Source organism: Mobula hypostoma, unplaced genomic scaffold (genome assembly GCF_963921235.1).
Source record: "Mobula hypostoma unplaced genomic scaffold, sMobHyp1.1 scaffold_94, whole genome shotgun sequence".
NCBI classification, from domain to species: Eukaryota; Metazoa; Chordata; class Chondrichthyes; order Myliobatiformes; family Myliobatidae; genus Mobula; species Mobula hypostoma.
Window position 1 is genome coordinate 266,676 of NW_026948222.1, and position 139,166 is coordinate 405,841.

The 139,166-nt window shown below is 45.5% G+C and overlaps 3 protein-coding genes across 10 annotated transcripts in view; 1 reads left to right on the forward strand and 2 right to left on the reverse strand.

The window, feature by feature from the left end:
• Positions 1–4,145, reverse strand: part of LOC134342004 (NACHT, LRR and PYD domains-containing protein 3-like) — a 9,458-nt gene extending 5,313 nt beyond the window's left edge. Inside the window, exons 1-2 of the mRNA XM_063039943.1 lie at positions 4,100–4,145; positions 567–2,334 (exon numbers count right to left, since the gene is read on the reverse strand). Coding sequence (XP_062896013.1) covers positions 567–2,334; positions 4,100–4,145 — 1,814 coding nt within the window. The remainder of the gene's footprint in view (positions 1–566; positions 2,335–4,099) is intronic.
• Positions 4,146–45,803: 41,658 nt separating this feature from the next.
• Positions 45,804–112,458, forward strand: LOC134342005 (zinc finger protein 585A-like). Its single transcript, XM_063039944.1, has 7 exons — positions 45,804–45,944; positions 49,025–49,153; positions 57,982–59,453; positions 94,893–95,003; positions 103,913–104,976; positions 108,745–109,127; positions 110,516–112,458. Exons 1-7 carry the CDS (start codon positions 45,804–45,806, stop codon positions 110,696–110,698), a joined length of 3,483 nt encoding a protein of 1,160 aa, XP_062896014.1. The 3' UTR covers positions 110,699–112,458.
• Positions 69,753–114,540, reverse strand: LOC134342002 (gastrula zinc finger protein xLCGF3.1-like). 8 transcript variants are annotated; one of them, XM_063039939.1, is made up of 6 exons: positions 114,324–114,540; positions 112,719–113,922; positions 98,171–98,258; positions 85,728–85,891; positions 78,950–79,152; positions 76,746–77,789 (listed from the first exon to the last, which is right to left on the reverse strand). In XM_063039939.1, exon 6 carries the CDS (start codon positions 77,379–77,381, stop codon positions 76,881–76,883), a length of 501 nt encoding a protein of 166 aa, XP_062896009.1. In that variant the 5' UTR covers positions 77,382–77,789; positions 78,950–79,152; positions 85,728–85,891; positions 98,171–98,258; positions 112,719–113,922; positions 114,324–114,540; the 3' UTR covers positions 76,746–76,880. The 8 variants fall into 8 exon arrangements, 6 of the variants coding, with proteins under 6 accessions (XP_062896009.1, XP_062896010.1, XP_062896008.1 ...); XR_010016920.1 differs by lacking the exons at positions 76,746–77,789; positions 98,171–98,258; positions 112,719–113,922; positions 114,324–114,540 and adding exons at positions 69,753–73,874; positions 88,972–89,106 and having other exon boundaries at positions 85,728–85,895; XM_063039940.1 differs by lacking the exons at positions 112,719–113,922; positions 114,324–114,540 and having other exon boundaries at positions 98,171–98,347.
• Positions 114,541–139,166: the final 24,626 nt, after the last annotated feature.

A 139,166-nucleotide genomic window follows, 5' to 3' on the forward strand; every position in this document is an offset into this window, starting at 1 on the left:
AAGGGGGTGGTAAAGACAGCGATGACAACAGTGATCACTCAAGAGGAGGTGATAAGGAAGTAGAATGTACCGGAAAGTCGTTGTAATTTCATGGGGAATCGATATCTGGCAGCGAACACAGACGCATGGGTTACAGAGAGAACTTTCCCTCAGGAGTATTCCTCTCCCTCTCTCTGGGACAGTCCGCTGACCCTCTCCTGTCCTTCACAGGGAGGAGTGTGTGAATCTCCGGCACACCTGCTGCAGTCGGTGTCGACCTGCGTGTCAGTAACCGTGGAAGGAACATTGTCAATGGACGTGTTACAGGCAGTGAGAAGCACGGCTGTTCCTGTGATAGACTATCATTAAACCAATGACAGTTGTTTACTGAGCAGATGAATTCTCCAAAATTCGTTCACAGGGAGCACAGAACCCTCCCGTCTTTGGGCAATTACTTACCGATCTCCTGGTCATTTGCCATAATTTTTTACAATCTGAAAGACGACAGTTTTACAAAAAATCCCGTCACGTTGAAACAACACAACGGAAGAGTTTCACAGTTCAAAGTGAAATATAAATCAAGTTACCCCAACTCCTGGCATTTGTGCATTACGGGTCCAAGCCGCTGGATTCCTTCACACTGAATGTGGCACCGAACCAGATCAAGCTGTTCTATTGTATCACAGAGTCCGATGACATGAGCCAGGACCGCGCAGTCAATCGGGGTTAGTCTCATTCCACTGAGTGAAAGTGTTTCCACAGATCCCAGTGCATCCTGAGCCAGTCCACGATTCTGAGACTCGAGCAGGTAGTGTAATGTTTTCAGGAGGTTCCTTTTACCAGCTTCACTCCCAGTGTTTCTAGTCTGATGTTTAACTTCCTCCTTCAACCAGTCAATCACCCGGCAGATGGTCTCATGAGGAAATTTACCCAGCATCCCCTCCAGGCCCAAGGCGGCTATTGGGGTGGAGAAACCAGCAAGAAAACGGAGAATTACCTCAAATCGCCCATCTGTCGTGCTGTGGGCTTCAGTGAGGAATTTCAGGATTTCGTCGGGAGGTAGAGTCAGGAATTGTGCGAGTGCAGCTAGAAATTCTTGGACGGTGAAGTATGGGAACGTATACACCACGCTCCGGGCAGAATCATCTCTCTCCAAAACTTTCATCAGGAACCCTGACGGGAATTCCGAAGGCTGTAGATTGTAGTTGATCAAATCGTCATCTGTAAATACAATCTTCCTCTCCGACACACCCATGAAGGCCATCTGACCAACTCTGAGTAACACATCACGGGTGTTCTCAATCTCACGGCCGTGGTTTTTGAGGATGTTGCAGATGTATTGGGAATATAGCTGGGTAATAGTTCTGGGAATTTGCTGCGGGTCCCTGTCTGTTTGCGTGAAGAAGGGACCCAGTGCCAGAGCGAGGATAGAGCAGTAGGATGGGTTGTAGCTCATGGTGTACAGGACCTCGTTCTCCTTCACGTGTTTGAAAACAGCTGTTGCCACTGTCTGATCTTCAAAATGCCTAATGAAATATTCCTTCCTTTCCTCTCCAACAAATCCTAGGATTTCAGCCCAGACACTGATCGCTGCCGTTTCCAATGAACCTAGTGCAGTGGGGCGGGTGGTCACCAGCACTGAACAACCTGGGAGTAGCTGGTGCTGCATTAAACTGTACACAATAACCGACACTTCACACGGTAACTCGGGATCTCGGCACTGATGCTGAGGTTCTGTGTCTCTCCGGCTGTCAGCAAAATCGATTTTGTGCTTGAATTCATCCAAACCATCGAATATAAAGAGCAATACCTCTGGGTTTTTCCAGACCTCTCTCAGCAAATTCCCAAAGTAAGGATATTGATCCAGAATCAGTTCCCTCAGGTTTATTCGACTGTTAATGGAGTTTAAATTCCGGAATTTGAAACTGAAGACAAATTGGAACTGTTGGTATATTTTCCCCGCAACCCAGTCATAAACAATCTTTTGTACCATTGTTGTTTTCCCGACCCCCGGGACTCCAGCCACTGCTGTCGAACATCCCGAAGTCGATCGTCTGAAAAATCTCTTCATTCGGTCCCGAAAACCACGTGAGTAACTGTTTCGAAACAGTTCGTCAATACGGATTTTCTCTACCTCTTTCTGGAGTTGTTCCTCTCCCCACTCCTCGTGGTCTCTGCCTCTTGCCAGCAACTCATGTTCCAGCACTGTCCGATCTCGAACAGTAGAAACGACCGTGAGCTCAGCGTATCGATCATCGAGCTGGAAAACCTCTTCCTTCTCCTTCATCAGGATCGTGTTCACTCTCAGTGTTTCAGTCTGTGCCCGCAGAGTCTCCTTGTGTTTCCGCTGAACATCTTAGAACATGAAGAACAAAACGGTTGTAAGTGACACTCCTGGTGATTATGGGTCCCCCGACACATTTTCTCCAGGAAAATCTTTGCGGGATTGATGGGGAGTCCATCATATACTACTGAAAATGATTACTGGAGGAAAATCATTTCAAGTCTTCCAATCCCCGCTCCCCATTGAGTTTTACGTCTTTCTTGAAGTTTACATTTACCCCATTGATAAAAATTTGCAGCTTCCAGGAAGCTTCAATGAACACGAGATCAACACACATTCCTGGATAGTGATAGTTGCGGTTGCATTGAGAGGGAGATACACAAGGCACATTGTACCGACCTTTTTAACAACTCACGATTCCTCAAATCCTTCGCACCTGCAAAACCCTAATCTTCAATATTTCCTTCATCCATGTGACAGTCTATATGTCTCTTAATTGCACCTAAAGTAGCGGCCTTAACCACTACTGCCAGCAGTGAATTCTGGACACCACGAAAAAATAAAATAAAGAAATAAAGAAAACTGCCTCTAGTTCCTCCCTTTAATGCCCTCAATATACCGTAAATGGTAGGGTCCGCTGGACTCTTATTAAACAGCGGAGTGTGGGAGTGTCAGTGCACAGCTCGCTAAAAGCAGCATCTCAGGTTGATAGAACGGTGAGGTTGCCCGCGGGCCTACGTCACTCAGCGCATTGGATATACACTGTAGTTATAAGGTGATGGTCTGGACTCGCGTGGAGCACTGCTTTGAGGTTTGGGCACCTTGCTATTGTAAAGACGTTATTAAACTAGGGAGAGCACAGAACATATTTCGCAAGGTGTTGCTTGGGTTCAAGGGGCCTAGATACAAGGAGACACTGTGGAGTATAGGGTATTATTCCATGTTATGTAGGAGAATGAGGGGTGACGGGATAGAGGTACAAGGTCATGATGGACACAGACATCTTTTCCCAGCAAAAGTGGTGTTAATAAGCAAAATGGTGTAAGGTTAAGTTCAGAGCTGAAAGAGTCGAAAGACGCATTTGGGGCAGCTTCTGCGCACGTATTTGGAATGAGCTGACAGATGCGGTAGCTCAGCCACATTATCAACTTTTCAAGGACAGCTACAGAGCACATAGACAGCAGAATTTTAGAGAGTTATTGGAAACAACTCGCTGGGTAACACTATTCACATAGCTTTGTTTGGCCGAAGGACCTGTTTCCTCGCTGTAAGAGTCTATGACCACCACATCCACCACATCATCGGGGAAAATGGTAATTGCAAATCATTTGGTTGCTTTCACTTTCCTCACGGCTCCCCTGTCATTTCCTTTAGATTGAACGTCACTGTATCGATCCAGAACTATACAGAGCAATTATCCTTTCCTTATCCATTCTGAGCCAGTTGTGGTCCTAAACACTCCATAACATCTCCAAGGCCTCCTCTACTCTGATGACCTGACCGAAGAATGTTGTGCTGGGCCACTGAATTGCTGAGGAATCACAGGAAATCGGCGTTCTGCCCTTGGACGCCATGATGTGAAACGTCCTGAGTTGGAAACGCGGAATTCCCAAACTTTCTACCCGCATCGTCATTGCGGCCATTCAATGGACGCGTCTTGGAGGAGTCTGCTCGAAAGCGCGCAACGTGGCTGGGTGCCTGATTCAAATTCAAATAGTTGCCAGTCCTCCAATCCCAACAATGGAAGCCTGACGCACACATTCGAAACGGAGTTAAACAGTCACGCATATTGTTCGAGTGAAATAAAGACATTGGAAGTTCTGTCTCATGACTTACCTTTCAGCCGAGAGGGCACTGCAGATAAGCCCCATTCAGTGTTCATGTAATCGATCTGGCCATCACCTGTTCAAACAGATTAACTTTCATGAAGTCCATTCTACGTAATACTGTACATTCTGTAAATACTGCAAACCACTTTCCCCCGGGATTAATAAAGTATGACTATTACTATGACTACGACTAAATTCAGCAGCATTTACATCTGTAACACAGAACGTATTTTTCAACATACCACGTTTCTGTATTTCCTTAAATATCCTGCTCAGCTTTGGTAAGGTGTGATGTATTTTCACGAAGGATTCCCACAGCACCCTCCTGGCCCCAAAGCCCTTCTCCATCACCAGATCCAGGAGGAGTTTCGAAGCACCCGCTCGCTTTCCCTTCTTTACCAGTTCAGTCACGCTCTGTAATAGACAATGGGGAATATATTGAGGAGCAGATGAAAGCGGGCTGTAGGTAGTATCAAAGGGTCGGTCCCATGACCAAATCCCCAGGGGCATTGAACACAGCGTGCAGACGCTCGGCAGCTACTGACCCATCCTGAGCACGGACTAACACAACACCAGCATCAGGGCAAAGAAGGAGTTCGGACTGGGACTGTCAGATATTTCATGGGAAATGTTGGAGTTAAGTGAAATGTGCGGCTCTTCGCTGCCACTCAGTATTCGTGGTAATAGGTGAGTGTGTCCCAGGAGCACAAAGACCATTGGAAAGCAGTTTCTGTGGAAATCCGTGTTAACTGCGCATGTTTAGAATGTAATTATCGATTTTTTTTTTCAATCTCTGTGTTAACAATTTTGATCCAGAGTGTGTTTAAACCGCACAGTTCATTGTCACAGAACGTGTGGAGGCAGCGACATTAGGTATATGTAAAGCGGAAGTTGATAGGCTCTTGATTACTAAGGGCATCCATTGTTATGGGGAGAGACAGGGGATTAAAGTTGAGCGCGGTAATAAATTAACCTTGATGAGCAGACACGACAGGCGAATGGCATGGATCTGATCCCATGTCTTGTGATGCTGACAATATATGCGGCACAATTTACAAACGGTAAATCCAACCGTCACAAAAGACAGAATATAACTGAACTACGAGGCAAGATGGGATACTTGAACAAACGCTTATGGTGTTCTATCTGATCTGTGAATTGGGCGTTTACGCAGCCTCCACACAAACTGGCTTACGTAGTTGGCTGGTTGCGGGGTTTCCCGAGACACTGGGGAGCAGGGTTTGTCTGCAGCCTGACATTTTTTCTGTGGGTAGTCCAGGAGTGATCAAGAGAACACAGACTGCCGCAGGGCCTTTAGTGTCGAGCATTGGGAACATGACTGGAAATCGGACAGAGTGGAGTACACTCTGTCCACTTGAAATATCTGTAAATTGTCACATCACTAACAGTCACCTGTCAATCGTTGTCTGAGTCCTAAACTGTCTAAAAATGAATGTATTCAGATAATTAGACAGAGGCTTGTCTTAGTTGAATAAAAGCTCAGTGTGTCTACAGTAGGTATGGAGATTGCTTTGTTAATATCCACCACAAGCATCTCGATATTTCTTTGTCTAGCTGTTTCTTTACACCGGTTCTCTCGATCTGTGTTACTCGTTGTATCTACCCTAGTCTGTGCCCGTTCGCTTACGTGATACTCCTTTCCCGTGAAGTGATGCTCGCCCGTCAACATGAGGGCGAGTCCCTCCACACGCTCCTCAATCGCCTGCTCCAGTCGCTCCCGATAGAATCTCGTCAACTGGAGCAGTTGGTGATCGACACAATCTGACAAGAAGGCGGAGAGTGCAGAGATACGATCTGTGAAGAGCCATAGAAGATCATATCATGATTATGCCGAGCACGACGTAGATTTAAAGCGATCCTATTTACAGGGACATGGACAATATCACCCAGTTCTCGGACTACACATGAGCTCAAGCAGTTCTTAGATGTTGCTAAGTATCTGTTCCTAGCACCTCCCTTGGCAGTACATTCCAGACAGCTATCACTCTCCGTGACAAGCGTGCATCCTAAATCCTCTTTAAAGATTTTCCTCTCAGCTTAAAATCATTCCCTCTGTTTGAGATTTAGCACGCTAAGCCAAAAATTATGCATCTTATATATGTCTGAAAAATTTATAAACTCCTATAAGAAGACCGAGGACTGCTACCCTTCAAAGAAAGCAATCGAAGGTTGTCCAACCTCTCCTGCTGCCAATATTCTGTAATCCAGACAGCTTCCTAGTGAACCACATGTACCCCCACTGCCTCCACATCATTTCCATAACTCGGTTACCAGAACAGCGCACAATAATGCAATTGTGTCTGAGCCAAAGTTTCACCTAGCTACTACACCACTTCGCAACATTTATTTTCAACAATTCATCCGATGGTGCTTCTCTTTGCAAGTACCCGATCTACTTGTGTTGCCGCTTTCAGTGAGCTATGTACTTGCAACTCAAGATCTCTCCATACATCAAACCGCCATAGGGTCCGGACATTGACAAAATATTTCCCTGTAACGTTTACTTCTCAAACTGCATCTCCTCACATTTTGCAAGTTTAATCTCCATCTGCCATCACACCGTCCGTATTTCTCACTCGCTAATATTTTCCTGAATCGTCTGACACAGACCCCAAGTTACTCAACTCCGCCAACGTTTGTAATATCTGTAAACTGGCGGTCAGGCCAGACACGCTTGCTGAAACACAGGACTAAAGAGTGATCCTTGCTGGACATCACTGACCTGCAGTCAGAAGAACACCTCCACAGCCCTGCCTGCGCTTTTTGTGGTCAAGTCACATTTGTATTTATCTGTGCAAACCCTCCTTTATTTATATTCTTCAGCAAAGGGCATTAGACACTTCTCCACGACTGAGAAGGAAGGGAAAGGTTGCCTGAATAAACCGGTGTGCCTGTTGGGTGGGTGGGGCAAGGTGCTGGACGAGGTGAAGCCAGATGAGTGGGAAATGTCAAGGGCTGGAGAAGAAGGGATCTGATAGGAGAAGAGTGGACGGAAGGAGAAAGGGGGGGGGCGGACCCAGGGTGTATTAGGCAGGTGAGAAATGTTAAAAGGCCAGAGTGGGGGAAAACAAAGGGTTGGGGAGGGAATTTGTTTACCACAAAGAGAAAGCTATATTTATACCATCAGATTGGAGTTCACCCAGACCAAATATATTAGGTTTGCTCCGCCACCCTGAGAATGGCCTCATCTTGGCACAAATGGAAGCCATGGACCGATACGCTGGAACGGGAATGGGAGTTGTGATTGAACCTATTCGGCCACCCTTAACTCCTACTTGTGGTGGATGATGCTGAGATGATCGACAAAGCGGTCTCCTAATTTAGAAGGGTCTCAGCAATGTCGAGGAGGCCGCATCGGGAGAGCGAAACATAAAAGGCTACGCCAGCAGATTTGCAGGTGAAGTGTTCCGTCAGCTGTAATGATCGGCTGGAGAACTGAATGAAAGTGAGGAAGGAAGTGTATGGGCAGGTGTAATACAGGACTTTTTGCAGGGATATGCCGTGAGAGACGTTAGTGGGGAGGTAATAATGGACAAGTAAATCACAGAGGGAAGGACCCTATGGAAGGCGGAGGTGCTGGTGGGTGTAGAGATATATTTTGTAGCACCATGGTGTTCTATGCTGTGGATAATGTAATGGATGCGGAGAGTGATGGCGTCGTAAGTAAGGACAAAAGGAAATATCACTGTTCAGGCGGCAAGATGCTGGTGTGTACGCAGATGAACGGGAAATAAAGGAGGTGCGGATGAGTGCAACATCACCAGTGGAGAGAGGAAAACCCTGTTCTTTCGAGAACAAGGAGATATTTGATGTCTTGAAACAGAAAACTGCATCCTGGGAACAGGTGTGTCAAAGCCGAACAAACCGAGGAAAGGGAATGGCATGTTTACAGGAACAGGGTGGGAAGAAGTATAGTCGAGAGAACCGTGGGAATCACTAGGTTTGTATAAGATGTCGGCTGGCAGTTTGTCTCCGGAGATGGGGATAGATAGATCAAGAAAAGGCAGCGAGGTGTCAGAGATGGACCAGGTGACTTTCAGGGCAGGGTTGCAGTTGGAGGTAAGGTTGATAAAATTGACAAGTTCAGTCTGGATGCATGAAGCAGCGCCAGTGTATTTGTTAATATAGCATAGAAATTGTTGGGGAGTACAACCAGAGAAGGATTCAAACATAGACTGATCTTCGTAACCAACAAAGCGGTAGACATAGTTGAAGTCCAAGCTCTCATATTTGGCGAAAATGAGAGGAGCCGGAGGAAAAAAAAATGTTCAGAGTGAGCACCAGTTCTTCCTGACGGAGCACCTGGAGTGGAATTCTTTTTGACAAGAAAAAAGAGGAGAGTATTGAGACCTTATTGATGGGATGGTACTGCATAGGACTGAATATCCATGCTGAATATTAGCCGGTCAGGGCAGGGTAGTGAAAATTACAGAGTAAATCAAAGGCATAGAAATGTCATGGTCCGGTCCCTGAAGTCCGTATTCCGGTTCACGGTCCGGTCCGTGGACTCCGGACTCCGGGTTTCCGGTTGTCCCTTGTTTCAGTTGGGCTTAATCATAGGGACCTGACGCTCGTCTTGGGGCTGGGAATATAAGTGGCCCTGGGTTTGAGTGTGGGTGCTGGTTCGTCTCGTCAGTATCACGTCCTCGCCTCCGTGGGGTAAGTCAGGCTAACGTCTTTGCCGTTACCCTGAGGCTGGACTGTTCCCTCCCCTTCCCCTTCCTTCTGAAGCCCTTCCTGAAACCTTCGCCTGAAGCCTTGCCTGCAACCTTCGTCTGCAACCTTGCCTGCAACCGGTGTCTGGAGCCTTGCCTTCAACCTGTGTCTGAAGCCTTGCCCTGCAACCTGTGTCTGGAGCCTTGCCTGCAACCTGTGTCTGAAGCCTTGCCCTGCAACCTGTGCCTGGAGTCTTGCCTTCAACCTGTGCCTGGAGCCTTGCCTTCAACCTGTGTCTGAAGCCTTGCCTTCAACCGGTGTCTGGAGCCTTGCCTGCAACCTTGTTAAGTTCAACCACCGGAGCGATACCGGAGCCTTGCTGTGTCAAGATAAGGAACTGTCTATCATTGAGTTGGAGCTGTCTCTCTGTCCACGCCTTCGCTAGATACGTCCGGCCGTTTGCCGCTACCTAGTGTTGGGAACTGTCTCTGTCCACGCCTTCGCTAGATACGTCCGGCCGTTTGCCGCTACCTAGTGTTGGGATCCGTCTCGCCGTGTTCAGCATTCTGTGCAGAGCTCGGGTCCCAGGTCCTGTTCCCAAGGAGTGGTCTTGCTCTGTGTTCCGTGTAGGAGTCCCGGCCCTAAGTCCTGTCCCCAAGGAGGAGTCGCGGCTCTGTTTTCCATGTCCCTGTGTTCCTATCTCTCAAGTCCAAGGCTCCTTGTTCCCGTGCTCTCGACTAATGCTCTGTGTTCCTGTCCTCTCCAAGACCAAGGTTTTGTGTTCTGCGTTCCTGTCGTCCCAAGTCCAAGGCTCCGCTGTTCCTGAGTACCAAGTCAACGCTTCGTGTTCTCTTCCTGTACATGTGCCTCATCCTGTGCTGGAGTTCCCTCGTTTTGCCCAGGAGTCTCACGTTCTGTCCTGTAGCCTCGACTAGTCCTGTCTCCCAAGACCACGTCATGTCTTCGCCTAGTTCCGGACTCCGAGCCCGAGTCAAGCCCCAGGTTCTGGGTCCTTGTCCACTCTCTGGCTCGGAGTCCGAACCCAAGCATTGTCATGTCCTCGCCTCGAAGAACCCAAGCCATGAAGTACCCAAGCTAGGAAGAACCCAAGCCATGTCCAGTCCTGTAGCCACATCATGTCCTCGCCTAGTTCTGGGGTCTGAGCCCGAGTCAAGACCCAGGTTCTGGGCCCTTGTCCAGTCTCCGCCTCGGAGTCCAAGCCCAGGCTCCTAGTTCCCAGATCCTTCCAGTCCCGCTTGCCTCGCCAATGACCTAGCCTAAGTCTGTGTTCTTGTCCCAGCTCCTAGTCTGCATGCATTCACGTCCCTAACTCTAGACCAGTTCCCAGTACTACAGTGTCTGTGTCTTGCATTTGGGTCCGCTCCCAGTGCCCCCTTATGACAAGGAAGGGTCATGGGTGTACGTGGGAAGGGGTTGAACGAAGGAAGATAAAATGGAGATCTGAGGATATGAGTTCAATGGGGCTGCAACAGGTGTTAGAGAATATGCCTACCAAGACAGTCCAGTTGTTTATCTTGGGTAGCAGGTGGATTTGAGCAGTGTGGGGTAAGGAAACCATGAGTTAGGTGGCAGTGACTGGTGGTTGTCTAGAGCAGATGAGGTCTCTGATGGTGTCGGAGGCAGATTTCTAATTGTGTGGAGTGGGGACATCTTCAAGGGGCAGGTATGATCAGGAGTCTCCGAGTTACCGCCTGGCTTCAGCAAGGTGGACGTCAGTGTGCCAGAGTACAACAGTACCTTCTTTGTCTGCAGGTTTGATGAGTAACGGGAAGTGCGTTCAGCACCACCCCTGCGAATCTGCTGGCGTCATCTATTGAGTATAGTGCTTACGTTTTGCCTTCCTCTACATTGGGGAGACCCATCGTTAATTTGGGTGCCACCGATTCGAGCACTTTTGCACCATCCGTGCAAGCGGGATATCCCGGTGGCCAAACGTTTTAATTCCAATTTCCATTCCCACGTGTCAGTCCATGCTCTCCCTTTGTCTTGCGATAAGGTTACCGATGAGTCTACATTCAAGCTGGAGAATCAACACCTGACGTTCTGTCTGGTAGCCTCCCAGCTCATGCTTCCGGTAAACAAATCCACCACCACCCACCACCCACCACCTTCCTTTATCTACAAACCTGAGTTTTACCTCTTCTCGCCTGCCTATTATATCCCCCTGGGACCTAACTTCTTTTTTCCTCCTGTGGTCCTCTAGACGCCTATCAGAATCCTTTTTCTCCAGCCTTTAACCTTTCTCACCCATATGGCTTCACATGAGCTTCCAGCTATGCTCCTTCTCCTCCCCAAAGATTTATGTTTGGACATCTTCCCCTTCCTTCTCAGTCCTGAATATCCTGAAGACGTCGAACATCGATTTCCTTCGATAGATGCCACCTGACCAAGTGAGATACTCCAGCATTTTGTGTGTGTTTGTCTGGAATAACAGCATCTACAGATTTTCTCTTGTGTATTACTTACAAGAAGAGATTTTCTGCTCCTAGACTACGTCATTTCACTGGAAACGTACTCAGCTCGGCACTAAGACACGCTGCAGGAAACTCCCCTGTGAAATGTCCAACGAAACCAAATGGTAAATTGACTGTTGCTCATCCAAAATATGAACGACACTCTCACGTTTCTGAACTCCTGGAAATCACCTGCCACTGTCTTTTATAATTGCAATTTGAAGACATCTTCCGCGTTAGAAGCTGTCTATGGGTGAGACTGACCTGTCTCTTCTCTGGACTGTTACATTGTCGACAAAACCCGCTGTCGTATTCCTGTCTGTGTCTCATCTACATCCACCTGATTCAAGACCTTCTGCTCCTTTCATTGAGATAAGGCTTTGTATGACAAGCAGATTGATTCGACCATCCCCGGTATCATGTCCCTTTGGTTTTATAGCTTCAGTACTCAAGGGTACTTGACGGGATTGATTAATCCGTTTGGTGGCATTTTTTCTGTGATCCATTTAGTGCCTGTGTATATTTCTTTCTCTGATTTTTTGACTTCATATGTACCAAAAGGACAGAAGGTTAGTTATAAAAAGCCCAGTGATCAAACCTGTATCCATTCTGATTCTGACTGACGATTATTGATTGCCGTCTGCTTGTTTATACTTTGGTTCCGGTGCGGGAAAGCTCCACCTGCTGGTGCTGCTCTGTATTACACACAACAAGCAGACAGTGCATCAGAGAGAGTACGATTACTTTGAAACTATGTCAATATCTCCATCCCCTGTGTCAGAGCAGCATTTGGCTTAGGGGCCAAACATTCCATATTAACATGAGCATCCACACAATGTCTGTATCTCTGTCCAATAATATCTGGTTCATATTACTGATAGAGTCACAGAGCAATGGAGACCAGATATACACCGTTCGTTCCACTGTGCACGCTGAGCTGGACCCAATTTCTCGTGACGGCCCCATAGCCTTGCGGTACCCGCCCCTCCATGTACCCATCTAAACTGTTTCAGTCATTACCTCTGGCAGCTCACTCCACTTAATTGGCCACCAATATGTGAATAAATTGCTGCTCATAACATGTTAAAATATGCTCTCACACCCAGGACACACCAACACATTTTGCCCCATTTAAACATTTTTGAACAGTAGGTGCGAATCCATGTTAGGGACGTTGAAGTCACCAATGATAACGACTCTGTTATATGTGCGCCTTTTGAAACAGCTAAACCCTGGTGAAAATAAATCTGATTGTGATTCTGGAACATCAGACAGCCATTCCTACCCTTGCAACAGTGAAATCTGTATAATGGTGATAACATGTACCATTCATGTACAGAACCATACTCCAGGTTACTCTTATTCTTAATACTTTCTGTATTAAAGTAAACACATTTCAATGTGTCCAACTGACTACTTGATGCCTAAGCTTCCACAGTTTCTCTGAACATTGCAGCTACCTTTATATCAACTGCTCTACCACCGGGGCACAGGATATATGGAATACACTGGTGGCATTTGAAGAATATACGGCAGCTTGAATGTACAGAAACGTTTGAACCACAGAACAGAGAACACTACTGCAGAGACTATCCCTTTTCGATAGTAATCGAGGTCAAGTATATCATTGCAGCTTACAATAGGCAGAGGAGTCAATGAAATGTTGTTGTAGTTTATGGTAATCCACATTTCTACAAACACTACAGAACGAAGTACTTCGGTACCCTATAATGGGAAGAAATTGTCAAAGCATTTTGAGATGATTATGACAAAAACACCCTAGCAAAGAGACATCAAATCTGACCAAAAGCTACTTCAAAAGATGCAAGGAGCAAGATTCAAAGGACCAAGCACTGGAAGACGGTGGATGTGAATGGCTTTAAAGAGCTATGCTACCAAACCTGGAGTGATTGCAATTGTTCCTGACATAGGCACAAATCATGCAAGTGGTATATCAACGATTTACGATGTTCCTTTGTACACACATGTAATGTGTAAAGGACTAGTGTTTGAGTAAATGAGCTTCACCAAACGTCCTTTTGACTGAAGCAAAGGAAACTCTGAGTCAGAAAGGTTCTGTCCATTCACAGATCTGAGTCCTCCGGCTGGTTAACTTGTTGTTGTTACCTAGTTTGCTGCTGCAGTTTACTTTCAGTTGTGGACTTTTGTTCGAATAAATCTCTCACCTCAGGTCTAACTTTAACCAGAGAGATAATAAAGCGCGTTAACAATACAAGCGAGAACAAATCATTTCACTCAATGTTCCTAAAAACAAACTCACAGACATTTAAATGTTGAAGACAAATATAATGATCCCACTGAACTAATCTGTAATTTCTCCTCACGCTTATCTAAACCTGGCATGGCATACGAAGGAGCCATCGTTCAGTCATGACAAGACGCATCAGAGCAGAAATACGTTATTCAGTCAATCTGGTCTGCTCCACCATTCAATCACGGCTAATGCCTCCGCCACGCAACCCTCCTCCCCACCTCAGACATCATATTCCTGTCATACTACTGTAACCCTAAACTTACTTAGCAATCATTAATATCTTATGAGGAAATCTGCAAATGCTGGAAATCCAAGGAACACACACATATTGCTGGAGGAATTCTGTGGGCTAGGCAGCATCGATGGAAAAGTATACAGTTGACGTTTCGGACCGAGAGCCTTCTTCAGCACTGATCTTATGACACATTAATCTCTGCATGAATATACTCAATGACAGTCTCCACTACCCGATTGGCATTAAATTCCACAGATTAACTAATCATTACATCCTCATCTCAATATTAAATAAAATTTATTCTGATACGGTGTTTTAATATACCAGACTCTCCAACGAATGGAAACATCCTCTCTATATGCACTGTTTCCAGATTTACAGTTTTCTGTCGGTTTAAATAACCAACCCCCACAATCCCTCTGAACTCCATTGAGCATCGGCCAGAGCTTCGTCATACTTAAAGTCGTTCATTCCTGAGATATTCTTGTGAACCTTATTCTCAACGCAATTGCAGGGACAATAGGCAAACTGGTACCAGGATGATTTACGGGGAAACGTTGTGTTGGCATTACTGTTCTACTAACTATCGCAAAAACGCGAGCCTGTGCACAGGCCCATTTCCAGTAGACTGGATTTATTAGAATGTTGCGCAGATAAGGAACATGTGTGAGGAGATAAACAAAGCCAACCATTCAGTTTCACAACGTTTTGTCAGAATGACTTTCACAAGTTTCAATTTTTCGTGACTATCTCCAAGATTTCTTTTTGATTTCCACTGCCTGACAGACAGGTGAGGGCGAGGAGGAATTTTCAAACGCAGTGTGAATACTGATTGTTTGGGTCAATTTCTACTACTCCACATTTAATCACAGCCGCTCCCTGTGAGGTATTGGACGGGAACTTATTATGTTGTAAATTAGAAGTCTTTACTTCCAAATGAACTCCAGAACCAAATACCTGAGTCCAGAGCAAGATAATCGCCGAACACTTCATAAACCCTGCAGCTTGAACCATGATTCCTCTTACATGGGTCGAAAACTGTGAAATCCATGAACTCAAGCGCACAGACACACTGCTAAACCTCCAGTTACCCACCATGAGATCCTCGCTCACCGTCCGCGCGACTCACACTGGGTGGTCTATTCAGAGATTAGCCACCGGAGATATTTGCTTCATTCACTGGTACCTTCAGTAGAAGAACCAAACTGGACTGAAGGCCAGATACTGCCAGTTCCATACTGCAGGAGTCCCCATTATAGGATTATAGCCCAAGCTCAGATACTTTCACCTTATATCACCTCAATACACAATTGACCTAATTGGATGGTATGTAAGACAAGATTTTCACTGCATGCCGGTACACGGCAATAATAAACAACTGCAATGTAATTATGTGGATATATCAAACAGACTGAGTTTCTGCTTTGGGACTTCAGAAAGGAGACTAAACTGAAGTGTACATATTTTGAGAAGCCCAGATAAATGGAAAAGTCTTAATTCGCGAATTAATACGGTCATCCACGCGGAAACATTGGTTGCATTTTGGCAGATCGTTGTTGTGGAATGGAGACAACAACAAAAATAAAAGCCCACCCACAACCAGAGGATCTGACAGATCTGGATCTCACGGACTTGACTGAAAGGGAAGAAGATGAAACTGCACATTCACGGGGAGCATAACACCAAAGGTGTGGTTACTCCTTCTAAGCTTACCTTTCTTCAGGAACACAGGAGGCCCAATGGCCGCTTCCCGTGCCCTGGAAATAAGTAAAGCAATTATCGATCCTAGACATCAGTCCAGGCGAAAATTGGATTCAGTACCGGGCAGGGTGATGGAGGTAAAGTATCCCAGGTACAACTCAACGGATGGGTGTAGTCCCGGTATCAACATCTCATCCCGCTTCTGGGCCCAGAGGTTCAGAGGCGGAGCGGCAGCTCAGCTCAGGTGTTTCGATGAAAAAGATCCGTAAAGCCAGACCAACCACAGCAGCTTCTGTCCAGTTAGCGGGACGAGGCCGCCAAATTCGGGTAGTTACCGGGATCATTGCCCAACATCAGAACTTCCCGCACAGAACAAGCCTTAATACTTAGGGATGGCAAATTCGTGTTTTCGCCCCGCAGACAGTGATCCCACCCCGGCTCCCCGCTCCAGGGGCTGAGATTCCTCTCTCAATTGCTGCCCTGCAGACGATCGCATTTATCCATGAGCCATCTAACCCTTCCCCTAGTTATCCACTTGCTCCTAAACTGTGTCTAGAATTCCTTGGGGTTCTCTTTCATCCTACTTGCCAATGACTTTTTATCGCCGCTCCTGTATTTCGTAATTCCCTGTTTGACCCTGTTTCACAAAATACGTTGCGTCAGTTTTCACCATGGAAGACAGGTGCATTATGCCAGATTTCTAGTGTTAGGGGCAGACGTGGATGTTGTTGTCATGACTAAGGTGAAAGAGCTTGGGAAGCTGAAATGTCTGAATGTTTAAAGACGCCTGGATCAGATTGCCAACAGCCCAGGTTTCTGAAGGAGATAGCCAAAGATATCACCCAGCTCAGCCTCTGTGACGTCACCCAGCTCAGCCTCCGTGACGTCACCCAGCTCCGACTCTGTGACGTCACCCAGCTCCGACTCTGTGACGTCACCCAGCTCCGACTGTGACGTCACCCAGCTCAGCCTCTGCGACGTCACCCAGCTCAGACTCTGTGACGTCACCCAGCTCAGACTCTGTGACGTCACCCAGCTCAGCCTCTGTGACGTCACCCAGCTCAGACTATGTCACCCAGCTCAGCCTCCGTGACGTCACCCAGCTCCGCCTCTGCGACGTCACCCAGCTCAGCCTCTGTGACGTCACCCAGCTCCGCCTCTGCGAGTCACCCAGCTCAGACTCTGTGACGTCACCCAGCTCCGCCTCTGCGACGTAAAACAGCTCAGACTCTGTGTCGTCACCCAGCTCAGACTCTGTGACGTCACCCAGCTCCGCCTCTGCGACGTAAAACAGCTCAGACTCTGTGTCGTCACACAGCTCAGCCTCTGTGACGGCACCCAGCTCAGACTCTGTGACGGCACCCAGCTCAGACTCTGTGACGTCACCCAGCTCAACCTCTGCGACGTCACCCAGCTCCGCCTCTGCGACGTCACCCAGCCCAGCCTCTGTGGCCTCCGTGACGTCACCCAGCTCCGCCTCTGTGATGTCACCCAGCTGAACCTCTGTGACGTCACCCAGCTCAGCCTCTGTGACGTCACCCAGCTCAGCCTCTGTGATGTCACCCAGTTCAGACTCTGTGATGTCACCCAGCTCAGCTCCTGTGACGTCACCCAGCTCAGCCTCTGTGACGTCACCCAGCTCAGACTCTGTGACGTCACCCAGCTCCGCCTCTGCGACGTCACCCAGCTCCGCCTCTGCATCATCCATCTCTCATTCACATCTTCAGTTACCTCCCGCTCTGTCCTCTGCTCTTCACAAACTCTTGAAATTGTCCCAAGGCTCCTTCACCAACTATCCCTGTGTTCACTAATCTGGTTAAGTAACGTACAACCCAACTTTGCTTTCACATCCCAACATCGCCTCATCACTTCCTCCCAGTGTAATCACCGCCAGCCTCTTAACACTCCCTCTAGTTCAAGCCTCTTGGAGTGTAATCACTGCATTACCTTTCTTTCTTTCTAAATCTTTTTATTGTTGTATTATACAGGAAAGATAACATGAGGACATTGAAGTAACAACACCTACAATGTCTCAAAACAGACATTATCTTAAAGATTGAAAAAAAATTTGTGATAACAAAAAAAACCTACTAAGCAGAAAAGTGAGAAAAAAAAGAACCCTTTAGGTTTACGATCCAAGAGTCATGCATCATACAAAGAGCTTCTAAAAATAAACATCAAACCGCCAGCAAGAAAAGAAAATATACTAAAAAATTTATAATTAGATTGTGGAAAAATTATATCAATTAACTCAAATGATAATAATGATCAAATGAGCCCCATCTTTTCTCAAAATCAAATAAAGGTTCAAAGGTTCGACTTCTAATTTTCTCCAAACTAAGACATAGCATTACTTGAGAGAACCATTGTGACAAAGCGTGAGCTGATGTATCCTTCCACTTCAACAAAATGGCCCTCCTAGCTATCAATGTAACAAATGCAATAACATGTTGGTCAGACACAGAAATACCATGAATATTTTGAGGAATTATTCCAAAAAGCACAGTTAATTTATTAGGTTGTAAATTAATTTTAAGTGCTTTAGAAATTGTTGAAAAACTGACTTCCAGAACTGTTCCAATATAGAACAAGACTAAAAAATGTGTCAGTGTAGCTATCTCAGTTTTACATCTATCACAATGACTATCAACATTAGAAAAGATTTTAGAAAGTCTCTCCTTTGCCAAATGATAACAATGTACAGTTTTAAATTAAATCAATGCACAAATTGAAGAAGAGTCAACCAACTTCAAAATCCGCACCCAATCCTCCATCATAAAAGTCAAATTAAGTTCCTTTTCCCAATCCTGTTTAATCTTAGACAAAGCTTATCCCATTGTAATAATAAATTATAACAACTTCTAATAGAACGCTTAATCAAAGGATTCATACTCATATAGTATCTAACAGGTCAGCTTCCAATACGTAAGGAAAATTACTTAAATATTTTTGTAAAAAATGTCTTACTTCAAGGTATTGCAGATAGTGTGAGTATGAAAGAGAATATTTATCAATTAATTGTTCAAAAGACATCAATCTATCTTCTTTAAATAAATCCAAAAAGAATTAATACCTTTATTTTTCCAAAGTAAAAAAATTGGATCACTCAAAGAAGGCTTACAGAAGTAATTTTGGTAAATTAAACTACAAAGTTTAAATTTTTTTAAGATTAAAAAAATTGCAGAATTGGAACCAAATTTGTAAAGAATACTTAATCACAGGATATAGGTTTAAATTAACAACTTTAACTAATTGCATAGGTAAAGGAGCTCCCAATAACAAGGTTAAATAAAACTGTTTTACAACTTTCAGTTCCAGGTCTACCCAAATTGGCCAATCACTCTTATCAACCCAGTAAACCAAAAAGACATATCCCATATTAACAGCCCAATAATACATTCTTAGATTAAGCAAAGCAAGACCTCCATCCTTTTACAATTTTTGTAAGTGACATTTATTAATTCTTGGTCTTTTATTATTCCAAATAAAAGATAAAATAATAGAATCAATCCTATCAAAAAACTTTCTAGTCAAAAAAACAGGAATATTCTGAAATAAATACAAAAGTTTCGGTAAAATCATCATTTTAACTATATGAATATGACCAACAAGTGAAAATGTAAGTGGACCCCATCAACTAAATAAATACTTCATAGACTCTACTAAGGGAACAACACTGCATTGCCAGCCATGCTTTCTCCTGTCTTCAAGCCTGAAATTCTCTGCTGAAAGATCTCTGCCTCCCCATCTCCTTGCATTCCCTAATATTGGTTTATCGAACCGGGTATCTGGAAGTTTCTGATCACCAACTTTAATGCTGTATGTTTCAGTGTCAAACTGGCTTCATAATGTTCCCCATGTCCTGCAGTACTTTTCCCCATTAAACACAGGCTGTCTCTGCTCAGCTACAGAAAGAATAAATAACATCTACTTCCTCTTACTGTACACAGCAGGCAGTTTGTCCCTACAACACATTACTCACCCAGAGAACCCAGGATCAGCAGCAAAATGGTCAGTTCAGCCGGTAACATTCTGGAAATGAAAGACTGGAATTAACTCAGTGAGAAACAACACAGTGAGGCTGAGGACAAAGTGTAAGTACTAATGGGAACTGAGGATCAAACGGGATATCGATCTATAGTGGGATAGATACCTCCCTCCCTCACTGGGACCCCACAGACAGAGGTGGATCTCCTTTTCTCCTTCATGACAAAGGTGAGGTCTCGTTCACTGAGACCCCACAGTAAGAGGTTTCATCTCCTTTTCTCCATCACTGAGATGCCACAGATGGAGGTGAGATCTCCCTCACTGGGACCCCACAGACAGAGACGAGAGCTCCCTCATTGAGACCCTAGACAGAGCTGAGGAATTGCTTCCTGAAACCTCACAGATGGGTGAGACAGAGGAGATCCATCAGCTTTAATTTATTTACGCTCTCGCTTCCCCCACCCCCACACACTGTCCCTGTGCAACACACACATATGCAAACGGAGCACAAGACAAAATTCAAGTTCTATAGCATGTGTGAGGATGTCTACTCACGTGTGACTCCCGGTGAGGTGTCGATGTGTGACTGGAGGGAGATGGGACCACCTACAACCTCCTCACTCTCTGCTATGAGCGGTGTCAGCCTCAGCGACAGGTCGACTACTTTCTGCGTCGGCTTCTCGAAGCAATGAAGTCTAAGCTGGGCAGTGCAACAGCTGATGTATGTTTGGGAAAGGTATGCAAAGCAAACAAAAAAACAACCTGAGCCTTTGCAATGAAGAGCCTATTGTTCCCAGTCAATCACTTCCGCTAACAACCATGGGTTCAGTGATTGGTCAGTTTTGAGCAGTAAAACAGGAATGGACAGAGGTGCTGGAGACAAAATAGCCACAGGATTACTGTTGTCAGGTTTAAAATAGGTCAGAATTGTGGAGTGGAGGCTGTATATCATCTGTAATGGACAGCACACATTAATCAGAGTAGATACAGGGTAAACCCCCAGTCAGGTTGGCAATGGACTGTATTCAGGGCCTGTTACTGAGAAGGAATTGAGAGAGAACTTTATGAAAGATTCAGAGACTTTTACACACAGAAGTAAGTGTGTAGTCACACTGAACCACCACAGGGTGCTTATCTCAGACTGCAGGAAGGGGCAGCATTAGTTAGAAAAGCAAACGGCACATTGATATTTATTGTATGGGGGGTGGTGTTGGTCATCGAGTTGGAGATACAAAGTCAGGTATCAAAAGGTTGAGCATGAAAGGTTAATGTCCTGGGTTCACTGCAAGGAGTATGATAGAAGCAGCAAGTGAGCCCAGGGTTTGGACCAGCATGTGGAATCATGAACCTGTAGTGAGAATAGGTTGCAGGAGGAACAGGACTGGCTGCTCTGTTGTTTTAGCCAGGACAGAGTAGGGGGGATTAAAGGGAGATTGGTGGCATTACTAGTCAGGGAAACTGTCACGGCTGTGTTCCAGCAGGACAGGATGGAGAGCTTGACTACTGAGGCTATATGGATGGAACAAAGGGATAAGAAATGCATGACCACATTAAAGGGATTGGATTACAGACCACTCAATAGTCAGCTGGATTTAGAGTAAATTTGTAGAGATCGCAGACTGTTAGAAGAAACACAAGGTTGTGATAGCACAGAAGCAAACTGGATTTGAATCTGGGACAAGTCGCCTCGAAGTCCGGTGCTGATGTCACTAGACCACCAACCGGTTAATAATGCCATTAGTTTCAAGACGATTGAGGAGCAGATTTGGTCTGGTCCTCAGGCTGATATTCTAAATCAGAGAAATGCTAATGTTGATGTTATCAGAAAGGATCTGGCAAGTGTACATTGGGACAGGCTGCTTTCTGCCAAAGGCATGTTTGTTAAGTGGGAAGACCTCAAAAGTGAAATTTTGAGACAATAGAGTTTATATGTTCTTGTCAAAATAAACGGTAAATATAGCAGGTTTTGGGAACCTTGGTTTTCAAGAGATATTCAGGTCCTGGGTAAGAAGATGAAAGGGGAGCTTAGCAAGTAGGGGAAGGAAAAAATTAGGTACTTGAGGAGAAGAAGAAATGCTGGAGATCGCTTAACAAGGAAATCATGAGGACTAAAAGAAAGCATGAGGTTGCTGTAGCAGAAAGGTGAAGGAGAATCCCAAAGGGATCTACAAATATATTAACAGCAAAATGACAGCAGGAAAAAAAAATGGTCCTCATGACGATCTTCTATTCATGGAGCCAAAAGCGTAGGGGGAAATTTTAAATGGATATATTGTATCTGTATTTACTCTTGGAGACAGACAGTGAAGCAAAGCAAGGACTGTATACAGATTAGAGAGGAGGGGACGTTTGCTGCCTTGAAGCAAACTAGGGTGTATAAACCCCCAAGAATCTGACAATGTGTTCCCTCGGACCTTGTGGAATGCTACAGCAGTAATTTGAAGGGGCCGTAGCAGAGACATTGAAAATATGCTCAGCATCAAGTGAGTGTCAGAGGACTGGACGATTGCAAATGTTGTCCCGTCATTAAAAAAGATTCAAATAATAAACCAGGAAATTACAGGCCAGTCAGCCTGCCATCAGCAGTGGGTAAGTTATTGGAAAATATTCTAAGGGACCAGATATATAAATATTTGATTAGAGAAGGATAGTTTGAAAACTGTCAGAAACAATTTAATCCAGACAAGTGTGAGGTGTTGCACTTTGGTAGGATAAACCAGGGTAGGACTTACATAGTGGCATTCAGGAATGTCCCAGAACAGGGGGAACCAGGAATACACATCCATAATTCCTTGAAAGTAACATCATAGGTAGATAGGGTCACATATAGGTAGATAGTAGTTCTGTTCAGCTACTCACAGAAAAGATACCAATAAGATTTGAAGAATGCAGAGAAAATTTACAAGACTGTTACCAGGAGTTGAAGACCTGATTTACAACAGGAAATAAAGGTAAACACAATTGTGACAGGTATAGATAGGGTAAATGCAAGCTGGGTGAGACTAGAACTGGAGAAAATTTACAACGATGTTGACAGGACTTGAGGCCCTGAATTATAGGATATGGTTGGAAAGGTTGGGAATTTATTCCCAAGTGCGTAGGAGAATGAAGGGAGATTTGATAAATGTATACACAATTATGAGGGTTATAGATAGGGTAAAGGTAAACAGCGATTGAAATATTTAAGGGGAACATGAGTGGAATCTTCTTCACTGAGAGCGTGGCGAGAGTATAGAACGAGTTGCCAATGGAAGTGCTGGATGTGGGTTCCATTTCAACATTCAAGAGAAATTTGGTAAAGTACAGTGCATGAGAGGGAGGAGTTTGAAGGGCTCTAGGCCTGTTGCAGTTTGATTGGACAAGGCAGATTAATGGTTTGGCGTGGACTACATGGGAAGAAGGTCTCACTTCTGAGCTCCAGTGTTCTAAGCTTCTTCTCTGATTTCTGAATTCTCTCTCCATTTAGAAAATAGTCTATGCCTTTATTCCTTCTACTGGAGTGTATGACCACATAATTCACTACACTGTGTTCCACCTGACACTTTGTCAATCCTCCTAATCCAAGTCTTTCTGCAGACATCCTGCTTCCTCAAAGCTACCTGTCCCTCCACTTACCTTTTGTATCATCCACAAACTTTGCACAAAGCTATCATCCATAACACTGACATCTCTCTCTCTGGCTATCCATCCCATAGGATGATGATGGTTTCTTTCAGTCAGCTAGTGGGGTGGAACCCCACTTCTCAGAAAGGAACAGCGTGTGTGTGAATGGATTTCAGGTGGGTAGGGGGTTGCACAGGTCCAGACCCAACCTCTTGACATCCCCTCCCAGATCCAGAGGCATGGTGGGGTCCAAGACGGCTGGGGGAAGTTCTGTATTAGTGATTGATAGATAGATAGACATACTTTACTGATCCCAAGGGAAATTGGGTTTCGTTACAGTTGCACCAACCAAGAATAGAGTATAAATATAGCAATATAAAACCACAAATAATTAAATAATATGTAAATTACACCAGATGGAAATAAGTCCAGGACCAGCCTATTGGTTCAGGGTGTCTAACCCTCCAAGGGAGGTGTTGTAAACTTTGATGGCCACGGGCAGGAATGACTTCCTATGACGCTCTGTGTTGCATCTCGGTAGAATGAGTCTCTAGCTGAATGCACTCCTGTGCCCACCCAGTACATTATGTAGTGGATGGGAGACATTGTCCAAGATGGCATGCAACTTGGACAGCATCTTCTTTTCAGACACCACCATCAGAGAGTCCAGTTCCATCCCCAACATCACTGGCCTTACGAATGAGTTTGTTGATTCTGTTGGTGTCTGCTACCCTCAGCCTGCTGCCCCAGCACACAACAGCAAACATGTTAGCACTGGCCACCACAGACTCGTAGAACATCCTCAGCATCGTCTGGCAGATGTTAAAGGACCTCAGTCTCCTCAGGAAATAGAGATGGCTCTGACCCATCTTGTAGACAGCCTCAGTGTTCTTTGACCAGTCCAGTTTATTGTCAATTCGTATCCCCAGGTATTTGTAATCCTCCACCATGTCCACACTGACCCCCTGGATGGAAACAGGAGTCACCGGTACCTTAGCTCTCCTCAGGGCTACCACCAGCTCCTTAGTCTTTTTCACATTAAGCTGCAGATAATTCTGCTCACATCATGTGACAAAGTTTCCCACCGTAGCCCTGTACTCAGCCTCATCTCCCTTGCTGATGCATCCAACTATGGCAGAGTTATCAGAAAACTTCTGAAGATGAATGGCTGGACCAACATTTGTTGCAAGGGATGCCCTTTCCACACTTCACGGCACATGTTTGCAAGATGCCCGTTGACCCTATAATAGGGTTTGTCCGCCCTTTGACAGGTCTTGTTATTCGTCCTGCAGGGTGTCTAGCCACCCTCCTCACCAGGCAACTGGTAGGGGAGCCGGTTTAGTCGCCGACCACCTGACCATGCGAAAGGTAGTACTGAGTTACACGGTACCAGTATCACTCAGATGAGTGACCTGACCCTAATATAATGTGAAAATAAATAGTCCCAATACCAACCGCTGTGGAACACCACTAGTCACCAGCAGCCAACCAGAAAGATCCCCTTTGTTTCCACTCAATGCCTTCTGCCAATCAGCCAATCATCCATCTCGCTGATATAGTTCCTGTGCTCTTATTTTGTTTAACAGGCTCATTTGCAGCACCTTGTTAAAAACCAACTGAAAATCCAAGTAAATAGCATCTTCTGACCATCCTTGTCTATCCTGCCTGTTATTTCCTCAAAAAACTCCAACAGCTCTGTCAGGCAAGAATTCCCCACGGAAGCTATACAGATGACATCCTATTCTATCATGTGCCTTCAAGCTCCTCAAAATCTCATACTTAATAATGAAACTAACATCTTACCAATCACTGAAGTCATACTAACTGCCCTATAATTTTTTGTCTTCTGATATTTGCAAATTTCCAGTCCTCCTGAATTATCCCAGAATCGAGTGATTTCTGAAAGACCATTACTAATGCCCCCTTAAACCCTTCAGCTACCTCTTTTAGAAATGTAAGCACCTTCTCTTTGGTAATAGCAGAATTAGAATCAGGTTGAATATCACTGTCATATGTGTGAAATTCATTGTATTGTGGCAGCAGTCCAATGCAACACAATAATAATTAAACACTGTAAAATACAATGCATTTATACATAGTATTTAAGTTAGTAGAGCAAAAAAAGAGCCAAAATATGAAAAAGAAAACAGATCGAGCACATGAGTTCATGGTTCATTCATAAAGCTGATGTTGGTGGGTGGTGTGGAAGAGGCTGTTGCTAAAACGATGAGTGTGTGGCTTCAAGCTCCAGTACCTCCTCCATGACGGTAGCAATGAGAAGAGGGCATGCCCTGGGTGATGGATTCCCTAATGCTGGATGTTGCCTTTCTGAGGCTTTCCCTGTCCAAGATGTCCTCACAGTTGGGGAGAGAACACGCTGGAAGGAGTAGGCTATTTGCAATTTTCTGCAGCTTTTTCTGATCCAGTAGAGTACCACCTCCTCATTCCATTCCAGATAGCGTTAGCCCCCTGACACTCCCAAATTCTGCCACACCGTCTTCTGCAGTGAAGACAGACACCAAATACATTTTCAGTTCATCCATCATTTCTTTGTCATCCTTTATGACCTCTCAGTATCATTTTTCAGTGGTCCAATCTCCACTCTCACTTCTCTTTTACTCTTTATATATCTGAAAAAATCTCCTTGCATCCAATTTTATATGATTGGATAGCTTACCCTCATATTTCACTTTTCTCCCCTTACTGCATTTTAATTTTGCCTTCCGTTGCTTTGTAAAAACTTCCCAATCCTATACCTTAACACCAATTTTGCTATGTATGCCTTGTGTTTTGTTTTCATGCATTCTTTGACTTCCCTTGTCAGCTCAACCTGCCGTTAAACCACATTGCGTTTGGGATTGCTTTATCCTGGGCCATCCAGATTGCACCCAGAAACTCCTACTGTTGCTTTTCTGACATCATCCCTGCCAGTGTTGCCCTCCAATAAACTTCAACCACCTCCTTTATCAAGCCTCAGCAGTTTCCTTTCCTCCACAGTAATGATGATAATCTGATTTTCGCTTCTCCCTCTCAGACTGCAGGGTGAATTCAGTTATGTTATCATCGATGGCTCATTATACAATACCCAATCCAGAACTGCCTTTTCCTTGGTGGGCACAACCACATGTTGTTATAAGAAGCAATCTTGCAGGCATTCTGCTATTGCCTTCTTTTAGATCCAGTACCAACATGATTTTCCCCATCTACCTGCAAAGTGAAATCCACCATGGCCTGCTTCTGTGTTGCATGAGTCTGTGACTCCTTCCCTTGCCCTCTCAATTCTACTGTCTTACACTTTCTCACTCCCCGCAACATCTCACTTTGTACCAATACATCGTGTTTCAATGTGCAATGTTTAACCAAATGTTACCTGTTCTAGGATGTGAAACCCCTCTGTTCTCCCTCTGTCTGCATCCTTTAACAAATAAGAGAACAGAACAGGGCAGAATTACCAGAGGGATGTTCCTATTACATCTGTAATGCCCACAGAAGCAAGAGCAAATAATTTGGAATGTTTTGCAGGGAAACAGAATATTCAGCCGAACACACTGCATGGCACCTCTCTTGAAATCCCCCCTCCACTTTTCTATTTATCTTTCTGTCTCTTTCTAGCTGACTAGCCAGTCTATCTGCCTCCTGTACACCACTTGGTCATCATTAAAATTCTGCCAACATTTCTGCAAACCGCACCTTTATAGATGGTGTTTGAAGCACTCACGCTCACTCTGCCCCCAACACTCTTGAATTTCTGGCTTACCGTCCTCCTATTTACCTCACCGCCCTGTTCCAGGAACTCCTGTCACTTCTGCCTCTGGGTGAATTTGCATCTGTGGTTTTCAACATGTTATACCTGCGTGAGTGAAATGAACAGACATTTGTTGTCAATCTGTGTGTTTCCTGTTGCCTATAACTTCCTGTTTTTAAATTTTCCTCATTAAAGAGTGGATTGACATTTACAATTTTTCATTCCCTTGAAGCCAGTCCAGAATCTAGAGATTGTTCCCTGGAGCATAGAGGAATGAGGGGAGATTTGATAGAGGTACAGTATATAAAATTATGATGGGTATAGATAGAGTGAATGCAAGCAGGCTTTTTCCACTGAGGCAAGGGGAGAAAAGAAACAGAGGACATGGGTTAAGGGTGAGGGGGGAAAAGTTTAAAGGGAACATTAGGGGGGGCTTCTTCACAGAGAGTGGTGGGAGTGCGGAATGAGCTGCCAGACGAGGTGGTAAATGCGGGTTCTTTTTTTAACATTTAAGAATAAATTGGACAGATATATGGATGAGAGGTGTATGGAGGGATACGGTCCGTGTGCAGGTCTGTGGGCCTAGGCAGAAAATGGTTTGGCACAGCCAAGAAGGGCCAAAAGGCCTGTTTCTGTGCTGTAGTTTTTCTATGGTTTCTATGGAAAGATCACCACTAATGCCTCCTCAAACATTTCTGCTACTTTCAGACCTGTTGGCTACACAAGTACCTCCTTCCTAGTAACATCAACTACACTCTCTCTGCCCCCAACACTCGATATTCTGGCATAGTGACGGTGTCTTTCACAGTGAAAGCCAACGCAAAATAATTATTAAGTTTGTCCACCTTTCCTTATTCCCCATTACGACCTCTCCAGCATCATTTTCCACTTGCCTCTATTTCACTCTTCGTATATCTGAAAAAAAGCTTTTGGTATCTTCTTCTATGTTATTGGCTAATTAATCTTCTGATTTCATCTTATCTTATCATTTTTTAATTGTTTTCACTTTGTTTTTAAAATCCTCTCGTTTCCTAATAATTGTTTTACTGCTTGCCCTCTTTTGATTTTATACTGTCTTTGACATCCTCTTTTCAGCCATAGTTGCCTCATCCTCCCTTCACAATATCTCTGAAACTTTGATATTTATCTATCCTGTTCCTTCTGAATTACTCCTATAAATTCCAGCCATTGCTGCTCTGACATTATCCCTGCTAATGTCCCTTTCCAATCACATTGTCCAGGCCCACTCTCATGCCTCTGTAGTTCACTTTACTCCACTGCAGTATTGATACATCTGATTTTAGCTTCTCCCATTCAAACTGCAAGGTGAATTCTATCATGTTATGATCACAGTCTGATTACACGAGCCCAAATACAGACTTTACCCTAGTGTGCTCAACCACAAGCTACTTTGCAGGCATCTTACAAATTCCTTCTTTTGGGATCCAGCACTAACCTGATTTCCCCAATCTTCCTGCAAATTGAAAACCCCATGGCTATTATTACATTACCCTTTTTACATGACATTTCCATCCCGTTGTAAATTGTAGCCCACATCCTAGCTACTGTTCAGAGGTCTGCACATAACTCTTGTCAAGAGCTTTCTACTTTTGCAGTTTCTGAACTTCACCCATGAGGATTCTACATCTTCCCAATCCTATAAGACCATAAGACCAGTAGGCATAGGAGCAGCATTAGGCCATTCAGCCCATCAGGTCTACTCCACCATTCCACCATGACAGATCCCTCTCAACCCCCTACACCTACATTCTCATGATAATCCTTGATGCCCTGAGCTATCAGGAAACAACAAACTTCTGTTTTAAATATACACACAGACTTGGCCTCCGCTGCAGTCTGTGGCAGAACATTCACCACACTCTGGCTAAAAAAAAAATCCTCCTTACCTCTGTTCTAAAAGGTCGCCCCACAATTTTGAGGCTGTGCTCTCTAGTTCTAGATGCCCCCACCATAAGAAACATACTCTCCACATCCACCCTATCTAGTCCATTCAACATTTGATAGATGTCAATGAGCTCCCCAGGCATTCTAATTTCCAGTGAGTACAGGCCGAAAGCTGCCAAACACTCCTCAAATGTTAACCCCTTCATTCCAGGAATCATCCATGAGAACTTCTTCTGGACTCTCTCCCATGACAACACATCCTTTCTGAGATATGGGGCCCAAAACTGTCAACAAAAGTCCAAGCTCAGCCTGACGAGTGTCTTATAAAGGCTCGATATTATCTACTTGCATTTATATTCTATTTCCCTTGAAGTAAATGCCAACATTGCATTTGCCTTCTTTACCACAGACTCAAGCTATGAATTAAACTTCTGAGAATCATGCATCAGGACTCCTAAGTCCCTCTGCACCTCTGGTGTTTCAGACTTCTCCCCATCTAGATAATATTCAACACTACTGTCCCTTTTACCAAAATGTATTATTGTACATTTCCCAACACTGTATTCCATCTGCCACTTTTTGACCATTCTTTCAATTCTTGCTGCAATCGCACTGCTTCCTCAGCACTACCCATCCCTCCACCTGTCTCGTATCACCTACAAGCTTTTCCACAAAGCTATCACTTACATTATCCAAATCATTGACAAACAATGTGAAAAGTAGAGGTCACAATACTGACACCTGAGGAACCACCCAGCAAAGGCCCCATTTATTCCCACTCTCTGTCTCCTGTCTGTCAGCCATTCCTCTGCCCGTGCCAGTATTTTTCCTGTAACGTCTTAGGAGTTTATTTGTTTAAACAGTCTCATGTGTGACACCTTATCAAATGCCTTCTGGAAATCCAACTTAATGACTTTCTCTGCCTTTCATTTATCCATCCTGCTTGCTACTTCCTCAAAAAACTCTAACAGATATGCCAGGGAAGCTTTCCCTTCACATAAGCCATGCTGACTTTGACTTCTGTTATCATTAGACCAAGTACCCCGAAACCTCCTCCTTAATAATGAACTCCAACACTTTCTCAACCACTGAGGTTAGGCTAACTGGCCTATAACAACTTTTCTTTTGCCTTCCTCCCTTTTTAAAGAGTGGAATGACATTTATAATCTTCTAGCCCTCTGGGACCCCACCAGTATCAAGTGATTCTTGAATGATTATTAACAATGCTTCCATTAACTCTTCTGCAACCTCTCCTAGGGATCTGGAATGTAGTCCATCTGGTCCTCGTGACTTTTCCATTTGAAGATATTAGAGCTTGCCAAGCACTCTTCCCTTTGTAATAGCAATGGCACTCCCTCCTGTTCCCTAAAACTCCCGGACCTCTGGCACACTGCTAGCTTTTTTTTCCTCACAGTGAAGATTGATGCAATGTTCTCATCAAGTTCATCTGCCATTTCTTTCATACGACCCCACCAGCAACATTTTCCAATGGTCCATTATGAACTCCAATGCCAATTCTCTCTCAGAACTCTATGACTGTGTGGTAAAGTACAGCTCCAACACCATATACAAGTTTGCTGATGGCACCACTGTTGTGAGCCGTATCAAAGTTGGTGATGAATCAGCATACAGGAGGGAGACTGAACATTTGGCTGAGTCATGTCCTAACAACAATCTCTCACACAATGTCAGTAAGACCAGAGAACTGATAATAGACTTCAGGAGAGGGAAACCAGAGGTCAATAAGCCAGTAATCACTGGAGGATCAGAGACGGTGCACATCAGTATCTTTAAATTGCTGGTGTCACTATCTCAGAAGATCTGTCCTGGACTCATTATAGAGAGATAATTGTGAAGAAAGCATGACAGCACCTCTATTTCCTCAGAAGTCTGCGGAGAATTGGCAAGTCATCAAAAACCTTGGTAAAGTTCTGTAGCTGTGTGGTGCAAAGTGTGCTGATTGGCTGTGTTACGGCCTGGTCTGGGCATACCAATGCCTTTGAGCAGAAAATCCAACAAGAGGTAGTGGATTTGGCCCGGTACATCATGGGTAAAACCCTCCCAACCATTGAGCACAGCTACATGAAGTGTTGCTGCAGAGAATTAACATTAATCACCATCCAGGCTAAGCTCTTTTCTCACTGCTACCATCAGCTAGAAGGTACAGGAGCCTTTGGTGGCCCAAAGCGACAACTGTACTTTTTTTCCATAGATGCTGCTGGGCCTGTTGACTCGTCCTGCTTTTTGTGTGTTCCACCATGTCATTCATACCTGTCAATTTCTAACTGTGCTACAAGAGTGTCGACATTATTCCTTCAGCGTGAGCATTCAAAGATATCACATTCAGTGCTGTATTCATCACCCTTTTCAATTTTACCCACATGTAACCATCAGTAAAATTTATATCAGTTTCTAACCTTTTTGCCTTTTTATTTGTTTGGGAGAATTTTGACATCTCTCTTGAACTGTCCTTCCCTTTTACTTTCTCCTCCACTCTTCTAAACTGCTGAAATGTTGAACCTAATATTTAGTTTGAAGACAAACTTCATCCTAGCCCACTGTCGGCAGTCTTATGGTCTAAATCTAATTGTCCTATGGACTGCAATTTTAACCTGTCACCTGCCTAAATTCCACCACTATTTTTGTTTTGCTATCAGTGGTGAAAGCGCACTAAACCTCCTTTATACTAACATACCAAGTGCATTTAAAGCTGTTTTCCCTCCCCACACCGGGCTCTCAGATCAGTTATCTGTTATGCTAATACCCGCATACAAACCACTGATCAAACTGGCCAAACCAGTTCTGAGGGACCAATCTCAGCATTGCAGGACTGCTTTGAAAACATGAACTGGAGAATGTTCAGAAAGGCTGCTACCTATGGCAACCATGTTAACGTCGAGAATATGTGGATTCTGTGACCAGCTAACACAGAGACGTGTGCTGAGAATTTTATCATCACCAAACACTTCTATGTGAGGACAAATCAGAAGCCATGGCTTACTGCAGAGATCCATGCATCGATGAGGGATTGTGTTTCTGCCTTTTGATCAGGACACGTGACACTTCTCAGGGAAACAGGAACTGTGCTTTCCACTCCATCAGCAAGGCAAAACCGGAGAATTCTCAGAGAATATGGAACCACTCATGTGATACCAGAGAAACGAGGCACATGTGGCAAGGAATTCAGAGGATTACAGACAAGTCTACACCGTGCATCACTGATAAGGATGCCTCATTCCCTGACAGGCTGAGTGTCATTTCTGCCCAGTCTGATGCACAGAACTGAGTGCTGGTGAGAAAAGCACACAAGGGAGCAGACACTCTGTCTGGCTGAAGCTGAGGTGAGAAAGACAGTGGCCAGAGGCAACCCACGCAAAGCTGCAGGGCCCTATGATATGGCGGGTCAGGTTCTGAAAGACTGGGCAACCCAGCTAACTGAGGTGCTGCGGATATAGTCAACATCTCTCTGGAGCAGTCCATTTTCCCCTCTGTTTTCAAGATGCCAATGTCATCCCAGTGACAAAGAAGGTGATAGTAACCTGTCTAAATGACTATCCGCCAGTGGCGTTACCATGAACCATTATAAAATGATTTGAGCAGCTGCTCATGCAGAGCATTAGAGCCTTTCTCCGGCTAGATTGGAACCTTTCCAGTTTACGTACTGCTTGAATCAATCCACTGATGATTCTATAGTCTCTGTCCTGTCCCACCTGGAAATGGGGTCTCACATATGAGGCTGAGAGACCAGTTCAGTGTTTAACTCCATTATACCCCAGACACTGATTGGGAAACTGTCCTCACTGGGTCTGAACACCTCCATCTGTAACTGGTTCCTGGACTTCTTAATGGAAAGGTCACAGTTAGTCCATGTGGGCAGTAATATCTCTAGTCCCACTACCCTGAGCACTGCTGCACCCCAGGGTGATGTGCTTAGCGCACTGCTGATGGACGACAGTATTTCAGAATTCAGCTCAAACCGTATCATCCTGTTTCCAGATAACACAAGAGTGGTTGTGGACTCATCAGTAATGATAATGAGTCAGAGTACAGACAGGAAGTGGAGTGGAAGTGTGAGAACAGCAACTTAAGCCTGAATGTGGAGAAGACCAATGAAAAGACTGTGGATATTCGGAAGGTGCAGATGAACCAACCCCCTTTGAAAATTAATGACTCCTCTGTGCACCAAGTTCCTGGGATTTCCCATCATGGGTAACCTCACCTGGTCTCTCAACATCACCTTCCTGAACGAGGCAGCTAAGCAGTGTCTCCACTTCCTCAGGAGATTCAGGTGTGTGAGCACCCACCATCAGCAGAATTTTACAGCTGCATCTCCATCTGGTATGGGAACAGCGGAGCGTCGGACAGGAGGTCCCTACAAAGGACTGTGAGAACGTCGGAGATTATCATAGGGGTCTCCCTAACATCAGGAATGCTGCATACATGCGGCCCTTAGAATTATTAAGGATCCCACCCATCCGTCCAACATCCTCTTTGATTACTACCATCAGGCAGGAAACTCTGATGCATTAAGACAAGTAAAGTCAGGATGGAAACAGTTTGTTCCCTCAGGCCATTAGGCTTCTGAACTCACTGCCACAATGCATTCCAAGTATCACCAGTTCATTGGTTCCTTACCCGAAAATATTTAATTTATGCACTTTATTTTGTGCATTTATATGTAATTCATTTGCAGATTTTTTTTTCTTACTTTCCGAAGATATTGTGTGTTCTATGTCTACTCCTGTGTTTGGCACCCTGGTCCAGAGAAATCTTGCCTTATTTGACAGTATACGTGAATCAATTTCGATGACAATAAATTTGATTTGACTGTCCCTCCTCACCGTCTCAGCCATATACCATATCCACTTGTATACCATCTGCCCCATCCTCAGCCTTATCACTCCGGTTTCCATTTCCCTGCCAAAGTAGTTCAAACCCTCCACAAGAGCTCTAGCAAACCTGCCCGCAATGATATTTGGTCCCTCGGGTTCAGGCCAGATATGTTAACTGTTTTTCCTTTCCATAGATGTTGCCTGACCTGTTGAGTTCTTCCAGCATTTTGTATGTGTTGATCTGGGTTTCCAGCATCTGCAGCATCTTGTGTCTATGATTTTCCAAGTCATGTCTTATTATCATAAAATTGCCTGCTCCACCCCTTCCAAAAACCATATAGTTTTCCAAAAGCAGCTTGAATTGAAAGTCCGCTCATCTGAAACATCCCTTCAGCCACACATTTATTGACCAATCCTTGTATTTCTATACTCAGCGCACGTGGCACAGAGATTATAGAGTTGGAAGCCTGGTACTCTTTAACCATCAATCCCACTCCCAAAGCAGGCATTGCAACATCTCATTCCCCTGTCGTTAGCACCAAGGTGAACAATGATCTCTGGCTGATCTCCGTCACTTTTCACAATGTCCAGCAGATGCCCCCAAGATGTCGCCAGTGCTCATTCTCAGACCAGATACATATGACCAGAGGGGCAGAGGGGGCAGTTTTACGGTCAGTAGTCAGAGGTTCACAGCAGATTTCAGGTCTACATCTTCACCGAGAGGGTCTTTGCAGTTTGGAATGCAGTTCCTGAGAGACTACTATCTGGATGAGCACTTGAATCAACAAGGCACAGGAGGTGATGAACCAAGTGTGCTTAATTATTATAGACAGGTACTTGATGGTCAGCATGGTCTGGATGGGCCAAAAAGGCCTGTATATGCTGCATGTTTTATAGTTGTTTCCAAGTTCAAAGTAAAAGACAAACTGATGGAGGTAGCATCATGCCATGGGAATGCTCTTCAGGTGCAGGGTCTGGAAATCTGGTCAGGATTGCTGGGAAGGTGACTACTGCTAAATACAGAGAGATCTGTTTGGCTCTGCCAGAAAGCTTAAACTGGTGAGGAGGTTAGTCTTTTGTTAGGACAACGACCCAAAGCACACTGTCAGAGCAGCCATGAAGTGGCTTCAAATGAACAAAATTGTTGCCCCTGCGTGGCCCAGTCAGCTTCCTGACCTTAACCCAATCGAACATCTCTGGCAAGACATCACAATTGCTGTCCACCGCTGCTCCCCACTAATCTGGCACAGCTTGAGCAATTTTGCCAGGAGGAGTGGGCAAACCTTGCTCCATCACCTTGTGGAAATTAAAAAGAGACTTCTCCAAAAAATAAACTCCTGTCTGTAATAGCTGTGAGAGGTGGTTTAACTAAATATTGAGCAAAGTTGAATAAACACTTTTGAACTTTTGAATTTTTAGCTTTTTATGCTTTCCAATTCTCCCTGGTTTTGGCCTCTATTAAGAAAAAAGGAGCATCTGACTTACAAATAAGAATTCTGAGTTAAATTGATCAAAATCTCTGGTTGTAATATTCAATTATGTGACCAAAAGGTTGGAGGGTGAATACTTATAGAAGGCACTGTAGTTTGATAGATCAATATATGAAACTGAGAACATGAACTGTAGAGTCCTTGAAAGTGAGTCCAAAGGTTGTGGAATCAGCTTATCACTGAAGTTATCCACATTGGTTCAGCAGCCTGATGCATGAAGGGTAATAAATGTCCTTGATCTGGTTGTGTGTTAACTCAGGCTCCTGTACCCTCTGCTCAATGGTAGCATGTGAAGAGAGAATGGTCTGGATGTTGGAGGCCCTTGATAATGGATGCTGCTTTCTTGTGTTTGTACTCCTTGTAAATGTGCTCAACGGCAAGGAGAGCTTTTCCCTGGGACTGGGCTGTATCCACCACTTTCAATAGGCTTCTCCGTTCTTTGCATTGGTGTGGGACAGGGATGGATTGACCAGTGTGTGGCAGCCTCGACCTGAGGGGCAAGGCGAAGTCCTCTTGCTCCTAGTGTGTTGTCTTCTTGAATAATGACATGGAGGGGCCTCAGGAGGTGACTCTAGAGCATGGCTGCTGATTTCAATCCACACACTGATCAGTAGATTAAATGAATGCAGAAAACTGCCTCCCAGGAAGGTGGAGACAATAATGTGGGATTAGCGTAGGGTCAGTGTTAAATATGTCCAATGGTTGGCATGTACTCAGTTGTCCAAAGAGCCTGTATCTGTGCTGTGTGACGCTCAGCATCTCTCTCTCCTCTTTTACCTCTACTTTCACTCTCACATTCTCCCCATCACACCCTCAACACATCACTTTATACTAATGCCTCATGTTTCATCCTGTGAACTTTCATCAGATGTTACCTATGTCAATGATGTGAACCCTTTCTGTTCTCACTCTGTTGGCATCCGGTGGCAAACAGGAGAAGAGAACAGGGCAGAGTTAAGCACACTGATATTCACATTAGATCAAGAGTGAAAGAGTGCAGAGAAGATTTACTAGGATATTGCCAGGTCTTCAGGAGTTGAGTTACAGGGAAAGATTGAACAGGTTAGGACTTTATTGCTTGGAGCGTAGAAGAATGAAGGGAGATTTGATAGAGTTTTACAAAATTATGAGGGGTATAGACAGAGTAAATGTAAATAAGCTCTTTCCATTTAGATTAGGAGAGATAAATATGAGAGGACATGGCTTTAGGGTGAAAGGGGAAATGTTTACGGGGAACATTGGGGGAACTTCTTCACTCAGAGAGTGGTGGAATTGTGGAACGAGCTGCCATCTGACATGGTAAATGCGGGCTCACTCTTACCTTTTAAGAATTGGATATGTACATGGATGGGAGAGGTATGGAGGGTTATGGACCGGATGCAGGTCAATGGGACGAGCGGAATAAAGTTTCGGCAGAGACTAGAAGGGCTGAATGGCCTGTTTTCTATGCTGTAGTGTTCTATGGTTCTATCACGAATCACAACACAAGCAAGAGTGAATAATTTGTAAAGTTTTGGAGGGAAATAGAATATTAAGCCCCAGAAACTGCATGGCATATATATTTCCCTCCCTCCCTCCCCCTCCCTCCCCTTCTCTCCGACTCTTGCTCTCTGTAGCACATCGCCACCGTATTCCAGGAAATTCTCTCACTTATCTCTGTGGGTGAATTTGCATCTGTGGCTTGAAACACGTGATGGACAACAAAAAAATCTCAGTAAGATCAGAGGAAATGAAAGCTTTTTTTCCAGTCCCATGACCACTACCTGAATGTTCATCACTGGTATTGTTTACTTATTTTGTAAATTATAATAATTTTTATGTCTTGCACTGTTATGCCATCATAAAACATTCTGCACAAATGTCAGTATTAAAAAATCTATTTCTGTTTCCCAGCTCCATTTCTCACCATGGCCTTGTTTCCAAATGTTGCTCAATACCATCCTGTGGCTTTTTACCAGATAGGTTGTCTTTGGGTCTGACACAGGGAGTCTTTCATTCACTCGCTGTCAGCTTCCTCTCAAACACATCAGACTGCTGGAATCTGGAGCAACATACAAGATGGTGGAGGTGTTTAGCAGGTCAGGCAGCATCTGCAGAGGGAAACGAACAATCAATGTTTCGGGTCAAGACTCTTAATTAATCTATGATCAATTACCTCCTCAGCCCCAAACTGTGTCTGTGTCCATGCTGTCACACTGTACACAGATTGTAATGGACAGAGAGATGAGAGACAGACTGCAGGGTTGATCCTTCCACACCAGCACAGTGTCAGATATGCACTTTGCAGAGGAAGGTGGGATTAGTTCAGACTGGCAACGTGGTAATTACAGATATCGTGGGTCAGATGGACTATCCCTGTGCTGGGCTGCTTTGTGATTGAGTGACATTAGTGTTTTGTACATAGAATGCATTACACTGACACCACAAACAAGAGAAAACTTGCAGAGGATGGAAATCCGAGCAACACACACAAAATGCTGGAGGAACTCAGCAGGCCAGGCAGCATCTAGGGAAGAAAGCACAGTCAACATTTTGGGCAGGACTGGAGATAAAAAGCTGAGGAGGAGATTTGAAAGGTGGGGGTAGAGGAGAGAGAAACACAAGGCGACAGGTGAAATGTGAAGGGGAAGGGATGAAGCAAAGTGCTGTGAAGTTGATTGGTGAAAGAGATAGAAGGCCATGGAAGAAAGAGAAAAAGGGGGTTGCAGGGAGGAGCACCAGAGGGAGGTGATGGCCGGGCAAGGAGATAACATGAGAGAGGGAAAGGGGATGGGAACTGGAGAAGGGGTGATTCTAGGAAGTTTGAGAAATCGATGTCCATGCCATCAGGTTGGAGGGTGCCCAAATGGAATATAAGGTGCTTTTCCTCCAGCTGAAGTGTGGCCTTTTCAGGACAGTGGAGAAGGCCATGGATGGAAATATCAGATTGGGAATGGGGAGTGGAATTAAAATGGGCGGCCACTGGGAGATACTGCTTGTTCTGGTGGACTGAGTGTAGATGCTTGGAGAAATTGTCTCCCAATCTACGTCGGATCTCATTGATATACAGGAGGCCACACCAAGATCAATGAACACAGTATATGACCCCAAAATACTCACAGGGGAAGTGTTGCCTCACCTGGAAAGACTGTTTGGGCCCTTGAATGGTAGTGAGGGAGGAGGTGTAGGGACAGATGTAGCACTTGTTCTGCTTGCAAGGATAAGTGTCAGGAGGGAGAACAGTGCGGAGGGACGAATGGACAATGGTGTAGCGTATGGAGTGAATCCTGTGGAAAGCAGAAAGTAAGGGTAAGGAAAGATGTGTTTAGTAGTTGCACCCAGTTGGAGGTGGTGGAAGCTTTAGAGAATTATGTGCTGGACATGGAGACAAGTGGGGTGGTAGGTGAGGACAAGTGGAACCCTATCCCTGGTAGGGTGGCAGGAGAACGGGGTAAGTGCAGACATGTGTGAAATGGAACAGACACAGATGAAGGTAGAGGTGATGGTGGAGGAAGGGAAGCCCCTTTCCTTGAAAAAGGAGAACAGCTGCATCATTCTAGAGTGAAAAGCCTCATCCTGAGAGTAGAAGTGGAGGAGATGGAGGAATTGAGAGTGAGGTAGGCCTGAGATTCAATCGATTTTTACACTGGGTTGAATTTGAAAGGACGGGTACAGGTAGATTCAAAGGCAACACCTTCCAGACCCCAGAGCAAATTAAGGTGATAGAATCCAGAGTTTAGACGACAATTTAGGTCCGGACACGTTGGAAATGTTGGTTCCAGGCCCCATGATGGTCCAAGATGACTGAACCTGATACCTGATGACAATTTAAGGGCATGCTTAATCGGAAAGGTTGGGTACAGGCTGAATAGAGGCTGCAGGATTTGGATGACGACATAGGCGCCAGGCCAGATTGAAGAGGTCAGGGGCCTGAGGTGAAGAACAGACCTGTTCAGCTTGCTGCTCCACGACACAGCCTCGGCTCTGTGCTGAACTGAGGGTCTGGGAACGGACTCTTTCTGGACGTCAGATCAGAACTCTATTTGTTTGCGTATATTGTTTATATGATTCGTGGTTTTATTGAACATTGGGTGCTCAATGATTTTTTTTATAGGTTCTGTTAGGGCTCTTTGTTTCATGGCAACCTGTTAGGAGACAAATCTCAAGGATGTACAACACATACATATTTTGATACTAAATATACTTTTAATTTTATTTTCAGACCATTCTCTCTAAACTCGAATGACCGTTGTACATGAAAATCACAGCACCTGAGCAGTTTCCGATATACTCAAGCCACCCTATCTGGCACCATCAATCATTACATGGGCAAAGTCACTTCAATCACTTTTTTCCACATTCTGATGTTTCATCTGAACAAGTGAACCTATGAACCATGTCTGCATGTGTTTATGCAGCGAGTTGCTGCTACATTATTTGCTGATTAGATATTTGTATTCATGGTGGCTATCCCTCGAAGTCGAGGATGATGGTCTTCATTCTGAAGAAGTGGCCCACTCAGCGAAGATGCATGTGCGTGTATTTGTTTAATGTGTACTTGATGTTGCACTCCAAGAAGCACACAATACTTCACAAATCAACCAACTGATCCCAATAGCATGGAAATCACGATGATTGGAGCTGATGAATTTGTTGCAGCCTTCATCCACCTTCACAGCCATTGAGTTTGAAGTAACTTCATCCGCCTGTTCCACCATTGAGGTCTTGGTTGGATTGTTCTTTGTCAGGGATCTCACCCTCGTCCTTACCGCCATGGGTGACCCTACCAGGAGCATAGCTCCAGATGGCATTGCTCTGGGGATCACAGGACCACACAAGCTTCTCCACCACAACAAGGTGACAATCCATGGAGAAGATTGTCAAATAATGCAAACAGTGCATTATTTGCATTAATGAACAGATGTACCTAATAAAGTGGCCACTGAGTGTGTGGAAAACAACACACTACAAGCGTATTGTTTGGACAACATTATAAACGTGAAGAATGCAATGTACTGTGGTATATTTCATGGATATATTTCGTGAATAAAGTTTGCATGTCAGACTTTTGAAAAATCTATCCAGATTGAATTTGAGATGAACAGAGTACAGAGGGATTGAAGTGTTCTTTCGAATGAAACACTATAAAGTGAGCGTGAAGCTGCAGCAAGCAATCAGGAAGGTAAAGGGTACTGTGCAATTATTGTGAGGGGTTAGAGTTTAGACGACTAATGTCACACCACTTGTAACACGGCCTCAGGCTCGAGTTCGGCTGGGCAGCGGTGGGTGGTGCCAAGGCAGCCAGCGAGATCAAACTGGAGGAGAGGCTGTACTCGGTGCTGTCGCAAGATCGAAGAAGATGGAGGTGCACAGCTGCCAACCCCGGATTCAGGACGGCACCCACTGACTGACTGACCAGCTGTGTTGAAAGGATATTCGTTGAAGATCACTGTCGGTGATACTTCGTGTGTGGAATGGAACAACTTTGGGGATAAACCTACTATTGCTATTTTGTATTGCTGTCGTGGAATCTGTGGAATATCGACGTAATTGCCTTCTCTCGACATTTACCCTGGGTTACAAATATCTCTCTCTATCACTGCTCAACTCAACACCACGAAATGAACTGAACTTTACTCATCATCGTAAGACTGTATCCATTTAACTCTAGGCTAGAAGAAGCTTGGTTTCTATATTTTCACACTTGTATACATATCATCTCTGCTGACCAGTTTAATATCTCTGAACTTATATGACTGTATTGCGTAGTTACTAATAAATAGTATTAGTGAAGAGCAATACCAGACTCGAAAGTGTTTTCTATTTCTGCTGGTTCTTTAACCCGTCACGGGGTATGTGATATTATAAAATATTGGAAGTTCCAGAGGGAGATGACAGTGTAGAGGTTCAGAAGTTCTCAGCAGAGGGTACGACTCACATAAGGGGGAGTGGTAACAAGTTGTGTGGTCATTTAAATGTGATGTACACAGTATTTCTTCTCACAGTGTTAAACACTGGGGTTAGTGAAGTAATGGACATCTGATAGTGTTCTGGAGCTGGTTCAGGAGAGGAGTTGAGGCCAGGGGCAAATACCCCAGATTGGTTTGAGAAGTAGGTCAGCATTGAGGAGACCGGTGACCCAGTCAAGCTCCTGATCTGTTGTGTGCTCCCAAGTGGAGGTGCGGGTGTCTCATGATGTACTTCTGGAGCAGAGGGACACGATGGACAGTGTTGTAGAATTTAAATCACAATAGTAGTGACAGGGATGGGACAGCAGTGATAACTCAGTGGAGAGTGAGACCAGTTGAAATGTTCAGCCTCCCAGTCTCAGCTCCATCTCTCACCTCAGCCTGGTTTCCATCTGTTGTTCAGTGTTCCCCTGTGGCTCCTCACCAATCGTTGCCTCTGCGTTTGACAAGAGTCCATCACTCTCGCTCTGATACCTTCCTGTAACAGACACGTCATCAGTGGACTCTGACCACTGGGACTCTGCCCACCTCAGACCCTCAAGTCCATCCCTCAACCTGAAAAAGCTCACTCAGTCTGTCACTCAGCCTAAGAAGATCCTTCAAAAACCTTCTCTCGACCTCAAGACCTCCCTCATCATCAGACCATCCCCCTACTTAAGGACCTCCTTCAATGACCATGAGCTCCCTCATTAATCCTAAATTAGAACCTCACCCTCAATCCTTTGCTCGGCCCACGTCCCTCACTGCATCACAGGAGCTCTGACATCCCAGAAGATGAGCTTGGAGTAGGTGTGGGGGTGAAGGGGAGCGTGAGGGGAGTGAGCTTTGACCACAGTGAGAATCCAGGCATCCCTGCAAATTCTCCACTCCAGGAGCAGTTGAGGAGGTCAACTCCCTTAGTCTATCACATCTTAAGGAAATCCCTCACCTCCATTTGCACGCTGGGTAGATTAGCTGACCAATGACTAAGGGCTTCCTGCTCCCTCCATTCATCCCTCTCCATTCGCTGGCATATTTTATCCCAACAACTAACTCCTCCTGTCTCTCTCTCTCCAGACAATCCCCCTCTCCCATCCTCTCTCCACCCACACAATCTCACCCTCCTAACATCTCCCCCCAGACAATCCCTCCAGCTTTCTCTACTCCCTCGGGCTCTGCCTTTCTCTTTCTCTCCTGCTTTGTTCCACGTACTTTCTCTGTCTTTATTCCTCCCCTCCTCTCTTTCCTCCATCTCTAGCTACCACCCTCCCTTCCCCTTCATTTCCTCCCTCTTCACTGTCCTGTACTCTCTCCCCCTCCATTTCTCTCTATGTTCCTCCTCTCCCACTTGTTGTCTCGCAGCTGTTTGGTTCCTCACTCCTCCCTCACTTTCCCTTTCTCCCGCACTCTCCCTGACATATGCTAACTCTCTTCCCTCAGACCCGCATTTCAGACCGTCCCTCTACCTCTGGGGTGACCCTCAGTCGGTGCCCACCCAAGGGAGCTGCCTGACCTTGGTGCCCCCTCACCTCAGACAGTCTTCCTCACGTCCAAGACACTCACTAAACACCGGACAGTCACTCACCTCAGACTCTCTCCCTCCCCCGAGACCATCACTAAACACCGGACATTCCCTCACCTCAGACTCTCTCCCTCCCCCGAGACCCTCACTAAACACCGGACATTCCCTCACCTCAGACTCTCTCCCACCCCCGAGACCCTCACTGAACACCAGACACTCCCTCACCTCAGACTCCCTCCCTCCCCCGAGACCCTCACTAAACACCGGACACTCCCTCACCTCAGACTCTCTCCCTCCCCCCGAGACCCTCACTAAACACCGGACACTCCCTCACCTCAGACTCTCTCCCTCCCCCGAGACCCTCACTAAACACCGGACACTCCCTCACCTCAGACTCTCTCCCTCCCCCGAGACCCTCACTAAACACCGGACACTCCATCACCTCAGACTCTCTCCCTCCCCCGAGACCCTCACTAAACACCGGACACTCCCTCACCTCAGACTCTCTCCCTCCCCCGAGACCCTCACTAAACACCAGACACTCCCTCACCTCAGACTCTCTCCCTCCCCCCGAGACCCTCACTAAACACCGGACACTCCCTCACCTCAGACTGTCTCCCTCCCCCGAGACCCTCACTAAACACCGGACACTCCCTCACCTCAGACTCTCTCCCTCCCCCGAGACCCTCACTAAACACCGGACACTCCCTCACCTCAGACTCTCTCCCTCCCTCCGAGACCCTCACTAAACACCGAACACTCCCTCACCTCAGACTCTCTCCCTCTTCCGAGACCCTCACTAAACACCGGACACTCCCTCACCTCAGACTCTCTCCCTCCCCCGAGACCCTCACTAAACACCGGACACTCCCTCACCTCAGACTCTCTCCCTCCCCCGAGACCCTCACTAAACACCGGACACTCCCTCACCTCAGACTCTCTCCCTCCCCCGAGACCCTCACTAAACACCGGACACTCCCTCACCTCAGACTCTCTCCCTCCCCCCGAGACCCTCACTAAACACCGGACACTCCCTCACCTCAGACTCTCTCCCTCCCCCGAGACCCTCACTAAACACCGGACACTCCCTCACCTCAGACTCTCTCCCTCCCCCGAGACCCTCACTAAACACCGGACACTCCCTCACCTCAGACTCTCTCCCTCCCCCGAGACCCTCACTAAACACCGGACACTCCCTCACCTCAGACTCTCTCCCTCCCCCCGAGACCCTCACTAAACACCGGACACTCCCTCACCTCAGACTCTCTCCCTCCCCCGAGACCCTCACTAAACACCGGACACTCCCTCACCTCAGACTCTCTCCCTCCCCCGAGACCCTCACTAAACACCGGACACTCCCTCACCTCAGACTCTCTCCCTCCCCCGAGACCCTCACTAAACACCGGACACTCCCTCACCTCAGACTCTCTCCCTCCCCCGAGACCCTCACTAAACACCGGACACTCCCTCACCTCAGACTCTCTCCCTCCCCCGAGACCCTCACTAAACACCGGACACTCCCTCACCTCAGACTCTCTCCCTCCCCCGAGACCCTCACTAAACACCGGACACTCCCTCACCTCAGACTCTCTCCCTCCCCCGAGACCCTCACTAAACACCGGACACTCCCTCACCTCAGACTCTCTCCCTCCCCCGAGACCCTCACTAAACACCGGACACTCCCTCACCTCAGACTCGGTCAATCTGAGCGGAGTTTTCCAGACGGATGAAAACCGCAAAGCGCAGCTCGCGCAACCGACAGGAATTCCCGACCAATGAGGGAGAGAGATTGGAGCTCGCGCGGAGGGCGGGACTGTGTGTGTGTGTGTGTGTGTGTGTGTGAGTGTGTGTGTGTGTGTGAGAGAGAGAGAGAGAGAGAGAGAGAGAGAGAGAGAGAGAGAGAGAGAGAGAGAGAGAGAGAGAGAGATTAAATATATATGTAAATAGATACTTTGACGTGTGTTGCTTGAATTTCCTGCATCTGCAGATTTCCTCGTGTTTGCCTTACCAGGGGTTCCCATGACCTTAATACGGGTTGGGATCAGTGGTTGTGTTAGAAAATGGGAGTCACAGACCAACCCCCCTACTACATTTCAATGGTTTTCCCAAACCATGCTGGAAGTGTACAACGCTATGCTTCTGGCCGGCAGCATGTCAGAGTCCATGAGGAAGGGCATCATCACCCTCATCTACAAGCAGAAGCGGGAAAGGGAGGACATTAGGAATTGGAGAACCATCTCTCTCCTGCACGTGGACTGCAAAATCCTGTCCAAGGCTAACGCCAACAGGGTCGAGTCTGCTCTGGGACAGGTGATCCACGCAGACCAAACCTGTGCTGTACCAGGCAGGAAGATCTCGGACAGCCTCGCGCTGCTGGGGGGACACCATCGGTGACGTGCCAGAGGTCAGCTTGGACCAGGAGAAAGCCTTCGACAGGATATCACACACGTACATGGCGGACATGGTCTTCAAAATGGGATTTGGGGAGGGAATCCGGAATTGGATCAGACTGCTCGACACAGACATCCGTAGTGCAGTCCAGGTCAACGGGTGAGAAACAGACAGCTTCCCCATCAGGTCTGGAGCCAGGCAGGGCTGTCTCCTCTCCCCTGTCTTGTCCGTCTGCTGAATTGAACCCTTTGCGGAAGCCATCAGGGGGGATGAGGGCATAAGAGGGGTGACGCTGCCAGGCAGTGGAGGGACCCAAGTGAAAACCTCCCTGTATATGGACGACGTCACCGTCTCCTGCTCTGATCGAGGTCAGTTCGCAGGTTGATTGGCATCTGCGAACAGTTCGAGCTGGCGTCGGGGGCCAGGGTCAACCGCACGAAGAGCGAAGCCATGCTCTTCGGCAACTGGCCCGACCGATCCAGCGTCCCCTTCAACATCAGGTCTGACCACGTGAAGGTATTGGGGATCTGATTCGGAGGGGCCAAGGCGTGCAACAAGAACTGGCAGGAGCGGACTGCCAAGGTGAAACAGAAACTGGGACTGTGGGGAGGGCGCTCTCTGTCGATAACGGGGCAGAATCTGGTCATCAGGTGTGAGGTGCTCTCAGCGCTGCTGTACTTGGCGCAGGTGTGGCCCGTCCCCCGGTCCTACAGCTCTGAAATCACCCGAGCTGTCTTCAGATTCGTCTGGGGATCCAAGATGGAGCGGGCGAGACGGACCGTCATGCACAAATCCCTGGACAACGGGGGCAAGAACGTCCCCAATGTTGCCCTCACCCTGATGGCCAGCTTCGTGTGGGGCTGCATCAGGTTGTGTGTAGAACCCAGGTATGTGGGCACCAAATACCACTATGTGCCCAGGTTCTACCTGTCGCCCTGGCTACGAAGATGGTTCTGGCCCCAGTCCCGCGCAACGCCCCAGTCAGCTGGTCGTTTCCGCCATACCTGTGCTTCTTAGAAAAGTTCTTTCAGGAGAACGCCTTTGACCACAGGGCCATCAAGCAGTGGTCGGCACATAATGTCCTGCAGGCACTGCAGGAGAAGGACGTGATGGACACAGTGGGGTGATTCCCTGAGCAGACCGTCCAGTTCATCTGGCAAAATGCCTCATTGCCAGACCTCACCAACAGGCACCAAGACCTCGCCTGGCTGGCGGTGAGAGGGGCCCTCCCAGTCAGAGCCCTCCTGTACGTCCGGAACGTTGTCTCCACACCCCACTGCCCATGGGAGGACTGCAGTGAGGAGGAGTCTGTGACCCACCTCTTCACACACTGTCATTTCACAAAGAGGGTGTGGAGGAGGATGGACGGGCTAGTGTCACGTTACATCCCCAGCAGCTGTGTAACAGAGGACTCCTGATCTACGGGCTGTTCCTGGGGACGCACACGGAGACCAACATCCGGTGCTGCTGGCAGATCATCAACTCGGTGAAAGACGCTCTTTGGTCGGCCCGAAACTTGATGATCTACCAGCACATGGGAGAATGCTGCCGACTGGCACATTCTCGACTGCAGGAGTACGTGCTGAGGGATGCACTGAAACTCGGTCCAGCCACCGCAAGGGCCTGGTGGGGAAGGACCACAGTTTAAGGTTCATCAGCCGTGGGAGTGGGAGGGGTCGGGTGGGCAGTATACCCTTCATCAGCGGTGTGGATAGATAAAAAAAAACATAGTGCCACAGGAGTGGCTGGAAATGTGGAAAGGTATGGACTGTAAAGGAACTTCAATAAAGAAATGAGAGTCAACGGCTGACTTTTTATTGTAAATAAGTTTTATTCTTGACTAAGGTTTGAGAGTCAACGAATGATTTATTGTAAACATCTTTATTTTGAATAAGGACTGAGAGTCAACACATGATTTATTGTAAATAACTTTATTTATGGAATAAGGACAGAGTCAACGAATTTTTTTTTGTAAATATACTTTATTCAGAAATATTACAAAATAAAGTTATTTTTGGAAAAAAAGTTTGTGAAGCGTCTTCTGCGGCAGGAGTCTGATGTTTCGCTGAGGGGTAGGATGAGACCGCTCGGCCCATCGGAGATTCCGGCTCCCCGGGGTGGGTGTGAGGGTGTGATCCCGGCAGAAGAAGGAGGGAGAGGGGGGATTTTATTGAAAGGATGAAGACGGTGAGAGAGGGGGCGGACAGGATGTTTGTCCCGGTGGGGACAGGAGGGGCTCATCTGTGGAAATGTCTGAGCCCACGGTGGTGGCGAGCGGAGGGATTCACCACATTGGGGGGCAAACACCGGCGGACTGTTGCCCTGCAAGCGGGGCCAATGGTCCGGGCAAAGTGACAATTATTTGTGCTTTGTTGAGATTGTACCGGGAATATGGTGTAAAATCCCGCTCCCCACACTAACACGGGTTATACAGACCAAAGAACAAACTGCCAGAGGAACTCAGTGGGTCGGGCAGCATCTGTGGAGGGAAATGGACCGTCAACATTTCGGGCCGAGACCCTCCCTCTGGGCTGAGAGTGGACGGGAAATAGTCAGAGAAAAGAGGTGAGGGGTGGGGATGGGGCAAGAGCTGGGGAGTAAGAGGTGGATCCAGGTGAGGGGGGAGGTGGGAAGGTGGAAATAGTGACGGGGGTGGGAGGTGTTGTGTTCACTGTTCAGTCAGCTGGTCGGGCTCATTATCCAACCCCCGATGCAGTGTAGGCCTTCCACTTGTTGGACAATACACATGTTGCATTAAGATGCACCTAACAAATTCTGCTCCATCTAAATCACTTACAGTCAGCAGGTCCCAGTTTATATTTGTCTGTTAGTTCGTCATGTACTGTGTCGCATGATATAGGTGATTGTGGCCTTTCCATGACCGTGATTGCTCAGCAAATATTTCTACTGAGGTGGTTTGCCGTTGCCGCCTTCTGGCCAGTGTCTTTACAAGATGTGGGACCTCAGCCATTATCAATACTCTTCAGAGACTGCCTGTCCGCTGTCAGTGGACACATTAGAGGAACCTGTGACATTCACCGGCTGCTCATAAGATCAGCCTGATCCCATGGTTGTGCTAAGTAGGCGCCACACCTTGCCCAAGGGTGACCTGCAGGCCAGTGGATGGAAGGAGCGCCGTCAAATTTGTCCTTCCAAAGTGAATCACTCCACACTTTACTGTGTTGAACCCCATCTGGCACTTCTCATCCCTGTTCTGCATCCTGTCAATGTCCTGTAACAGGATGCAGAACAGGGATGAGAAGTGCCAGATGGAGTTCAACACGGTAAAGTGTGGAGTGATTCTACGACAACCTTCTACACTAACCACAATTCTAGCAATCTCCATATCATCTGCAAACTTACAAATTCCACTCTTCCACTTCCTCGAACTAATCATCTATAAAAAAAACACTAAAAACAGGGGATCACAGAAGAGATCCCTGCACGTCACCACTGGTCATATGCATAATTATCATCTGCCTTCTGCGGACAAAAGCCAATTCTGAATGCACCAGCTAGTTTCAAAGGACTCTGCCTCAGACAGCTGGGTTGTTGCAATGCGTCTCTAAGGTCTGACAGTAGACTAGCGAGTGAATCTTCGATGGAGCAGGGTCAGAAACCAAAGAGTTACCAGCCTGAGTCACAGCTTTGGGGCTCCAGAAAGAGATGGGACCTAGAGTTTACAAGGAGGAGGAAGAAGAGGAGTCAGACCAGCAGGATGTGACTACAAATGAAAGATCAGAAACATCTGGAAATTGGTTGATCGAAAAAAAAAGGTGGTAATTTCTGCAAAATACTGGTGGAAATCAACAGATCAGGCAGCAGATATGGAGAGTAATAAATAGACAACGTTTGAGCCGAGCCGCTTCAGAATGCCTAGACTCTGTACTCCTCTGCTTAGTTGTTGCCTGAACTGCAGAGTTCGTCCAGCATTTTGAGTGTGTGCGTCTCCGTATTTCCAGCAACTGCAGAATCTCTTGTGTTTTATATCTGCATTTGTAAGAGGGTTGTACTTTGGCATTAGATATACGTTGATATTCAGTATATTGTTAATGGGAGCCGCTTTCTCCGTTAAAACAGCTGCTGAGTTTTCTATACAAATAAGAACTGAGGTATGGACATGGAACCGGTGTTTGCCTAAACTGTTAATGGCACCTTGATTACCCAGAAAGCCCCGCGTAAAGAAAATTCTCCGTCTCTGAAGCACCGATCAAATGCGCAAGCGTCGAGTTTGTTGACGTCAGCAAATATCACGCATGCGCGCAGTGCACAAAAGGCCGTGGATGTTCGGTTACAGGTAAGAGTAACACTGACTTCGGGACAATTACTGTGACTCCGGACACCGTGACCCGCAATCCCGGGACAGTCCTGATCTCTTCCCTCTCTCAGCCCCACCATCCGTACACGGGCCCCGGGGAGCTTCCGGCTGATGAGGGAATGGGAACCGATGGATCTCTCAGACAGAGCTGAGCTCCAGCTGTCTAAATGCATGGATTGGGAACTCGGAGAAACGGAACAAATCTTTTAAATCACCTTTGTTCTACCTCCTATCACAAACAAGAGAAAATCTGCAGATGCTGGAAATGCAAGCAACACACACGAAATGCAGGAATTCAGCATTAGTACTCTTACTTAGATGCTGCCTGGCCTGCTGAGTTCCTCCAGCATTTTGTGTGTGTTGCTTCTTCTACCTGATTTTGTTCTTGACTTTTCTACCTATGAGAACACGTTTTGACCCATTCTCTAAAGGTACGTAATGATATCAAACACCTTTGCCTTGGGCAACACGTAGCTTTCACATCACAAATGTGCCAGACTCCAATGAGACAGACCACTGCCCTTCCCTTCATATTCATTGGCATTACCATCAATGAGTTCAGCACCGTCAGTCACCTGGGGGGAGGGTTCAGGGGAAATATTTATGTAAGATACAGAAACTGGTGTTACCTGTGTGCATTGTGGTGATGCAAAAGTTGCTGGAGAATCTACAAGTGGGAGGAAGTGGAGTGATATTTGGAAATCTGACTTTTTAAAGCATCATTTAGCAAGCAAATCAGATATGGACGGTGTGCAAAAGCTGGAGTGAGAAAATTCTTCCTAACCCTCCACAGGCCTGCTACATAGGTTGTGTGAGAATGCAGATGAACTTGATCAAACCCAGAGGATATCAAAGTTCTTACTGACAGTGATTTACTAGCTGTTAAAATGAATACCTCTATTTAAAGTTCAGTGTGCACATATTGTTGTCACTGGGTAAAAATTGCACAGCCCAAGATTTTTTGGCACACGGCTCATTACAAATTAGATGGGACATTGGTGGGAAGGTGGGGAGACTTCCAGTGTCCTTGGCATCCTCACCTACAAGATGTGCATCCAGCTGCAGCTTGTAACCCTGCACGTTAGGGAGTTTGAGCTGGAAATGGATGAATTCCAGATCATTTGGGAGTTGGAGGGGGTGATGGATATGACATGAAGAGAGGTGAGTTGCACCCAAGGTGCAGGACACAGGAAACTGGGTGAGAGTCAGGAAGGGGAATGAGGTTAAATAGCCATCGCAGAGTACTCTTGTTGCTATCCCACACAACAACAGGTGGACCACTTTAGAAACTGTTAGGGGGGATTACCTAGCAGAGGAATGTCAAAGGGCTGATAGGGGATTGGTTAGTTAGGGAATTAAAACTAGCAGAGGTCTAATATCCCAGTGGTAAGGCTTGCTAGTTCGTGCTAGTGTGTGGCAGGGGGTGATGGTTAAATTAAAGTTGCAGGTGGGGTTGGAGCCAGAATGTCAGAACAGATGGTGGAGAGGGTGAATTGAAATGACTTGTATCCTTAATATACACGAGGAGTAGAAATCTTTACATTAATTCTCCATCTAAATGTGCAATGTGTAATTTCTAGTAATTTATAATAAATAGTACAGTCATTATAACATAGAAATACAATTGCATCAGTATGAATTAATCAGTCTGATGGCCTGGTGGAAGTAGCTGTCCAGGAGCCTGTTGGGCCTGGCTTTTATGCTGTGGTACCATTTCCTGGAGGGTAGCAGCTGGAACAGTTTGTGGTTGGGGTGACTCGGATCCCCAATGATCCTTCGGGCCTTTATACGCACCTGTCTTTGTAAATGTCCTAAATTGTGGAAAGTTCACATCTACAGATGCGCTGGGCTGTCTGCACCACTCTCTTCAGGTTCCTGCGATTGAGGGAAGTACAGTTCCCATACCAGGCAGTGATGCAGCCGGTCAGGATGCTCTCAATTGTGTCACTGTAGAAAATTCTTAGGATTTGGGACCCCATCCCAAACTTCTTCAAGCTTCTGAGGTGGAAGAGGTACACAGCCACATACCACACAGGCGGTGTGCACAGACCAGATGAGATCCTCGGTGATGTTCATGCCGAGAAACGTAAAGCTGTTTACTCTCTCAACTCCAGATCCATTGATGCCTCCATTTCTTCTGTAGTCCACAACCAGTTCCTTTGTTTTTGTGACATTGAGGGAGAGGGTGCTTTCTTTACACCCAGACAGATGTTGTTCAGACAAAGTCAGCAATCAAAAGGTTGAGCATGGTGCGATGAATGTGCAGAGCTGTGTATATCACAATGGAGGAAGCATCGTAGGAAATCCAGATGAGCTCAGGACATGGAATCATGATATTGTAGCCATTACTGGGACTTGGTTGCATCCAACAGTCTGAGGGATTTAGAGGAACAAATTTGTAGACAGATTGCAGAGTATGCCAAGAAATATGTGTTGATATAGTAAGTGATTTTAACTTTCCAAATATTGACCGGGTCTCCCATAGTGGTAAAGGGCTATCTGGGGTAGAGTTTGGTAAATGTGTTCTTAATCAACATGTAGAGTTCCCAGTGTAGAAGTGTGCAATAAGCTATTAGGAAATGATCCAGGGCTAGTGACAGAAATTAGTGTATGGGAACACTTTGTATCTGGTAATCATAATGCCATGAGATTCAAACTAAATATGGTAAAAGAGAGGTCTGGACCACGGGTTGAGATTCTAAATTGGGGAAAGGTCAATTTTGATGGCATCAGAAAGGATCTGACAAGTGTGTTTTGGGAAAAGCTGTTTTCTGTCAAAGGTGTACTTGTAAGTGGGAGGCCTTCAGAAGTGGAATAGTGAATGTGTAGAGTTTACATGAGCATGCCAAATTAAAGAGAGAATATCTTTATTGTCATTGTTGTGGAGCAATGAAACACAGTTTAACAGCTCAACGTTTTGCAGCATGACAAAGAATAAATACATAAAATAAACTCTAAAACCTCAGGAATGCAGTCCAAAATTAATAATATATGGATGGGGGTAGGACTATTGCACACCTGCCATTCCTGGAAGTGTGATGCATTTAGCTGCTGCCGTCTTAGGAGGGGGGCAGGAGAAGGGAAGGGGGTGTTATTCATTTCACTGCTTGTGGGTAGAAGCTGTTAAGGAGTCTCTTTGTTTTCGTCCTTAATGCTCTGTATCTCTTCCCAGAAGGTTGAGGGGAAAACAGGTGATGTCCAGGATTAGTAGGATCCTTTGAAATACAAGTAGCCTTCTTTTGAAGTCTGCCAGTATAAATGTCTCTGAGGGAGGGTAATGTTGTGCCAATGACCCACTCTGCTACCCTCACCACCCGCTGCAAATCCTTCCTGTTCTATTCTGTGCGGCTGGCAAACCACACTGCACAGCAAAGTTGAAAGGTAACTGGTGCAGGGAACCTTGGTTTTCAAGAGATACTGAGACCCTGGATATCCTGTTCCTCTAAATTCCTCAGACTGTTGGGTGCTACCAAGACTCATTAATGACTGCAAATCATAAATCAATGCCCTGAGCCTATCTGATTTTTTTTTTAGTTGTCTTCTGTTGGTTTTAAAAACTTTCCAGTAGTTTTTGTTGTATTATTTGCCCTCTCTTTGGCTTTTATGTTGGCGTTGGCTTTGGCTTCTCATTTCAGCCACGGTTGTGTCCTCCTGCCTTTCCAATGCTTCCACTTATTTGGGATGTATCTACCATGCGCCTCCCGAGTTGCTCCCAGAAACTCCAGCTATTGCTGCTCCATCATTATTCCTACCAATTTCCCCTTCCAATCAAGTTTGGCCAGCTTCTCTGTCAAAGAAGCATGGAGAAATTCTGTGCAGAAACAGGCCATTTGTCCCCTCTAGACAATGATGAAAACATTTAAGCTGTCTAATGCAACCACCTGCACTGGGACCATCACCCTCCATACCCCTACCATCAAGGTACCTATCCCAGCTTCTCTTAAATGATGAAATTGATCTGGTATGAATCACTGGTGCTGGCATCTCATTCCACACTTTCTCAACCATTTCAGTGAAGAGTTTTCCCAAACATTCCCCTTAAATTTTCACCTTCACCACTTACCCATGACCACTGGTTATAGTCCCACCCAACCTCAGTGGAAAAAGCCTGCTTGCATTTACCCTCGTAATTGTGTAGACGTTGAACAAATCCTCAAAGCAATGTATAATTTCCTTGTTTATGTTCAGAGACTTTTTTACGTGTATAAGATGATGAGGAGCATTGATCGTGTGGATAGCCAGAGACTTTTTCCCAGGGCTGAAATGGCTAACACGAGGGGGCCCAGTTTTAAGGTGCTTGAACATGTGTATCAAGGGGATGTCAGAGGTAAGTTTTTCACACAGAGAGTGGTGGGTAAGTAGAATGCACTGCCAGCAATGGTGGTAGAGGCGGATACAATAGGATCTTTTAAGAGACTCTTCGATAGGCACATGGAGCTTAGGGAAACAGAGGGCTATGCGTTAGGGAAATTCGAGGCAGTTTCTAGAGTAAGTTACATGGTTGGCACAACTTTGTGGCCTGAAGGCTCTGTAATATGTTGTAGATTTCTATGTTCTATGTCAAACAGCGAAACAACATTGGCTGTTCTCCAATCCTCTGGTTCCTCCCCTGTCACCAAGGATGATTTAATTATCTCTGCTAGGGGCCCCGACAATTTCTGCACTTACCTCCCGCAGGGTCCGAGGGAGCACCTTGTCATGCCCTGGAGATTTATCCACCCTAATCTGCCTCAGGATAACAAACATCTCCTCTTATTTAATCTGTACAGTGTCCATGATGTTACTGCTGCTTTCCCACACTTCGATAGACTCTGTGCCCATCTCCTGAGTAAATAGAGATGATCTTCCCCGTCTGCTTTGGTTCCAAACATGGATTACCATTCTGGTCTTCCAGAGGACCAACATTGTCCCTTGCAATACTTTTGTTCTTAATCTATCTCTGGAATCCCTTAGGATTCTCCTACATCTTTTTTGTGAGGGCAAACTCATGTCTTCTTTTAGACATCCTGATTTATTTCTTATCTGTTCTCTTGCTTTTCTTATACTCCATAAGAACCTGCCTGCCTATGCCTGTTATGCAACTCCATTTTGTGCTTCACCAAGGTTTCAATATCTCTTGAAAACCAAGAGATACAGTTTCTATCTTTACCTTTTATTCTGACAAGCACATACCCACTTTGTACTTCCAAAACTTCACTTTGAAGGCCTCCCATTTACCAAGCACACCTTTGCCATAAAGCAGCCTGTCCCAGTCCACAGTTGCCAGATCTGAGTGTCATAATTCCAGGTGTTGATCCATGCCCTGAACACATCCGCCTTTCCTACACTGCTCCTTGTATTGAAATATACAGGGCTCAGCATATTCACTGCACCATGCTCAACTTTTTCATTCCTGACTTTGTCTGAGAACAGAACAACATCTGTCTCCACAACCCCTCCACTATCTGTTCTGTTATTCAGGCTCCCATTCACCCTGCAACTTTGGTTTAAACATCCCCCCCTACCCCCACCTCTCGACATGCAGCTCTATCACCCATCACCTATTTTGCATCTCCCTCTCCCCCTCCAGCTTTCAAATCCCTTACTTACTCTTCCTTCAGTTAGTCCTGACGAAGGGTCTCGGCCTGAAATGTCGACTGCGCCTCTTCCTATAGATGCTGCTTGGCCTGCTGCGTTCACCAGCAACTTTGATGTGTGTTGCTTGAATTTCCAGCATCTGCAGAATTCCTGTTGTTTGAGCTCTATCACCCCTTTGGCTTTCATCTCCCCGATCAATAAAAAGGAGGTGTATACCAGGTAAGGAAAATAGGAACAAATGGGATACTTATGAAGTTCGAGCCTTAGCTGTGGCAGCGTGTTTGTGTCCTTGAGCAAGGCACTTAACCACACATTGCTCTAGTGTCTGTGCAAGGAGTGGCGCCCCACACAGACTTCCAACCTGCGCCTTGTAAGGCATGAAAATGCCCGACGCAGGCCTCTCATGGTCTGAGTCGACATTCCTCCCTTCCTTCCTATGAAATACAGGAAATTCAAGTGAACACTTATGAAAAAAATAAAAGAAGGCATGAGGTTGCCCCAGCAGACAAGGTGAAGGAGACTCCTCAGGGATTCTGCAGACATGTTAAGAGCAAAAACGTTGCAAGGGAAAATATTAATCCTCTGGAAGATCAGAATGATAATCCATATGAGGAGACAACATAGATGGGGGAGATTTTTTTTGCATCCGTATTTACACAGGAGATGGACACAGTCTATAGAAGTGAGGCAAAGCAGCATCAACTTCATGGACCCTGTACAGATTACAGAGGTGGAGGTGTTTGCTGTCTTAAGGCAAATTACCATGGATAAATCCCCAGGGCCTGACAAGTTGTTCCCTGGGACCCTGTGGAAGACAGGTGCAGAAATTGTCGAGGCCCAGGCACAGATACTTAAATCATCCTTAGTGACAGGTGAGGGACTGGAGGATTGGAGGACAGCCAGTGTTGTTCCACTGTTCAAGGCAGGCTCTGAAAGTAAACTAAGAAATTGTATGTTGGTGAGCTTGACATCAGTAGTGGGAAAGTTATTGGACTGTATGTGCAGGAACCAGATATATAAGTATTTGGATAGATGTGGACTGATTAAGGATAGACAGCATTGCTTTGTACATGGTAGGTCATGTCTAACCAATCTTATAGAGTCTCTCGAGGATGTTATCAGGAAAGTGGATGAACTCAAGGCAGTGGATGTTGTCTACATGGACTTCAGCAAGGCACTTGACAAAGTCTCATATGGGAGTTTGGTCAAGAAGGTTCAGTCACTCAGCATTCAAGATGAGATAGTAAATTGAATGAGACACTGTCTTTCGGAGAAGCCAGACTGTGGTAGCAGATGGTTGTCTCTCTGACCGGAGGCCTGTGACTAGTGGTGTGCCACAGGGATCAGTGCTGGATCTGTTGTTGTTTGTCATCTATATCAGTAATCTGGATGATAGTGTGGTTAACTGGATCAGCAAATTTGTGGATGACACCAAGATTAGTGGTGTAGTGGTCAGCAAGGAAGACTATCATGTCTTGCAGTGAGATCTGGACCAGCTGGAAAAATGGTTTGAGAAATGGAAAGTAGAATTTAATGCAGACAAGGGTGAGTTGTTGCACTTCGGTATGACCTACCAAGGGAGATCTTTCACAGTGACTGGTCGGGCACGGAGGAGTGTTGTAGAAGGAAGGGATCTGGGAGTACAAGTCCTTAATTCACTGAAAGAGGTATCACAGTAAGATAGAGATGGAAAGAAAGATTTCAGCCCATTGGCCTTCATGAACCAAAGTACTGACAACAGTAGATGGATGTTATATTGACTTATAGAAGACATTGGTGAGGCCTAATTTGGAATATTCTGTGGAGTTTTGGTTACCTACCTACAGGAAAGATGTAAAAGAGGTTCAGCAAGTTCAGAGAAAATTCACAAGGATGTTGTCAGGTCTGGAGGACTTGGGTTATAAGGAAAGTTTGAACAGGTTAGGACTTCATTCCTTGGAATGTAGGAGATTGAGGGGAGATTTGATTGTGATAGAGGTAAATGCAAGCTGGCTTTCTCCACTAAGATTGGGTGGGTCTACAACCAGAGGCCATGGGTTAAGGGTGAAAGGTGAAACATTAAGGGGAACATGAGGGGAAACTTCTTCACACAGATGGCAACCTGGGTGTGGAATGAGCAGCCAGCACAAGTGGTGCATGTGAGCTCAATTTCAACATTTAAGAGGTTTCTATAGGTACCTGGATGGTAGGGGTATGGGAGTGGGCAGTTTAAATACTTCAGCACAAGCTAGGTGGCCCAAAGGATCCTGTTTCTGTGTTGTACTTTTCTACAAGAACCTGAAATAATAGAAAAAATACGCTCTATGTCCTTTTAACAGCTGTGTGGACCAACCATTCATCTGAGCAGGAATTTTTTATATGGTGTTAAAAATGTGGCACTTTAAGTTAATAACACATAAAAGAAAATCCCAGCTGCACGTCAAGAAACACTATTTGCATGAGACTGTTTTAGTTACTCTGGGGTCAGGCACCCATGTACCTTAGCAGGAACAGGGAATAATACCAATGGAGAGAGTCAAACTGACCCAAGGCACAAATTGGAGATGGCAAAATGCCCCATTCTTACAGAGACAGGAAGAGCATCAGGGAATTGATGGTCATTCCAGATACCAGCACTGTGCCCAGTTAGAAGATAATTTCTCTCTTCAACTTGGGTTGAACTTCACTAACAGTAATACCAGATCAAACCTTGGCAACTCAAGTCGTCTCATCTGATATGTTGTCCTACACCCATTGATGGATTTTGTAAATTTTTTTACAGGTTAAACACGAGAAGGAATTGTCTACAGGAATCTCAAACACGGTGCGCCAGTTTTGCTGTCTGCCTAGATATTTAAGAAATGGAGCAAGGGATTCAATCGACCATCCTTCCTGCTCAGACTGTGGGGAGGGATTGACTCGGTCATTTGACCAACTGGCATGCCAGTCGTTTTACACGGGGAGAGGCCATTCACCTGCTCAGACAGTGGAAATGGATTCACTCGGTCATCTCAGTTGAGGGTCATCAGCAAGATCACACTGTGCAAGGCCATTCATCTGTTTTGTGTGTGAGAAAACATTCAGTCGGTCATCCCACCTGTGGACACACCAATCGGAGGCTGGTCATCTGCTCAATTTCTGGTAAAGGATTCACTGGGTCATCTGACCTAACGTTACACCAGCGAGTTCACGCAGAAGAGAAACCATTCTCCTGCTCAGCCTGTGGGAAGGGATTCACACTGTAATCCACCCTACAGAGTCACCAGCACGTTCACACTGGGGAGAAGCTGTTCACCTGCTCAGTCTGTGGGAAGGGATTCACTTTTTCATCTAGCCTAATGGCTCACCAGCGAATTCACACCAGGGAGCAGCCATTCACCTGCTCGGACTGTGGGAAGAGATTCACATTGTCATCTCAACTACTGACACATCAGCGAGTTCACACTGGGGAGAAGCCGTTCACCTGCTCAGTCTGTGAGAAGAGATTCACTGATTCATCCACCCTACAGAAACACCATCGAGTTCACACTGGGGAGAAACCGTTCACCTGCCCAGTCTGTGGGAAGAAATTCACTCAGTCATCCAACCTACAGATACACCATCGAGTTCACACTGGCGAGAAGCCATTCATCTGCTCAGTCTGTGAGAAGAAATTCACTCACTCTTCCACCCTACAGAGACACCATCGAGTTCACACTGGGGAGAAGCCGTTCATCTGCTCAGTCTGTGGGATGAGTTTCACTGATTCATCTGCCCTACAGAGTCACCAGCGAGTTCACACTGGGGAGAAGCCATTCACCTGCTCATTCTGTGGGAAGGGATTCACTCAGTCATCCAACCTGCAGACTCATCAGCGAGTTCACACTGGGGAGAAGCCATTCACCTGCTCAGACTGTGGGAAGGGATTCACTCACTCATCCAACCTGCAGAGTCACCAGCGAGTTCACACTGGGGAGAAGCCGTTCACCTGCTCAGAATGTGGGAAGGGATTCACTCAGTCATCTGACCTAATGGCTCACCAGCGAGTTCACACTGGGGAGCAGCCGTTCACCTGCTCGGACTGTGGAAAGGGATTCACTTTGTCATCCACCCTACTGAGACACCAGCGAGTCCACACTGGGGAGAAGCCGTACACCTGCTCAGTCTGTGGGAAGGGATTCACTCAGTCATCCACCCTACAGAGTCACCAGCGAGTTCACACTGGGGAGAAGCCATTCACCTGCTCAGAATGTGGGAAGGGATTCACTCAGTCATCCAACCTGCAGAGTCATCAGCGAGTTCACACTGGGGAGAAGCCATTCACCTGCTCAGTCTGTGGGAAGAGATTCACTGATTCATCCACCCGACAGAGTCACCAGCGAGTTCACACTGGGGAGAAGCCGTTCACCTGCTCAGTCTGTGGGAAGCGATTCACTCACTCATCCACCCTACAGAGACACCAACGAGTTCACACTGGGGAGAAGCCGTTCAGCTGCTCAGAATGTGGGAAAGGATTCACTCGGTCATCCGAACTACTGGCACATCAGTCAGTTCACAGTGGGGAGTGGCCATTCACCTGCTCAGAATGTGGGAAAGGATTCACCCATTCATCCCACCTACAGAGACACCAGGGAGTTCACACTGGGGAGAAGCCGTTCACCTGCTCAGAATGCGGTAAAGGATTCACTCAATCTTCCAAACTACTGGCACATCAGTCAGTTCACACTGGGGAGTGGCCGTTGTTATGAATCCCTTGGTTTTGTTTGCTATGGACATTCATTTTAAGAGAGAGAGAGAGAGATTAAGAAGGTGAATCAATCTGACTTATAGCTTGTTTACATTGCTCGCAGCTTGTTTAGTTTTAACTGAGAACACAGACACTCAGAGTCAGACAGAGACGAAGGAGGTAAAATGGAAGGATTGAAACAAAGGAACTAGTGGCCAAGGGTCACTGTTTAGAACTTTCCTATGCCCACAAGGGTGGGTTAACTATTGATTCAGCGAACATCGAATGTGTGTTTGTCACCTCTTTTGAACTATAGGAGTGGATCGGATTTGGGGTATCCTGTGAAGACCACTTATGTGTTAACCCTTGCCTGCATGTGATGTGGGAATTTACTTGAAGATGATACCCCTTGTGACAAGTCACTTTTGGTGATAATTCATATGTGGATTTGGAACGACGACGGATAAAATCTACAGCGACTGTTCTCTTGTTTTACCACCATGGAACCTGTGGAATTCGACATGATTCCCTCCTCTGGACATTTACCCTGGATCACAAATATCTCTCTCTCATCACCTATTCCATAGATGAATTGAACTTTCATACTTTATCATCTCAAGACCCTAAGCCTTGTTTCCCCTGAGTTCAATAGTTTGGGAGTAATATTTACACACATATATACACGTTACACTGTTAACTTTTGTTTATCTTGCTTAAGTTATTATTTATAAGTAGACACTAATAAAGATAGTGGTTTTCACATCAAAACCAGACTCCAGTCTATTGCTGCTGGTTCGTTTCTAAAGCATTACGGTTCGTAACAAAATTAGGGCCTGTGTCTGGGATATGAACAAATTTGGGGGCATATTGATGGATTAATTATCAATTTCATTGGGGAAATCCCTTTTGATTTATTTGTGTGTGGGAAATCATCAGCAATGGATGTTGATAGATTTCTGGAAGCACCAACCTCTGAGGCATTAGAGGATGCCGGAAAGATTGAGTTGTTGAGTATTGCTAAAAGGTTAAAATTTGCTAAGGTGAAATCGACCACAAGGAGGGCACAGATGCAGAGGACAATAGCTGAACATTATGTATATGAGGGTGTGTTTAAAGTGGAAGAGTTGGAGGTGTTTCCTGAAAGTAAACTTAGTGAGCTTGGCCTCCCGTACAAGTTAGAAAAATTAAATATGGAGGCTGCGGAAAGGCAGAGGCAGTTTGAGGCTAGAGAGGCAGAAAATCAGAGGGAGGAAGCAGAAAGACAGACAGAGGCTGTTCGAGCTGGAAAAGATAAGAGAGATTGCAGCAAAGGGGTCTAGCATTACACTCTGGAAATAAGTTTGAGTCCAGTCGGCAAGTTAAATTGGTATCTCCATTTGATGAGGCAGTGGTTGATAAATACTTCCAGCATTTTGAGAAGTTTGCTCAGAGTATAAAGTGGCCAAAAGAGGGTTGGCCTATTCTCTTACAAAGTGTAATTCAGGGGAAGGCTCAGCAAGCCTATTCTGCTTTGACAGTTGATGAAGCAGCTGATGATGACATAGTGAAACAGGCTGGGCTGAAAGCTTACGAGTTGGTCCCAGAAGCACACAGGCAAAAGTTTAGAAATTTGAGGAAATCTCTGAACCAGACTTGTGTGGAATTTGCTTATGAGAAGTTTGTGTGTTTTGACCACTGGTGCATATATAAAAATGTAAATGATGATTTTAACAGCTTGAAAGAGTTGGTTTTAATTGAAGAATTCAAAAGGTGCGACCCTGATGACATAAAGACATATTTAGATGAAAAGGATGCCGCCACTTTGCAGGAGTCTGCTAGATTCACAGATGAGTTTGCTTTAACTTATAACTCATGAGTTTACCCCGAATAAGAACTTCCAAAAGAGTAGCAGGGATAACCAGGGTAAACCAGAAATTAATGCTGGAACTAATAACTAGGGTAAGGATGAAAGGAAGCAGTTGAAGGAGAAATATTCTGGTCTTACTTGTTACAATTGTAAGAAAGCTGGTCATATGATGTCTAATTTTTCCCATCCTGAAGCAAAAAAGGAAAAGGAGGCAGTTCCAAATGCCTGTGATCAGTATGTTGAAGCACCTATAAACCCACATTCTGTTGAGGGTCAGTTAAGGACTGAGAGGTCTGACTGAGTTTAGAAGGTATTCAATCATTTTATGTCAGATGGGTTTGTATTAGTAAAGAAAGGGTCAACCCCAGTACCTATGAAAATTCTTTGAGATACTGGGGCTTCTCAGTCACTTATATTAGACAGTGTTCTAAAGTTTGGTGATGAGACTGACATAGGTGAGGTAAATCTTATGAAAGGCATTGGGGGCGGCATGGTTTCTGTGCCATTGCACAGGGTAACTTCAGTCAGGGTTGGTTTCAGGACCTGTTAAGATAGGATTATGCTGCAGTTTACCAGTGAGAGATGTTACATTGCTGTTAGGAAATTACCTGGCAGATGGTAAAGTTGTTCCTGCAGTGCAGTTGACAACTAAGCCAACCACTGACGACCCACAGATGGATTTTAACATTTATCCTTCCTGTGCAGTAACTCGAAGTATGGCTAAAAAGTCTGCTAACGCAGACAGCTCTGTGCAGCATGATTTTGATACCCATGACAGCCAAAATCGGGATTCAGGGTATGATGACTTGTCACGGACTTTTCTGCCTTCATTGTTTCAACAGAATTCAGGTAGTAAGTCTTCTGAGAAAGATTTATCCCTGTCTAGGAAGGAGTTTATAGCAGAACAGAACCAAGACCCTGAGACTGAAGCTTTAAAAGAAACAGCTTTCTCAGATAATGAGACTAAGAAAGTGCCAGTTGGCTATTATTTCAAGGATGGAGTGTTAATGAGGAAGTGGAGGCCACCTGCTATACCTGTGAGTGAGGAATGGGCAATTGTTCACCAAGTTGTTGTCCCTAAAGTTTATAGGACTAAAATTTTAGCTTTGGCCCACAGTATGCCCTGAGGTGGCCATTTCAGAGTGAATAAAACTGTAAACAGGATTATGAAACAATTTTACTGGCCTAATTTGAGGAAAGATGTTGTGATCTTTTGCAGAACCTGTCACACTTATCAATTTGTGGGTAAACCTAATCAGGTCACCCCAGTGGCCCCACTCCAGCCTATACCTGCATTCGGTGAACCCTTTTCCAAAGTTATAGTGGATTGTGTTGGCCCATTGCCAAAGACTGAATCTGGCCATCAGTATTTGCTAACTATTATGTGTACTGCATCCAGATTCCCAGAAGCAATAACTCTCAGAAATATTAAAACTAAAACTGTGGTGAAAGCTCTTAACAGATTTTTTTACTTTATTTGGTTTACCTAAAGAAATCCAGTCTGATCAAGGAAGTAATATTACACCTGGATTGTTCCAGCAGGTATTTTATGAACTGGGAGCTAAACAAATGACATTGTCTGAGTACCATCCGGAACCACAATGGGCTTTAGAAACATTTCCTTCTACCCTCTAAACAATGATTAAGACATACCGTGTTGAAAATGGAAAAGACTGGGATGAAGGAATACATTTGCTTTTGTTCGCAGTAAGAGAGTCGGTACAGGAATTACTGGGCTTTAGTCCTTTTGAACTTGTATTTGGTCATAGAGTGAGGAGAACGTTGGCCTTGTTAAAGGAACAGTGGTTTGATGGGGATGTACTTGTTAACTTGTTAGACAATGTTTTGAAGTTCAAAAATAAAGTACACCAAGCCTGTAGTCTAGCGAGACAAAACTTAAAGATTTCTCAAAACAAAATGAAGTGTTGGTTTAATAAGTGGACTTGCAAAAGAAAATGTCAGGGTGGGGGATAAGGTGCTTGCCCTATTTCCAATGTTGACAAATCCACTTCAGGCAAAATTCAATGGACCATATGGAATAGTTTTTCAAAGTAATGATGTAAATTATGTTATTAAAACACCCGACCAACGTAAACTAACACAGGTGGTACACATAAATATGATAAAGCCTTATTGGACAAGCAGGCACCATCTGTGAGTGTTGTCAAAATATATGAATCTGGCAACCCTGAGAATGAAACAATTGACTCGTCTAAGGCTACGTCCACACTAGACCGGTTAAATCCGTAACCAAAGCTTTTTCTCTTCGTTTTGACCCTCTGTCCACACTGAAACGGTGTTTTCCTCCCTCGAAAACAGAGATTTTGTACAACGCCCTCCAGAGTGTGTAAATTTGAAAACGCCGATTGTGCAGTGCAGTGTGGACGGGCTAAACAGATATTTTTATAAACGCTGTCATGACGTGCCGGAACAGATGGCGGCAGTGTGGCATTTCATTGTTTTCTTGAACGCAACCCCCCACACAACCTAACAATTTCAGAACAGACGGCAACAATACTGAAGCCAGAAGAGTTAGAAATGTACTTACCTAATACTTTGACCCATAGCTTACTGAATAAATAAGTATATTAACTTTGCCCTGTTTTCTGTCCTTGCTTGTGTGAAGGGTAGTTTACCTATTTATGCAAGTACTTCTTTGACAATAGATGTGTAATGGCCCAATGTAACATTGTATGGAAATACAAGATAACACTGATGCAGACATGTTTTATACATTTAACAAGGCGCTTTATTTGTCACGGACCCTTCTGGCAATCCCCCACCTTACTATTTACCTCAGGAATTGGGCTTCAATCCCCTCATTTAATTTCTAATCATTCCCAGGTTCCACTACCTACACACACCTGCTCTCCATCAGAAAATGCAGGATAAAGGAAGGATGTGGAAGCATTGGAAAGAGTACAGAGGAGATTTACCAGGATGCTGCCTGGTTTTGAAAGTATGCATTATGGTCAGAGATTAAGGGAGCTAGGACTTTACTCTTTGGAGAGAAGGAGGATGAGAGGAGACATGATAGAGGTGTACAAGATAATAAGAGGAATAGATAGAGAGGATAGCCAGCGCCTCTTCCCCAGGGCACCACTGCTCAATACAAGAGGACATGGCTTTAAGGTAAGGGGTGGGAAGTTCAAGGGGGATATTAGAGGAAGGTTTTTTACTCAGAGAGTGGTTGGTGCGTGGAATGCACTGCCTGAGTCAGTGGTGGAGGCAGATACACTAGTGAAGTTTAAGAGACTACTAGACAGGTATATGGAGGAATTTAAGGTGGGGGCTTATATGGGAGGCAGGGTTTGAGGGTCGGCACAACATTGTGGGCCGAAGGACCTGTACTGTGCTGTACTATTAAAATGTTCTATGTTCTAAAGACCCTGTGATCACAACAAGGAGCTGCCAGTTCATTGGTCGACTCTGGTGTGAGTATCCGCATTTCATGGTTCTTAGGGCCATTAGTTCTAAGTCCAGCATCGCTCCTGGATTCTCTCCAAACCCAAGACTTCAACTAAAGACTGTCCTGGAAACCGATTCCATGCTCGCTATGGCGATAATGCCTTCCGACTGCCCCTGTGCCCGTGTTCTGCATTTGGGTTCGTCCACCGCCACACTTGTGTAACGTGATTAATGTATTGCTTGTGCAAACAGTCAATAGATGCAATTATCACCTTTGCCCAGTAACTCGTTCTATTGCACATGTTAAATACAGAAAAAAATAATACACAAAGACATGGCCAAGGTAAAGGCAAACAAATGAGGTAACAGCAAATTTCACTTTTGCCCGGTAACAAGCCTTATTGCATTTAGTTGTAGCTGTCATCCCTTACATCGGTAAAGAGACTATGGCTGCAGAAAATGTTTCTGGACAAATGCGCACCAAGTACACCTTTTCCTCTCCTCTTGTTTTCCGTGTGTCTTGCGCATGCCCAGTAGGAGGAGATTCACCCAAATATCCGTCTAATGTGGACGGAGGTATTTTGAAAATCGCCTGGTGTGGACGTCTATTGTTTTTATGCCAAACCGACGTTTTCAAAATTATCCAGTCTAGTGTGGACGTAGCCTGAGACTTTTTACAAGCCAAACATGGTCCCAGTTAGGCTAATGAACTCAGTTGTTCTAGAAAACATTGATAACAAGTTGGCTCATCTGCAGCCAAAGCAAGAACAACAGCTGAAGGAATTAATTCTGAAGTTTATAGATCTATTTCCCGATGTTCCCAAGCAAACCACGGTCGCAGTACATGACGTAGATATTGGTCAAGCCAAACCGACTAAACAACACCCATATCACATGAACGTAGAAAAGTGTAAATTGGCTGAGCAACACATTGTATATATGCTGAAAAATGGTATTTTTAGGCCTTCAGAATCAGATTGGAGCTCACCCTGTGTTATAGTGCCCAAACCTGATGGTAGTGTTAGATTTTGCACTGATTATAGGAAGGTAAATGCAGTAACAAAAACGGATGCCTATTCTATCCCTAGGGTGGATGATTGCATCGATAAGGTTGGAAAAGCTAAATTTCTTACAAAGATTGATCTGTTGAAAGGGTATTGGCATGTTCCATTGACAGACAGAGATAGAGAAATTTCTGCATTTGTGACAGCTTCTGGGTTGTATGAATACAATGTTTTGCCATTTGGAATGAAAAATGCTCCAGAAACATTCCAGAGAATGATTGATTCTGTAATTCGAGGGTTAGAACACGCAGTTGCCTATATTGGTGACTTAGTCACACGGAGTGACATTTGGGAAGAGCATACCTCTGCAGTAGAAAAGCTGTTTGACAGGCTTTCCCAGGCCAACCTTACAGTTAACTTAGCTAACAGTAAATTTGGCCATGCCACTGTGACCTATCTTGGCTATGTAGTAGGTCAAGGCAAGTTGGCACCTGTTCAGGCAATTTCTGAAGTTCCCATTCCAACTGGTAAGAAGCCTTTTAGAAGGTTTCTGGGAATGGTTGGATATTATCGTAAGTTCTGTAAGAACTTTGCAGATATCGCTCTTCCTCTGACTAATCTCCTAAAGGGTGAAAAGTTTGTCTGGACCAAGCCTTGTCAGGAGGCATTTGATTGATTGAAAGTTATTGTTTGAGATTAGGCCAATCAATGTAGTGTTGACAGCAAATGTAATTAGCAGAATGGAGCTGTGTGTGATGACACAAGTCATGGGAATACAGAGAGTAAAGGAGGGGGCCAAGGAGACAACCCTGTGGGGTTTGTGTGCTGGGGGTCAGAGAGACAGAGGTGAGGGAGTCCACTCTTACCACCTGCCGGTGATCTGACAGGAAGTCCAGGATCCAGCTACACGAGGCAGGGTGAAGGCCGAGGTCTCTGAGCTTCTTGTCGATACTTCACGCCTTCGTATGGCTACTGCTCTGCCCATGACTGCAAGGAACTGCAGAGAGCTTTGGGGAACAGAGAACATTAGAGAAACAAGACCTCCCTATATGGACTCTTCCTACACTTCCCCTGTGTCGGAAAAGCAGGCCATGTACTCAAAGATCCTCACAACCCGCACATTCTTGCTGCAAACCCGCTCCCCCATCGGGGAAGAGATACAAAAGCCTTAAAGCCCGTACCACCAGGCTCAAGGACGGCTTCCTGTCTGTGGTTATAAGCCAAATGAATGGTCTCCAGTCCGATAAAATGGACTCGACCTCACAATGTAACTCACCGTGACCCTGCACCATATGTCTATCTGCACTGCACTTTCTCTGCAGCCATAATGCTTGGTTACAGTTATTGTTTTGTCGTATATCAGCTCAATGTACTGTCGTAATGTATCAATCTGTGTGGATGGTATGTCAGGCAAGATTTACACTGTAGCTCAGTACGTGATGATAACAAACAAATTCCCCATTTTAATTGTGTGGAAATATTAGACAGACTGAGCTGCTTTGGAGCCACAGAAGGAAATTTAATTGTTGTCATTTCTGAAGAATGCAAACAAATGGAAAAGGCTTCAATCTCACATTATGATCTGTGGTAACTGGGATCAGGTGACCGGTGGTGGGTCTCCCATACCAATTATCAGAATCAGGTTTAATAGCACCAGCATATGTCATGAAATTTGTTGTCTCTGCGGCAGCAGTAGAACCTAATTCATAATAATAGATTTTAACAATTGTGATTTAAAATAAGAATATATATATATATGAAATAGTTAAATTATGTAAGTAGTACAACATAAAAAAATGTAATAAACTATTTTAATTGTGTGGAGCTATTTGACTGACTGGGTTGTTGCATTGGAAATTCTGGAGTGAAGCTCCAGTACAACTAAACTGTGCACATTTATGAGAAGCTCAGATAAATAGAAAAGGCTAAGTTCTCACATAAATTGATCATACACCCAGAAACACTGGCTGCACTTCAGCAGGTAAAAACAGTGGAATGAAACATCATGAAAATTTTGCAGATAAAAACATATTGTCCACCCACAACGAAAGGACGTGACAGATCCGGATCTCACTGCCTTGTCTGAACGGGCGAAAGGTGAAGCTACACGGACACGTAGAGCAGTGACCGGCAGATGCTGCAGATCTGCGGGAAAACGTGAACAGGAAACAGGATCAGGTGATGGGTGGATGGTCTCCCACCTGAACCGGTGACTCTGCTCCTTGCCCCTCACATGCTGTCCGACCCATCCGCTGCATTTCCCACATTATTCCATATTTACAACAAATACATAGTTACCTTTTCTCTCCATATCTTCTCTGTCCCTGTCCCTCCACCTCCAGGTCACAGAGTCACGGGCTCGATTCCCATCCCGATCCAACACACAATTCAGACCCAAACAGGAAATGTGCAGGTTTCATTTAAATCAGTCCATGTTTGTAAACACACATTTCTATTCACATTCCTCTGGCCTCACTGGACAGCAACACTGAGAAACAGCAGGAGGTGACCATTCAGCCCCTCGAACCATCAACAAGATGGCGACTGCTCTCCCATCTCAGCCACATGTTTCTGCCGGATCCTCATTTCCTCGATCCCTTCGGTCTCCACTCATCTGCCGGCCTCTGTTTTATGTGAGGACGATCACTGAGTCTTCACTGCCCTGCGTGGTGGGGATTTACAGACATTCACCACCCTCGGAGTGGAGACATTTCCCCTCATCTCAGTCCCGGACAGTCCACCCCCTTTTTCAGAGACTGGGATCCCTGGTTCAACCGGTAATGATGTTGTGCATTTCAATGTGTTCACCTCTCAGTCCTCGATTCTCTAAATGAAAGGGTTATCACATTTGATCTTTCTTCATATGATGACCCCACCACTCCAGGGATCAGTCAGGTGAATCTTCATTGCACTCTCTATAACAAATACTCTCTAATCTCTTTCTTAATCCTCTATGGAATTAATTTCCATCTTCTGCAGCTCCGTGTTGTCCCAACCACTCACCTCCCACCCCCGTCACTATTTCCACCTTCCCACCTCCCCCTCACCTGGATCCACCTCTCAGTCCCCAGCTCTTGCCCCATGCCCACCCCTCACCTCTTTTCTCTGACTATTTCCCGTCCACTCTCAGTCCAGAGGGAGGGTCTCGGCCCGAAATGTTGACGGGCCATTTCCCTCCACAGATGCTGCCCGACCCACTGAGTTCCTCTGGCAGTTTGTTCTTTGGTCTGTATAACCCGTGTTAGTGTGGGGAGCGGGATTTTACACCATATTCCCGGTACAATCTCAACAAAACACAAATAATTGTCACTTTGCCCGGACCATTGGCCCCGCTTGCAGGGCAACAGTCTGCCGGTGTTTGCCCCCCAATGTGGTGAATCGCCACCACCGTGGGCTCAGACATTTCCACAGATGAGCCCCTCCTGTCCCCACCGGGACAAACATCCTGTCCGCCCCCTCTCTCACCGTCTTCATCCTTTCAATAAAATCCCCCTCTCCCTCCCCGGGGAACCGGCATCAAACCGACGGGCCGAGCGGTCTCCTCCTACCTCTCAGCGATACATCAGACTCCGGCCGCAGGAGACGCTTCACAAACGCCCCAACTTCCCTCGGAGGGAAATGGAAATAAATCAGAAAGCGGACATTTACTTCGGGTCTTGCTCCGCTTTGCGGTCGCCATGCGGCAGGAGACGGGGTAACGCCCTCTCGGCTGGTCCGCCTCCACTATTGGGTGTAACCAGTGATTGACATCGCTTCGCACCAATGGGAATAGCGCAGCTCTGCAATCAGTTCAATTCCTCTGTTGACTGTTCGGGGGGGGGAGGGCGTGGCTCGAGCTCAGTAGCTCAGCCGTTAAACCGAAAATGCTCGAGCGCAGCAGCGCGTGTGTGACGTAAGGCACCGTGCTCGTGACAGCAGATGCAGATACGGGGAGACCATGGGTGACGTCAGGCGCCGGGGGGGGTGCTGCTGTGTGACGTCACGTGAGGGGGAGGGTTTCAATTTAAAACACCTTTTGTTGGGTCCGATCTGGAACAACAAAATTAAATTCGGGTTTCATCGGGACCGGATCCGGTGTTGTGAGATGTGTCCGGCTGTGCCGTGTTGTTGGTGGAGTGGGCAGCGGGGTGTTTGTCTCCGGGCTCTCCTCAGCCCCGGTTTTCACTTTGCGACCGAGCCCGGGCCGTGGATCAATTCCTTGTGGTTGTGCAGGGGGTTTGGGGCGAAGGGACAGTCTGTCTGTCTGTGTGGGTCGGGGTTATGAGTGGGTGTGGGTGTGGGTCCCGGCACAAATTAACTTGTAAACACCGGACCATCTGGTGAATTGGATCAGACAGCTTCGCTCGCCTGTCCTTTCAGGAAACAACAATTCTCTCTTCATATTAATGACTGTCTAAACTTGCTGTGAACAAGATTCTGTGTTACAAGATTGTGAGTTACAGAGTCTAGGACAGCTGTCACCGTCATGGGCTGCGAGTGCAGACAGGGATTGGGGTCACTGAGCTGTGCATCAGAGAAGGACACGGGTTTGTACAGCCTCCTGTGGGGTAGAAATGTCCACACGGTGAATTCGGATCTGCTGGCACATCGGGAGTCTGAAAGGGAAAGGGAATAGGGAAGGGGCTGAGCAGAGAGTTTTAACAGGGGAACCTGTTCAGGGGTGGAGGGGTACAGGAGCTGTCTGATAGATCGTTTTAATTGTTTTTTATAATCTGACAGATGGTGACTGAGGAAGAAGCTTGTTGACGGAGGATACCCGGAGGCGAGCAGCTCAGACACGGAATCAGGAATTGAATTGAATTGACTTTATTTCTGACATCCATCAGGAGTAAAAATCTTTACCTTGCGTCTCCATCTCAATGTGCAACGTGCAATCATAGTAATTTATAATAGTTTATAATAAATAAAACAGACAATGTAATATAGAGCACACTCAAAGCCACGTGAGTTGATCAGTCTGACGGCCTGGTGGAAGAAGCTGTCCCGGAGCCTGTTGGTTCTGGCTTTAATGTTGCGGTACCGCTTCCCGGATGGTATCAGGAGAGTGACAGTGATGTGATTTCCTGCGTCACGGGTACAGACAGTCGTCTCAAGTGAGGGGTTTGTGTGGAGATGCAGCTTCCCTGGAGGTGGAGGAAAGAGGACACACCAACAGGTGGAACCAGCTGTGGGAAGACATGGTTTGTCAGGTCTGAAGATGAGCTGAATGTACCATAACCTTCAGACTGAATCAGAAAACCATTCTGAGGGTATTTGAAATGTCAGAAGCAGGGTAGATGTGATCACATGTGCAGAGGGCAGGGTTTGTGTCTCCATCAGACCCTCAGTGAGATGGTTCAAGTTACGATGTGCAGCGATGAAAGTATGGTGTTTGGGGTCGGATTTTATCACTGATTCTGACACAGTGAGAGGGTTAATTTTGCTGTAAGGAAGCAACATTAATGGAAGACGACACAGGAACTTAATCAATTGCCAGTTGTTTAGCAGAAGTGACCAATTTGTATGTTACCTTGATAGAAACAGATATTCGCAGTGGTGACAAAGGGGTTCAGTCTGGTTTACTTCAGGTTGGAGAGGGGTGAGGGGTTTTGAAATCAATGCCTTACAGTGTCACCATCGTTAATTTGTCATATCCGGAGTGGTGGATCACACAGCACGGAAACAGGCCTTTTGCCGGCCATACCTGTTCTGACCATCCACTCACTGTCTACACTGGTCCCATTTATCAGCACTCGGTTCATAGCCGACTGTATCTCGGCAGTTTCAGTGCTCACCCACTTCGTAAATGTTGTGAGGGGACCTGCCTCCACCACCACCTCGGACAGTGTGTTCCAGATTTCAGCTACCCCCGAGAGAAAAATCTCTTCCTCAGATCCCTCTAATCCTCTTCGTCCTCTTTAAATCTATGCCCTCTGATCTGTGACACCTCTGTCCCAGGATCGTGGCCGACATGGGCATCAGTGAGGCCTTTGACAAGGTTCAGCATGGTAAGTTACTGTGGGAAGTTAGATCACATGGGATCCAGGGAGAGCTGGCTAACTGGATGCACATTTGTTTTGATGGTAGGAAGCAGAGAGTGATGGTGGGAGGCTGTTTATTGGACTCAAGGCCCGGCCCAGTTGGGTTCCCCAGGGTTACAACCATTGCTCTTGTTATCTCGTGACATTTAATTATATTTGCATTTGCACAGTTTGTTGAATTATATGCTCTACTTGATCTTTCATTGATTCCATTGCTATTCTATAGATTTGCTAAGTGTTCCTGTAGAAAAAAGAATCTCACGGTTATATGTGGTGAAATTTAATGAAGGCTATGGTGCAGGTAGTTGGAAATAGGCAGTAAAAACAAAAGCAGGTCAGCATTGACTAGGAGGGCCAAAGGGCCTGTTTCAGTGCTGCTGGGCTCTGTGACTGTAATAATATTCTGATTTGTAATTTCCACAGTCAGTGCTTTGCTACTAAACACTGAACCCAGAAATTTACCAAACAAGAATTGGAACTCTCAGCTGGCTACAAAAAGCGTATACAAGTGTTGATACTTGCCAAAGGGGGTGTTACTAAGTACTGACCATGCAGGGTGCCCAAACTTTTACTTTGGGACCTTTTCCTTTTTTGCTATTTTGAAACTGTGAAAGATGGAAATAAAAGTGTAATCTTGCTTAAAATATTAAAGAAATCTGTTATCTTTATCTATATGCCTTTTGGAAATCAGGTCATCTTTTACTCACTTAGCTATTCACAGTAACAGAAATTTTAACCAGGGGTGCCCAAACATTTGCATGCCACTGTATATATCCTGAGCCTTCTGAATTGCTTCCAGAAATTCCTGCCATTGCTGCTCTGTTTTCATCCTGCCCATGTTCTTTTCAAATCAATTTTGACCAATTTTCCTCTCATGCCTCTCTAATTCTCTTTATTCCACATCTGACTTTAGCTTCTCCTTCTCCAATGTCAGGGTGAATTTGATCACATTAAGATCACTTGCCCGTAAGGGTTCTTTGAATTTAAGTGACCCAATTAATTCTGGTTCATTACAACACCCAATCCAGAATAGTTGATCCCCAAATGGGCTCAACCACGAGCTGCTCTAAAAAAGCATCTTGTAGGAATTCTAGGAATTCCTCCACTTGAGACCAACACCGTCCTAATTTTCCTAATCACCTGCATGACAATCCCCCATGACTATTGTGTGCCCTTTTGGCACGCATTTTCTATTTTCCATTGTAATTTGTGGACCACATACTTACTACTGTTTGGAGGTCTCTATGCAATTCCCATCAGGGATTTTTTTTTGACATTTGCTGTTCCTTAATTCTACCAACAGATTCTACACCTTCCAACCCTATGCCATCTCTTTCTAATGATTTTATTTAATATTTTACCAACAGATCCACACAACCCCACTACCAGCTTGTTCTTTCAAGAAACATACAAGTATCTGGGAAACAAGAGGACCTGCAGATGCTAGAAATCTAGAGAACTACACACAAACTGCTGGAGGAGTTCAGCATGTCAGGCAGCATCTATGGATGGGAATCAACATTTCAGGCCGAGACCCTTCATCGGGACTCTTGATACCCTCATATCTGGAATATCAACAAGCAAAGAAAATAGAAAGTAGTGTGAAATAGGGAAAACCTTTGACAAAATTTAGTTCAAGGCGTTTAAAAACCTGCCAAACAGAGCTCAAAGTTAACAAATACAACAAAGACAATAAACACTTTTATCAATACCAACATTGATTTTTTTAAAAAATAAAAATATCTTGGTCCCATTTCAATCAGTAAAATTTAAAGATAAATAAGAACTGAAATGATATTTACGCTCAAACACACTTAGATTAACACTACCTTGGACAGGAGCTAGAGAAGTAACACACATGAAAAAAATATCACACAAAGGTCAGATAAAACTTCTAAGTATATACTTTCAACAAAATTGAACAGGATTCAGAACTCCATGTGTGTGTATGCAATCGTGATAAGAAATATAGACCAGAAAACTTAAATGAGATGCCAACTCAGGAAAATGAAAAATCACTATGGAAGAAAACATTAACCAGTGGAATGAGTATACCCTCCATGGGAGACATCCCAACGATCTGAGCAGACGAGACGGTGACAAGGAAGCATCGAACATCTGACTGAGAGTTGGAGACCTCTTCCCAGAAACAGAGCGGTTCCTTGCAGAAATATGGGACAAGGTGGTTAACAAAAGGAAAAAAAAAATTGAGAATACATGAAATACACACAAACACGGTGGGAGGAGAAGATGGCGGCACGCCTGCGTGTGCACAGCCCTCAGGTGAAAAATGATATTGTATCTGTTAAATAGGGGCCGTGGACAATTCTGATTTGATGGAGAATGGATGTGAAAGCACAGAGGAACATCTGGAGAAATTTATGAAATGCCCGTTTGCTGCTGTCATTACTGTGTGGTCGGGAATGTTTCGGAGGGTAGGCCTCAAAATCCCTGGCCTTGCCTGCTTTTGGTGACCGAGATTGAGGTCGAATCGTTCGGACTCAGTACTCGGTGTCAGAGAGCTGATCACAGCTCGAAGTTTTCGGATGACTCAGAGTTGGATTGTGGTCGGCATGGCAGGGAGAGTTTCTCTTCCTTCTCCCGTCTGCGTGAGATGTGGGACATTTGAGAAACTTTGAACTTTACTGTGGTCACGGATTTCTTCATCAAGTTATGGTATTGTTACACTGTTTGTAACTATATGTTATAATTATGTGGTTTTGTCAGTTTTTTCAGTCTTGGTTTGTCCTGTGTTTTGTGATATCACACTGGAGGACATAATGTATCATATCTTAAGGCATGCATTATACTAAATGACAATAAAAGAGGACTACATGTCTTCATAATCATATAAAAACAAGGCAGTAAGTGCAGAAAATGCCAAGAGAAATCAGACACAATCCAACACATTCCAGGATCCTGCAGCAGTTTAACTCAATCTGATTACTTGCAAAGGTACAATCAAATGGCAAATAATATTCACAAAAATCTTGCTTTAAAATACAAACTCATGAAGGCCCTCCATCACTTCATAAAGGCATCAGATTTCAAGCCTGATCCAGTTCAGTCAAAATATTACAAATTATATGATAATCAATACATTATTTCAGATAGGACAATTCATAATAACCATCCGGATATAATATTACAGGATAAACAAGCAGAAACAATTCTCTCAATAGATAAAACCATTCCCCACACACACATGTTCCTCGACCAGTGGAGCACCTCACCACAGGTATTGTTTCTGTCATCAGTCAGACAACTGAAAGATTTTCTCTGTCAATCAGCTTCCAAATGTTGTTACTCTGTCATTCGTTGCCACGCCCCTCATCATATCCCTTCTCCTCATCATACGTTCTTACCCCGACCATCATCCAGATCCACAAACTCTGTCCTGTGCAGACCTGCCTCTGGTTTCTGACCCTGCTTCATTGAACATCCAACTAATGGTTTCCCATTCTGCTTTCAGTCTTTAGAGGACAGTGGTGTTTTCTAACAACCCTTTAGAAGCAGGGAAAATGACCCATAATGTGGAAATGAGTCATCATTACGGAAGTTAACGACCAATGTCATTCTTCCTCAGCCCAGAGACTTGAGAGGCAAAGAACATCTCAGACAGAACTGCAGTCAGCTCGACTTCTTGAGTCTGCAGAAAATTCAAGGGAAGCCTCTTCACCCACAGAGTGGTGACTGTTTGGAACCCATAAGCACAGGGAGAGCGAGAGATGAACAACAGGGCAGGATTTCAAAGGACCGTCGTGGAACTGAATCACTGGCAGGGTCCAGCCGGCCTGAGTTGATTCTCTACTGTATACTTGGTGCGTTATAAATTCACTAAGTACTGGAGACAGAGTTTAAAATAGAACTGATATATTTGTCTCCGATCTAGAATATTAAACTCCAGTTCCATTAAAGGTGAATATGCAGCAGAAGAAACTCCTCCCATGCCCAGTGACCAGGGTGCAGAACTGGGTGTGGTGAGCACCAGAAATAATTGCAGAGTTCAGCACTGACAGTCACTCTCAAAATTGCATTCAGCAACTGTGATGGACAAATATCCAGCAAGCAGCTTATTGAAACTTTCTCCCCAGTGTGAACCCGGTAGTGTATCACAAGTGTAACATGCTGTAAGGTTTCACTGCTAATGTAACGGCCTCTCTGTAATGTTTCACTTCTGAGGTAATGGTTCTCTGTAGCAGTAATGTTTAGGTTATGACTAGAGATAACAGGGTTTTGGCGTGCAGGGCTTTCCAAAGAGAGAAATGTTTTTTCTTGTGAGTCTGGAAGAGAGATTTCATGGTCTTTTGCTGGGGGGAGATGAGAAGACACGAATGGAGAGAGTGGGCCCTTTTGCTTTTTTTTTTGTTTCCTTTACTAACCACATAGTCAAAGTAAGAATTATAAAGCTCAATTGTTTAATCACATATTGTCTCCTGCTTGTTATTTTGCGGTACTGATTTGTAACAGTGGACACATCACACAGCATCCACCCAAACGAGATTTCTTAAGTTTGGCTGGGCTGGAGGGCTATCACCCCCTATATTAAGCTGCTAGCCGAAGCAAGAGTTACATAAGGTTAGATGACTGAGTGACTCACTTCCCACATTCAGAGCAGGTGAACGGCCTCTCCCCAGTGTGAACTCAGTGATGCACATTTGGTTGATTTGGCTGAGAGAATCTCTTCCCAATGTCTGAGCAGGTGAACGGCTTCTACACAGTGTGAAGTCGCTGGTGTCTCAGGAGGTGGAATGACCGAGTGAATCCTTTTCCACATTCTGAGCAGGTGAATGGCCTCTCCCCAGTGTGAACTGACTGGTGTTCCTTCAATTGAGATGACTGAGTGAATCCCTTCCCACACACTGAGCAGGTGAACGGCCTCTCCCCTGTGTGAACTGACTTGTGTACAAGTAGGTGGGATGACCGAGTGAATCCCTTCCCACAGTCTGAGCAGGTGAATGGTCTCTCCCCAGTGTGAACTCTCTGATGTTCCTTCAGATGAGATGAGTAAGTGAATCCCTTCCCACAGTCTGAGCAGGTGAACGGCAGCTCCCTGGTGTGAACTCGCTGGTGTGCCTTTAGGTTAGATGACCAAGTGAATCCCTTCCCACACACTGAGCAGGTGAATAGCCTCTCCCCAGTGTGAACTCTCTGATGTACCTTCAGTTTAGATGACTGAGTGAATCCCTTCCCACAGTCTGAGCATTTGAACGGCCTCTCCCCAGTATGAACTGACGTATGTACCAGTAGGTCGGATGACCGAGTGAATCCCTTCCCCACAGTCTGAGCAGGTGAACGGCTTCTCACCGGTGTGAAATCGCTGATGTCCCTTCAGTTCAGATGACGAAGTGAATCCCTTCCCACAGTCTGAGCAGGTGAATGGCCGCTCCCCAGTGTGAAATCGCTGATGTATCTTCAGTTGAGATGACGAACTGAATCCCTTCCCACAGTCTGAGCAGATGAAAGGCCTCTCTCCAGTGTGAACTCTCTGATGTACCTTCAGTTTAGATGAGCAAGTAAATCCCTTCCCACAGTCTGGGCAGGTGAACGGCCGCTCCCCGGTGTGAACTGACTGGTGTCTCAGTAGGGCGGATGACCGAGTGAATCCCTTCCCACAGTCTGAGCAGGTGAACAGCTGCTCTCCAGTGTGAACTCGCTGGTGAGCCATTAGGTCAGATGACCGAGTGAATCCTACCCCACAAATTCAGCAGATGACCAGCCTCTGCCCAGTGTGATCTGACTGGTGTGTCCACAGGTGGGAAGACCGACTGAATCCCTTTTCACATACAGAACAGGTGAATGGCCTTGTCCCAGTGTGAACTTGCTGATGTACCTTCAGTTGAAATAACCAACTGAATCCATTCCCACAGTCTGAGCAGATGAATGGGTTCCCCCCTGTGTAAAATGACGGGTGTGCCAGTCGGTCAGATGATCGAGTGAATCCCTCCCCACAGTCTGAGCAGGAAGGATGATCGAGTGAATCCCTTGCTCCACTTCTTAAATATCTGGACCAAGACAGCAAAACTAGCGTGTTGTGCTCAAGATTGCTGTAGACAAATTCCTTGTTGTGTTTAACCTGTAAAAATATTTACAAAATCCATCAATGGGTGTCGGTCAACATTTCAGAAGAGATCAATTAAGTTGTCAAGGTGTGATCTGACATCACATTGTTACAGTGAAGTTCAACCCAAGTTGGAGACAGAAATCATCTTCTCACTGGGCACTGTGCTGGTATCTGGAATGACCATCAATTCCCTGATGCTGTTCCTGTCTCTATGAGAATAGGGCATTTCCACCATCTCCAATCTCTGACCTGGCTCAGTTTGACTCTCTCCACTGGTATTATTCCCTGTTCCCACTGAGCTACATGGGTTCCTGGCCCCACAGTAACTGAAACACTCTCACACAAATAGCTGGCAGTGCATTCCACACACCCACCACTCTGTGTAAAAAACTTACCCCTGACATACCCTTGGTATTTATTTCCAAGCACCTTAAAACTATGACCCCTCTTGTTATCCATTTCAGCCCTGGGAAAAAGCCTCTGGCTATCCACACGATCAATGCCTCTCATCATCCTATATCCCTAAAAAAAGGCTCTAAACATAAACAAGGAAATTATACATTGAAGATTTGTTAGAAGTATACAAAATTATAAGGGTATAGATAGGGTTAATGCAAGCAGCTCTTTCCACTGAGGTTCGGTGGGATGACAACCAGAGGTCATGGGTGAAAATTTAACGGGAACGTTTGGAAAATCTCTTTACTGAAATGGTTGTGAGAGTGTGGAATGAGATGCCAGCACAAGTGGTGAATATGAGCTCGGTTTCACCATTTCGAAGAGGTTTGGATGGTAGGGGTACGGAGGGCAATGGTCCCAGTGCACGTGGTTGCATTAGACAGCTTAAATGTTTGTTTGGCATTGAATAGATGGGCCAAATAGCCTGCTTCTGAACTGAACTTCTCCATGTTTCCATGACAGAGAAGCTGGACAAATTTGTTCAGAAGGGATACGGTAGGAGTGACAACGGAGCAGCAATGGCTGGAGTTTCTGGGAGCAATTCGGGAACTGAGTGATCGATACATTCCAAAGAAGTGGAAGCAGTGGAAAGGCAGGAGGACACAACCATGGCTGAAATGAGAAGCCAAAGCCAACATCAAAGCCAAAGAGAGGGCAAACAAAAGAGCAAACACTGACAGGGAATGGACTGGCACAGTGTGAACTTGCTGATGTACCTTCAGTTGAGATTACTGACTGAATCCATTCCCACTGTCTGAGCAGGTGAATGGGTTCACCCCTGTGTAAAATGACGAGCGTGCCAGTCGCTCAGATGATCGAGTGAATCCCTTGCTCCACTTCTTAAATATCTGGACAGAGACAGCAAAACCGGCGTGTTGTGTTCGAGATTCCCGTAGACAAGTTCCTTGTCATTTTTAACCTGTAAAAAGATTTATAAAATTCATCAATTGGTGCAGCACAACAGTTCAGATGAGATCACTTCAGTTGTCAAGGTGTGATCTGGCATCACACTGTTACAGTGAAGTTCAACTCAAGTTGGAGAGAGAAGTCATCTTCTAACTGGGCACATTGATGGTATCTGGAATGAATTCTCTGATGTTCTTTCTGTCTCTATGAGAATGGGTTCAGAGGAGATGTGAGGGGTAAGTTTTGTTAATGCAGAGAGTGCTGAGTGTGTGGAATGGGCTGCCGGCAACGGTGGCAGAGGTGGATACAACAGGGTTTTTAAGAGACCCCTGGACAGGTATATGGAGAAAATTAGGGGTAATTTCTCAGGTATGGACATATTCGGCACAGCTTTGTGGGCCGAAGAGCCCGTGTTGTGGGGTAGTTTTTTTTTCTATCTTTCTACCATTCCCAATCTGTCACTTGGCTCAGTTTGACTCTCTCCATTGGTATTATTCCCTGTTCCCACTGAGCTGCATGAGTGCCTGGCCCCACAGTAACTGAAACACTCTCACACAAATAGCCTTTGTTGACCTGCAGCTGGGATTTTCTTTTATATATTACTAACTTAAAGTGCCACAGTTTTAACACCATATAAACAATTCCTGCTGAGATGAATGGTTGGTCCGCACAGCTGTTAAAAGGACTTAATGTGAATTTTTGTATTATTTCAGGTTCTTGTCACAGTCACAGAAAATTACAACACAGAAACAGACCCTTTGGGCCATCTAGTTGATGTCGAGCTACTTAAACTTTCCACTGCCATACCCCTACCATCCAGGTACCTATACAAACCTCTTAAATGTTGGACTTGAGCTTGCATGAACCAGTTGTGCTGGCTGCTCATTCCACACCTGGATGACCATCTGTGTGAAGAAGTTTCCCCTCATGTTCCCCCTACCGTTTCACCTTTTATCCTTGACCCATGGCTTCTGGTTGTAGTCCCACCCAATCCCAGTGGAGAAAGCCAGCTTGCATTAACCCTATCTATGCACCTCTATCACAATCAAATCTCTGCTCAATCTTCCACATTCCAAGCAATAAATTCCTGATCTGTTCAATCTTTCCTAATAACCCAAGTCCTCCAGACCTGGCAACATCCTTGTGAATTTTCTCAGAACTCTTTCAACCTCTTTTACATCTTTCCTGTAGGTAGGTGACGACAACTGCAAACAAGACTCCAAATTAGGCCTCACCAATGTCTTCTACAAGTCAACATAACACCCATGGGACCGAAAGAAGCTGCAGAAGATCGTGAACACGGCGCGGCGCAGCACATCACACAAACCAATCTTCCGTCCTTGGACTCACTTTACACCGCACACTGTCGGAGCAGTGCTGCCAGGATAATCAAGGACACGACCCACCCAGCCAACACACTTTTCATCCCTCTTCCCTCCAGGAGAAGGTTCAGGAGCTTGAAGACTCGTACGGCCAGATTTGGGAACAGTTTCTTTCCAACTGTGTTCAACCAACACCCCTGACCCCCCACACTCACACAAGCCAAACTTACCACTAGAACATTAGACCTCTGCTAGTTTAAATTCCTGAACTAACAAATCCCTTGTCACCGCTTTGACATTCCTCTGCCAGGTAATTTCCCGACACCTCCCCCCCACCTCGAGCAGTTTCTAAAGTGGCCCACCTGTTGTTGTGCAGGATAGCAACAAGAGTACTCTGTGATGGCTGTTTAACCTCATTCCCCTTCCTGACTCTCACCCAGTTTCCTGTGTCCTGCACCTTGGGTGTAACTCACCTCTCTTCATGTCATATCTATCACCCCCTCCAACTGCTGGATGATCTGGAATTCATCCATCTCAAGTTCCAACACCTTAAAGTGCAGGGTTAGAAGCTGCAGCTGGATGCACATCTTGTAGGTCAGTGGTCCCCAGCCACCAGGCTACGGACCGGTACCGGGCCGCAAGGCAACGATATGATTTGGCGATATGAGTCAGCTGCACCCTTCCTCATTCCCTATCATGCCCACTGCTGAACTTGAACGCACGCGAGGTCAAAACGCACACGTCATCCATGTCAGCACGGGAAGAAGATCAACTCTTCGAGCTTGCAAATGACGGCAGGCTGAAAAGTACATTTGACATAACATCTCTGCCGGCATTCTGGATCAAAGTCAAGGCTGAATATCCTGGGATAGCCACGAAAGCATGGAAAATGTTGCTTCCATTTCCAACATATTTCTGCAAAGCGGGGTTTTCTGCAATGAATGCAATGAAAACTAAATTGTGGAATAGAGTGGACATAAGGAACCCCCTTCGAGTATCACTGTCTCCCATCACCCCTCGATGGCACCGTCTTGTTGCAGGGAAACATGCCCAGGGCTCCCACTGATTCAGCGATATTGGTGTGTTGCAATGATTTTATATGTTCATACGGGGAAAATATGTGCTGTGTGTTTAATATCCAAACGTTACTTAAAATGTTATGATGACCTACAAGTGACTTATAATTGACTTATCACTATATAACAGTAACATATAGTAAAAGCAGGAATGATACGATAAATACACAGCCTATATAAAGTAGAAATAATGTATGTACAGCGTAGTTTCACTGAACAGAATCGCCAAAAACAATTTGTAGAAAAAAAATCGGTACGTACATGCATGCGCACACAAGTGCCCGTGCAAGGCTTCATGGTCATTGTAGTCTTTCTCAGAGTAAACACAACTTATTTGACTGCTACCCTTGTCCCTTGGTAACTCTACCCTGCCCCGCTCCCCAGTCAGCCGCTCCGCAAGAGTATTGTCAATAATAAACCAGTCCGCGGTGCAAAAATAGTTGGGGACCCCTTTTGTAGCTGAGGGCATCATGGACACTGGAGGTCTCCCCATCTTCCCACCAATGTCCCTTCTAATTGGTAATGACCAGTGTGCACATAAATATAGTACCGTGCATTTTTCCCACCCAGTGACAAAATGTGCACAGTGAATTTTATATAGAGAGGTATTCATTTTTACAGCTAGCAAATCACTGTCACTAAGAACTTTGATCTCCTTTGGGTTCGATTGGGTTCATCTGCATTCTCACACAACCTATCTCGTAGGCCTGTTAACGGGTAATGAAGGATTTTCTCACAAGAGCCTTTGCACCCAGTGCTCCCGAACCCCGATCCTCCCAGTGCTCAGATACGGTGGCCGCTCGGGTAAAACAGCAGCGGCAGGGAAGGGAAGGTCCCTATACCCTGAGATCCACACAGGGAATACTGAGGATTATTCCGAGACAGGGAGGGAAGAATCCAATAAAACCCCAGAGTTAATGGCTCCACAAAGACAGTTGCCCACCGGAATGCTGCCCAATCCATGAGCAGGAGGAGGGACAGCCCTCAGTGATTCCTCTGTATGCACCCTGGAAGCCTCAGGAAATGATCATGATCATGAATCAGGCCCCAGATAGAAAAGAAAAACCAGCACAGTTTGCTCAGTTTGTCCGCAGTACTATACAAGAGTTTAATGTGACCCCACAAGATTTATTCGGTCTCTGCTGCATGATTCTGTCAGCTGATGAGGGCTGGAAATGGAAGGCAGAATTGAGATACCAAATCTATCAGCAGTTACAGGCGGGAAACCATAATGAGAATGAACAGACAGACCAGATTATTCAGGCCTTGGAAAGGGCTCTCCAGCAACTCGTAAACATCACTCAGGTACAAGAAGGCAAACCTCAGCCTGGGGAAATTGGGACCAGACTATTGGGAGCGATTTGTGCCCTATTGGGGCACTTTCACAGGAGATCAAGCCTTTAATGATGGGAATCCGTCCCCCAGTTTAATGCCTTACTGCTCCAATGCTTACCAATTAAGTTAGTGATAGTCATAGTCAGAGTCATAATTTATTGATCCCGGGGGAAATTGGTTAAAGTTAGCCAACATGATTAAAACAAATTATATGGATTGGCCTGAGAATCAACGAAATTGAATGCAACGAGCTTTGACGTATTATTGGGACCCGGCTTTTGAATCCCGATCAACCCCGAAGGGAGCTAATATTAAAGGTGATTATGTTCAGCGGGAAGCAGGACGCGAGCGGGCTACATCTGGGGATCAGAAATTGGAACGAAAACTGACCAAGGGACAGGTGGGGACAACAACCGAGGGAAGAGCCTGGAGTTCCTTGCCTACACTTGACGAAACAAGCATCCAGCACCAAGGGAGACTGGCAAGACTTGGTTGTGGGCCAACTCCGATACTAGAACGAGTCTGAGGTGAAGACGGGACATCTGGTAAGGCACTCTTTTAATATTGACCAAACCCAAGATGTTGTTCCCCATCTCTGGGCAATTTCAGGCCATGAATTCGATTACACCAACTGCTCCCCTGTCCGGATCATCATGAAAGAAGGCCAGACTCTCCCACCCATTCCGCAATATCCCCTCAATCCCGAGGCAATATTTTATGACGATGCAAGCTCTTCTGTGGATCCAGCAGCATATTCTGGCTATGCGATGGTGACGGACAGTGAAATAGTTGAGCAGGCCTCTTTTGAGGCAGCTGTCTCCGCCCAGAAGGCTGAGCTGTTTGCTCCGACTCGTGCCTGTATCCCAGCAAAAGACAAAAGTGCGAACGTTAACCCAGACTCCCGTTATGCATTTGGAATTGTACATGACTATGGGCCAACTAACCAAAATACTCCAAGCATTACAATCGCAGATACAGCAGGCTTACAAGGAAGAGAACTACCCCACAGAGAGGAGTGACTATCCCACCATAGAACCTGGGGACTTTGTCCTGATCAAGAACTGGAATTGAGGGAAACTCAGTTCTCGGTGGAGAGGACCACATCAGGAGTTACTGACCACCCCCATGCTGTGAAACTGAAGGGGTAATCTTGGTGGATACCATCGAACAGACTGCAAACATGTTACTGAAGGAACTGAGTAGAAGGACTCTCTCGGACCAAAGGAAAATGTATTGGTTGATAGTGGTGTTCGTGTTTATGACTTTGAGAGGGCTCACCCCAGCATCTGGGGGCTCCCATGTTAACACCTTTCTGTCTCTCTGTCACACCTGTGCCAAACAGGTAGAACTAGGGGCCCGCTGGGTTTGTGCTGAAATTCCCCAGCATGATAAAACTATGATTCCAATGTCAGTAATCCCGCTCAACCAGAGTGAGGAACTCTCAGCCTGGGCTTTCTCAAATATCACCCGGGGAAGTGAGGTGAGGAACTGTGGTTCAGTCAGAGATGACTGTGGATGTCAGTGTTTTGAGGGATGGTATCTCAGGCCCTGACCAAACGGAATTCCTATACTGGGAAACATGCATCCTGGCCATACTTGCAGGTGCCCAGCAGCGGAGAGGAATAACTGAGACTGAGTGATTTTGGATGATCGCTTTTCTCTCCTATGGAGTAGCCAGGAATTCACGAGAGATAATCAATTTGGCTACAACACTTGAGGAGCTGGCCACAATACTGCAGGGGCCCTGACAGAAACACAGGCCCAAGTAACAGAAATATCCACTGAAATGATTGCAATCCGGCAAACAGCCCTACAGAATCGTATGGCTTTAGATTTTATCCCAGCTGAGAAAGGGGGAACCTGTGCTATTATTGACACAGAATGCTGCAACTATATCCCTGATGACTCCACTAACATTACATCCCTCTCCGAGCACACTGCCAAGGAGATTGACAACATCAAGAAAGTAGGGCAGGATTTACACGGGTTCACCGAAGAGTCAAAATGGTGGTCTTTGAAGGCCTTTTCGGTAATATGTGGGGCATGATATTGCATTCTGGCCTAATAGTTATACATATCATTGTAATAATTAACATTGCACGCTGTTTTTACCCACTGATAAGTCAATGCTGTACTCAGTGGCTTTCTCTGTAAAAAAAAATACTGCTTTGTTGATCATGTAATGATCAAAAGGAGGGAATGATAAAGTATGTAAAAGGGTTAACACTTCGTTAAACAATAGCAGCCTGTTTTTCTGAAAGAAACTGCTGATGATCAACAGATGTGCTAAGCCACGCTGAGCCATATTTCTTCTTGAGGGTAGCTAGCTGGGGTTTCAGGATGCTTATCTCCCTGTGCATTCATGCATAGAGATAGGACAGCTTCAGTCTGTTCTGTGTGTGTAAGCCATTATGACAATATGTAATTTGCCTTTCAGGGCTGTCGTGTAGTAAATAACTTTTGCTCCAGTCTATCTTGTGTGTGGGCTATCTAGACAGATATACCTGTGGTGTAAGGGGAATTGTTAGTCAGTTAGTGGATTGGGCGAGAAAAGTCATACACTGTTCCTGTTTGAGCAACTAACTGAGTAAGCCCCGGGTGCTTGGAATAAAGAGTTTGTACTTATACAGTCTCTGAGTGACTTTATCCGGATTCGACTTCCACAGAATGGGAGTGGTTTTAAAGGGCTGGGCAGCTGGAAGCACATTACCAGACCTGGAGTGATTGCAAATGGGTCTGACAGAGGCATAATTGGTTCTTCTGGGCACATTCAGTCTTACTCCAACTATTTCCTACTTTCTCTTGTACAGTTATGTAAAGTCTAAAGGACCAGTGTTTGAGTAAATGAGACTCACCAAACTTTCCCCTGACCGAATCACTGGTTTCTCCGAGTCAGATGGGTCCTCTCCAGTTGATGCTCTCAGTCCTTGGGCTGGTTCACTTGTTGCTGTTCCCTCGTCTTCAGTCGTGGTTTGCTTCCAGTTGGGGGTTTTCTCCCAATAAATCTCTCACCGCAGGTCTAACTTTAACAGGAAAGATAATGAAGCTCATTAACAATAAAATGGAGAACAAAACATTTCTGCTTAATGTTACTAAGAACAAAACTCACTGAAAATTAAACGTTGAAGGCAGATATAATGATCTCAGTGAACAATCTTTTATTGTCCCTCACACATCACAAAACAATATGGGATAAAAAGGAGCCATCATTCAGACACTGTCAGACATCAGACACTGGAACAGAATTAGGTGATTCGATCCAGCTGGTCTGCCCCACCACTCAACTATGGCTGATTTTTATTCCAACACCATATTCCTGCCTTCCACCTGTAACCCTGAAGCTACTTCGAAATCATGAATACATTAATCTCTGTCATAAATATACACAAATGGCAGCCTGAACCAACCTCTGTGGCAACAAATTCCACAGATCAGACATATTTTGGCCAAATTTTTTTCTCATCTCAGTTTTAAAGGGAAGCATCTTTATTCTGAGTCTGCTGTCAGATCTCCTCTTCAAGTCCACTGTATCCAGGCTTTTCAACATCCGGAAGGTTTACTTAACCATACATCCCTCCACCACCCCCACCGTCCCTCTGAACTCCATTGAGCACAGTTCCAGAACCATCAAATGCTCCTCATACATAAAGCTGATCATTCCTGAGATTATTCTTGTAAACCTCGTTAGCAACAACTGTACTGAACACATTTCCAGGAATAACAGACAAATTGGTACCAGGATAATTTACAGGGAAAAGTTGTGGTTTCTTTACTGTTCTACTATCACAGAATGAACCATTTCCATTCCCAGCTTAAAACAGGTCCATTTCAGGAAATATAAACCAGTTCAGGGTGAATGTAATAAAAAGAAACTTAATTACCAGAAACGCTCAGCAGGTAAGGAACAGCTGTGGGGAGAGGAACAAACTTTGCAATTCAGGTTAATAAAGTTTTGTCAGAATGACTGCAAACATTTTCAGCTTTTAGTGCAGATCCGCAGCAACTTGAGATTCTGCTTGATTTCCACCGAGTCAGAGACAGGTGACAGTGAGTTGTGGGGGTGGGATTTGCAAACACAGTTTGAACACCAAACTCACAGGTCTATTTCTACTGTTGTAAACACGGAACAGCTCATTTACTCATAGCCTCCCCCTGTGAGGATGGAATGGGAATGCATCCTCTCCTCAGATTAGCAGTCATTGCTTCCGAAGGAATTCCAGAAACAAACATCTGATCCCAGACCAGAAATACCCGCTCAACACCTCATAAGCCCAAGCAGCTTGATCCCCGGGTCCATTTTACCTGGATCAAAAACTGTGATATCCCCAGGACCCAACCTCACAGAGTCAACAGCTGAATCTGCCACTCACCGACCCTGAGAGACTCACACATCGTCCCCGCATCTCACACTGGGTAGTGCAATCTGGGATTTCCCCACAACCAGTGTCCAGCTGCTCAAAATTTCTGCTTCACTGCAGAAAGACGACCATCCCATCCCATCTGTAGAAGCACTAACCAATGTCAAAACCAAAACACCAACAGTTCCATATGCCTGGAAAGCTGATCACAGGATTATAGCCCAAGCACCAACTTTCCCAGTACTCTTTGCTGCCCGTAAAATGCTGCAATGTGTCAGACAGTAATAGTTCCCAGCAAGCACCTCCACACCAATGCACAACAGAACTGGAACCTGATGACCCTCAGGCATTCCAGCTAACAAAAACTGATTCTGGAAATAACTCATCAAGGCCAAATGTGCAAAAGAAGACCTCACAATGAAGACAAAGGTTAGAAGAAAGATTGCTCATATATATCATTGAGGAGGTGGGACACAGGGTGGACCAAGGTTGACCCAGATGGCTGATGCATAGCACTGAAGCGGGTGGCAGGAGACTAAATAGAGGTTGAACAAGATGGCAGGGATGAGCAAATGGAACCAGGTGGGAGAAGGGATCAAGGACAATCACTGATGGTCCTCCAACAATACACAGATACTGAATGAATAGTACAAAAGATTCTAAAATAACAAAGTTATAACAAACAACAGGAACTTTTCCATATATACTTTGACCCTCACCAAATTTTTATCAACACACCATAGAAAATTTCCCATCTGGACACTTCTTGCTTTTGCATGGTAACTACTCTGCCCATGTCTGCGAGGAAATGCAGAGACCTTTAGATACAGATCTTGTCTTGTACATACTGCACCAACCACCATCGCTGGGCTCTTAACGTGCAGGGGCAATGTGTGGTTAAGTGCCTTGCTCACAGACACAACACGCTGCCTGGACTGAGGCTCGAACTCATGACCTTCAGATTGCTAGTTCAACAGCTTAACCACTTGACCATGTGCATATCACAGAAACCCCTGGACTTCCCAGTCCCTTGGTAAACCAGGCAGTGAAATCAAAGATCCCCATAACGTAGGACATACTCCTTTCTCACCCACCCCAATCGGGGAGAAGACACAACAACCAGAAAGCTCAAGGACAAATGCGAGGAGCCTCAGGGAGCGAGGCGAGTTGGGGGAAGTTAACAGGACTCAGTGGCCAACATCATATTTCCCAACACGATATGGAGGAAGCATCACCACCCATCTGGGGACTATAGATAGATAGATAGATAGATAGATAGATAGATAGATAGATACTTACTTAGACATACTTTATTGATCCCGAGGGAAATTGGGTTTCCTTACAGCCGCACCAACCAAGAATAGAGCATAAGTATAGCAATACAAAAACCACAAACAATCAAACAACAAAATGCAAACTATGCCAGATGGAAAATAAGTCCAGGACCAGCCTATTGGCTCAGGGTGTCTGAGTACACACCACGTGATCTGCGTCACAAAGCGGAGGGCGGGACAGATCTCCGGCACACAGCCTCACGTGACCTGTTGGCGGGACTTCCATTTCAATTCTGCGGAAATAGACAGCTTGGGCTCCTGGTTTGGATCGTTCAATGAAGATTAAGTGAAGTCTACGCATTTCTGACGAGCCCAGACAACTCGAAAATAAACGAGTAATTGGCCCTCAGTTCGGGACTCACGGCCAGCATCAGATCTCCCCGCTCGGGAACGGTCTCAATACTCACCAATAGGAAAGTGATACCTTCGGCCCGTCGAAGTGATCCCAACTCAGGAGGCGAGGATACCCTACCCGATCCCGCAGACGATCGGCTTCAGCACTGACCGGAAAGGAAAACACCGCCCACCCGGACACTATGAGCATGCGCGGTGGGTGTTACAGACTTGTAACAGACGGAGGGCGGGGCCTTGGAAACAGACGCGCAGATGCTGCCCAGCTGTGGTTAAACGGGAGGTGGGGAGGGCGGGGGGGGGGGCGCAAATGCGATCACGTGATCAATGGGGTCTACCACCCAGGCAGGGACTCCAGCTACCAACTACTCACCTTAAATGTACTCGATACTTTAACCCGAGGGAAAATATATCATCTGTAAACTCTACCTATTCCTCTCGTAATCTTATAAACGTCTACACGAGGAATTCTGCGGATGCTGGAAATTCAAGCAACACACATCAAAGTTGCTGGTGAACGCAGCAGGCCAGGCAGCATCTCTAGGAAGAGGTACAGTTGACGTTTCGGGCCGAGACCCTTCGTCAGGACTAACTGAAGGAAGAGTTAGTAAGAGATTTGAAAGTGAGAGGGGGAGATCCAATATGATAGGAGAAGACAGGAGGGGGAGGGATGGAGTCAAGAGCTGGACTGGTGATTGGCAAAAGGGATACGAGAGGATCGTGGGACAGGTCACCCCAGCCTGCGCCGCTCTGGAGAAAACAACCCAAGTTTGTCCAACCTCTCGCTATAAACTCATGCCCTCTAATCCAGGCAGTATCCTGGTAAACCTCCTCTGCGCCCTCTCCAAAGCCCCGACATCCTTCCGAGAGTGGGGGCGACCAGAACTGTATGAGGTACTCCAGATGTGGTCTAACTAGTTTTATAAAGCTGTGTTACGAACTGTAACGTTTTAGAAACGAACCAGCAGCAATACAGTTCACACTGGAATCTGGTTTTGATGTTAAAAGCACCAGCTTTATTAGTATCTATTTAAAATGTAGTAACTTATCGAAATAAAAGAAAGTTAACAGTGTTATGTGTATATATGTGTAAATATAACTGCCAAACTTGCCGCTCACATCTCCTCTCACCTTAACTGTATTAGACATTTCAACCCCCAGTAAAAATATATCGTCTATCCACTCTATCTATACCTCTCGTAATCATATAAACTCTTCTTTTCACAGAGTGGTGGGTAGCTGGAGTCCACGCCTCGGGTGGGAGACTGAGAGAACAAAGCTTAGAGTCTTGAGACGGTAAAGTAGGAAAGTTCAGTAATCCACGGAATAAATGATGGGAGAGAGATATTTGTAATCCAGGGTGAAACGTGGAGAAAAGGCCGTTACATCAAAATAACCGTCGTCGAAGTTCTTATCCGTTGAATCCGTCCACATACAAGTTATCAGCGAAAGTGACCTGTCACAGGAATACCGTCTTCCAGGGGTTACCACACAACACACCCAGGCAAGGGTTAACACAAGCGGCCCCCAAAATATTCCAAAATCCACTCCTGTGGATTATACGAAGTGATAGCCACACACATTCGTTGTGGTTCCGTGTACCGATGATCAACCCACTCTTGCGGGCACAGAAGAGTTCCAAGCCTCAGCTGCGACAAGCTGAAGCTATCAGCTTTTCCAGTCCCTCTCTCTCTCTCTCTCTCTCTCTCTCTCTCTCAGTATCTCAGTCTCTCTATCTCTCTCTCTCTAGACTGTCCGACTGCCTGTCTGCAGATCGCTCTCTCTCTCTTATGGTTAAATCCACAGTCAGCGCCGTCAGCCTGTGACTGACGTCATAGTCCCGCCTCCTCACTCCGGCGCTCTTAAAGACACAGTCACAGTCCGACCGCAGGCTCGCAACAGCCGCAACACAACTTCCCGACTTTTCAACTCAGTGCTTCAACTGATAAAGACAACCACGCCATTTGCCTTCTTAACCACCCGATCAATCTGTGCAGTCTCTTTCAGGGAGCGATGAACGTGGAGTCTAAGATCCCTCTAATCATCAACACTGTTCAGGGTTTTGCATTTAACAGTGTACTGTCTCATACATTCGACCTACCGAGCTGCCAAGATGATCATCACTAATCAAATCTCACTGAGATTTCTCAGGTCCTGTTGAATTTATTGCCAAGTGCACAAGTACGGGAAGGTACAGGTACAGAGAAACACTGACTTGTGGCAGCATCACAGGCAAGTACATTCAGATAACACAAATTTTACGGTTGTCTGCCAGGAACAATCTATAAATATGTTTTATGCCATTAAATATATATAAAATACATTGTGTCATGATCAATATTAAAATGTGCATTTTAGATAGATAGACAGATAGACATACTTTATTGATCCCGAGGGAAATTGGGTTTCGTTACAGTTGCAGCATACAAGAATAGAGTATAAATGTAGCAATATGAAAACATAAATAAATAAATAATATGTAAATTATGCCAGATGGAAATAATTCCAGGGCCAGCCTATTGGCTCAGGGTGTCTGACCCTCCAAGGGAGGAGTTGTAAATTTTGATGGCCACAGGCAGGAATGACTTCCTATGACGCTCTGTGTTGCATCTCGGTGGAATGAGTCATTGGTTGAATGTACTTCTGTGCCCACCCAGTACATTATGTAGTGGATGGGAGACATTGACCAAGATAGCATGCAATTTGGGCAGCATCCTCTTTTGCATGTGAGATTTCCCTTGGCAAATCATATGGCTGGAGTCCAACAGCAAAATGTTCAATGTCCGGGCTACAAACACGTTCCTTGATCGTAATCTGACCAGGATTGCACCATCTGTTGTTGACCAGAACAGCTAGCCCACCTCCTTTACGCTTACTGCTCTCAGTGCAATTCCGGTCAGCCCGAACGGTCTGGAAGCCCTCTATGGAAACGTTTTGGTCGGGTATGTCCTCGTCCAGCCACGTTTCAGTAAAACACATAACACTGCCCTCCCGAAATGTTCTCTGACTCCTGGCTAGCTCCGTCAACTCGTCCATTTTATTACCCAGCAATCTCACATTTCCCATGATGAGAGAGGGGAGACACGGCTTATAACTCCATTTCTCCATAAATCTCTGTTGTCTCAACCCGGTCCTCTTCCCTCGCCTTTTTGATCCCCCTCTGCATCCTCTGTGTGTTTTCCTCCAGATTTCAGCAGGGGTGTCCGCCGCTCTGTTCGCTAAACCGGCCGGTATAAGCGCAATCAGCTGGTGCCTGGAATAAACAATGCGACCATACTGCTGCCACGCTAAGGAGACGTGTCCAGATGTAACTATTTCCAGCGCTAAAAACCCAAATAAAACTCTCTCCACCAGCCTGTTCGAGAGGGTGCAGCTTCAACGTGTTACCGTGAAAAAAATACAACAAGTAACGTAAGTTTAAAAATTAAGAAAACTCGTCGGAACGGCTGTAACAGGCGGCATGCGCACTAACGTGTTCAAAGTTCTGCTTTGCAATTTCTTCCTCCTGATGTCCTCCTGATGATATTAGGCCATAATCACTAACTTTTGTGTCAATAAAAGAACTGGAAATGTTGAATTTGGTCCCTGTTTCCATTCCTCCTGTAGTCCACAACCAGCTCCTTTGTTTTTGTCACCATGAGGGAGAGGTTGTTTTCTTGACACCACTGTGTCGGGGTGATAACTTCTGCCGGTTGCCTCGTTATTATTTGAGATTAGGCCAGTCAGTGTAGTGTTGTCAGCGAATTTAATTAGCAGATTGGAGCTGTGGGTGGGGACACAAGTCATGGGAATACAGAGAGTAAAGGAGGGGGCCAAGGAGACAACCCTGTGGGGTATGAGTGCTGAGGGTCAGAGAGACAGAGGTGAGGGAGCCCACTCTTACCACCTGCCGGCGATCTGACAGGAAGTCCAGGATCCAGCTACACAAGGCAGGGTGAAGGCCGAGGTCTCTGTGCTTCTTGTCGATACTTCACGCCTTCGTACGGCTACTGCTCTGCCCATGACTGCAAGGAACTGCAGAGAACTTTGGAGAGCAGAGAACATCAGAAAAACAAGCCTCCCCTCCATGGACTCTTCCTACACTTCCCCTGCGTCGGAAAAGCAGGCCGTGCACTCAAAGATCCTCACAACCCGGACATTCTTGCTGCAAACCCACTCCCCCATCGGGGAAGAGATACAAAAAGATTAAAGCCCGTACCACCAGGCTTAAGGACGGCTTCCTGTCTGCGGTTATAAACCAAATGAATGGTCTCCAGTTTGATAAAATGTACTTGACCTCACAATGTAACTTGACGTGACCCTGCACCATATGTCTATCTGCACTGCACTTTCTCTGCAGCCATAATGCTTTGTTACAGTTATTGTTTTGTCGTATATCAGCTCAATGTACTGTCGGAATGCACAGATCTGGTGATTGAAGGCAGCTGCAGGTTCATGAGGGGCTGTTACTGTCAGATTCTGCAGTTCTTGCGGCTGTTCATCGCACCCAGGACTGAACCCTGGTCACTGAGCATTGGGGGAGTCCGTTCTGCTGATGTTAGCCTTAAACTAGACTGGTGTTTAATATTGTGGATCTGTGAAAGATCAATCAGTTCTGTATCAAATCCTGTGTCTCAGGTACTTACTGTCTCTACCACACTCACAATGTACACTAGAGAGGCCACTCCTCCCATCTGGTCCCTGCCCATCTTTCTGTCCCATATCAGTATATCAAAATCTATCCCTGCTGTTCCCCTCTCACTCTCCCTGTGATGACAGGTTGCAACTCGTCACCACTCCGTGGGACAGGAGATTTCCCTTGAATTTCATAAATTCATAGAAATCTACAGCACATTACAGACCCTTTGGCCCACAATGTTGTGCCGACCATGTAACTTACTCTAGAAACTGCGTAGAATTACCCTACCACATAGACCTCTATTTTCCAAATCTCCACGTACCTATCTAAGAGTCTCTTAAAAGACCCTGTCGTATCCGCCTCTACCACCGTCGCTGGCAGTGCATTCCACATACACACCACACTTTGTTTAAAACACTTAGCTCTGACATCTCCTCTGTACCTACTTCCAAGCAGCTTAAACCTCATTCCGCCCCCCCCCCCGCCCCGCCACCCCGTGTTAACCATTTCAGCCCTGGGAAAAGCCTCTGGCTATCCACACGACCAATACATCTCATCATCCAATACACCTGCATGGATTTCCTGCATGCTTCTCTCCAGGCTGAATAAGACGATGAGCACACTGTGGTTTCAACTTTCCCCAGGGCTCTGGACTATGGTGGTTAAGCTCCTTCTTCCCTGCTTTTTTCAAAGCTTTGTGTCATTTTCACTCATTTCAAAGGTCTGTGCCTCAGACAGCTGAGTTGTTGTAATGCGCCTCTTAAGTTTGACAGCAGATGAGCGAGTGAATCTTCGATGGTGCAGAGTCAGAAACCAAAGAGGTACCAGCGTGAATCAGGGCTTTGGGGCTCCAGAAAGAGATGGGGCTGAGAGTTTTCAAGGAGGAGGAGGAAGAGGAATCAGACCAGCAGGATGTTGCTACAAATAAAAGATCAGAAACATATTGAAACTGTTTGATTGAAAACAAAGTGGTTAATTTCTTCAAAACACTGGAGGAAATCAACAGATCAGGCCGCAAATGTGGAGAGGAATACGTTTAAGCCGAGCCCCTTCAGCATGCCGAGACAGTGTACTTTTCTGGTTAGCTGCTGCCTGAACTGCAGAGTTCCTCCAGCATTTTTGTGTGTATGTGTTTATATTTCCAGCAACCGCAGAATTTCTTTTGTTTTATAATGCATTTGTAAGAAGGTTCTACTTTGGCATTAGACACGTGGAAAGTTTGTTAATATTAAGTGAATTGTTTATGGGAGCTGTTTTGTGCGTTAAAACAGCACTGAGTTTTCTACACAAAAAAAAACCTGAGGTATGGACATGGAACCAGTACTTGCAGAAACTTTTAATGGAAGCGTGATTACCCAGAAAGCTCTGCGCAACAATGTTCACTGTCGCTGAAACACCGATCGAATACAGGCTGTTCCTGAATATCGCGCATGCGCGCAGTACACAAAGGCCGCGAGAAATCGGCACCAGGTAAGAGATATTCCCCGGCTGCGGGAGGGGGTTTTCAACACCGAATTTGGGACAATTGCTGTGAGCTCCGGACACCGTGGCCCGCAATCCCGGGACAGTCCTGTTCTCTTCCCTCTCTCTCAGCCCCACGACCCGTACACGGGCCCCGGGGAGCTTCCGGCTGATGAGGGAATGGGAACCGATGGATCTCTCAGACAGAGCTGAGCTCCAGCTGTCTAAATGCAAGGAGTAGGAACTCGGAGAAAGGGAACAAAATCTTTTACATCAGCTGTTAAGAAAATCACCTTTGTTCTGCTTCCAATCACAAACAAGAGATAATCTGCAGATATTGAAAATCCAAGCAACACACACAAAATACTGGAAGAACTCAGCATTCGTACTCTTTTCCATAAATGCTGCCCGGCCTGCTGAGTTCCTCCAGCATTTTGTGTGTGTTGCTTGTTCGACCTCTTATTGTTCTGGACCTTTTTAACCGTGAGGACATGTTTTGATCCATTCACTCTGTGAAGATAATGATATCAAACACCTTTGTCCTGGGCAACAAATAGCTTTCACATCACGAATGTGCCAGACGCCAAGGAGACAGAATACTGCCCTTCATTTCATATGCATTGGCCGTCAGTCACCTGAGGGAGGGTTCAGGGGAAATATTTATGTACAATACAGAAACTGGTGTTACCTGTGTGTATTGTGGCAATGCAAAAGTTGCTGGAGAATTTGCAAGTGGGAGGAAGTGGAGTGATATTTGGAAATCTGACTTTTTAAAGTGTCATTTAGTAAGCAAATCAGATATGGACGATGTGCAATAGCTGGAGTGAGAAAATCCTTCATCACCCTCTACAGGCCTGCTATATAGGTTGTGTGAGATTGCAGATTAACTTGATCAAACCCAGAGGATATCTTATTAAGAGTAATTTGCAGGCTGTTAAAATAAATACCTCTCTATTTAAAATTCAGTGTGCATATATTGTCACTGGGTAACAATTGCACAGCACCAGATTTTTTGGCACACCGCTCATTACAAATTAGACGGGACATTGGTGGGAAGGTGGGGAGACTCCAGTGTCCTTGACACCGACACCTATAAGATGTGCATCCAGCTGCAGCTTGCAACCCTGCACGTTAGGGAGTTTGAGCTGGAAATGGATGAATTCCAGATCATCTGGGATAGATATGACATGAAGAGAGGTGAGTTACACCCAAGGTGCAGGACACAGGAAACTTCCTCAAGCATCTGAGGTGAAAGAGGCTCACAGCCACATACCACACAGCCGGTATGTACAGACCACATGAGATCCTCGGTGGTGTTTATGCCGAGGAATTTAAAGCTGTTCACCCTCTCAACCCCAGATCCATTGATGTCAATAGTGATCAGCCTGTCTCCATTCCTTCTGTAGTACAGCGGTCCCCAACCATGGGGCCGCAAAGCTTGTGCTAGGGGGCCGGGAGGAACCGATACGAGTCAGCTGCACCTTTCCTCATTCCCTGTCACGCACTGTTGAACTTGAACATAGGGTTGCCAGCTGTCCCTTATTTGCTGGGACATCCCGTATATTGGGCTAAATTGGTTCGTCCCATACGGATTGTCCCGTATTTCCCCCGCTAAGGTAGAGTGTTCCTATGCAACCATTCATGCCGGAATGGCGTGAAGCGAAGAAGCAATTACCATTAATGGGAAAAATTTATGAGCATTCCCAGACCCAAAAAATAACCTACCAAATCATACCAAGTAACATATAAAACCTAAAATAACACTAACATATACAAACGTAGTAAAAGCAGGAATGATATGATAAATACACAGCCTATATAAGGTAGAAATAATGTATGTACAGTGTCGTCGGGAAGATTAAGCCAAAGCCGATTTGTGGTAAAAAAAAATCGGCACGTACACGCATGCACACACAGTGCCCACGCAAGGCTTCATGGTCATTGTAGTCTTTCTCGGGGTAAACACAAGTGTCCCATATTTGACTGCTACTTTTGTCCCTTATTTGGGAGTGAGAGAGTCGGCAACCCTAACTGTAAAAGACATGTTGAGGTGAGTTTAACCCTACTTGAACACTGCCCACACCCCCCCCGCAAGGTCGGCCGGTCCACAAGAATATTGTCAATTTTTAACCGGTCCGCGGTGCAAAAAAGGTCGGGGACCCCTGCTGTAGTCCACAACCAGTTCCTTTGTTTTTGTGACATTGAGGGAGAGGTTGCTTTCTTTATACCCAGACAGATGTTGCTCAGACAAAGTCAGCAATCAAAAGGTTGAGCATGGTGTGATGAATGTGCTGAGCTGTGTATATCACAATGCAGGAAGCATCATTGGAAAGCCAGATGAGCTCAGGGCATGGAATCATGATATTGTCGCCATTACTGGGACTTGGTTGCGCCCAACTGTCTGAAGGATTTTGAGGAACAAATTTGTAGAGAGATCGCAGACCATGCCAAGAAACAAAGATTGATTCAGTCAGTGATTATAACTTTCCATATATTGACTGGGACTCCCATACTTAAAAGGACTAGATGGGGTAGAGTTTGTCAAATGTGCCCTTAATCAGTACATAGAAGTCCTGACGTCGAGGTGTTCAATAAGCTGTCAGGGAATGATCCAGGGCTGGAGACAGAAATTAGTAATCATAATACTATGAGATTCAAAGTAAATATGGAAAAAGAGAGGTCTGGACCACGGGTTGAGATTCTAAATTGGAGAAAGGTCAATTTTGATGGTATAAGAAGGATCTGACAAGTGTGGATTGGGACAGGCTGTTTTCTGGCAAAGGAGTACTTGGTAAGTGGGGGTCTTTCAGAAGTGGAATTTTGAATGTGTAGCGTTTGTATGAGCCTGTCAAGTTAAAAGTTGAAAGGTAACTGGTGCAGGGAACCTTGGTTTTCTAGAGATATTGAGGCCCCGGATATTTTGTTCCTCTAAATGCCTCAAACTGTTGGGTACTACCAAGACTCATTAATGACTACAAATCATAATTCAATGCCCTGAGCATATCTGATTTTTTTTAGTTGTCTTCTGTTAGTTTTAAAAACTTTCCAATAGTTTTTGTTCTATTATTTGCCCTCTCTTTGGCTTTTATGTTGGCTTTGGCTTCTCATTTCAGCCACGGTTGTGTCCTCCTGCCTATCCAATGCTTCCACTTCTTTAGGATGTATCGATCACTCACCTCTTGAATTGCTCCCAGAAACTCCAGCCATTGCTGCTCCATCGTCATTCCTACCAGTTTCCCTTCCAATCAAGTTTGGCCAGCTTCTCTGTCAAAGAAACATGGAGAAGTTCTGTTAAACAGGTCATTCAGCCCATCGAGACAATGCTGAAAATATTTAAACTCTCTAATGCAACATCCCGCACTGGGACCACAGCCCTCCATACCCCTACCATCCAGGTGCTCATCCAAACTTCTCTTAAATGGTCAAATTCAGCTGGCATGAACCACTTGTGCTGGCATCTCATTCCACACTCTCACAACCATTTCAGTGAAGGGTTTTTCCACATGTTCCTCTTGTCTTTTCACCTTCCCCACTTACCCATGACCTCTGGTTGTCATCCCACCCAACCTCAGTGGAAAAAGCTGCTTGCATTTACCTTATCTCTACCTTCATAATTCTGTATACTTCCAACAAATCCTCAAAGCAATGTATAATTTCCTTGTTTATGTTCAGAGCCTTTTTTACGTGTATAAGATGATGAGGGGCATTGATCATGTGGATAGCCAGAGGCTGAAATGGCTAACACGAGGGGACACAGTTTTAAGGTGCTTGAAAATGTGTACCAAGGGGATGTCAGAGGTAAGTTTTTCACACAGAGAGTGATGGATGCATGGAATGCACTGCCAGCGACGGTGGTACAGGTGGACACAATAGGGTCTTTTAAGAAACTCTCAGATAGGTACATGAAGCTTAGAAAAATAGAGGGCGATGTGCGAGGGAAATTTTAGGCAGCTTCTAGAGTAGGTTACACGGTCGGCACAACTTTGTGGCCTGAAGGGTCTGTAATATGTTGTAGATTTCTATGTTCTATGTCAAACAGCGAAACAACATTGGCTGTTCTCCAATCCTCTGATTCCTCCTCCTGTCACCAACGATGATTTAATTATCTCTGCTAGGGGCCCGACAATTTCTGTACTTACCTCCCGTAGGATCCGAGGGAGCGCCTTGTCATGCCCTGGAGATTTATCCACCCTAATCTGCCTCAGGATAGTGAACATCCCCTCTTCTTTAATCTGTACAGGGCCCACGATGTTAATGCCGCTTTCCCACACTTCGATAGACTCTGTGTCCATCTCCTGAGTAAATAGAGATGATCTTCCCCATCTGCTTTGGTTCCAAACATGGATTACCATTCTGGTCTTCCAGAAGACCAACTTTGTCCCTTGCAATACTTTTGATCTTAATCTATCTCTAGAATCCCTGAGGGTTATCCTTCATCTTTTCTGCGAGGGCAACCTCATGCCTTCTTTTAGCCATCCTGATTTATTTCCTATGTGTTCCCTTGCATTTCTTATACTCCATAAGAACCTGCCTGCCTATCTCTGTTATGCAACTCCATTTTGTGCTTCACCAGAGTCTCAATATCTCTTGAAAACCAAGAGATACAGTTTCTATCTTTACCTTTTATTCTGACAAGCACATACCCGCTTTGTGCTTTCAAAATTTCGTTTTGAAGGCCTCCCATTAACCAAGCACACCTTTGCCATAAAGCAGCCTGTCCCAGTCCACAGTTGCCAGATCCTAGTGTCATAATTCCAGGTGTTGATCCATGCCCTGAACAGATCCGCCTTTCCTACGCTGCTCCTGGTATTGAAATATACAGGGCTCAGCATATTCACTGCACCATGCTCAACTTTTTCATTCCTGACTTTGTCTGAGGACTGAACAACATCTGTCTCCACAACCCTCCACTATCTGTTCTGTTATTCAGGCTCCCATTCCCCCTGCAACTTTAATTTAACCCCCCCCCCTTACCCCCACCTCCCACCATGCAGCTGGATCACCCCTTTGGCGTTCATCTCCCAGATCAATAAAAAGGAGGTGCATACCAATTGGATGAGACACTTTCTTTGGGAGAAGCCAGACTGTGGTAGCAGATGGTTGCCTCTCTGACTGGAGGCCTGTGACTAGTGGTGTGCCACAGAGATCAGTGCTGGATCTGTTGTTGTTTGTCATCTGCATCAGCAATCTGGATGATAACGTGGTTAGCTGGATCAGCAAATTTGTAGATGAAACCAAGACTGGGGGTTTAGCAGACTGCGAGAAGACTATCATGGCTTGCAGTGCAAACTGGACCAGCTGGAAAAATGGATTGAGAAATGGAAAATGGAATTTAATGCAGACAAGTGTGAGGTGTTGCACTTTGGTAAGACCTACCAGGGTAGGTCTTACACAGTGACTGGTAGGGCACTGAGGGGTGTTGAAGAAGAAAGGGATCTGGGTCTATATTTCACTGACACTGGTGTCACAGGTGGATAGGGACGGAAAGAAAGATTTTGGCACATTGGCCTTCATAAACCAAAGTACTGAGTACAGGAGATGGATGTTGTCTTGACTTTGTACAAGACAATGGTGAGGCCTAATTTGGAGTATTGTGTGTATTTTTGGTCACCAACCTGCAGGAAAGATGTAAAAAAGTATGAAAGATTTCAGAGAAAATTTGCAAGGATGTTGCCAGGTCTGGAGGACTTGGGTTATAAGGAGAGATTGAACAGATCAGGACTTTATTCCTTGGAATGTAGAAGATTAAGGGGAAATTTGATGGAGGTATACCACAATTATGAGTGTTATAGACAATAGACAATAGGTGCAGGAGTAGGCCATTCAGCCCTTCGAGCCAGCACCACCATTCACTGTGATCATGGCTGATCATCCACAATCAGTACCCTTTTCCTGCCTTCTCCCCATATCCCTTCACTCCGCTATCTTTAAGAGCTCTATCTAACTCTTTCTTGAAAGAATCCAGAGAATTGGCCTCCACTGCCTTCTGAGGCAGAGCATTCTACAAAGCCACAACCCTCAGTGTGAAAAAGTTTTTCCTCAACTCCGTTCTAAATTGTCTACCCCTTATTCTTAAACTGTGGCCTCTGGTTCTGGACTCCCCCAACATCGGGAACATGTTTCCTGCCTCTAGCGTGTCTAATCCCTTAATAATCTTATATGTTTCGATCAGATCCCCTCTCATCCTTCTAAATTCCAGTGTATACAACCCCAATCGCTCCAATCTTTCAACATATGACAGTCCCCCCATCCTGGGAATTAACCTTGTGAACCGACCCTGCACTCCCTCAATAGCTAGAATGTCCTTTCTCAAATTTGGAGACCAAAACTGTACACAATACTCCAGGTGTGGTCTCACCAGGGCCCTGTACAACTGCAGAAGGACCTCTTTGCTCCTATACTCAACTCCCCTTATTATGAAGGCCAACATGCCATTAGCTTTCTTCACTGCCTGCTGTACCTGCATGCTTACTTTCATTGACTGATGAACAAGGACACCTAGATCTCGTTGTACTTCCCCTTTTCCTAACGACACCATTCAGATAGTAATCTGGCTTCCTGTTCTTGCCACCAAAGTGGATAACCTCACATTTATCCACATTAAACTGCATTGCCATGCATCTGCCCACTCACCCAACCTGTCCAAGTCACCCTGCATTCTCATAACCTCCTCTTCACATTTCACACTGCCACCCAGCTTTGTGTCATCTGCAAATTTGCTAATGTTACTTTTAATCCCTTCATCTAAATCATTAATGTATATTGTAAATAGCTGCGGTCCCAGCACCAAGCCTTGCGGTACCCCACTAGTCACTGCCTGCCATTCTGAAAAGGACCCATTAATCCCTACTCTTTGGTTCCTGTCTGCCAACCAATTTTCTGTCCATGTCAGTACCCGACCCTCAATACAATTTGCTGTAATTTTGCACACTAACCTCCTATATGGGACCTTATCAAAGGCTTTCTGAAAGTCCAGGTACACTACATCTACTGGCTTTCCCATGTCCATTTTCATAGTTACATTCTCAAAGAATTCCAGAAGCTTAGTCAAGCATGATTTCCCCTTCGTAAATCCATGCTGACTCAGACCCATCCTGCTGCTGCTATCCAAATATGCCGCTATTTCATCTTTTATAACTGATTCCAGCATCTTCCCCACCACTGATGTCAGACTAAATGGTCTATAATTGCCTGTTTTCTCTCTCCCTCCTTCCTTAAAAAGTGGGATAACATTAGCTACCCTCCAGTCCGCAGGAACTGATCCTGAATCTATAGAACATTGGAAAATTATAACCAATGCATCCATGATTGCCAGAGCCACCTACTTAAGTACCCTGGGATGCAGACCATCAGGCCCTGGGGATTTATCAGCCTTCAGTCCCATCAGTTTACACAACACCCTTTTCTGCCTGATGCAGATTTCCTATAGATAGGGTTATTGCAAGCTGGCTTTTACACTGAGATTGGATGGGACTACAACCAGAGGCCATGCGTTAGATTAGATTATGAGAACACTCAGTCCTCTTTTATTGTCATTTAGAAATGCATACATGCATTAAGAAATAATACAATGTTTCTCCAGAGTGATATCATAGAAAACAGGACAAACCAAAGACTAACACTGACAGAACCACATAATTATAACATATAGTTACAGCAGTGCAAAGCAATACCATAATTTGATGAGGAACAAACCATGGGCACGGTAAATAAAGTCTCAAAAGTTCCCGAGTCCCTGAAAACAGGCGGCAAAAGGGAGAAACTCCCTGCCATAAACCTCCGGGCACCGTCAACTTGCCGATGCCTTGGAAGCAGCCGACCACAGCCGACACTGAGTCCATCCGTCCGAAAACTTCGAGCTTCCGAACCGCCTCTCCGATACAGCCTCCCGAGCACCATCCTCTGCCAAGCGCCTTCGATCTCGCCCTGGCCACTGACACACGCAAAGACGAGGATTTCGGGGCCTTCTGCTCCGTAGATTCCAGTTACCACACAGTAGCAGCGGCAGTGAAGTGGGCATTTCAGAAGTTTTCCAGATGTTTCTCCGTACTCTCACGTCCGTCTCCATCAAATCAGAATTGTGCACAGTCCCCTACTTGACGGATAACAGACATCACCACCGAAGTGGCTGAACACGCTGCCGTCGCGCCGCCATCTTCTCCTCCCCACATTGTAGGGTTAAGGGTGAAAGGTGAAACATTGAGGGGAACATGAGGGGAAACTTCTTCACACAGATGGTCATCCGGGTGTGGAATGAGCAGCCAGCTCAAGTGGTGCATGTGAGCTCAATTTCAACATTTAAGAGGTTTGCATAGGTACCTGGATGGTAGGGGTACAGGAGTAGACAGTTTAAATAGTTCAGCAAAAACTAGATGGGCCAAAGGGCCTGTTTCTGTGTTGCCCTTTTCTGTGACTCTGTGACAAGAACCTTAGATAATACTAACAGTCCCTCGGATTCCTTTTAACAGCTGTGCAGATGAACCATACATCTGAGTAGGAGTCATTTACATGGCATTAAAACTGCGGCACTTTAAATTAACAGTACATAAAAGAAAATCCCAGCTGCACGTCAACAAAGGCTATTTGTGTGAGAGTGTTTCAGTTACTCTGGGGCCAGGCACCCATGCAGCTCAGTGGGAACAGGGAATAATACCAATGGAGAGAGTCAAACTGAGCCAGGTCACAAATTGGAGACGGCAGAAATGCCCCATTCTTATAGAGACAGGAAGAGCATCAGAGAGTTTGATGGTCATTCTAGATACCAGCACTGTGCCCAGTTACAAGATAATTTCTCTCTCCAACTTGGGTTCAACTTCACTGTAACAGTGTGATGTCAGATCACACTTTGGCAAACAAAAGTGATCTCATCTGAGACGTTGTCCATCACCAATTGATGGATTTTGTAAATCTTTTTACAGCTTAAAAAACGACGAGGAATCTGTCTGGGAATTCAAACACAACACACCAGTTTTGCTGTCTATGTCTATGTATTTAAGAAGTGGAGCAAGGGATTCAATCGACCATCCTTCCTGCTCGGACTGTGGGGAGGGATTCACTCGGTCGTTTGACCTAATGGCTCACCAGCAAGTTCACACTGGGGAGAGGCCATTCATCTGCTCAGACTGTGGGAAGGGATTCACTAAATCATCTCACCTACTAAGTCACCAGTCAGTTCACAATGCAGTGAGGGATTTCACCTGCTCAGTCTGTGGGAAAAGATTCACTCAGTCATCCAACCTACAGAGACACCATCGAGTTCACACTGGGGAGAAGCCGTTCACCTGCTCAGACTGTGGAAAGGAATTCACTCGATCATCCAACCTACAGAGTCACCAGCGAGTTCACGCTGGGGAGAAGCCGTTCACCTGCTCAGACTGTGGGAAGGGATTCACACAGGCATCTCACCTACTGAGACACCAGTCAGTTCACACAGGAGAGAGACCGTTCACCTGTTCAGACTGTGGGAAGACATTCACTCAGTTATCCAACCTACAGAGTCACCAACGAGTTCACACCGGGGAGAAGCCATTCACCTGCTCAGACTGTGGGAAGGGATTTGCTCAGTCATCTACCCTATTGGCACACCAGTCAGTTCACACTGGGGAGTGGCGATTCACCTGCTCAGAATGTGGGAAAGGATTCACTCAGTCATCTGAACTACTGGCACACCAGTCAGTTCACACTGGGGAGTGGCCATTCATCTGCTCAGAATGTGGGAAAGGATTCACTCGGTCATCTGATCTGCGGGCACATCAGCGAGTTCACACTGGAGAGAGGCCATTCACCTGCTCAGGCTGTGGGAAGACATTCACTCATGCATCCAACCTACAAAGACACCAGCGAGTTCACACTGGGGAGAGGCTCTTCACTTGCTCAGTCTGTGGGAAGAGATTCTCTCGGTCATCCAACCTACAAAGACACCAGCGAGTTCACACTGGGGAGAGGCCGATCACTTTGGGAAGAGATTCTCTCAATCATCTCAGCTGAATGTGTATCATTGCGTTCACACTGGGGAGAGGCCGTTCACCTGCTGTGAATGTGGGAAGGGATTCACTCAGTAATCTAAACTTGTGATACACTACCGGGTTCACACTACGGAGAAAGTTTAAGCTGCATGCTGGACATTTGTCAACACAAAATAATCTGCAGATGCTGGGGTCAAAGCAACACTCACAACGCGCTGGAGAAACTCAGCAGGTGTGGCAGCATCCGTGGAAAAGATCGGCCGACGTTTCGGGCCGGAACCCTTCATCAGGACTGTAGAGGGAAGGGGCAGAGGCCCTAGAAAGAAGGTGGGGGGAGGGTGGGAAAGAGAAGGCTGGTAGGTTCCAGGTGAAAAACCAGTAAGGGGAAAGATAAAGGGGTGGGGGGTGGGAGGTTGCAGGGAGGGGATAGGCAGGAAAGGTGAGGAAGGAATAGGGGAAAACACAATGGATAGTGGAAGGAGGTGGAACCATGAGGGAGGTGGTAGGCAGCTGTGGGAGGGGGCAGAGTGACATAGGGATAGAGGAAGGGAGGGGGAGGGAATTATAGGAAGTTGGAGGATTCTATGTTCGTACCAAGGGGCTGGAGACTGCCCAGACGTTATATGAGGTGTTGCTCCTCCAACCTGAGTTTAGCCTCATCATGGCAGTAGAGGAGGCCATATATGGACATATCTGAATGGGAGTGGGAAGCAGAGTTGAAGCGGGTGGCTACTGGGAGATCCTGTCTGTTGTTGTCCCAGTCCACAGTTGCCAGATCCTAGTGTCATAATTGCAGGTGTTGATCGATGTACTGAACAGATCAGCCTTTCCTACGCTGCTCCTTGTATTGAAATATACAGGGCTCAGCATATTCACTGCACCATGCTCAACGTTTTCATTCCTGACTTTGTAGGAGGAATGAACAACATCTATCTCCACAACTCCTTCACTATCTGTTCTGTTATTCAGGCTCCCATTCTCCCTGCAACTTCAGTTTAACCCCCCCTACCCCCACCTCCCACCGTGCAGCTCTATCACCCCTTTGGCTTTCATCTCCCAGATCAATAAAAAGGAGGTGCATACCAGGTACAGGCAGATAGGAACAAATGAGGTACTTATGAAGTACAGGAAATTCAAGTGAACACTTATGAAAGAAATAAAAGAAGGCATGAGGTTGTCCCAGCAGACAAGGTGAAGGAGAATCCTCAGGGATTCTGCAGATATGTTAAGAGCAAAAAGACTGCACGGGAAAAAAAATAGCCCTCTGGAAGATCTGAATGGTAATCCATATGAGGAGACAAAATAGATGGGGGAGAATTTAAATATTATTTTTGCATCTGTATTTACTCAGGAGATGGTCACAGAGTCTTATAGAGGTGAGGCAAAGCAGGATCAACTTCATGGACCCTGTACAGGTAACAGAAGTGGAGGTGTTTGCTGTCTTAAGGCAAATTAACGTGGATAAATCCCCAGGGTTTGACAAGCTGTTCCCTGGTACCCTGCAGAAGACAAGTGCAGAAACTGTCGGGGCCCAAGCACTGATATTTAAATCATTCTCAGTGACAGGTGATGGACTGGAGGATTGAAGGATAGCCAATGTTGTTCCACTGTTCAAAAAAGGCTCTAAAAATAAACGAGGAACATATGTGCAGAAACCATATATTTATATAAGTATTTGAATAGATGTGTTCTGATTAAGGATCGGCAGCATGGCTTTGTGCATGGTAGGTCATGTCTAACCAATCTTATAGAGTCTTTTGAGGATGTTATCAGGAAAGTGGATGAAGGCAAGGCAGTGAAGTTAAAATCTCATCTGGGAGGTTGGTCAAGAAGATTCAGTCGCTCAGCACTCAAGATGAGATAGTGAATTGAATGAGACACTGGTTTTGGGAGAGGACAGAGTGTGGTAGCAGATGGTTGCCTCTCTGACCAGAGGCCTGTGACTAGTGGTGTGCCACAGGGATCAGTGCTGGATCTGTTGTTGTTTGTCATCTATTTCAGATATCTGGATGATAACATGGTTAGCTGGATCAGCAGATTTATGGATGAAACCAAGACTGGGGATTCAGTGGACTGCGGGAAGACTATCATGGCTTGCAGTGTGAACTGGACCAGCTGGAAAAATGGCTTGAGAAATGGAAAAAAGAATTTAATGCAGACAAGTGCGAAGTGTTGCACTTTGGTAGGACCTACCAGGGTAGGTCTTACACAGTGACTGGTAGGGCATGGAGGAGTGTTGTGGAAGAAAGGGATCTGGGAATACAGGTCTATATTTCACTGACACTGGTGTCACAGGTGGATAGGGACGGAAAGAAAGATTTTGGCACATTGGCCTTCATAAACCAATGTACTGAGTACAGGAGATGGATGTTATGTTGATGTTGTACAAGACATTGGTGAGACCTAATTTGTAGTATTGTGTGCAGTTTTGGTCACCAACCTGCAGGAAAGATGTAAAAGAGTTTGAAAGAGTTCAGAGAAAATTCACAACGATGTTGTCAGGTCTGGAGGACTTGGGTTATAAGGAAAGATTGAACAGGTCAGGACTTTATTCCTTGGAACATAGAAGATTGAGGAGAGATTCGATGGAGGTATACCACAATTAGGAGGGGTATAGATAGGGTAAATGCAAGCTGGCTTTTACCACTGAGATTGGGTAGGACTATAACCAGAGGCCATGGGTTAAGGGTGAAAGGTGAAATGTTAAGGGGAAAATGAGGGGAAACTTCTTAACACAGATGGTCATCTGGGTGTGGAGTGAGCAGCCAACACAAATGGTGCATGCGAGCTCGATTGCAACATGTTAAGGGTTTGTATAGGTACCTGGATGGTGGGGGTATGGGAGTAGAAAGTTCAAATAGCTTGGCACCAACTAGATGGGCCAAAGGGTCTGTTTCTGTGTTGTACTTTTCTATGACTCTGACAAGAACCTTAAATAATACTAATATTCACTCTAATTCCTTTTAACAGCTGTGCAGACCAACCATACATCTGAGTAGGAGATATTTACATGGCGCTAAAACTTTGGCACTTTAAAATAACAGTACATAAAGAAAATCCCAGCTGCACATCAACAAGGGCTATTTGTGTGAGAGTGTTTCAGTTACTGGGGCCAGGAGCCCATGCAGCTCAGTGGGAACAGGGAATAATACCAATGGAGAGAGTCAAACTAAGCCAGGTGACAGATTGGAGATGGCAGAAATGCCCCATTCCTATAGAGACAGGAAGAGCATCAGAGAATTTGATGGTCATTTCAGATACCAGCACTGTGCCCAGTTAGAAGATTTCTCTCTCCAACTTTGGTTGAACCTCACTGTAACTGTGTGATGTCAGTTCACGTCTTAGCGACTGAAGTGATCTCATCTGAAATGTTGTCCATCACCCATTGATGGATTTTGTAAATCTCTTTACAGGTTAAAAATGACAAGAAATTTGTCTCCGGGAATCTCGAACACAGCACGCTAGTTTTGCTGTCTTTGGCCAGATATTTAAGAAGTGGAGCAAGGGATTCACTCGATCATCCTTCCTGCTCAGACTGTGGGGAGGGATTCACTCGATCATCTGACCAACTGGCACGTCCGTCAATTTACATAGGGGAGAGGCCATTCCTCTGCTCAGACTGTGGGAATGGATTCACTCGTTCATCTCAACTGAAGGTACATCAGTAAGTTCACACTGAGCAAGGCCATTTGCCTGTTCTATGCGTGAGAAGGGATTCAGTTGGTCTTCCAACCTGTGGACACACCAGTCAGTTCTAACTGGGCAAAGGCTAGTCATCTGCTGAATTTGTGGGGAAGGATTCACTCGGTCAGCTGACCTAATGGCACACGAGCGAGTTCACACTAGGGAGCAGCCGTTCACCTGCTCGGACTGTGGAAAGGGATTCACTAAGTCATCCACCCTACAGAGTCATCAGCGAGTTCACACTGGAGACAGGCCGTTCACCTGCTCAGACTGTGGGAAGGGATTCACTCAGTCATCCGGACTATTGGTACACCGGCGAGTTCACACTGGGGAGAGACCGTTCACCTGCTCGGACTGTAGGAAGGGATTCATTCAGTCATCCGGACTATTGGTACCCCAGCGTGTTCACACTGGGGAGAAGCCGTTCACCTGCTCAGTCTGTAGGAAAGGATTCACTCAAGTCATCCACCCTACAGAGACACCAGTGAGTTCACACTGGGGAGAGGCCATTCACCTGCTCTCAATGTGGGAAGGGATTCACTCAGTCACCTAACCTTGTGGCACACTACCAGGTTCACACTGGGAGGAAGTTTCAATAAGCTTCATGCAGGATATTTGTCCATCACCGTTGCTGATGCAATTTCGAGAGTGACTGTTAGTGCTGAACTCTGCAATTATTGCTGCTGCTCACCACACCCAGTTCTGCACCCTGGTCACTGGGCATGGGAGGAGTTTCTTCTGCTGCATATTCACCTTTAATGGGACTGGAGTTTAATATTCTGGATCTGTGACATATAAATCAGTTCTATTTTAAACTCTGTCTCCGGTACTTAGTGAATTTATGACACGCTTAGTGTACAGTAGAGAGTCAACTCAGGCCGGCTGGACCCTGCCAGTGATTCTGTTCCACGACAGTCCTTTAAATTCCACCCCTGTGGTTCCCCTCTCGCTCTCCCTTTGGTGATGGGTTCCAAACAGTCACCACTGTGTGGGTGAAGAGGTTTCCCTTGAATTCTCTGCAGACTGAAGAAGTCGAGCTGACTGCAGTTCTGTCTGAGATGTTCTTCGCCCCTCTAACCTCTGGACTGAGGAAGAATGACATTGGTAGTTAACCTCCTTGTTCACTGCACATTTTCACATTATGGGTCATTTTCCCTGCTTCTAAACGATTGTTAGAAAACACCACTGTCCTCTAAAGACTGAAAGCAGAATGGGAAACCATCAGTTGGATGTTCAACGAAGCAGGGTCAGAAACCAGAGGCAGGGCAGAGTTTGGGGCTCTGGACGATGGTCGGGGTAAGAACGTATGATGAGGAGAAGGGAATCAGCAGTGGGGTGTGGCAACAAATGACGGAGTAGCAACATTTGGAAGCTGATTGACAGAGAAATATTTTCTGTTTTCTGACTGATGACACAAACAATATCTGTGGTGAGGTGCTCCACTGGTCAAGGAAAATGTGTGTTGGGAGTGGTTTTATCTATTGGGGGAGTTGTTCCTGCTTGTTTATCCTGTAATATTGTATAAGGATGATTATTATGGATTGTTCTATTTGAAATAATGTATTGATTATCATATAATTTGTAAGATTTTGACTCTAAAACTGGATCAGGCTTGAATTTATGGTGCCTTAATGAAGTGATGGAGGGCATTCATGAGTTTGTATTTTAAAGCAAGATTTTGGTGAATGATATTTGCCTCTTGATTGTACCTGCATGAGTAATCAAATTGAGTTAAACTGCTGCAGGATCCTGAGATGTGTTGGATTGTGTCTGGTTTCTCTTGGCATTTTCTGCACTTGCTGCCTTGTTTGTGTGTATTTCATGTATTTGTTTTTTTTTTCCTTTTGTTGACCACCTTGTCCTGTATTTCAGCAAGGAACTCCTCTGTTTCTCGGAAGAGGTCTCCAACTCTCAGTCAGGTGCTCGATGCTTCCCTGTCACCATCTCGTCTGCTCAGATCATTGGGATGTCTCCCATGGAGGGTCATACTCATTCCACTGGTTAATGTTTTCTTCCATAGTGATGATTCATTTTTCTGAGTTGTCCTCTCATTGAAGTTTTCTGGTCTGTATTTCTTATCACGATTGCATATACACACATGGAGTGCTGAATCCTGTTCATTTTTGATGAAAATATATACTTACTGTTGTGTGATTTTTTTTCATGTGTGTTATTCCCCTTCCTCCTCCTGTCCAAGGTAGTGTTAATCTAAGTGAGTCTGAGTGTAAATAGTCTTTTCTAAAGCTGTCATTTCAGGTCTTTATCTTTGTTAATTTTCCTGATTGAAATGGGACCAAGATATATTTTATATAAAAAAAAGTCAATGTTGATATTGATGAAAGTGTTCATTACCTTTGTTGTATTTGTTAACTGTTGAGCTCTGTTTGGCAGGTTATTTTTACGCCTTGAACTAAATTTTGTCAAAGGTTTTCCCTATTTAGATATGCGGGTATCAATAGTCCCGATGAAGGGTCTTGGCCCGAAATGTTGATTCCCATCCATAGATGTTGCCTGACATGCTGAGCTCCTCCAGCACTTTGTGTGTAGTTCTCTCAATTTCTCGCATCTGCAGGTCCTCTTGTTTCCCAGATACTTACATCTTTCTTGAAAGAGTAAGCCAAGAACAAGCTGGTAGTGGGGTTGTGTGGCTTTGTTAGTAAAATATTAAACAAGATCATTAGAAAGAGGTGGCATAAAGTTGGAAGGTGCAGAATCTGTGGGTAGAATTAAGGAACAGCAAATGTAAAAAAAATCCCTGATGGGAATTGTACAGAGGCCTCCAAACAGTAGTGAGTATGTGGTCCACAAATTACAATGGGAGATAGAAAATGCGTGCCAAAAGGGCAATGTTACAATAGTCATGGGGGATTGTCATGCAGGTGATTAGGAAAATTAGGACGGTGTTGGTCTCAAGAGGAGGAATTCCTAGAATTCCTACAAGATGCTTTTTTAGAGCAGCTCGTGGTTGAGACCACTTGGGGATCAGCTATTCTGGATTGGGTGTTGTAATGAACCAGAATTAATTAGGTCACTTAAGTTCAAAGAACCCTTAGGGGCAGTGATCATTATATGATCAAATTCACCCTGACATTAGAGAAGGAGAAGCTAAAGTCAGATGTGGAATAAAGACAATTAGAGAGGCATGAGAGAAAAATTGGTCAAAATTGATTTGAAAAGAACACGGATGAAAACAAAGCAGTAATGGCTGGAATTTCTGGAAGCAATTCGAAAGGCCCAGGATATATAAATCACAAAGAGGAAGTAGTATTCTGAAGGTAAGGTGACAAAACCGTGGCTGATAAGAGAAATCAAAGACAACATAAAAACCAAACACAGGGCATAGTACAAAAATTACTAGGAAGTTAGAGGATTGGGAAGCTTTTAAAAACCAACAGAATGAAACTAAAGTAATTAAGAAAGAAAAGATGGTGAGCTAGCCAGTAATATTAAAGAGAGCGCCGTTTTTTTCTTCAGGTACATAGAGTGTAAAAGAGAGGCGGAAGTGGATATCAAACCACTGGGAAATGATGCTGGAGAGGTAGTAATGGGGTGGGGGTGCAAGGTGATGGCAGATGAACTGAATAAGTATTGTAAATCACTCTTATCTGTCGAAGACTCTGGCAGGAATATGGAAGTCCCAGATGTCAGTGGTCAGAATGTGTAAAGTTATGTTACTCGGGAGAAGGTTCTTGGGAAACAGATATGGTCTGAAGGTAAATAGGTCACCTGGACCAGATGGTGTTCACCCCAGAGATCTGAAAGAGGTGGCTGAAGGGATGTGGAGGTGTCAGCAATTATCACCCCGACTATCCGAAATGTCCTCTCCTCATCCACCCTCCCAACTCCACTCCTGTCCCCGCTTGCAGGGCAACAGTCTGCCGGTGTTTGCCCCCCAATGTGGTGAATCGCCACCACCGTGGGCTCAGACATTTCCACAGATGAGCCCCTCCTGTCCCCACCGGGACAAACATCCTGTCCGCCCCCTCTCTCACCGTCTTCATCCTTTCAATAAAATCCCCCTCTCCCTCCCCGGGGAACCGGCATCAAACCGACGGGCCGAGCGGTCTCCTCCTACCTCTCAGCGATACATCAGACTCCGGCCGCAGGAGACGCTTCACAAACGCCCCAACTTCCCTCGGAGGGAAATGGAAATAAATCAGAAAGCGGACATTTACTTTGGGATTTGTTCCGCTCTGATGAGGAGTTTGTCTTTTGGGCGGGCAACGGAGTCAGCGGGGGTAACGCCCTCTCTGCTGGTCCGCCCCCGCGATTGGTTGTAACCAATGATTGACATCACTTCGCACCAATGGGAATAGCGCAGTGCCTGACTCCTCTGTTGACAGCGGTGGGGGGGGGAAGAGGCTGGTCACGTGATTAGTAGCCCAGCCGTTAAACCGATAAAGCTCGAGCTCTCCAGCGCGTGGGTGACGTGGGACACCGCGCACGTGAGGGCAGATCCCGGTGTGGGGAGCCCATGTGTGACGTCAGGCGCGTAGGTGCGCCCGTGTGACGTCACCTGTGGGGGGAGCGCTCGTATTTAAAAACACCTGAATGGACGTTTCTTATGATTTCAGTGGGACAACAACATTAATCACGGGTTTCATCACTGAATCCAGTGTTGTGAGATGTAAAGTCCCCTGTTATGTGTCCGGCTGTGCCGTGTTGTTGGTGGAGTGGGCAGCGTGGTGTTTGTCTCGATTCGGGTCACAACACCAGAATTGCCAGCGGGGTCCACACACAGTGTATTAGTGAACAGAAAACCTCCCGTCCCTGCAGTCTCTGTCTCCTGGTAAACTCAACACCCTGACAATGTGAACCATAGATACCCCTTCCTCTCAGAGTCAGGGAATCACTCAGACAGCTGATCAAAGAGAGGAATTATATTTATTGGTCATTAAAGTTCACCCAGATTCGTTTGGACGGATTTGATGTGGAGTTCGGGGGTCACAGTGAAAGGGCCGGACGGCCGAACTCTCTCCGTTGTCCAAACATCCTTCCAGGTGAGGCGACCCTTCACCTGTGAATCTTCCGGGGTCGCCCGTTGTGTCCGCTGCTCCCGATGCGGCTCCTCTACACCGGTGACACCGGCTCCTCCGCAGTTGTGCGGGATCGGGTTGTTTTTTTGGGGGGATCGATGTTATTGTTCCCTTTTGTGGGAGGGGTGGGTTTTGGGGGGTTGATGATCGAGATGCCGTTCATTTTTATACGGGGGTGGGGTGGGAGTTTGATTTTTTTTCTCTCTGAACGACTTTCATGTTCTTTGTTTGTTTCGTGGCTCTCTGGAGAAAAAAATACTCAGTTGTTTATGGATATCTGCTTTGATAATAAATTAACCTTTGAACTATCCGTCCAGAGCGGGACTTCCCGGTGTCCAAACATTTTCATTCCCATTCCCATTCCCTTTCCGACGTGTCAACCCATCTTGATGTGGCCACCCTCAGGGTCATTTTCCGTCTGGGTACCCTCCAACCTGACGGCATGAATATCGATTTCTCCTTCCGGTGAACAAATCTCCCCCTCACCTCTTCCTCCCACTCCCTCTCTTCCTCTCTGACTTTTCACGTCCTCTCACCTGCTGATCACTTCTCTCTGGGTCCACTGCTCCATCCCTTTCTCCTATTCTCCACTCTCCTCTCCTATCAGATTCTATTTTCTTCTGCTCTTGAGCTTTCCCACCTACCTGGCTTCACCTATCACCTTCCAGCTCGGCATTTCCTCGCCCGCCCCGATTTTATTCAGATATTTCCCCCATTCCATCTCAGTCCTGAAGGAGGGTTCAACTGAAAACGTCAACTGTTGTTTCTTTTCGATAGGAGCTGCCCGGCCTGCTGAGTTCCGCCAGCATTTTGTTTGTGTTGCTCTGGATTTCGAGCATCTGCACACTTGTCGTGTTTGTGATTTACCTCTCCGTTGTCACTCCCGCCTCCGGCCACTGGTGGCGCTGCATTGACCTCCGGCCACCGGCGGCGATGTGCAGACCTCCGGCCACCGGCGGCGATGTGCAGACCTCCGGCCACCGGCGGTGATGTGCAGACCTCCGGCCACCGGCGGCGATGTGCAGACCTCCGGCCACCGGCGGCGATGTGCAGACCTCCGGCCACGGGTGGTGCTGCGGCGAATATCCTGCTGACCGTCGGCCCGGTGCCCATCACAGTTGTCGCCGGCGGTTCTGCTATCGAGGAGGTGAGTAATGGGGGTTTGTGTAAATCGGGGGTTTGCTGCGGTTGGAAAGGGCCGGGACCGAGTCCTCCCGGACGGCTGCAGACTCCGGGCTCTCCGGTCCCGCAGCCCCGGTTTTAGCTTTGCGCCCGAGCCCGGGCTGTGGGATCAGTTAGTTGTGGTTCCCAGGCTGGGAGGGGGTTTGGGGTGAAGGGGATCTGTCTGTGTGTGTGGGTAGAGGTTACGGGTGGACTGTGGGTGTGGGGTGAGTGGTCGGAAAGATGTGGGACCCCAGGCCTGAAAGGGGACGGTTGTTAGAAAGTGGGATGTCCTTTCAGCAGGGGTGCAGTGCTAATGTTTTTAGGTGCCGGAGCTGACAAAATGCTTGTCATTTCCTATATCCCCTCTATCTATATATATGTCTCACCCAGTTTGTGTACCTGCTGATTTCATGTACTGGGCAACTTCCTTGCCCCATTCGAGTAATGAACAGGTAAACAAATTGAGTGTGGTGTGTATATATATATATATATATATCTTATTATGTCAAAATCAGATTTATCAGGTCACAGGCAATTGACGTGAAATTTGTTTGACTCAGCAACAGCAGTTCAATGCAATACATAAATACATATTCTGGCATAGATAATAAATAAATTAAAACATAATAAATAGAAAACTAAGTCATTATGCATAATGAATAGATTGTTAAAAATGTGTAAAAACAGAAATGATGTATATTAAAAAGTGAGGTAGTGTCCAAAGCTTTCAAAGTCCATTTAGGAGTCGGATGGCAGAGGGGAAGAAGCTGTTCCTGAATCACTGGGTGTGTGCCTTCAGGCTTCTGTATCTCCTGCCTGATGGTAACAGTGAGAAAAGGGCATGCCCTGGGTGCTGGAGGTCCTTTCTAATGGATGCTGCCTTTCCGAGACACCGCTCCCTGAAGATGTCCTGGATACTTTGTAGGCTCGTACCCAAGATGGAGCTGACTAGATTTACAACCTTCTGCAGCTTCTCACGGTCCTGTGCAGTAGCCCCTCCGTACCAGACAGTGATGCAGCCTGTCAGAATGCTCCCCATGGTGCAACTATAGAAGATTTTGAGCTTGTTTGTTGTCATGCCAAATCGCTTCAAACTCCTAATAAAGTATAGCTGCTGTCTTACCTTCTTTATGACTACGTCAATATGCTGGGACAACCAACAGGAATTCTGCAGATGCTGGAAATTCAAGCAGCACACATCAAAGTTGCTGGTGAATGCAGCAGGGCAGGCAGCATCTATAGGAAGAGGCGCAGTGGACGTTTCAGGCCAAGACCCTTCGTCAGGACTAACTGAAGGAAGAGTGAGTAAGGGATGTGTGTTGCTTGAATTTCCAGCATCTGCAGAGCCTGGCCTGCTGCGTTCACCAGCAACTTTGATGTGTGTTGCTTGAATTTCCAGCATCTGCAGAATTCCTGTTGTTCATGTACTGGACAACCTCCTTGCCCCATTAGAGTAATGAACAGGTAAACAAATTGAGTGTGGTGTGTATGTATATATGTGTGTGTGTATATATATATATATATATAGTGTGTGTGTATATATAATGTCAGAATCAAAATCAGGTTTATTATCACAGGCAATTGACGTGAAATTTGTTGACAGCAACAGCAGTTCAATACAATACATATCCTGGCATAAATAATAAATAAATTAATACATAATAAATAAAGTAAATCATTATGCGTAATGAATAGATTGTTAACAATGTGTAAAAATAGAAATGATGTATATTAAAAAGTGAGGTAGTGTCCAAAGCTTTCAAAGTCCATTCAGGAGTCGGATGGCAGAGGGGAAGAAGCTGTTCCTGAATCGCTGAGTGTGTGCCTTCAGGCTTCTGTATCTCCTACCTGATGGTAACAGTGAGAAAAGGACATGCCCTGGGTGCTGGAGGTCCTTTCTAATGGATGCTGCCTTTATGAGACACCGTTTCCTAAAGATGTCCTGGATACTTTGTAGGCTAGTACCCAAGATGGAGCTGACTAGATTTACAACGTTCTGCAGCTTCTCACGGTCCTGGGCAGTAGCCCCTCCGTACCAGACAGTGATGCAGCCTGTCAGAATGCTCTCCACGGTGCAACTATAGAAGATTTTGAGCTTGTTTGTTGTCATGCCAAATCGCTTCAAACTCCTAATAAAGTACAGCTGCTGTCTTACCTTCTTTATGACTACATCGATATGCTGGGACCAGGTTAGATCCTCAGGGATCTTGATGCCAAGGAATTTAAAGCTACTCACTCTCTCTACTTATGATCACTCTATGATGATCGGTACGTGTTCCCTCGTCTTACTCTTCCTGAAGTCCACAATCAGCTCTTTCGTCTTACTGACATTGAGTGCCAGGTTGTTGCTGTGGCACCATTCCACTAGCTGGCATATCTCACTCCTGTACGCCCCCTCGTCACCACCTGAGATTCGACCAACAATGGTTGTATTGTCAGTAAATTTGTAAATGGTATTTGAGCTGTGTCTAGCCACACAGTCATGTGTATACAGAGAGAAGAGCAGTGAGCTAAGCACACACCCCTGAGGTGCGCCAGTGTTGATCGTCAGCGAAGAGGATATGTTATTACCAATCCGCACAGACTGTGTTCTTCTGGTTAGGAAGATGAGAATACAATTACAGAGGCCCAGGTTCTGCAACTTCTCCATTAGGATAGTGGGAATGATGGTATTAAATGCGGAGCTGTAGTCGATGAACAGCGGCCTGACATAGGTGCTTGTGTTGTCCAGATGGTCTAAAGCCGTGTGAAGAGCCATGGAGATTGCGTCTGCCGTTGACCTATTGTGACGACAGGCAAATTGCAGTGGGTCCAGGTCCTTGCTGAGGCGGGAGTTCATTTCAGTCATAACCAACCTCCCAAAGCATTTCCTCACTGTCGATGTAAGTGCGACTGGGCAATAGTCCTCAAGGCAGCCCACATTCTTCTTCTTTGGCACTGGTATAATGGTAAACCAAGATGAAAGAAATATATCAATTCCAGAGCTCCACAGAAATATAGTGATAGTTCAGAGATTAACAGGATTTTAGCCTGTCACTACAATTCAGTGCCTAACTGGTACAATAAAACATATAATACTTAATAATATGATAAAGTATTGCACTGTTGCACTCCCTAATATCATAAAATATAATTATCAAGCGAGTAAAGAAAAAGACACTAATCATGTATTTTACCGATTTAAAAGTAATTACCTACTTACCAAATGCCACCAATGAGAAGTTTCGCAATAATTTCCACAAAGGGTCAGGTGTAATATGTGTTCGGGGGTCTGAAGCAACTCTTGTCCTGGTGTCATCTGCTGATCTGTGGTACTGCAGCCATGTTGTGACGTACGGCTCAGGATTCCACTGAACTAGAGGAGGTCTGTGTAGTTTAACAAACATAAGCGCTGATACATGATCTATGACAGGGGTCCCCAACCTTATTTGCACTGCGGACCGGCCGACCGGTGGGGGGGGGGGTGGATGGGGGCAGTGGGGTTGCCAACGGACAAGAGTAGCAGTCAAATATGTTCTGTTTAGAAACATAGAAACATTGAAAATAGGTGCAGGAGTAGGCCATTCGGCCCTTCGAGCCTGCACCGCCATTTATTATGATCATGGCTGATCATCCAACTCAGAACCCTGCACCAGCCTTCCCTCCATACCCCCTGATCCCCATAGTCACAAGGGCCATATCTCACTCCCTCTTAATTATAGCCAATGAACTGGCCTCAACTGTTTCCTGTGGCAGAGAATTCCACAGATTCACCACTCTCTGTGTGAAGAAGTTTTTCCTAATCTCGGTCCTAAAAGGCTTCCCCTTTATCCTCAAACTGTGACCCCTCGTTCTGGACTTGCCCAACATCGGGAACAATCTTCCTGCATCTAGCCTGTCCAATCCCTTTAGGATTTTATATGTTTCAATCAGATCCCCCCTCAATCTTCTAAATTCCAACGAGTACAAGCCCAGTTCATCCAGTCTTTCTTCATATGAAAGTCCTGCCATCCCAGGAATCAATCTGGTGAACCTTCTTTGTACTCCCTCTATGGCAAGGATGTCTTTCCTCAGATTAGGGGACCAAAACTGCACACAATACTCCAGGTGTGGTCTCACCAAGGCCTTGTACAACTGCAGTAGTACCTCCCTGCTCCTGTACTCGAATCCTCTCGCTATAAATGCCAGCATACCATTCGCCTTTTTCACCGCCTGCTGTACCTGCATGCCCATTTTCAATGACTGGTGTATAATGACACCCAGGTCTCGTTGCACCTCTCCTTCTCCTAATCGGCCACCATTCAGATAATAATCTGTTTTCCTATTTTTGCCACCAAAGTGGATAACTTCACATTTATCCACATTAAATTGCATCTGCCATGAGTTTGCCCACTCACCCAACCTATCCAAGTCACCCTGCATCCTCTTAGCATCCTCCTCACAGCTAACACTGCAACCCAGCTTCGTGTCATCCGCAAACTTGGAGATTCTGCATTTAATTCCTTCTTCCAAGTCATTAATATATATTGTAAACAACTGGGGTCCCAGCACTGTGCCTTGCGGTACCCCACTAGTCACTGCCTGCCATTCTGAAAAGGTTCTGTTTATTCCCACTCTTTGCTTCCTGTCTGCCAACCAATTCTCTATCCACATCAATACCTTACCCCCAATACCGTGTGCTTTAAGTTTGCACACTAATCTCCTGTGTGGGACCTTGTCAAAAGCCTTTTTGAAAATCCAGATATACCACATCCATTAGTTCTCCCCTATCCACTCTACTAGTTATATCCTCAAAAAATGCTATGAGATTCGTCAGACATGATTTTGCTTTCACAAATCCATGCTGACTTTGTCCGATCATTTCACCGCTTTCCAAATGTGCTGTTATCACATCTTTGATAACTGGCTCCAGCAGTTTCCCCACCACCGACGTTAGGCTAACCGGTCTATAATTCCCCGGTTTCTCTCTCCCTCCTTTTTTAAAAAGTGGGGTTACATTAGCCACCCTCCAATCCTCAGGAACTAGTCCAGAATCTAACGAGTTTTGAAAAATTATCACTATTTCTTGAGCTACTTCCTTAAGCACTCTAGGATGCAGACCATCTGGCCCTGGGGATTTATCTGCCTTTAATCCCTTCAATTTACCTAACACCACTTCCCTACTAACATGTATTTCGCTCAGTTCCTCCATCTCACTGGACCCCCTGTCCCCTACTATTTCTGGAAGATTATTTATGTCCTCCTCAGTGAAGACAGAACCAAAGTAATTATTCAATTGGTCTGCCATGTCCTTGCTCCCCATAATCAATTCACCTGTTTCTGTCTATAGGGGACCTACATTTGTCTTTACCAGTCTTTTCCTTTTTACACATCTATGAAAGCTTTTACAGTCAGCTTTTATGTTCCCTGCCAATTTTCTCTCATAATCTCTTTTCCCCTTCCTAATTAAGGCCTTTGTCCTCCTCTGCTGAACTCTGAATTTCTCCCAGTCCTCAGGTGAGCCACTTTTTCTGGCTAAACCGAGAAAGACTACAATGACCATGAAGCCTTCCGCGGGCATCAGTGCACATGCATGACCTGCTGGGTTTTTTTTCCTGCGAAACGTTTTTGGTGATTCTGATTGCGGGGGTGGGGGGGCGGGTGGTATTAATCACGACCGGAATATAGGTGATAAGTGGTTAATACACTCAATTTCGTTTCTAAAAAAGTTTATCTAACGAATTTAATATTAAACACACAGCGCATATTTTCCTTGCATGAATATAGTGATTAGCCAATTATCAGGGGAGGACAGGGGAGCTTGAAGTAAGTGTGGAACGAACTTCCAGTTGAAGTGCTAGAGGCAGGTTCGATATTATCATTTTTAAAGAAAAATTGGATAGGTATATGGACAGGAAAGGAATGGAGGGTTATGGGCTGAGTGCAGGTCGGTGGGACTAGGTGAGAGTAGCGTTCGGCATGGACTAGAAGGGCAGAGATGGCCTGTTTCCGTGCTGTAATTGTTATATGGTTATACAAGTCACTTATAAGTCAATAGCATCATAACATTTTAAGTAACGTTTGGGTATTAAATACTCAGCGCATATTTTCCTTGTATGGACATGTAAAATCATTGCAACGCAGCAATATCGCTGAATCAGTGGGAGCCCTGGCTTGTTTTCCTGCAACAAGACGATCCTATCGAGGGGTGACGGGAAACAGTGATACTTGAAGGGTGTTCCTTATGTCCAGTCTATTCCGCAATTTAGTTTTCGTTGCATTCATTGCGGAAAACTCCGCTTCGCAGAAAAATGTTGGAAATGAAAGCAACGTTTTCAGTGCTTTCGTAGCTATCTCAGGATATTTAGCAAACAACAGGAATTCTGCAGATGCTGGAAATTCAAGCAACACACATCAAATTTGCTGGCGAACGCAGCAGGCCAGGCAGCATCTCTCGGAAGAGGTACAGTCGACGTTTCAGACCGAGACCCTTCGTCAGGACTAACTGAAGGAAGAGTTAGTAAGAGATTTGAAAGGGGGAGGGGGAGGGGGAGATCCAAAATGATAGGAGAAGACAGGAGGGGGAGGGATGGAGCCAAGAGATGGACAGGTGATTGGCAAAGAGGATATGAGAGGATCATGGGACAGGAGGTCCGGGGAGAAAGAAAAGGTGGGGGGAACCCAGAGGATGGGCAAGGGGTATAGTAAGAGGGACAGAGGGAGAAAAAGGAGAGAGAGAAAAAGAATGCGTATATAAATACATAACGGATGGGGTACGAGGGGGAGGTGGGGCATTAGCGGAAGTTAGAGAAGTCGATGTTCATGCCATCAGGTTGGAGGCTACCCAGAAGAAATATAAGGTGTTGTTCCTCCAACCTGAGTGTGGCTTCAACTTTACAGTAGAGGAGGCCGTGGATAAACATGTCAGAATGGGAATGGGATGTGGAATTAAAATGTCTGGCTGAATGTGTGATCGTTTTGCTGAACACCTACACTTTGTCCTCCAGAGAAAGCAGGATCTCCCAGAGGCCACACATTTTAATTCCTCATCCAATTCTCATTCTGACATGTTTATCCACGGCCTCCTCTACTGTAAAGTTGAAGCCACACTCAGGTTGGAGGAATAACACCTTATATTTCTTCTGGGTAGCCTCCAACCTGATGGCATGAACATCGACTTCTCTAACTTCCGCTAATGCCCCACCTCCCCCTCGTACCCCATCCGTTATTATTTTTATACACACATTCTTTCTCTCACTCTCCTTTTTCTCCCTCTGTCCCTCTGACTATACCCTTTGCCCATCCTCTGGGTTCCCCCCCACCCTTGTCTTTCTCCCTGGACCTCCTGTCCCATGATCCTCTCATATCCCCTTTGCCAATCACCTGTCCAGCTCTTGGCTCCATCCCTCCCCCTCCTGTCTTCTCCTATTATTTCGGATCTCCCCCTCCCGCTCCCACTTTCAAATCTCTTACTCACTCTTCCTTCAGTTAGTCCTGACGAAGGGTCTCGGCCTGAAACGTCGACTGCACCTCTTCCTAGAGATGCTGCCTGGCCTGCTGCGTTCGCCAGCAACTTTGATGTGTATTGTCCGGATATTTAGCCTTGACTTTGATCCAGAATGCCGGCAAAGATGTTATGTCAAACGTACTTTTCAGCCCACCGTCATCTGCAAGCTCGAGGAGTTGATCTCCTTCCCGCGCTGACATGTATGACGCGCGGGTAATGATCTTGCGTGCATTCAAGCTCAACAGTGGGCTTGACAGAGATTAAGGAAAGGTGCAGCTGATTTATATCGCCAAATCATATCGTTTCCTCGTGGCCCGGTAGCACATGCTTTGTGGTCCGGTACTGGTCCGCGGCCCGGCGGTTGGGGACCGCTGATCTATGAGAATCCTTGAGTGTGTTGTTGTTATTATCAAGTTGATGTGACTGAATCCTCTCTCACACTCAGCTGTACTAATAGGAATAACTTGTGAACAGCTCAGTAATGGGCGTAAATCTTGGGGGATGCGGAGTCCACGATCCTCCACATAATCCCTGAAGGCATTTATTACAGAGGAAGAAGAAAGCTTCAACCTCTTACAGAGAGATGATATTGCAGCTTCTCCATAATTCTCCATCAGACAGAAGGTACCGAAGCATCCGGGCTCACATGACAAGACTGCGTAACAGTTTTTTCCCCCAAGCCATCAGACTCCTCAATACCCAGAGTCCAGACTGACATTCACATCATTTATTATTATATTGTAATTTGTCCGCTACTGTGCCTATTGTCTTGTTTATAAATTATTGTACTGCCCTGCACTGTTTTTGCACACTTTATGTTGTCCTGTGCAGGGCTGTAGTCTAGTGCAGTTTTTTAATGTTGTTTTTACGTAGTCTAGGGTAGCCTTGTGCTGTCTCACATAGTCTAGTGTAGTTTTGTGTTGTTTTATGTAGCACCAGGGTCCTGGAGAAATGTTGTCTCGTTTTTACTGTGTACTGTACTAGTGGTTTATGGTCAAAATGACAATAAAATATGACTTGACTTGAAAAAAAATTAAGCAGTATTTCAGCCGGCCAGTTATCTTTATCAAGGACACACATTTCATTTAGCAGGGGATTAATACATACTTTGAGGTTTAGAAGTTTGAGAACCTTTCAAGGATATTGCCCTGAACATAAGGTGCTACAAACTGTTTATAAGACGAGTAAGAAACTATCGATAATTAATGGAGACACTTTTGTTGTTGCTTGTTAAGGTAATTTCTTCAAATTTCCCCTTTTCAACTGCCTCTTGAGCTTCTAGAGTTTTTGTACCAGGTTGGTCTTTCGGTCCATGCAGTTGGGTCAGTTTGTCTGCATAAACAGTCGTAGTAGTGGCGTTTCTGTAAACACTCAGACAGTAAACCAAGTTCATGCAACGTGTCATACGTTAGAGCTCAGTCCAATAGAAACTGTTCTGAAGACTCTTTTCAACAGACCTTCATAAGTTTTTCTGTCACTCCCAGATCTTGTTTCATTCTTCATTGCTTTTTCAAAATGAAAACACAGTGCTTCATAATTCTGTCACACTGCTGAAACTGTTCGAAACAAGCTAGCCACGCACCTGGTGCCCAGAACACAGCCTGTTTTGCAAATTTGTTGTTCTAGTTGAGAGGCACATTAAGACAGTTCCTTTTGATTTAGAAGTGATCTACTGTAAACAGAGTACAATTTATCCATAAATGATTGAAAATGGTTTATTCTATGAACTTCTCTCACTGAATCACCAACTGCAAGTTCTAATCCGTGACTAAGACCATGCCAATTTGTCACATCAGGGTAATGTTCCTTGAGAATTGTAGCAACACCAGATTTGACACCAGGCATTATGTTCACCCGATCACTAGCAAATGCTACAAGGTTCTGTTTCAAGTAAGAGTCATCAAACCCATGGTTCTTGAGATAATTCAAAAGATGCTCTACAATAGTTGCAGCTTTCTGATCAGGCAGTTCAATTAGATCTAAAAACATAAAATGGGGATCACCTTCTTTATCACTTTTCAAATAAAGTATTCGGGCAGTCTTAATGCTCAGGATTGTTGATTCATCAATGAGAACAGAAAATTTGCCATTTTTTCTGTTTGATATGCTAGCAAATTTTCTTTTTCATATTAATGGCTACTGTTGCAGTCAGAAGTTTACAAACACCATAGCCAAATACTCAGTTTTACACAATTTCTGACATTTAATCCAAGTAAACATTCCCAGTCTTAGGTCAGTTAGGATCAGTACTTTATTTTAAGAATGTGAAATGTCAGAATAATAGTAGAGGGTGTAAAAGAGGTTTACCAGGATATTGTCTACATTAGAGGACATGAGCTATAACGAGAGGTTGGACAAACTTGTGTTGTTTTCTCCAGAGCGGCGCAGGCTGAGGTGAGACTGGATGAACGTTTATAAGATTACGAGAGGAATAGATAGAGTGACAGACGATATATTTCTCCTGGGCGTTGAACTGTCTAACACATTTAAGGTGAGAGGAGATGTGAGCGGCAAGTTTGTTTCTTTCTACATGAGTGGTGGGTAGCTGGAGTGCTCTGCGTGGGGTGATGGGAGACCCCACCAGTCACGTGATCCCATTTGCCCCTCGCACTTAACAGCAGATATAACAAGTTCTTCGCGCATGCTCACAGTCTCCAGATGGGTTGTGCTGAAGTGGATCTGATGTTGGCCGTGAGCCCTGAACTGAGGGCCATTTTGTACCAAGTTATCTGGGCTCGTCAAAAATGTGTAGACTTCACTGAACCTGCATTGAATGATCCAAACCAGGAGCCCAGGCTGTCTATTTCCGCAGAATTGAAATGGGAGTCCTGCCCACAGCTCACGTGAGGCTGTTTCCCGCAGATCTGCCCTGCCTTCCACTTTGTGACGCAAGATCATGTGGTGTGTGGTGTGTGCTTATAGTCCCTGGATGGGTGGTAATGCTTCCTCCATGTTGTGTTGGGGAAATCTGATGTTGGCCCCGAGACCCGTTAACTTCCCCCAACTCGCCTGGCTTCCTGAGGCTCCTCGCATTTGTCCTTGAGCTTTATGGCTGTTGTGCCTTCTCCCCGATTAGGGTGGGTGAGAAAGGAGAACGTCCCAGGTTTTGGGGTTCTTTGATTTCACTGTCGGCTTTACCGAGGGACGGGGAAGACTAGGGGGGAGAATGGTTTCTGTGATGTGCTGATCTGTAGCCAAAGTTCTCTGCCGTTCCTCACAGTCATGAGCAGGGTAGTTACCATACAAAAGCGTGAAGTGTCCAGATCAGAAACTTTCTGTTGTGTGTTGATAAAAATTTGGTGAGGGTCAAAGGGCATATGCCAAAGTTCTTATTGTTTGTTCTAACTTGGTCATTTTAGGATCTTTTGTACGGTAGTATTTGAGATTAATTCAGTATCTGTGTATTGCTGGAGGACCAACAGTGATTGTCCTTGATCCCTTCTCCTACCTGGTTCCATCTGCTCATTCCTGTCCATCTTGTTCAACCTCTGTCCACTTTCCTAACCCCACTTCAGTGATGTATACCAACCATCTAGGTCAACCTCGGTCCACCCTGTATCCCACCTCCTCAATGTTATATATCAGCAATCTTTCTTCTAACCTTGTCTTCATTGTGAAGTGTTATTTTACACCTTTGGCCTTGCTGAGTTATTTCCAGAATCAGTTTTTGTTAGCTGGAATGCCAGAGGGTCACCAGGTACCAGTTCTGTTGTGCATTGGTGTGGAGGTGTTAGTTTTTGAACTGTGACTGGCTGACACACTGCAGCATTTTACTGGCAGCAAAGAGTACTGGGAGAGTTGGTGCTCAGGCTATAATCCTGTGATCTACATTCCAGGCATATGGAACTGTTGGTGTTTTGGCTTTGACATTGGTTAGTGCTTCTACAGATGGGGCTGGATGGTAGTCCTTCTACAATGAAGCAGAAATTTCGAGCAGCTGGACGTTGGTTGTGGGGAAATCCCGGATTGCACTACCCAGTGTGAGATGTGGGGACAATGTGTGAGACTGTCAGGGTCGGTGAGTGGCAGATTCAGCTGTGTGACTCTGAGGTTGGGTCCTGGGATATCACAGTTTTTGATCCAGGTAAAATGGACCCGGGGAATGAGCTGCTTGGGCTTATGAGGTTTTGAGTGAGTATTTCTGGTCTGGGATCAGATATTTGTTTCTGGAGTTCCTTTGGAAGCAATGACTGCTAATCTGAGAAGAAGATGAGTTCCCATTCCATCCTCATAGGGAGAGGCTATGAGTAAATGGGCTGTTCCATGTTTACAACAGTAGAAATAGACCCGTGAGTTTGGTGTTCAAACTGTGCTTGGAAACCCCCCCTCACTGTCACCTGTCTGTCACTCCGTGGAAATCAAGCAGAATCTCAAGTTGCTGGAGATCTGCACTAAAAACAGAAAATGTTAGAAGTCATTCTGAGGAAACGTTATTAACCTGAATTGTAAAGTTTGTCCCTCTACCCACAGCTGTTCCTTACCTGCTGAGTGTTTCTGGAAATTCCAGTTTCTTTTTATTACATTCACCCTGGAATGGTTGATATTTCCTGAAATGGACCTGTTTTAACCTGGAAATGGAAATGGCTCGTTCTGTGATAGTAAAACAGTAAAGAAAGCACAACTTTTCCCTATAAATATTTCTGGTACCAATTTGTTATTCCTGGAAATGTGTTCGGTCCCGTTGATGATAACAAAGTTGATAAGAATAATCTCAGGAATGATCGGCTTTATGTATTGTTATGAACCAGCAGCAATAGATATGAAAATGAGTCAGGCTTTATAAGCAAACAACAAAATTTATTAATCTCTGCTCAAAAACACAGAAAAGTAAACAAATGACGAACATAACTGGAAGTTAACAGTTATGCGGCAATATCTAACAAACAGTCAAACTTAGAAACAGTTCTCATTGAAGCACAGCCTTAAAGCGGTAAATTCAGAAGTCCAAGTGATTTATACAATCATTAAGGAGAGGCTTCTCCGAAACAACAATTCCTTTGAGAAATGACAAATCTGTTGATCACAGTGGAGAGATGCCTTGTCAGACGAAATCACGAAGAAATAAAGTGTCTTAAAGTAACTGACCTTTTGGCTGGAGGGTGGTCACTGCAAAAACCTTCCCGACCTTGCAAGGGTTTAACTCGAACGTGCATGCCACAATTTCCGGAACGAAGATTCAAAAAGTTCGATCGCTTCCAAATCGCTGAACAACATTAACTTTATCCAATCCTTTGGGTTCGGATAACACCGGTAATGTCTTCACTCTCCGATACTAGACTGTGAGGGAAAATAAATGTACTGAACAACATTAACTTTACCCAATCCTTTGGGTTTGGATAACGCTGGTAATGTCTTCACTCTCCGATACGAGACTGTGAGGGAAAATAAACGTACTGAACGACATTAACTTTACCCAATCCTTTGGGTTCGGATAACACTGGTAATGTCTTCACTCTCCGATACTAGACTGTGAGGGAAAATAAACGTACTGAACGACATTAATTTTACCCAATCCTTTGGGTTCGGATAACACCGGTAATGTCTTCACTCTCCGATACTAGACTGTGAGGGGAAAATAAACGTGTAACAAACAAAACCGGTGACGTCCAGCACAACAGCCGACCGGCAACAACGTGGTTGCACCTTTAAATAACAAGAACTGTGTCACAGTGACGGCTTTTCTTTTATACCATGCCATCACGTGACATTACATCACTCCACTGTCACAAGACCATTCCATCATCCCACTCACAAGACCATTCCATCATCCCACTCACAAGACCATTCCATCATCCCACTCACAAGAACATTCCATCCTCCCACTCACAAGACCATTCCATCATCCCACTCACAAGACCATTCCATCATCCCACTCACAAGACCATTCCATCCTCCCACTCACAAGACCATTCCATCATCCCACTCACAAGACCATTCCATCCTCCCACTGTCACAAGACCATTCCATCCTTCCACTCACAAGACCATTCCATCCTCCCACTCACAAGACCATTCCATCCTCCCACTCACAAGACCATTCCATCATCCCACTCACAAGACCATTCCATCCTCCCACTGTCACAAGACCATTCCATCCTTCCACTCACAAGACCATTCCATCCTCCCACTCACAAGACCATTCCATCCTCCCACTCACAAGACCGTTCCATCATCCCACTCACAAGACCGTTCCATCATCCCACTCACAAGACCATTCCATCCTCCCACTGTCACAAGACCATTCCATCCTTCCACTCACAAGACCATTCCATCCTCCCACTCACAAGACCATTCCATCATCCCACTCACAAGACCATTCCATCATCCCACTCACAAGACCATTCCATCCTCCCACTGTCACAAGACCATTACATCATCCCACTGTCACAAGACCATTCCATCATCCCACTCACAAGACCATTCCATCATCTCACTCACAAGACCATTCCATCATCCCACTCACAAGACCATTCCGTCCTCCCACTGTCACAAGACCATTCCATCATCCCACTCACAAGACCATTCCATCCTCACACTGTCACAAGACCATTACATCATCCCACTGTCACAAGACCATTCCATCATCCCACTCACAAGACCATTCCATCATCCCACTCACAAGACCATTCCATCCTCCCACTGTCACAAGACCATTCCGTCCTCCCACTGTCACAAGACCATTCCATCATCCCACTCACAAGACCATTCCGTCCTCCCACTGTCACAAGACCATTCCATCATCCCACTCACAAGACCATTCCATCCTCCCACTCACAAGACCATTCCGTCCTCCCACTCACAAGACCATTCCATCATCCCACTCACAAGACCATTCCATCCTCCCACTCACAAGACCATTCCATCATCCCACTCACAAGACCATTCCATCATCCCACTCACAAGACCATTCCATCATCCCACTCACAAGACCATTCCATCATCCCACTCACAAGACCATTCCATCATCCCACTCACAAGACCATTCCATCATCCCACTCACAAGACCATTCCATCATCCCACTCACAAGACCATTCCATCATCCCACTCACAAGACCATTACATCCTCCCACTCACAAGACCATTCCATCATCCCACTCACAAGACCATTCCATCATCCCACTCACAAGAACATTCCGTCATCCCACTCACAAGACCATTCCGTCATCCCACTCACAAGACCATTCCGTCCTCCTACTCACAAGACCATTCCATCATCCCACTCACAAGACCATTCCATCATCCCACTCACAAGACCATTCCATCCTCCCACTCACAAGACCATTCCGTCATCCCACTCACAAGACCATTCCATCATCCCACTCACAAGACCATTCCATCATCCCACTCACAAGACCATTCCATCCTCCCACTCACAAGACCATTCCATCATCCCACTCACAAGACCATTCCATCCTCCCACTCACAAGACCATTCCATCATCCCACTATCACAAGACCATTCCATCATCCCACTCACAAGACCATTCCATCATCCCACTCACAAGACCATTCCATCCTCCCACTGTCACAAGACCATTCCATCCTCCCACTCACAAGACCATTCCATCCTCCCACTGTCACAAGACCATTCCATCCTCCCACTCACAAGACCATTCCATCATCCCACTCACAAGACCATTCCATCCTCCCACTCACAAGACCATTCCATCCTCCCACTATCACAAGACCATTCCATCATCCCACTCACAAGACCATTCCATCCTCCCACTCACAAGACCATTCCATCCTCCCACTGTCACAAGACCATTCCATCCTCCCACTCACAAGACCATTCCATCATCCCACTCACAAGACCATTCCATCCTCCCACTCACAAGACCATTCCATCCTCCCACTCACAAGACCATTCCATCCTCCCACTGTCACAAGACCATTCCATCCTCCCACTCACAAGACCATTCCATCATCCCACTCACAAGACCATTCCATCCTCCCACTCACAAGACCATTCCATCATCCCACTCACAAGACCATTCCATCATCCCACTCACAAGACCATTCCATCCTCCCACTGTCACAAGACCATTCCATCCTCCCACTCACAAGACCATTCCATCATCCCACTCACAAGACCATTCCATCCTCCCACTGTCACAAGACCATTCCATCATCCCACTCACAAGACCATTCCATCCTCCCACTGTCACAAGACCATTCCATCCTCCCACTCACAAGACCATTCCATCCTCCCACTGTCACAAGACCATTCCATCCTCCCACTCACAAGACCATTCCATCATCCCACTCACAAGACCATTCCATCATCCCACTCACAAGACCATTCCATCATCCCACTCACAAGACCATTCCATCCTCCCACTCACAAGACCATTCCATCCTCCCACTCACAAGACCATTCCATCCTCCCACTCACAAGACCATTCCATCCTCCCACTGTCACAAGACCATTCCATCCTCCCACTCACAAGACCATTCCATCCTCCCACTCACAAGACCATTCCATCATCCCACTCACAAGACCATTCCATCCTCCCACTCACAGGACCATTCCATCCTCCCACTCACAAGACCATTCCATCCTCCCACTCACAAGACCATTCCATCCTCCCACTCACAAGACCATTCCATCATCCCACTCACAAGACCATTCCATCATCCCACTCACAAGACCATTCCATCCTCCCACTCACAAGACCATTCCATCATCCCACTCACAAGACCATTCCATCCTCCCACTCACAAGACCATTCCATCCTCCCACTCACAAGACCATTCCATCCTCCCACTCACAAGACCATTCCATCATCCCACTCACAAGACCATTCCATCATCCCACTCACAAGACCATTCCATCCTCCCACTCACAAGACCATTCCATCCTCCCACTCACAAGACCATTCCATCCTCCCACTCACAAGACCATTCCATCATCCCACTCACAAGACCATTCCATCATCCCACTCACAAGACCATTCCATCCTCCCACTCACAAGACCATTCCTCCCACTCACAAGACCATTCCATCCTCCCACTGTCACAAGACCATTCCATCCTCCCACTGTCACAAGACCATTCCATCCTCCCACTCACAAGACCATTCCATCATCCCACTCACAAGACCATTCCATCCTCCCACTCACAAGACCATTCCATCCTCCCACTCACAAGACCATTCCATCATCCCACTCACAAGACCATTCCGTCATCCCACTCACAAGACCATTCCGTCATCCCACTCACAAGACCATTCCATCCTCCCACTCACAAGACCATTCCATCATCCCACTCACAAGACCATTCCATCCTCCCACTCACAAGACCATTCCATCATCCCACTCACAAGACCATTCCATCATCCCACTCACAAGACCATTCCATCATCCCACTCACAAGACCATTCCATCCTCCCACTGTCACAAGACCATTACATCATCCCACTCACAAGACCATTCCATCCTCCCACTGTCACAAGACCATTACATCCTCCCACTCACAAGACCATTCCATCATCCCACTCACAAGACCATTCCATCATCCCACTCACAAGACCATTCCATCATCCCACTCACAAGACCATTCCATCCTCCCACTCACAAGACCATTCCATCCTCCCACTCACAAGACCATTCCATCATCCCACTCACAAGACCATTCCATCCTCCCACTCACAAGACCATTCCATCATCCCACTCACAAGACCATTCCATCATCCCACTCACAAGACCATTACATCATCCCACTCACAAGACCATTCCATCATCCCACTCACAAGACCATTCCATCCTCCCACTGTCACAAGACCATTACATCATCCCACTCACAAGACCATTCCATCCTCCCACTCACAAGACCATTCCATCCTCCCACTCACAAGACCATTCCATCATCCCACTCACAAGACCATTCCATCCTCCCACTCACAAGACCATTCCATCATCCCACTCACAAGACCATTCCATCATCCCACTCACAAGACCATTCCATCATCCCACTCACAAGACCATTCCATCCTCCCACTCACAAGACCATTCCATCATCCCACTCACAAGACCATTCCATCATCCCACTCACAAGACCATTCCATCATCCCACTCACAAGACCATTCCATCCTCCCACTGTCACAAGACCATTACATCATCCCATTCACAAGACCATTCCATCCTCCCACTGTCACAAGACCATTACATCCTCCCACTCACAAGACCATTCCATCATCCCACTCACAAGACCATTCCGTCCTCCCACTCACAAGACCATTCCGTCATCCCACTCACAAGACCATTCCATCATCCCACTCACAAGACCATTCCATCCTCCCACTGTCACAAGACCATTCCATCATCCCACTCACAAGACCATTCCGTCATCCCACTCACAAGACCATTCCGTCATCCCACTCACAAGACCATTCCATCCTCCCACTCACAAGACCATTCCATCCTCCCACTCACAAGACCATTCCATCCTCCCACTCACAAGACCATTCCGTCATCCCACTCACAAGACCATTCCGTCATCCCACTCACAAGACCATTCCGTCATCCCACTCACAAGACCATTCCGTCATCCCACTCACAAGACCATTCCGTCATCCCACTCACAAGACCATTCCATCCTCCCACTCACAAGACCATTCCATCCTCCCACTCACAAGACCATTCCATCCTCCCACTGTCACAAGACCATTCCATCCTCCCACTGTCACAAGACCATTCCATCCTCCCACTCACAAGACCATTCCATCCTCCCACTCACAAGACCATTCCATCCTCCCACTCACAAGACCATTCCATCCTCCCACTGTCACAAGACCATTCCATCCTCCCACTGTCACAAGACCATTCCATCCTCCCACTCACAAGACCATTCCGTCCTCCCACTCACAAGACCATTCCGTCCTCCCACTCACAAGACCATTCCGTCATCCCACTCACAAGACCATTCCGTCCTCCCACTCACAAGACCATTCCGTCCTCCCACTGTCACAAGACCATTCCATCATCCCACTCACAAGACCATTCCATCATCCCACTGTCACAAGACCATTCCATCCTCCCACTCACAAGACCATTCCATCCTCCCACTCACAAGACCATTCCATCATCCCACTCACAAGACCATTCCATCATCCCACTCACAAGACCATTCCATCATCCCACTCACAAAATCTTACTGTGGCAGGTAACAGTATGAGGAGTAAAGAAAGCACAACTTTTCCCTGTAAATTATCCTGGTACCAATCTGTCTGTTATTCTTGGAAATGTGTTTCGTACAGTTGTTGCTAACGAGGTTTACAAGAATAACCTCAGGAATGATCGGCGTTATGTATGAGGAGTATTTGATGGTTCAGAACCTGTGCTCAATGTAGTTCAGAGGGACGGTGGGGGTGGTGGAGGGATGTATGGTTAAGTAAACCTACCGAATGCTGAAAAGCCTGGATACAATGGATATGGAGAGGATGTTTCCATTAGACAGACAGTCTGATCTGACAGCAGAGTCTCTAAATAAATATGCTTCCCTTTAAAACTGAGATGAGGAAAATTTTTTGGCCTAAATATATCTGATCTGTGGAATTTGTTGCCACAGAGGTTGGTTGAAGCTGCCATTTGGGTATATTTATGACAGAGATTAATATGTTCATGATTGCTAAGTAGCTTCAGGGTTACAGGAGGAAGGCAGGAATATGGTGTTGGAATAAAACTCAGCCATGGTTGAGTGGTGGGGCAGACCAGATGGATCGAATCACCAAATTCTGTTCCTGTGTCTTATGTCTTACCATGACTGAATGATGGCTCCTTCTTATCCCATATCGTTTTGTGATGTGTGAGAGAAAGTAAAAGATTGTTCACTGAGATCATTATATTTGCCTTTAACGTTTAAATTTCAGTGAGTTTTGTTCTTAGAAACATTAAGCAGGAATGTTTGGTTCTCAATTTTATTGTTAATGTGCTTCATTATCTTTCATGTTAAAGTTAGACCTGCAGTGAGAGATTTATTGGTAGAAAAACCCCAACTGGAAGCAAACCACGACTGAAGACGAGGGAACAGCAACAAGTGAACCAGCCCGAGGATTGAGAGCATCAACTGGAGAGGACCCATCTGACTCGGAGATTCCAGTGACTCTGTCAGGAGAAAGTTTGGTGAGTCTCATTTACTCAAACTCTGGTCCTTCAGACATTACATAACTGTACAAAGGAAGGTAGGAAATAGTTGGAGTGAGACTGAATGTGCCCAGAAGAACCAGTTATGCCTCTGTTAGACCCAGTTACAATCACTCCAGGTCTGGTAATGGGCTTCCAGCAGCCCAGCCCTTTAAAACCACTCCCATTCTGTGGAAGTGGAATCCGGATAAAGTCACTCAGAGACCGTATAAGTACAAACTCTTTATTCCAAGCACCCGGGGCTTACTCAGTTAGTCGCTCAAACAGGAACAGTCTATGACTGTTCCCACCCAATCCACTAACTGACTAACAATTCCCCTTACACCACAGGTATATCCATCCAGATACCCCCCCACACAAGACAGGCTGGAGACAAAGTTATTTAGTACATGACAGCCCCTAAAGACAAATTACAAGATAGTCATAATGGCTTTCACACACAGAACAGACTGAAGCTGTCCTGTCTCTACGCATGAGTGCACAAGGAGATAAGCATCCTGAAACCCCAGCTAGCGACCCTCAAGAAGAAATATGGCTCAGCGTGGCTTAGCACATCTGTTGATCATCAGCAGGTTGTTTCAGAAAAACAGGCTGCTATTGTTTCGCGAAGTGTTAACCTTTTCACATACTTTATCATTAACCCACTACATGATCAACAAAGCAGTAATTTTTTACAGAGAAAGCAACTGAGTACAGCATTGACTTATCAGTGGGTAAGAACAGCGTACAACAGTAATTATAACAATGATATGTACAACTATTAGGCCTTAAAGCAATATCATGCCCCACATATTACTGAACAGACTTTCGAAGACCACCATTTCGACCCTTCGGTGAACCCGTGTAAATCCTGCCCTACTTTCTTGATACTGTCAATCTCCTTGGCAGTGTGCTCGGAGAGGGATGTAATGTTAGTAGAGTCATCAGGGATATAGGTGCAGCATTCTGTGTCAGTAATAGCACAGGTTCCCCCTTTCTCAGCTGGGATAAAATCTAAAGCCATACGATTCTGTAGGACTGTTTGCCAGATTGCAAACATTTCAGTGGATATTTCTGTTACTTGGGCCTGTGTTTCTGTCAGGGCCCCTGCAGTATTGTGGCCAGCTCCTCAAGTGTTGTAGCCAAATTGATTATCTCTCGTGAATTCCTGGCTACTCCATAGGAGAGAAAAGTGATCATCCAAAATCGCTCAGTCTCAGTTATTCCTCTCCGCTGCTGGGCACCTGCAAGTATGGCCAGGATGCATGTTTCCCAGTATAGGAAGTTCCGTTTGGTGGGGGCCTGAGATACCATCCCTCAAAACACTGACAGCCACAGTCATCTCTGACTGGACACAGTTCCTCACCTCACTTCCCTGGGTGTTATTTGAGAAAGCCCAGGCTGAGAGTTCCTCACTCTGGTTCAGTGGGATTACTGTTGCGTAACCGGCAACAATGAATATTTACCGAGACAGGTTTTATAAAAACAACCAAACATTTATTAAACACATATAAACGATAAGGAAGAAAAAACAAAGGAAAACTTTAACTGGAGGTTAGCAGGTACGCAGTTGTTCACCAGCTCGCCACTCGGCTCCGGTTCTGAAAGTGTTAAATGCTGAAAACAGTTCTTAAAGCGATAACTTCGAAAGTCCAACAGTTTTACACATTCAATTGGGAGAGACTTCTCTGGAGAACGATTTCTTCACCGACGCACCTTTATTGCTGGTTCCATCCACAGGATTCCCGATGCCAAAAATAAACAGTTTAAATCGACTGACCTTAAATTCCTTTTAGAGAGAGAGAGAGCCTTTGTACATGAACTCATTGTGCTTTTACAAGAGTTATCTCGATGCAGCTTCTCTTCAACGAAGACTCAATTAGGTCGATCCTTTATTAAACTGCCAACCGATGCCGACTTCTCTCGCTCCTTCACTTCGATGAATTCTTCACTCTCCCTTCAAAACTGTCCAAATTGAGTAAATTGGCACTTCCCGCCACAAATTCCCAGCTCAAATACAATATCTTGTAAGAGAATGCACCGTCTGTTTTAAAAATGAAACTACGTCACAAAAACAACCATGCAATGGAAGTGGAGGCACAACACGTCCTACCTGGAAATCTACAAACTCAAAAACCCACTGCATCACCTGAGTCGACCCTTATATAGTCACGGGGCACGTGTCATCACATGACCTCACATCGGCGGGAAAATCACATCAGGTGACTATTACAGCATTCTCACAAAAACCACAGATCTCCTTGAGCATGTAACACCTCCCTCCAAAAAAAAAAATTTTGGTCTCTTGAAGAACAAAAATTTAACAATTTATACAAAAAAAATACTAAGGTATAAAATTTACAAAATGCACGATATACGATATATATAATCTTATCTTTCAGCCCTTTACAAACTAATGTACAGTAGGGGTGTTACAAATGATAAAATATCACTCCAAAAAAAACAAATTTTCATTGTACATTTAACATCTAGACAAACAGTCAGCAATCACATTGTCTTTACCCTTGATATGAGTGATCAAAATATTGTACTCCTGTAACATTAAACTGGATTATTAAATTGGAGTTTAATTTCCTTAACAGTCACAGTGGCAAATTCTGTTTCATAATACGGCTCACCAGATGCAGGAATTGGTTGCAGTGGGGCCACTGGAGTAACCTGATTAGGTTTACCAACAATTTGACATGTTTGACACGTTCTGCAAAATGTTGCCACATCTTGTCTTAAACTAGGCCAATAAAAATGTTTAGAAACTTTGTTCATAGTTTTCTTTACCCCTAAATGACCACCCAAAGGAATACTATGAGCCATAGTCAAAACCTCATTTCGGTAAATTTTAGGAACAACAACCTGATGATTAACTTCCCATTCCTCACTAGCAGGAATTGTAGGCAATCTCCACTTTCTCATTAATACCCTCTTTTCAAAATAATATCCAACTGGTACTTTTCCAATTTCACTATCTGGAAGAGCTTCTTCTTTTAATTTAACTATCTCAGGATCCCTACCCTGCTCTGCTATCATCTCCTTCTGAGATAAAGACAAATCTTCCTGATCAGACTTACCACCAAAATCCTGATCAAATAAGGTAGGTAAGGAAGTTTCTGATACATCCTCAAAATTCAAATCTTGATTTGAACTGTCATGGGTAACAACCACATCCTTCACATCAGTCTTTTTAGCCATAGCTCTTGTTACAACACAGGAAGAATCTGTGTTAGAATCCCTCTGTGGTTCCTCAGACTTTGAATTTATTGTCAAATGCACTTCAGGAAAAACTTGTCCACCTGCTAAATCATTCCCTAACAAAAAAGAAACATCATTCACAGGTAAACTGGATTGTAGTCCTACTTTAACAACTCCTGTAACTAATCCTGACCTTAAATTTACTCTATGTAAATGTACTGGCATAAGGGCACTCCCTACCCCTCTTATATAATTTACCTCAGCAGTGTCAGACTCATCATTAAACCTTAACACACTGTGTAATATTAGTGATTGTGAAGCTCCAGTATCTCTAAGTATCCTTATCGGTTCTGCATTCGATCCTTCTTTCAAAGATACAAATCCTTCTGTTATAAAAGCCTCATATCCCTTCTTAACTTTGTCAGACTCTGACGCATCTTCATTAATATTTTCTAAACCCTGTGGTTTTGCATGTTTTACAATATGCTGCACACAAGCATCTGGGGCCACTTCTTTCTCTTTCCGTTTCAATCAGAAGCAGTTAGCCACTACATGTCCAGGTTCCTTACAATAATTACAAATAATACCAAAATGTCTTTCCTTCACGTCTCCCTTCATCCTTATTTTTCTCACCAACTTCAAATTTAAATTCTGATTTACCTTGACTCTCTGTACTAGTTTTCTTTTTAAAAAATTTACCTGGAGAAAATTTATTCTTGGGAATTAAAACATACTCATCAGCCAATGTAGCAATCTCCTGCAATGTAGCCGTGTCCCGTTCATTTAAGTATGTTCTCACTTCAACAGGAATGCTTCTTTTAAATTCCTCCTGCAAAATCAGCTCTTTTAATTTATTATACTCCCCATTCACATTTTTAGAGGAAACCCATTTCTCAAAACACACAGATTTCTCATAGGCAAATTCCACATTAAGTTTTTTCCGTCAATTTTTTTAAACTTCTAAATCTTTCTCTATACGCTTCCAGAACCATCTCGTATGCTTTTAATATATTCTCTTTAACAATATCATAATTCAGTGCTTGCTCAGCATTTAAAGCTGTATAAACTTGTTGTGCCTTGCCTTTAATTACACTTTGTAACATGACTGGCCATTGGTCTTTCGGGCTCTTTAAACTCAGAGCAACTGTTTCAAAATGCTGAAAATATGCATCCACATCAGCTTCATTCAATGGAGGAGCCAAAACAACCTCACGACTAGCAATAAATTGATTTGTAGAACCAGAAGACTGATTCCCAGACCTTATTTTCTCCATCTCTAGCTCAAATTTCCTCTGGTTTTCAGCTTCTCTTTCTTTCATTTCCATTTTAAATCTTACTCATTGGAAACTTATCTAACACCTCCTCCTCAAAACATTTCAAATTAATATAATGTTCAGCAATTTTTCTTTGTATGAAAGCCTTGGTAGAATTTCTCGTAATCCCTTTAATATCCAACTTCTTAGCAATCTCCAATACCACAGGTTTTCTCGCAGTCTCAAAAAATCCTGAGTCAGGCGTCTTCAAAAACT

What these genes read in the sequence shown, in the direction of transcription:
- LOC134342005 (XM_063039944.1), top strand. Translation starts at nt 45,804, where the DNA reads ATGGTTCTGGCCCCAGTCCCGCGCAACGCCCCAGTCAGCTGGTCGTTT. An exon ending in CCGTGGATGTTCGGTTACAG is followed by an intron (nt 49,154 to 57,981) that starts GTAAGAGTAACA and finishes CTGTAATCCACC; the next exon opens with CTACAGAGTCACCAGCACGT. An exon ending in ACTGGGGAGTGGCCGTTGTT is followed by an intron (nt 59,454 to 94,892) that starts ATGAATCCCTTG and finishes GTGATTACCCAG; the next exon opens with AAAGCTCTGCGCAACAATGT.
- LOC134342002 (XM_063039939.1), bottom strand. Translation starts at nt 77,381, where the DNA reads ATGGCTCACCAGCGAGTTCACACTGGAGAGCAGCTGTTCACCTGCTCA.